This window comes from Sciurus carolinensis, chromosome 12 (assembly GCF_902686445.1).
Source record: "Sciurus carolinensis chromosome 12, mSciCar1.2, whole genome shotgun sequence".
NCBI classification, from domain to species: Eukaryota; Metazoa; Chordata; class Mammalia; order Rodentia; family Sciuridae; genus Sciurus; species Sciurus carolinensis.
The window spans coordinates 21171181-21315359 of NC_062224.1; the positions used below are offsets into that span (position 1 = coordinate 21171181).

General features: G+C 39.2%; 1 protein-coding gene across 1 annotated transcript; it reads left to right on the forward strand.

Annotated features, from left to right (window-relative positions):
- Nucleotides 1-17634: 17634 nt before the first annotated feature.
- On the forward strand, nucleotides 17635-103991 carry Prtfdc1 (phosphoribosyl transferase domain containing 1). The gene is made up of 9 exons (XM_047521257.1): nucleotides 17635-17826; nucleotides 26839-26945; nucleotides 32016-32199; nucleotides 85760-85825; nucleotides 96076-96093; nucleotides 97435-97517; nucleotides 97995-98041; nucleotides 100947-101023; nucleotides 102370-103991. Exons 1-9 carry the CDS (start codon nucleotides 17779-17781, stop codon nucleotides 102415-102417), a joined length of 678 nt encoding a protein of 225 aa, XP_047377213.1. The 5' UTR covers nucleotides 17635-17778; the 3' UTR covers nucleotides 102418-103991.
- The last annotated feature ends 40188 nt before the right edge of the window (nucleotides 103992-144179 follow it).

Sequence of the window (144179 nt, forward strand, 5' to 3'; positions counted from 1 at the left end):
GTTCATTTGAGAGAAAAAATTCACAAATTGGGCAGTGTCTAGAATCAGAGCAGGTTCTGAGAACTCTAACTAACAACAAGATCAGATAACTTTTTAGAAAAATCAAATTGCAGCATAGAACCCAGTGAAGTAGATTACAACCTACATAGCTCATAGGCTACAGGGTCTCCTGTGATCAACCAAATTTCAGTTACTGTGACTAAACTCTATTGGTTTGGTCTGTTTATCCTAGTATAAGAGTCTAATTCAAGCTAGTGACCTCTTACAGTTTTTGACAGTACACAACTTAGAAAAATGAACTGGTAATGTGTTTTTCAAACATCCTCTTCATGTTCTTTCATGTAATGTAAAAAGATGAAGGCAGAGGCGATCATAAAAAATCTTTACATTAACAGTGGACTCAGTCAAACCACTTCTTCAGTCAGAAGTGTCTGTGTCCTTATTTTGCCATATCTTCTGTGCCATTGGGGAGCTGGGACAATGATACAACTTGTCATACAAAAGGACTCTACAGTTGTCTCTGGGATTTTATTCCAAACTGTTGACTCCTCTTCTGTCCTTTGATGACAATGGTCATTCCTCCCATGACAGCCACTTCCTTCAGTTAATATCAAACTTTGCCACTCAGCTGCTTCCACATCTTTCTGTATATACAAGAACTTTTCGTGTCAGGAATGGAGAGTAATCTAATCCTTTGTAAGATATTTTATATGTCAGTTAATGTTTATGGAGTCGATCATGGGTGAAACTCAGCAGAAGTGACAATGACCAAGTTCGCTCGTGTGTGTCTAATGTTGCTTACATCATAGCTGCCATCTAGTTGAGAGTGACCAGGAAACACCATCAGTTCTAAAGTAGCATGATTTCAGAGATGTACACATATAAAAATTGTGCATCTTAGGGGAAAAGGAAGGTGGCACTGGTTCTTCCACCAGCACGTGCTGCTCTTCCTAGATATGACCCCATATTTTAAGACCTCGCTTAGAGCCAGTTCATTGTAGAAGGCTTCCATAATCATAACCCTCATATCCATTTATAGGGTGGCATGTCATATTTGCTGTCTTCTTCAGAACAAGTCCTTGGGATCCAGGATGAGAATCCTGTGATATTGTTCAGCAGACCTCTCAGTTGAGACCGGGCACAATGCCTTCCTGGGAAATTGAGGCTGAGTGTTTAATAAACCTATAGCATGATTATTGGGTGTGCAAATGTTCTGAAGGAAAACAGTTTCTCTTACCTCTTCCTCATCTAACACACACCTTTCAAATAGACAGTCAAATAGACAATCAGCTGGATTCAAATAGATAATCAGTTGGGTTCGAATCCCAACTGATGTTTAATTTGGGTAACTTAGACACTTGAGTGGAAATTTACTGCAGTGATTATCCTTCCACTTAATGGGGGGGAAGTTTTGTTCCTATGGTAACCATTTTAGAACAGTGCATACTTACTATATTTCTAAAATATGCAGTCCATCCTTATGGGAGTACACATCATCTTGAAAGGATTTTTTCTCCTTTCAATAAACATTGATTTTTTTTCCTTTTCACCTGATTTCAGAATAAAATAAAACTTTGTTTGTAAGAATTGCTAAGGAAGAGCCTCAGGAAATGAGAACCATGAATGGGCGGGGACCCTTACAGCTGTCATGGGAGAGCAACTCCACCGTCCTCAAGTGGTTTCTGGGAATACATGCCCAGTCCCTCCATAGCTGTATTTCTCCCAGACTCTTTGTATTTTCCATGCATCATCGTGTTTGCTGTGTTTGGGATGTTGCTATGCAAAATGATATTAAAGAGTAAGGTTTTATTTTATTTTTTTTAACTAAGGCAATCAAGCTGAGCAGATGCAAGTTTAGGATGATGCAGAAGTTTCTTAGAACAGTTTTAGAATTCCTTGGGGAATGGTAAAAGAATGTTCATGATAAGAAAGGATAAAGGCTGAAGATATAATTCTATTTGACAAACTTCATTGGTTCCAGGGGCTTTGTAACTATTGACAGCACTTAAGTAGCAGTTTTGAAAAGTATTTTTATTTGTATTTTTGCAAACAAAGGGCCCTCTCCAGCTTTTTTTTTTTTTTTCCAAACTCCCTGGTCTCTATATTTTTCTTTTGAAAAGTATCTGCTACCAAAGTGGGGGGAAAAAGAGTAAATGCTACAATCTTATTAAAGCAAAGAAAAAATACAGCAAAATTCCAACTTGTACTCTGTGTTAGAAAAGTTAGCATCGTGGCCCCCTTTTCCACTTTCTTTCTTTTTTGTGTAATTTTTTTTTTTTTTACAAGCTCACTTATAGAAAGAGATCTGTGGATTCTGTAGTTCTGTGATAGACCTACAAAAGAGGACATGTTCCTCGTGTCTTAAGCAGGTAACCCTTCATCCTCATCAACCATGACTTACAGAGTGATGAGTTGTGAGCCTTCATAGCTAAAAGAGTAACGTGGAGCCAGGCATGGTGATGCACACCAGTGATCCCAGCTACTTGAGAGACTGAGGCAGGAGAATTGCAAGTTTGAGGCCAGCCTGGACAACTTAATGGAACACTATCTATAAATAAATAAATAAATAGGCTGTGGATGTAGCTCAATGGTAAAGTTTCACTAAGTTCAACCCCTGGTACTACATACACACACACACACACACACACACAAAAAAAAAAAAAAAAAAAAAAACAACACCTGGGCTTACTTAAGAACTGGAAACATTTGTCTTGCTACTTACAAAGAAGTCAAATGCAAGGACCGAGAAAGTAGAGAGAGAGTGAGTGACCCTATGTGATATATCTTTTGTGCCTCCAAAGGAAGCTAGTCCTGCATACAGGAGTGCCCTGAGAGAAATGTGGGGTGAGTAGGTGGTACTAAGGGTTTTCAAACATCCTACCTGCCTTCATCACCTTGCTACAGTGTCGGAAATTTCACCATCAAGTCTTATCAAACACTACTGAACTAGCTTAGTCCAATGGGTAGAGAGACCCCAGCAGAAGTCAGAGTCAAACAGAGGAGTAGGGGTAGGGGAGGAGACTGACCGGTTACATGTGCAGCAGTAGTGAGCCAGGCAGGTCTAGGTGTAACACCACAGGGAGGAGCGTAGACAACGTAACACGGAGGATGTCAGCCACCTAACGAGCAGGGCTGTGGGCATCTGTGAGAAGGAGATCGGGAAAATGGAAGGCTCTTCCTACTTCCTAAGTCTACTGTGTCGGCTCTGCCAGACATCCCATTTGTGCCTTCTCAGACCTCCCGGGAAGGAGCACCACAGAATGGTTAGGTTTATGATCTGCTTCCTTGTGCATCAGCCCTGGAAAAGGATGAGTGTAAAAGACAAAGCAAAAGAGACACAGAGGAGGTCCTCCCTCTTGGGCTTGGGAAAACCTGTTCCTGATAACAAAGCCAGGAAGAACCCAAAAGCTTACTTACAGATAGGCTTTTAAAAGTCTAGCTGGTGACAATTCCTGTAAATATTTTCTACTATTTGCAGTGTCGCAGTGATGATCAGAGCTACCAGAGGACTCATCTACAGGAATCTGTTTCGATCCTTTTAGAAAAATGTATTGCTTTATTATATTTCCTTATGTCTTTTGGTCATGGCTCATCTCTTTCAGTCGTGGGTGTCAGGTCATAATTATTTAGACAATATATATCTCATGCATACAAGGGTTACTACTGTCCAAATAAAGGCATAAAGAAGGGGCAGGGTAATGATGAGACTGCTGAAAAGTCTATTGTAAAATCTGTTCAAGGCCCTGAATAGAGAATTAAGCAAAGAGTAAAGCATTGGAAAATATTAGGGCTTAATGAAAGAAAGAAAAGAAATAAAATCCGTGATCTTTCATGCCCTACCTTCACGGAGAGTATTCAGCTCATCTGAAGGGATATTCTCATTTATGAGAGCCAAAGCCTTTCATCATTTCTGGGCATCATGTCCATTAAAGGCAGACCAGGTGGTACCAGCTGCACATGATGAAAGAAATCACACGGCTTCATTATGTAGAGTAATGACAGAAGAATGGCCAGTCCAGACCAGCTGGATCCATCTCTGCCACTCTTTAGTGTGCGTGGATACACACATGCGCGCACATGCACGCACACACACTCACACGCACACATACCGGGATAGAAGGTTTAGAAGCTTTGAATTTGCAGAGACAGAAACTGAACTCGGAACCCACAGAATCTGGAATCTTCCAGGCCTGTTATGATGAAAAAAGCAATGGATCTTGCTCATAATAGGGAGCAAATGTGCTTATTAAGTTAGGTTAAAGATAACTAAGTGATCACTGCATTTCAAAGCCATGAATAGCCAATAAAATGAAAACGAGACATGGTCACATTTCATCTCTAGTAATAATAGCAAACACAGATAGCATTTATAAGGGTCTGTGTTTTAAGTGCTTAACCTAAATTAATTTAGTCCTCATTATAACTCTATAATTTAAGATTATCATCCTATTTAACTGACAGGGAAACAGGCACAGAGAGGTTAGGGAAGGGTCTGAGATCTCATCACTAAAGATTGGCTATAGATGTACTAATTGGGGAGAGTGGATGGTCAGGCCTGAACATAAGCAAACTCAGGCTCCTAAAGGGCACCTGAAGTACACCCTACTAGGGTTTCCCTTAATCTCTAGTATCCTTCTTGTCCCATAGTCCATCCAGTTTGATCCCTATATTCTATCTGAGCAAGACTGTACAAAGGAATAGTGGAAAGGGCGTCAAGAAACTGGGCTGGCAGTGCAGGCTGCTCGGTTGACATTGGTAAGTGTCTCAGATGAAAGGTATTTCTGAGGTCCAGAAAAAGGCCCACAGCACTGGGGAAAGGGCTGCAGAAAGCTAGAAGGTGTTGCAGTTCAAGAGAAAGTTGATACTGCTTTTGAAGTTCATGAGAAAATTGCACATTCCACATAATGGAATCTCTCCTTTGTTGGCCACTTTATTATCAAGTACTTTGCACAGATTTCATTTTTCTCATCTATTATGAAGGGGGTATACATGTCAAAAGAACAAATCACATAAGTGACAGTTTCAAGTTTTTGTCTTCTGGTCATACCCAGAAGTTCCCAATTATATTCTCTTTGGAGGACACTTAACATTTATATTCTTCTGGAAGAAGATGATGAATCTGGTTGTATTCTTCTTAGGGTATTCTTACAAGCATCCTCTATTAAGTGAGTGTGTTAGCCAGCTTTTTGTTGCTATGACAAAATGCCTGAGAAAAATCAACTCAAAGGAGGAAAGATTTTAGCTCATGGTTTCAGAGGTTTAGGCCATGGTCAGCTGACTCCATTGCTTATAGGTCTATGGCAAGGCAGAAACATCAGAGCTGAAGGGCATGAGAAAGGAAAGTTAACATGGCAATCATGAAGCAGAATGCTGGGAAGGATCCAGGGACAAATATACACTTCCAAGGCTTACCTCTTCCAACTAAGCCCCACCTCCTAAAATGTTCACCACCTCCTAATTGTGCCATCAGTTGGGAACCAAGTTCAGAGACATTCCAAATCCAAATTATAAAGTCTCCAAATATTATCAAAAGCTGTGTTAGTCAATTTTTTATCGCCGTACAAAATACCTGAGATAAATACCCTTATAAGAGGAAAGGCTTATTTTGGTTCATGGTTTCAGAAATTTCAGTCCCTGGCAATTTGACCCTGTTGCTTTGGGCCATGGCAGGATCATATGGCAGAGGAGAGATATCTACCTCAAGTCACTGAGAAATGAAGAGAATGGAAGGGTTGGGATCCCAATATTCTCTTCAAGGGCATGCCCCAATAACCTAACTTCTTCCCTCTAGGCCTCACCTCGTTGAGGTTCAACCACCTCCCAGGAGCATCCCAGACTGATGACCAAGCCTTTAACACACGGGCCTTAGAGGGCCGTTTCAGATCTAGCACAGGCAAAAGCAAATATAATCCATTTTCTCAGTCAGTTAGATCTCTTATTCTGAAGCTTTAATATTCATATTCATAGTATTCTTTAATGGAAAGTTTAGATCACTGGGGATTTTGTACCCTTCCAAGTTATGCAACCCTCACTAAATGTAAGAAATGAGAAAAGGTTTCAGATGGTTGAGTGACTATGGATTAGCTTCATTATTTTGTATTTGACATACTCAGATACAAAATTCTTTTTGTTTTGTTGTGCAGTTTGGGGTGCTAGTGATTGAACACAGGGCTACTGAGCTACATAACCAACCCTATGACATTTTTAGATGCAGTAACTATAGACTCATGACTTGCTGAAGGCCATATAGCTCCTTAAAGAATGAGGGAAAAGTTGGAATTAGTGTTTTTCCAGGAAAAAAAAAAAAAGGTACAGGGAGGGTAGGATGAGAACTTATCAATAATTGAAACTGATCAAAAATGAAACGGGGTGCCCTCCAAAGAACTGAGTAGTCATCAATAAAAGTAATTCTTGCGTGGCATGATGGTACATGCCTGTAATCCCAGCAGCTCAGGAGGCTAAGACAGGAGGATCTCAAGTTCAAAGCCAGCCTCAGCAACTTAGCAAGACCCTAAGCAATTCAGTGAGACGCTGTCTCTAAATAAAATACAAAAAAGGGCTGGGGATGTGGCTCAGTGGTCGTGTGCTCCTGAGTTCAATCCTCAGTACCAAAAAAAAAAAAAAAAAAAAAAAGGGAACCCTTGCTGAATTAGATGATCTCTAATATTACTCCCACCCCTACTCTGTCCCTGATCAGAGAACTTGATTTTTTATATTCATAGGCAACTAAGCCCTTTATATTTAAAGAAATCATTTTTGAGTAGTAAGAAATTGCCAATCATAGCTCTAAGCTAATTTTACCATGACTGTGAACTTAATTTCAAAAAACCTCTCTAGAGTGCTGGGATTCAGAACAAGAGTGGAACAAGCACAGGAAGGCTGTGATCGGCGGCCCTGGGTGTTTGCAAGGAATGCACCAGTGGAGAAGGAAGGGAAAGGAGGACAGAGGAGTAAAAGGGATGAAAGTGACAATGGGACTAATGCAGTCATCATAACGAATCCATCAATCGTGGCTGTTCTCATTTTCCACGCGGAGGAACTGACCCTCAGGACTGCATCCCCAGATGGTGCGGTAAATGGCAGAGGCAGGTCTCCGCAGACTTCTGTGGTGGGAGTCCTCGTTCCAGGTCTCCCACGACAGCAGGCGGCTCACTCGGACAGCGGCTTGCTTACCTCAGGGTAATCATCTCTATACTACAGGCAGGTCTCAGAAGACGAGTTCATTCTGGAATCCTGCTTGAAGCTTCGTGGATTTAAAACAGCCTTCTGCACGTGGTCTTAAGTGTGTCGCTCAGCCTCCTGAGACTCACCTTTCTTTATATGAAAAGAAAGAACATTAATGAACCTCAGAGGTCTATTAATATTATAAACTCCAAATTCCTATTTTGAGGGATGAGGAGAAAACAGAAAACGATTGAGCCTTTATAAAAAGAAAGGGGAGTTGCCAAATTTTGGTTTTGCTTTTGGACCTGAACTTTCATTTGTGTTTCTCTATATTTAAAACAAAATCTTTTTTATGTTCTTGCTCCTGTAATCCAAGAAGCATTAAAGAATGAAACCTCTCCCACAAACTCTTCTTCTATTGTTACATATCCAAGAAGGTTTTAGACCTGTTGCCTATGGGTCTATTAGCTATGGGCCTAATATTTTCCTTAACCTCCTAAAATCAGGGGAAGAAACAACTAAAGCCAATAGAGAAGCTATTAATCTAGGAGTAGTGGTTCTTAACTAGAGATGTCTTTGTTCCCCCTGCCCTGAGAACATTTGGCACTTCCTGAACACACTTTTGGTTGTCATAAGTGGGGGTGCTACTGGCTTCTAATGGCCCAAAGCCAGTGATGTCACTAAATACATATGAATATATTATAATTTATATATATATATATACATACAAATACAATTAATAAGAAACCTGCAGAACAAGGAATTATAGCACTTCCAATGTCCACGTGTAAAGTGGAGAAACCCTGGTATAAAACCAGGTAAAATGTATGGAAATGTACATATATGTAAAATGTGCATATGTGGGCACCCCATCACCCACATCTTCTCAACTCCCAAACCTAGAGAACTGCAGCATGGCAGAGCTCTCTGTAGCTCTTAAAAGGAGACAGGGAAGACTCTCGCATTCTCCATCCATCTTTAGACGTCCACGGAATGTGCTGTGTGGAATGGGGGAGTAGTCTTTGGTCATTATTTCCACCATGTTCTTTATTTGCCTCTATTGAAAAAGCATACTTGGCTTTTAAAATTTTTTGGTTCCATCATTTTACATTTTTCATGATTTGCTTTGTTGGGGGGAGGGGTATCAGGGATTGAACTTAGGGGCACTCGACCACTAAACCCCATCCCCAGCCCTATTTTGTATTTTTTTATTTAGAGACTGGGTCTCACTGAGTTGCTTAGCACCTGGCTTTTACTGAGGCTGACTTTGAACTCACAATCCTCCTGCCTCAGCCTCCCAAACTACTGGGATTACACAAATGAGCCACCACGTCCGGAGTGATTTGCTTTTAATGTCGGAATTTTCCTATTCATTTTTCTTTTAAAAGAAGAAGATGTAGAAAGAGATTTGGAAAAATCTTCTCAAAATGTCTGATGTCCCTAAGAATAAGAAAAACCACTGGGAATCTATGTGTTAGCTTTTCCAACTACCCACATACCAACCTCAATAACCATTCACGGTATTTACCATTTTCAAGTCCGTCTGGTGCGTGGGATTGAACCCAAGGGCCTCTTGCATGCTAAGCACATGTTTTACCACTGAGCTACACCTGTAGCCCCTAACCCTGCTACTCTGAAAAATTCAATCAGTTGTCTTAATTAACTGGATTGACCACAAGAAATATGCCTAAGGCAAGAACTCAGAAATACAAACTAGTTTTAAGGTTTAGAAAAAAATGTTGAAAAAGAATGCAGAAAGTTCACACACACACACACACACACACACACACACAATCATAATAAAGGAGATAAGATGAAGGCTGTAGGTGTACCTCAGTGAAGGAGTGCTTGATTAGCATCGCAAAGCCCTGGGTTCAACCCCAGCACCAGGAAAAAAACAAAATAATATGACTTAACTATCAAGGTGAAAAGGTAATGGACACAAAGTCCAGATATGACTTTTATAATTTTTAAGTTAGTCTGTCTATATCACTTAAGCTCTGGCAAAATCCCCAGACCCACAGAGAAGCCTGAGTCAGCCCTCTCTAATTTCTTTATTTTCTATAAAAGGTGACCTGGGTGTCAGTTCTGTGGCTAATTGTGCTGAACATGCAGAGAAATCGGAGAATGAAAAGCCAATGACATCAATCTTGGATGTTGAAAGAAATCATTTCTTGGTTAAGCATTTGACTTTACTATGCAAACTAGATTCTTTTTGTGGCGGGGCGGTATCAAGGATTGAACTCAGGAGCACTTGACAACTGAGCCACATCCCCAGCCCTGTAAGTCTATTTATTTTTTAAATTTTGAGACAGGGTCTCACTAAATTGCTGAGGCTGGCCTTGAACTTGCAATCATCCTGTCTCAGCCTCCTGAACTGTTGGGATTACAGACATGAACCACCAGGCACAGCAGAAAACTAGATTCTCCTGAGAGTTCTATTCCTCAAAAATCACCTTAATTTAAAGTGGGTTGGAAAGTTCTTACCTATGTGACATGTAGAGGTATTTGTTTTTGTGAGTTTGGTTTGAATCAAAGAGAGTTTGATTGACTTTTTTTCCTCAAGTTGAGAAACAGTCAGATAATGACAACATTGGCTTAAAGTTCAGGTTCAGAAAAATCAAGACGGTTTTACTGAGCTGAAAAACAGTGGAAAATCTAAGGTAAGGTAAGTGCAAAAGCAAGAAAACCATGGCCCACACCAACCAAATAGCATCTGAAATGGCATATGGAAGCAGAAAGCTGCTTCAGCCCAAACGCTGAATTCACAGCACTTCTGCCTCTGGGGAGGGATGACCTTTCTGTATGTATAACATCTTCCCCAATTCTTTCTTAAAGAGACATTTAGAAAACATTTCCATTTGATTTTTAATTTAGAATTTTTAATTTGAGCCTGGCATAGTGGTGTGTAATCCCAACAGCTTGGAAGGCTAAGGCAGGAGGATCACAAGTTCAAAGCCAGTCTTAGCAACTTAGTGAGATCTCATCTCAAAAAAACCCCAAAACCAAAAACCAAAACAACAAAAATGGATTGTAGATGTGGTTCAGTGCTTAAATCCCCCAGGGTTTAATTCCTGGTACCACCACCCCACCCCCGACAAATTTTAATTTGATCCATTTACACTTGATCCTTAGAAATAAACTATAAATATTGAGATTAATGATATGTTTATAGTTGATATAGAGCTTCTTTGAAGTATATAGTAATTTATTTGAAGTTAGCTTTTTTCGTTCTTTATATTTCAAACATTAAGAGCATTATATCAAGCTATTTTTTATTTCTAATATAAAATAAAAACTAAGGAAGAGATAATTTTAAAAATAGATCTGAGCTGGGTATAGTGGTACACCCTAATCCCAGTTACTCAGGAAGTCAAAGCAGGAGGATCACAAGTTTAAGATTCACCTGGGCAATTGAAGGAGACGCTATCTCAAAAATAAAAGGGTTGGGGATATATTTAAGTGGAAGAGCACCCAGTACTGAAATAAATAAATAAATAGGCTCAAATTCAGAAGAATCCATCACTATTAGAATACTAAACAGGTAAACAAGAGTTTTTCTTAGTTTCTTTCTTTCTTTTATGTTTTTTAATTTTGCAGTGCTGGGGTTCAAACCCAGGGTCTCATGCTTGTTAGGCAAGCACTCTTCCACTGAGCTACATCTTATCCCAACAGGAACATTTCTTATTGAGGATTTTTGTTTTATGCGCACACACACACACACACACACTCACACACACCAGAATCATATGCTATAATAGTGTAAGTTGCTAATACCACAAATAAAAGAACTTCACTGAAAAATGTTACCTTGTTTACATAAAGAAGCCTTTATAGATTGTAGGTTAATTTTTAAAAAACAATTCAGCTGATCTCTTTATTAACACAAATCCTAACTCACCAGGAATTCCATTTAAAATTATCCAGTTTTAATAATAGATAAAATGTATCAAGCACCCATTGGGTACTTGGGACTCTGAGTACATTGCCTTATATAAGCCTCGCAATAATATTAAGAAACAAAAAACTGACATTATCTTCATTGAACAGATGGGGAAAATAAAGCTAAAAAATTTGTCCAAGCTCAGGTGGTAGAGTCTGGTTTTGAAGCTGAGTCTGTCTGACTTTGAGCCCAAAGCCTGAAATAGCACATAAACTTTTCATTAGTCTAGGTATTACTTTATGAACTACAACGTTAAAAACACATTGTCCTAAAGTAGTCTACAGTGAAGAATTAATCACAAATTCAAACTGACTTTTCTTATTAGTTCCAATTACTAAGTTTCTAACATATGTTAGCTAATATTCTTTTCCTTCAAACCTCAAAGTATTTTAACAATAAAATTTTATTCACTTTTAGTTTAAAGATCCCATAAGAGTTACTTTAGTTTTTCATTGAAGAAAGACATTAATATTGTAAGCTAAATTTAGCAATCTATATCAAGAGTCTTAAAATATTTATACCCTCTCACTTAGAAATTCCATTTCTGGAGAATTTATCCTCCAGAAATAGAATGCATATAAATGTTATATTACAAAAACACATATTTATATGTATTTATAAAATCAAAATTTGTGAGTAAAGTATATTGGGGAATGGCTAAATAAATGGTGGCATTACTATTTCAAATGATGTTCATTATACCATGGAAAAACACTTGTAGTATATGTTTATTTTACTTGGAGTGCAAAGCAGAGAATAAAAAGCAAGCATTTTGCTACAAATATATAAGATAAATTTTCCAGACTCACAAAATTAGAAGATAACAACATCTTTATATTTTATTTTTTTCTATATTTTCAAGCTTGACAATTTTAATATACTGATTTAAAATAGAAAAATGCCTTCTAATTTTCTTTTTCTAAAGTTATAAACAGAATGGCTAAAACTTAGCAAATTGGACCCTCTGCAAGTCAGGTTCAAACTGCTATGAATTGTACAGGTACTACTGAAGGAATAAGTGTAGTTAAGAGATCCCTGGTTAGACAATACAAAGAACTCTGTATTTCCACGTGTAAACCACAGGATTATTCATTTGGGTGCTGCAACAGACTCCCCTTGTTCTGAATGTGAAGGGAGCTGGATGTGTAGACCACAAGTCTAGCCTGACCACACCTTTGTGTGACCTGTGATTGTGCATCTCTGCTTTGCTTCCCGGTTCACCAGGTTATTCTACATGCTGGCCATGTTTAAAAACAATTGCCTTTGCAAGCCACTGCATTTTCACTAAGAGATGCAAAAGGGAATTGCCACAGGAAGAAGGATTTATCTCTCTTGCTACTCAGAAGGCTGATTAGTGGCAGGTGGGGAAGAATGCAGGTGGAAAGAAGTTCCTTGTTTCCTAGGACAAATAAAAAGATTCACACCAACTTGAAGGCTGTTCCAAACTATAAAGAAAGTCAAAGTCTTTCAGAGTTTGAAAAAGGCCTACGCCATGTCCATTTAAGCTCCTGTGGTCATTATTATTATTAATTATTATTATTATTATTATTTTATTTTTTTTTTTTTGCAAAGCTGAGGATTGAACACAGGGCCATACACGGACTCCGCTACTGATCTTCATTCCCAGCCCTTTTTTTTTTTTTTTTATTTTAAGACAAGTTCTTGCTAAATTACCCAGGCTGGCCTTGAACTTGCAATCCTCCTGCCTCAGTCTCCTGAGTATGGGGATTATTGGTATGTGCCATAATGTTCAGCCCTATTGCACATTTTCAAAAAGAAATAATACCAATGAACAGTTGAAAAAATTCTTATACTGAAAATATTCATTTTAATGTGTCTTTAAGACCCTATAAACCTCTTATTTGGAGATAACAATAAAACCATGAATTTAAATATTTCATAATAATGCAATTTTTAAAAACTTTGCCCACCCTCTAAAAAGTTTTCCATTGTCAAAAGAAGTTTAAGAAACAATTCATTTTGTAAAAGTCTTGTTGAACATTGACAGTGTATATTGGCATATCAAAGGCTTCTAGAGATCCTACAACACCGAGGTCTGTTTTAACTTTATTTATCTTATTGTTCCTCAGACTTAGTGAATCATAGCGTTGTCTTCCTCAAGCATAAAAAAGGGAATTAAAACACACTTGGGGAAGTGTTATCAATGTTCAATCTTTTGCTTTCTCAGTTTCTTCCACCCTTAAACCACTTCTCCCCAACAGGTTTCACAAGCTTCCCTACCTTTATTCTAAAATGCAAACTCAGAACCTGGCAATAACTGTACCAGTGAGTATTATACACCAACTCTGATACGAAGAGATGTACTTATAGCTAAGAAAATAAACAGCTCCTTTTCCATTCAAGTTGGTCCTTAGTCTCCCTACCATGTCAGCCAAAGTTACTTTTGATTAAGGAGGCCCCTTGTTTTCTGTATGGTTTTTGGTTTTTGTTTTGTTTTGTTTTTCAAAGTGGACATCTTTCCAAACTCAGCACCGGCTGAGGCATCAACTAATTTTGCACAAGCTGCCACAGCACCATTAGGTGCTAATCTATTCATTTGTAGCCACAGAGCCCTATATTAGGGTCATGTATGTAATTTCTGCCTCCAACCCTGTGGATTTATTTAGTGCTTAGTCCCTGGTTTCTGCAGCTGTGTCCTTTCAGTGACTGCTTTATAGTGGCCAAGAGAGTTGAGGTTGGCTGCCAGGACTCTGAGATCTGGAGGAACACATGGACACATTATTCTTTTTCTCTGAAGCTATCCAATTCCTGTTCCGGTCAGATGGGAAGATAGTGGGAGGATATCTCTGAAGCAGCCCAGCACTTACTGCTGATGATATTGCTCATGTTTGACATTATTGCAAGAGAGCAGTCTTCAATCTATCCTGTGTGTTCTCAACTGGAAGGTTAATTACTAACGAAAGTATAATAATACAAAATGTAATTCTCCTGGTTTTATGAGTATGAACTACTAGGGAGCCTTTTTTTTTTTTTTTTTTTAACACTCTAGGACTATACACATTGGATTCAGTCTGCTTCAAACAAGAGGCTAGGAAAGAAGGGTTACTATGTTAATAGAATACTAATGAGCCTTTTGCTTAAGTTGGCTTTTGTTGTAATTATTTGCAACTGCATTTCTTTTTGCTGTATTTATATAGTTCGGAAAAATTAAAAAGTTAGCAAGATTCTTACTTAGCCTGAGTGTTTACAGGAAAATATCCTGCCACTTTTTCTTTTGTGCTTGTAGCATTTGCAGGGTGTTTTGTTCAGCACTATGGAAAAGCAAAATATCATCATCATTATTACTGGCCTTTGTCCACAGTGGATTTCATCCAGATTCTAACCAGTAACTCTGTGACTAACAATCTGAGTCATGAAGTTTCAGATGTTTATGTATTTCAACACAATTCCCAGGCTAAAAGTTTATTTATTTGTTTTATGTTTTAGGACTTAGAATTAAATGCCCTTCTGAATTTCCAATCTAGTGTCACTAAGCAACTGGCTATGAATACCTAGGTGAATAGATTGAATTGTTCCTTCAAGAACAGATTCATACTGGCAAAAGCCAAAGAACTATCAAAATGTCAAAAGATTTGTATGTACTTACAGGACAAAAGTCTCCAGCCTGGAGAATTCAGTTAATTATAAATATTTGTGTTTTCACCATGATAGTTGCACAAGATAATTTTAGAAGTTAAAATGCAAAGAATCTACAACTAAAAGAAGGTAAAGAGAATGCCAAAGAAATGCAAACATACTTAGTAGTTACTAACTTTGCAAAGATGCACATCTTTGTTCTTGCAGATCCTTCATAGAATTATTAGAAAATGTACAGTCTAGGCTGAAACATCATTTTTAATGGAAAATTCTATTATTTTAATAATTTTCTCATTTTTCTGTATGTATGTTCATATCGGTCCCAGATTTTCCTCAGACTATCACTCTCCCTGATTAGTCACATCAATTTTAAAAGTCAATTCCCTAATATTTTCACACGGAATAATTTTATATTTGGGCATGAATTTTTTGACAGCATCTCCAATTAATAATATTTTACAGTTCCATAACATTTTGCAAATTCTCTCACGTTATCTCACATTAGTCTCATTGTCATATGTAGTAGAAAAGAAATGTATTCCTCCCTTTCAGATGAGAAAATTGAAGTATATTACATTCATATAACTGGCTTAGACTCATTGACTGAAGTCATATGGATTGTTACTAGAAAAACTGGAATCCTATTCCGAAGCTATACCATTAGATATGTAACAAAAATTTGAGATTTAAAAAGATTTTTTTTGCCTCTAAATCCTCATAATGAGGGATTTAGAATAAAGCCTGAATAAATGAGTTGTTATTCTTCAATACTGGTCTTTGCAAATACTATTTGATATCAAGTCTTATTAATTAATTAATGCTGTCCAAAGTATTAAAGTATAATCAGAACATACAAAATATAATTATAACATACAAAGTTAATAAATAAAATGAATTTGATTTTTAAAAAATACTTGTCAACCATTCTTTGGTCTTTATGAAATGTGTCTATATGGATGTTCTCAAATGCACATTCATAAAATTCCTGCTTTCTTTCAAACAAGTTACATTTTTTTCAATATGAACCTATTGGGTTTTCTGTTTAAATTAATGGTCTTTGCAAGGAAAAAAGAATTATCTACCATTTCCCTTGTATCTTCCACAGTGCCAGGGACTGGGTCACAGTGGTTGCTTTTTGATTTCTATGTTGCAACTACTCTTTTGATTTTTTTTCCCTTTTCTTTTCTCCATCCTTCTTTCCTCCTTCCCTTCCTTTCTCTCTTCCTACCTTCCTTTCATGCTGGAGATCGACCCCACACATGCTAAACACAAGTTCTACCACTGAGCTCCATCCCCAGTCCTGGGACATATTTTGAAGTCTCCAGTGTGGCTCATGCATTCACACTGAGCCATAAGAGGCTCATAAGAGGTGGTGGGGATCCAACCCAGGGCCCTGTGTTTGCAAGTCAAGCATTATACCAACTGAGCTATCTGCCCAACCCACAAACCGCATCTTAAGTATGGTTTGTGAACCACACACAGCACACCTTCTGGGTGTCTCTGAGCAGTACTGAATTCTGATCCCCCTACGGATCTTCTCCACCATAACCAGTGAAGGGGTGTGGCCAGCAAAGCTGCATTAACCAGTCTAGTGAACTCAAAAGTTTCATCATCACCAGGGTAGATCTTTTCAGTTCCTGAACAATTCAGGGACATTGGCTATGAATATGATTTCTAGGCCTGGTCTTTGAAAATGAAAATAGAAGATAGTCTTTTATTTTGGGGAAGAGAGATAAGAGACAGACTATAGAAATAGTTCAAAATAAGGGCCTCAGACAATGACTGAGGGAAACCGTTTACTTCTGCACCAGGAAACATCTCCCATTTATGCAGCCAGTCCATGTCTGTTGCTTAATCTTGGGGACCCCTGGGGCGTCTTCCTTGCACTGCACATAACGTTGAGAAGACATATCAAAGGCCAGCGGTGCTAAGCTTGGTGAGGCCACCACGTCTGAATGACTATTTTTCCAATCCAGAGCGACATGAACTGATTGATAACTACTTTCCCTTCAAACCCCGCAAAATCAGCATTCTTCTCCCCGCCGTATTGCCAGAATTCCAAGATTTAACAGAGTGTTTTGGAGAGGCTGAGTCAAGAGATCTGTCTTCAGTTCAGGGCTTCAAACCGAAGCCGGGCTGTGTGTGACATCTGAGGAGATGTCAGAGACGAGAGGAATGAATACAATACAGGGAAAGCAGGGCACTGGAGGACAAGACAAAGAACCGGGGCGCCGGGCTGGGAGAGAACTGATATTGGGGTTTGGATTGAACAACAGATTCATAAAACAAAGATTTCTAACCAAAGGAGAGTCGTGGTTTTCAGCTGCAACCCGAAACAATTAAAACCTGACCATCTGGTCTTATGAAAGTGGTGAAGCAGATACACTCATTTGTAACAACCTCTTTGCTCCCGGCCCGGAACGGAGTTTTAAGAAAGGCCCTAAGCCGATCGCCGCGGGTATGGTCCAAGGTGAAAGCAATCGTGTGTGGCTCTTTCCAACTCCTGGCCCGGAGGCTGGAAGAAACCATCCAGGATGCTTTTTGTGCAAAACAGTACTTGAGAACCCGCGGAATCGCGGCTCTTTCGTGCATTTACTGGGGACAAACGAGCGCATAAAAATTGGTAGGGAGGAGTCAAAGAGATTGCTAGCCCGGAGGCTGGGGCTGCGGATTTGGGAAGGCAGGGGGACGAGGGAGCGCTTTCTCTCGGTAAAGAGCGAGCCGCCGGCAGCCTCCTGGTCGCGAGTCCCTGCGGGGCGCGAGCAGGCGGCGGGGCTCGCGGGCTCGCAGACGGACACGCGGCAGGCGGCGGCCGCCAGGGACGCGCCCCGGGCCTGCGCTCAGGTGGAGCGGGCGCTGCTCCGCAGCTGCTCCCGCGCCGCGCCCCGGGGACCCGCCCGGGTAGGGGGCGCAGCGGCCGAGGCGCTGGCGCCGCGCCAGGCCCCGCTTTCCCGCCGGCTGGCCGAGGGCGGGGCGGCCCCAGCCCCATCCCCGCGTCCCATCCCCCAGCCCGGCCCCGGCCTCCCGGATCCTTCCCGCGCTGGTCTTTCCTTCCCGCTTTCCCCGGGAGAAACATGGCCGGGAGCACTGAGGAGGCGCCAGACTGCGGGCGAGGCGTCGTGGTAAATGCAAACTCCCGATTTCGGGACCGAGTCGTGCGCTCCCGGCTCGCTCCCCTCCCCTCCCTTCTTGGCACCCTCCTTTTAGATGAAATGCCTGAAATGCCTTCGGGAGAGAGCGGGCCACTGCTTTGTTCTTCCCTCCGGGCGGGGATCCTTTCCATCTTCAAACCCAATCCTCCCTTCCCCGCCCCCAAACTGACGAAGTGCCTAATACCGACGTCCCTTTACCCCTTGTTCTCAATGTCCCCCCTCCGTCCCAGACCAGGAATCCGCTACCCGGGCGATTAGCCTGCATCGTGCGGGTCCCCACTCCTACTAGCCTCCACGAGTCCCTTCTGCGAGCGGGCGGGTCTGCAAAGACCCTCGCGTGCCATTCTGGCTACTCTCCTTTTTGTGTTGCATCCTGACTCCTCCAGTGTGGGCTTCAGTTTTGTTTTCAGAAAAGATAACTGAGGATTCCTGAGAGCAGCTAGGAAATAAAGTAGCTTCCTTTATTAAAGGAGCTCTCCTGGACGGAATTGGAGCTTTGGAGCCTTTGAACCTGGGGTGGGCCTCTGTGCACAAGTGCTGGCACAAACTAGCGGAGTGCCCCTGGCCTCAAATGGAAGAATGAGAAAAGCAAGCTGGGCCTGTGGAGAGAACTGGAGATGATGTGTGTGAAATATTTGGTAGTTTGTCCGGCTGGAGGGATGGGAGATGGGGGTGGTAGTTTTGACCTTGTCAGGTTTAGTGTGAAAGGTGGTGATGGTTCTTCCAGAGCTCATTTTGTAATCCACAGATAATCTGTGAAAATGAATCAGCTGAATTAGAATGAGAGCATGGGGTAAAGAAACACCTCCACTCCAACAGAACTGTTGAGGTTGAAATATGTGGGAGGTTTTTTTGGTTTGTTAGTTTGTTTTTGTACTGGGAATTGAACCCAGGGGCCTTTCTCCACTGAGCAACATTTCCCAGCCTTTTTTTTTTTTTTTTTTTTTTTTTTTTTGAGACAGGTCCTGCTAAATTATTGAGATTCTCACTTAATGCTGAGGCTGACTTGAATTGCCATCCTCTCTCCTCAGCCTCCGCTGTCACTGGGATTACAGACCTGAGCTACTGAGTCAGGCCTGTTGCTCAGTCTTAATTCAACAGCAGGACTTCTTCAAGTTGGAGGTCATTTATTCATGCCACACATGTTGACTGTCCTGCTGGGTTCCAAGGGGTGTTTTGTTTTAGGCTCTGGCCTTACGGCAGGAGCAAGACAAAAACCTGGCCTTCATGGAACTTGTGTTTTAAAGGAGAGACACAGGCAAGCAACTTGAAAGCACATAAAGGAGGTAATTTCAACTGTGTGCAATTGAAAGAGGGTAGCAGCGTAGAGAGAAATTGAAGGAGGGATGGGGATCAATGATTATGCTCAGGTGATCAGGATAGACTTTTTGTGACATTTGAGCTGAGATCAGAAGGGTAGATAGGAGGTAGCCATGTGAGGATTTCAGGACACAGGGCTACATACCAAATGCAAAGGAATCATGGCATCTGATTTGTTTTTTCAAAAATCACTCCACTTGCTATGGAGAGGATGGACAGGACAAGGGGTGAGGGAAATGGGAAGGGGATAAAAATGTGAAAAGGGGAAATCATTAAGTTCAACTCAGTTCAGTCTGTAGGACTCACAGGTGGGGATGCTTTATAGGTACTTTGAAATTTGAAATTTGAAATTCATAATTGAATTCCTGAGAATAACAGATTTGGAAGTCATCAACAAAAGTAATATTTAATGTTTAAGAGTAAATGATGACATCCTATAAAAATGAAGAAAGTAAAAACTATTCCAGGATAGATACTTGGAAAGCCCTAAATATAAGAGGGGTGGGGGAGGGGATAAAGACACCAAGTAGAAACAGCAGCATGGGAGATAAACAGTCAGCTAGTAAGGCAGCAGGTAGGTGCCCAAAGGAAAGTTTTATGATAGGGGGTTGGGTCATGAGGTCACCAATAGTGTCAGATGCTTCAGGAAGAGCCAGTAGGATAAAGATGGGAAAGAGGTCTTTGGGTTTAACAATTACAAACCCATTAGTGGCGAGAATCCTTTAAACAACCATCCCATGGTTGAATATTTACCATTTTGCACTACCATATAATACTAGATATGCTTAAAAAAGAACAAAATAAACCTAGGTACACTAATCAGATAGGTAGATTACTGAAGCCTGAAAAGCAAATGAGATAACAGTGTAAATAGTCCAATTTATTATTATCAGTAGAGGCCCTTTTGCAGGCAAGATGCAGAGAAGTGGTGAGGGGGACAGGGAGAGGAGACACAGTTTGCACCTGCTCCTGTGGGGCTTGGAGCTGATGAATAATTGCTAAACTGCATGAGGGCCCACCAAATTCGGAAATAATCATTGTATGATGGAAATGGCCCCTGCATTTATGTCACTGTCTGCAGTAGAACTTGGGATAATTAGATTAACCTCAAGTTGGAAATAAGCAGGCAAGTCAAGTTCAGAGAAAATTCAAGGTACTGATTGAAGGAAGCTTATATAAGATAGGGAAGGAAAGGAAAGCTGGAGAGGGTAAAATAGAGAGCCCTAAAAAGTAAGGTACAAAAATATCAAAAGGAAGTTTTAGTACCAGTGAGAAGAAGGGTAATAATAGCAAACATCTATGGAGCGCTTCCTATGTACTTTTACAGTTATTCATTGAATCTTCACAAATCTGTGAGATAGGTCAGTTATAACTCTCCATTTTATTATGGAAGAAGAAATTAGGCACTGAGAGAATGTGCAGCTTATCCAGGTCATATAACTAGTAAATGGCATAAGCAGAATTTGAACCAGCTTTCAAATACTATGCTGCATAGGGAACTGTGATTCCAGGGGAGAATTCTAGAGGTGGGGATGCTCCCAGTGGCTGAGGGGCTGTGTGAATGCATCGCTAAGGTGGAGTTAGGATGAAGTAACTTGCTGTAGGACAGGTGAGGAGCTATAAGCTAGGATAGTTGGAAGGATCATCAGGGTAGGCACTAGAGTAAATCATTCAAAGAGTTGTCCAGAAATGAGGTGGAAAAGAAAACTCTGAGTTGGCAGAAATTTGGTGATGAATAGAACCTGATGATTTAAACATGACAAGTATAATTTTCCAAAAGAAGAGAATTATTAAGAGATTTAAGATGGCTCTTGCTCACAAGTGACTTTTTATTAAATTGGGCAGGTAGGACATTAGTAGATTATTAACAACAAATGATAATATATACTAATTGTTAAATAAGAGGTGTGTGTACCCCCTGAGTTGAAATATTTTGCACGGAATTGGTCATTACTTGATCTGGAGCTAGTAAGGTCACTGAACTCCTGGTTGGTGCCGCATTGTTACTTCTCAGGAAAAGAAAAGATGTTATCTGCCCCACCTGGCTTTTGGAGGTCAGGTTATTAGATATTTTTGTTTCTGTTTTTTTTTTTTTTTTTTTTTTTTCAAAAGCATTATCAAAAGAACCAGGGTTAGTACCTACATTGGTGCACGTAGTAGCAGTACAAGTCTAAAATTTCTGTTTCTCTTACAGTTGACTCTTCTCCCTCTCTCCTCTTTCCATGGGGATGGAGTGGCAAAACCAGGGATAGGTACAGCTTTACTTGGTTGTAATGAATTTTATCTTCTGGATGCTGAACCCACCACAAAGAGGCAGGCCTGTGGAATACAAGGTGTTATGTGATCTGTCAAAACCCTCTCCTTCCTCTCCTGGCAGAACATGGGGCCCTGCCTTTAGCACAGGTTCTACTCATTGTCCCAGGAGCGTGGTTCTGAGGTGGGCTTCCCCTCACAGAGCACCACCCTTCCTGGGACTGGACTGGGCCAACTGATGTTCTGGGATTCTTCGAATCAGGGCCAAGGGATGAGACTCCTTTCCTCTTTGCTGGTGAGCCTGAAAACCAGTGTCAGTGGCTTGCAGGGGAGATCGGGGTCAAGTGTGTGGAGCTCAGAAGTGAGCAGAAGTGGAGAGTAGCTGGTAATATATGTTTTCAAACTATTTTCTCTCTAAGGAAAAATTAAACTTGCAAGAAATAGTCTAAGGGTGAAAAAAACAACTTTTAATGACTCGTAGAGAGGGTTTTCAGTGTATCTTCAAATGAGAACAAGAGAATCAGAATTAGTTCTGGGATTTGAACGCTGTATAAAGTGACTCAGTTAATGTGTTTGTCACTTCCCCAGCTTGGTGCTGTTTTGCCTCTTTGAACAGAGAAAGCATTGTGCTGAATAAACTTGGAGCCTGTTATCTCTGATACTGAAACTATTTAATGGTTTCTTGTTGTGGTTTTTAAAAAAGCAAGTGAAAAACATAATTATCTAAGGTGCAGAGCACCCTCCATTCCTCCAAGAGTAGACTTATTTGCCACACAATTTGCCTGCACCTTGAATAAAAAAAAAAAGTAACCAGTAATTCCTTCATCTCTCATTGTCTTTAATCTCAACATTGAAAGCACCATTTCAGATTAATTGGGAGTAATGGCTAATTGGGATTCTAGAGTAGTTTTAAGGAAATAAATTTCTTCCACTTGAAATTTACAGCTTTTACTAAGGTAATAAGACTTTGGCAAATAGCTTTGAGTCACTTATTTATTTTTAATTATTTGACATTTAAAAATATTTACTAATTTTTAAAATGCTTTATTCATGCATTTTAATTATCCATAATAGTGGGATTCATTGTGACATATTTCATACATGCACGTAACATAATTTCATCAATTTCATTTTCCAGTAACTCCCCTTTCCTCCCTGCCTCCCTTCCTCTCCATCCCCTTCCTCTATTCTACTAGTCTCCTTTCTATTTTCCTGAGATCCATTTTTTATTTCTTTTTTTGTCTCTAGCTTCCACATATGGAACAACACCTTCTAACTCTTGACTTTCTGATTCTCACTTATTTTACTTATTTTACATTCATCAGTATATCAGCAAATGACATAATTTATTTCATTGGAGTAAAATGGAGTAAAACTCCATTTTCTTTTTCCATTTATCTGTTGACCAATACCTAGGCTGGTTCCATAACTTAGCTGTTGTGAATTGCACTCCTATAAACAGTGGTGTGCATATATTGGTATATAGGATGATTTTAGTTCTTTTGGATAAATACCAAGGAGTGGGGTTGCTGGGTCATATTGTGGTTCCATTACCACTGTTTTTTAGGAATCTCTATACTGATTTTCCCAGGGGTTGCACTAATTTGCAGTCCCATCAGCAATATATAAGTGTTCCCCCCATCCTTGTCAGCATTTATTATTATTTGTACTCTTGATGATTTGAGGTACTTCTGTAAATGAACTAAAACATATAATTTGTAACTAAACAGTTATGTTTCAGTACATCTAAATGGTTAACATTTATTGCATAAGTACTATAAACCAAATACTGATATGTCTTATAACCATTATCTCCCTCATTTAATCCTCACAGTAACCATATAATGCAAGCATTGACTTCATTTTATAGATGAATACATTGAAACTCAGAGATGTTAATGTGCCCAAGGTCCTGTGGCTAACAAACTTGACCCAGATGTGTAGACTTTTAAGTCTATGCCCTTGCCTTTCTGTTGCCTCTGAGTTATGGATTGCCATTATAATTTTTATGTGTAGGTTTGTCATTTTTTAAAATCATCTTTTCCCTTTTCTTAGCATTCTTATCTTTTTTGGCATTATTTCTTAAGCACTTGTTATATGTTAATGTGCTAGGTACTCTAAGTACTTTATTCTGCTTCTTTTTGTTTTTACTACATCCCTGTCCATAGGTATTTTTGTGTCTTACTTAAAGGAGAGGGAAATTGGGTCTCAGAAAGAATAAGTAATTTCACTAACATCACAGTAGTAAGAGACAAAACTCTTGAACTTGGAGTCGTCTCTGAGACTCAGTCTGAGCAGAGGGCAACAAAGGATTTGCATGGTGAAAATAATGAACTCAGAAGACCCTTAGTTAATAGTGTCACCAGTGGCAGGGCGAAAGGAAGTGGAGTGGGTAGTGTGTGTGGTCCAGAAGGGGAGCCAGAAAGTGTTTAGATGGTCTCCATGGGGGACGGTGCTCCTCAGGGTCCTTGGATGGTCTTTACTGTGGCCAGACAGAGGCTCTTCTAGAGGCTAGCGATCTCTCAAGTGCAGCTGTTAGGCCAGGCTCTGACCAGCTGCTCTAGTGTCAGAGGTTATAGCAGCCCAAGGAATCCTCAGGGTGAAAGCCAGTTTCCTGGCAGAGGTAGAGCAAATGCGATGCTTTTCAGGTATGCAGATGACACCCACACGTTGGCCCTGGGTCTGCCAATAGATATGATAGATATGAATCTCCAGAGCCTTGAACAGTGGTGCTCTTTATTGCAAGGAGACAAACTGAGAGTTGAGACTGAAGTTCAGATAGTTGGGTAGCATGTGGGTGGAGACAATCATGCATTCATTCATTGAACATTTTTGAGCACTTATCTTATTCCAGGTCAGTGATCTGGGCACTGGGAATTGAATAAAGAATAAGATACAGTCTCTAGCAGAAGGAGCTAACATTCCAGTGGGAGGAAACAAGACAGAACACACAAACACGCACATGCATGTCACATCCAATGGCAATAAGTGCTATGAAGGAAAGTAAAACTGGATAAGAAGGATACAGAGAGGGTGGGGAAGGAAGGGTGCCATTTTATGTACGTGGCCACGAAAGGTCTCTCTGTAGAGGTGGCATTGAATGAAGACTTGGAAGAAGTAAAGGGCAAGCCACACGAACAGTCAGTGGAAATGTACTGTAGACTCCAGAAATGGCGGGTGCAAAGTTCATTAGACAGGAACATGCTTGGCAGATTTAAAGATCAGCAAGGAGAACAATGGTTGAAGTAGAGTGAAGGATGAAGAAGGCTCTGGGGGACACATCAGAGGGATAGACCCTTATGGACCCTGGTAAAGACTTTGGATTTTATTCCAAGTGAAATAATAAACTCTCAAAACTTGAGCACAAGTCTGCTAGGATAATGATGTACATTTTAAAAAGAGCACTCCAGCTGCCACATGGAGGGCCGGCAAGTGGATCAGGAAGGCAAGTTTAGCAGCTACTGCAGTAGTCTGGGGAGACATGACAGTGGCATGGGCCAGGATGGGTGTAGAGAGATTGCAGCAGAGGTGCTCAGGACTGGTCCTGCTTAAATATTGAAGGAATTGAAGACAGGCTGAGCTATTAAGGCTGCATGAGGGGGTTGAAAGAAAGGAATCAGAGACCATTTCAAGGTTTTGGTCTGAGCAAGTGGAAGAATGAGCTGGTCTTTACTGAGATAGAGGAGGGATAAATAGCATGAGTTTGGTTTGCCTGGCAGTTCAGAAACTAGAACTGCAATGGGAGTGTGTGGGAACTGGACCTCAAGTCGCCTTCCAAAACCTCAGCAAAGGGGAACTGGATTTGAGCCCTGAATGAGTGAAGAGTAGAAATCAGGGCAGTGTCCCAGCACTAAATGAAGGGACTCTAAACCAACAGCAGATTAGATGGCGTGAGTACCAGGATAGATGGGGCAAGAAGGTCCCCCTGGACCTTGGTTGGAGACTTTGTTAGAACAGAGGGCTATGAGGGGCACCAGGAATTTGAGAAAAAAAGATCAGAGGGTGGGAACAGCCAGCAAGGCCTCCAGGAAGAAGTGGGAGCTGACTGAACTTCTTTGGAATACAGAGGTAGAGGGGGAAGAAGGCAAAGGGTGCAGATGCAGGACAGACTGAGCTGGGAAGAATCATGACTGGACACCCATCTGAGGGGGGAGGGGGTGTAGGGAGTTGGCCTGGAAAACTAGGATGATGAAGGCCAGCATTATAAAGGGCTTTGAAAGCTGATAGCTGGACAGAGGAATCTGGTGAACGTGTACAGGAGAAAGAACAGGAGAAAGAAGTCAGTATATAACTACTGCATGTTTGAGTATATGATGGTTTGAGTAGATAATGCTTTCATTATTGCATCCTTTCTAAATGATGTAATTCCACTTTCACCTTCATTTTCTCCTCTGTCTCTGTTATTCTAACCATGAAACTTGCACATTTTGAGTCCTAAACAAGGTAAAGACTTGCTTTCGGTCTTTCCTCCGTCTCTATTATTCTAACCATGAAACTTGCACATTGAGTCTTAAACAAGGTAAAGACTTGTTATCAGTCTTTCCATGAGTAGGCCAATTTTCTGGACCATCACATTCCCAGAAAGGACTGACTTAAGTTCCTACCATAGTACATCCTTTTAAAGTCTTTACTTTATTGACTAGACCAGTCAAAAGTTTAGGTCCACTCTTAACGCTGGGAGGAATATGCTATTCATAGATGACCGGCAGATGAGACATTGACAGTGAATAGAAATGTAATGACATATATCTTTATGTAATAAATTATCATAATAATGTTATATATATACTGCAATCCCAGCAAATTGGGAGGCTGAAGCAGAAGGATCAGAAGTTTGAGGCCAGCCTCAACAACTTAGTAAGGCCCTGTCTCAAAGTAAAAATTAAAAATGGTTAGGGATGTAATTCTGTGGTAAAGTGCACCTGGTTTCAATCCCCAATATCAAAAAATGTCATATTTATATTTTATAATTTAGATATAAATTATGTGGGTGTGTGTATATATATATATATATTTGTTTTCTTTTTACAGTGCTGGGGATCAAACCCAGGGCCTCACACATGCTAGGCAAGCATTCTCTCACTGAGCTAAACCCCTAGCACTTACACATTTGTCCTTTTTTCTAAACAATTTTATCAGGTTAGCTATAAGCCATCAAGTTTATGTTTTTATTATATGGTGCCGGTATTTGGGAATGGAGCATTCTTTTCATTTAAGCAGTAAACAAATGACCTTTCCCAACTCAACTTTTCATAGTTTGAGAGAATATAATTTAATGCAATATTGAGATCTGTAGATCTATCTTTGGTTTGTTTTTCAATCATAATTTTATTGTTCTTGCTGTTTGTTTATGTTTTAAAAATAAATTTCCAATGAAAAATACCATAACCAAAATAATTTAATTTACAGATTACAGACAACTGGCCAGGGTATGACTTAAATTTGTTCACGTACCCACAGCACTATTATGGAGATTTGGAATATGTGCTCATACCTCATGGCATCATTGTGGACAGGTGAGTGGTACTTTTTGTGGCAACCTTGGTCCCATGCTGGCCCACTCTTGTGTGAATCTTATAATGTACTTGGGTGCCCTAGTCTCAAGCCCTTTTTAGAGTGATAGAGACCTTTTATAGGACAGCAAATTTGGAATGCAATGAAGTTATGCTTTCACTGAATGGTATCCTTGGATATTTGTCCAGGGGGAGTACTAGGAAGGCTATATACACAGCTGTTGTAAGTACCAGGCTCACATGGACAATGTCCTATACAGAGACATGGAAATGGTTGCTGGGAAAGCACTGATTTTACCCCAAAATCTTTGTCTCATGCCTTTCATAGACCCTTGAGTTAATCAGAAAGAGCCAAGAGGTGACCTTGCCTTCCCCTTTCATTTCTCTTGGACTACTGCGTTTCCTGGCCAGTGGTAATGTTTTGGTAATGACAATATTTGCAGTTTAAAACTATCTGCAGAAAACTATTTCTAGCATACTATTTCTAGTTCTTTCCTGCCTGTCTACATTGACATCCTCTGGGTTTTTGCAGCCTGCTAGCTTTTCCAAAGACAACATTTTCTCTCGAAGCCCCTACATCATGTGCACTTACACTTGGTTTTCAAGGGTCCACCTCTAATTCAGCCCAACACAAGCATCAGGATCTGTAGGTCATACCCTTTAACAAAACTGTCTTGAATTCAAGAGGTTCTTATATCTTTAAGTTATTGGACAAAGGTCGAAATACTTAAGACTTCATATTTATATGGAAAGCAAGTTTCCTGGTATTTATCAGGCACTCTCTGGAATCCTAGAGATTCTTTAGAGGCCCAGATTTCTAAGTGGGGAAGGCTGTGGGGAGTAGGAGCAAGCTGAGACTTTGGGACCCCCCATCTATCCTTCCCTCAAGTTGTATAGTTTAGTTCCTCTGCCTCTACAGTTCCTTAATCTGTTATATAATTACGAGTTAAAATGTAACTTTATGAACTAAGTCCTCAGAACAAAACAAAGTTCGAGAAACACTAAATGGTCACCTTACCACCAATCCTGTCAGTAAGCAAATGGAATTCTCATTCCTTCATCAAGGTTCTAAGATTTTACATAAGATTTGCATTTTGCTTATTTTCCCAACTTATAATATGTTATTAAAATAAGTTCTAGTTTGAGGTTTCTTGTGCCCTGAGATGACTTTTCCATGGACTATAAGCCTGATTCTCAGAGGGGAGAAAAGTTCCATGATCATATAAGCTTGGGAAATGTTGCATTTCCCAGATTGGTAACTTTCCCAGTTGGCACTTGAAAATAAACATTAGCTTATTAAAATACAGAAAATGGCAGAGGGGACCTGCTTGACTTAAGCAATTAAACTAACTTTATTTATGCAGAGGGAGACTATATTGTTCACCTCTTCATAATGTCTGAGAAGAGATTTCCCTTAATAGCAGTTTGGGAGGCCCCTGGTTTAAACAATTTTTTGCTTTTCTTACTTGAATTTTATGAATTTTAATTGCATCCAGATCTAAAACATTATTTAGTCCAGGATAAAATGACCCTGGGTCTTCTCCCTGTATAGGAGAATTATTCTGTAAACACATTTTTATGTCTACAAACCCTGAATCAGTAGTCTGGGACCAGGAATGTCCATTCTCACTTTAAAAATAAACATTAAGGTAAATTTTATATACTACAAAATTCAGTTTAGTGAATGATTTGGTGATTTTAGGGAACTTTTATACTTGGGTAGCCATCTTCACAATTCAGCTTTACAACTTCCATTATCCTAAAAATGTTACTTGCAGTCCACCCCTGCGCTTGCCTCTGATGTCAGACAATCATTAATCTGCTTTCTTTGGCTGTAAATTTGTTTTTCTAGATGTTTCATTTAAATAAAATCATGTACTATCTAGTTGTCAATTCACCAGTTGATGGACATTTTTTTTTTTTTTTTTTTTGGTACCAGGGATTGAACCCAGAAGTGCTTAATCACTAAGCCTCATCCCCAACCCTTTTTATTTTATCTTTTGAGACAGGGTCTCACTAAGTTGCTTAGGAACTCACTAAGTTGCTGAGGCTGGCTTTGAACTCACCATCCTCCTGCCTTTAGCCTCCTGAGTCGCTGGTGGTTTTCCAATTTTGAGTATTATGAATAATGCTTCTATGAACACTTACATACAAGTATCTGTGTGGATGTATCTTTTCATTTCTCTTAAATGGATTCCTTGGGATGGAATTCTGGGTTTTCTGGCAAGTTTAAGAAACTGAAAATTATTTTCCAAAGTGACTGCACCATTATCCATTCCCACAAGCGATATAGGAAGGTTCTTGGTTCTCCACATACTTTCCAACATTTTGTATTGTCTGTCCTCTGGGTTAGAGCCATTCTGATAATATATAATGATATCTTGACATGGTTTTAATTTGTATTTTCCTAATCATTAATATACTGTTCATGTCTTCTTTGGAGAGAATGTCTATTCAAGTTTTTTGTCATTTTAAAAATTCAGTTGTTTGTCTTCTTATTGGGTTTTAAGAGTTCTTTATATACTTTGGACACAAATCCTTTATCAGATATATGATTTACAAATATTTTCTCCCAGTTTGTGGCTTGTCTTTTCATTTTCTGATCGGTATCATTTATGAAGAAGTGTATTCTGTTGTTGTTGGATGAAGTATTCTGCACATGTCAGTTAGATCCAGTTGGTTGATGGCGCTCTCAATTCAGCCATGTCCTTACTGAGTTTCTGTCTGTTGGGTTTGTCAGTTACTCATAGAGGGAGTATGGAATGTCCAAGCACAATAGTGGGTTTGTCTATTTCTCCTTGCAGTTCTGTGAGTTTTTTGAGCACTCTGTTGTTAAGAGGATACACATTAAGGATTGTTATATCTTCTTGGAGTGTTGATCCCTTGATCATTACATAATTTGTCTTTATCCCTGATAATTTTCCTTGCTCTGAAGTCTGCTATCTGAACTTAGCATAGCTACTGCAGCTTTCTGTTGGTTAGTGTTAGCATGGCATGTCTTTCCATCTCTTTACTAATCTAGCTATCTCCTCAAAGTAGGCTTCTTGTAAGCAGCATGTAGTGGGGTCTCTATTTTATCCACTCTGACATTCTTTATCTTTTAATTGGTGTATTTAGATCTTCACATTCAAAGCAGTAGTTGATACAGTTTAATATTTATCTTATTTGTAACAATTTTCTATTCGCTGCTGTTGTTCTTTCTTTCTTTCTTTTCTTCTTCTTCCACAGTGTGTGGTCTCTGATGACTGAGCCATTTGATTTTCTTGGTTTTATTTTTAAGGCCAGCTTACCAGGGTTTCCCCCTGTGTTTAAATAGCACAGTGTTCAGTCTACAAGTGGTTAGAGACCACTTACGAGACAGGAAGTCTCCTCTCTGTTGTTGGATGTACCTGGGGGCTGGCAAACAGGTTCAAGTTTCCAGCCAACCTTTTTCAAGTCGTCCCTGATTTTTATTCCCACCCCTCTCACCCACTCTCAGCTCTCTTACATCTCCTCTCCACATACATGCAAGCCTCTGGTTCACTTGACATATATGAAGAAATAATTGTGTACCCTTGCCTGGTGACTCCAGTCCCCTGGAACTCCCTATCGATCCCAACTGGTTTGCCAGTTCATTGCATAATGGAGACTAAAGTTCAGGGTAATGGAGCCATGCTCCTGATGTGGCCAGACGAGCTTACAGGGTTCCCAGTCAGGTGAATTCCCTGTGGCAGAATCCTGTGCTGGTTGAACAACATGGGTAAACAACAGCTGGGGATGGGAGTTGGGGGTGATGGGCACCCCCAGGCAAGAGTGCCACAGACTTCTATCCAGTATTCAGTGTTTTCATGAGTATCTGCTTTGCTATATGCCTTTGGTTGATTTCCAGAATACTAAAATGTCTGTGTTTGAATTTTGTTCAGCTTTGTAGTTCTTTGCTTGTAGACAAGATGTTGACCCCCTTAGTCCACCATGCTGGAAAAAAATGTCCCTTTTTAAGGAGCATACCAGATATTCTGATATATATTCTTTTTTAAAAAATATTTTTTAGTTGTAGATGGACACGATATCTTTATTTGTATGTGGCGCTGAGGATGGAACCCAGTGCCTTTGCACATGCAAGGCAAGAGCTCTACCACCTAGCCATAACCCCATCCCTGATATACATTTTTTGATGATCATGTTTTGAGAAACACTGCCTGAAACTATAGTTACCATTTTCTCTCTCTATATCTATCTATCTATCTATCTATCTATCTATACACACACACATATACACATAAAATATGTTATGCTATATATAGTATATGTCAAATGCATGTAATACAATATTATATGTATAACTTAGTTATATCCATTTTAATCTATTTCTATTTGCTTGAAGTGCCAGTGGGAATTTTTTTAAAAAGTGTGTGTCTTAGATCCTGCCTTCACTTACATTTTGATGTTATATGGTCCACGGGCAATGGACTTACAGACAGCTAGAAACAGATACAAGAACAGTTCCAGCCAGCTCTAGGCAGCTGACCAAGGCTGCTGCTATTGCACAACTCCAGGGGGCATCCTTTGCATTATGCTCCATGGAAGCACTGCCTGTGGCAGTTGTACCTTTCACATAGGCGATGTGCTGCCTCTGTTGAATGCAAGACACATTATTCTTTTGATGGTTACAATGGGCTTGACTTTTCCTCCAGTCTCCTATAAAGTAAGGTGAGTGAGTCACTCTCCATTTCCTTTCCGTCTGCTATAAAGTGAGCGGGTCATCAGATGCCATCATAACATTGTTGAGGTTAACAACAAGGCACCATGGTGATAAAATAATAGCATGCAAGTTCTTTGACATTGTACTTTATACCTTAATCATTTTTGTGACATGAGGTGCCAAGAATGTACCATTAATGATGCAGCTATCAGAAGTATGTTTTGAACACTTTGTGTCCAACTTTAACAAAGCTTTCCTGTTTCCCAAATTTTTCTCCACACTCCCCTGAGTAATCTAATATGTTTAATACATCATGCATTTTTATTAAAGGAACAAAAACGCTCAGAAATAGTTGCACTTTAATATGTCTTTTATCCCTTAACTGCTTTCAGAATTGAGCGACTGGCAAAGGATATAATGAAAGACATAGGATACTGCGACATTATGGTCCTGTGTGTACTTAAAGGTGGTTACAAATTCTGTGCTGATCTTGTAGAACACCTTAAGAACATCAGCCGAAATTCAGATCGATTTGTCTCTATGAAGGTTGATTTCATCAGGCTAAAGAGTTACAAGGTAAGTTATTATAGGTTCCATTTTTACTGTATGATATTTAAAATTAATAATGTCAGTATAAAAGTACTAATAATGAAAATGTGTAATTTTTAAAAATTGAAGTGAAAATGAAGAGTGTAATTTTTTTTTTTAATTTGCAAGACTATCACAATCTACTATGAGGATTCAGATAATATTCTTTGGGGGAAGAAAAATAAAACTTCCTATTTTCACATATGCAGAGATAGCCTTGAGGAATGATTCATGCATTCTTTTATGGTGATAAAGCTAATGTGGTTATTTCCTGGTGCCCAGCCTCAGAAATGAGAATGTTAAGAAAGTTCTGTGAATGCTGATATCCTTTTGCCCTGGATGTGCCCTTGGCCCTGGAGACCTGTGGGAGGGTGTCCAGCCCAGAGAGGAGACAGTGTACTTGGGTATCTGCAGTCATGGACTGGTGATAAAGAAGGGAAGCCTGTAGAGATAGCACATTATCAAGTGTGAGGATACCAAGCCAAGGAACCTCCAGTGGAAGACCGTTCCACCAGTTTATGATGGGCTTTCTGTGGCCACCACTGGACGGAACTTATTCTCCAAGATATGGTCCCCTTAGGCTTCTCTTTGTGATGTTAACTTTTGTGATGCTTTTTGATTCAATGCATGGTAAATCATTAAAACTTTCTTACTGTTGTTTGAGAATCTCTTGGGGTCAAAGCCATGAAAATATTCTCATTGACTAAATTAGCTTGACAGCATTTTAATTCATTAATGACTCTTTGAATTGACTTTCTGTTTATATAACAAAATCACCGTGAACTTAATGGTGTAAACCAACACAAGTTTATTATCTTACAGTTTTTCTGGGTCAGAGGTCTGTGTTCTCTGCTCAGTCTTACTGAGCTGAAGACAGAGTGTTGGCTCAGGTTTTGATCATCTGAGGGTTGTGGTCATGTTTCCAAGATCACTGATTGTTGTTAGAATTCCTTGCTGATTGGACACTAAAGACCTCTCAGTGCTTCTAGAAGCTGCCCTCAGGTCTTTGCAGTTCACACACAAGGTAACTTTTGCTTCTTCAAGCCAGGCGGGAAAATCTCCATTCAGGAAGGGCCCAGCCTGTCTTTTAAAGATCGCCTGATTAGGTCATGTTCACCCAGCATAATCTACTTCTTGATGAAATCAAAGTTAACTGACTAGTCATCTAATCTTGGGAGTAATTTCCTACTGTATTTATAAGTTTGACTTACACTTAGGTGGCAAGGATTATTCAGAATATGTACACCTGAGCTCAGCAATCCCAAGGACCATTTTAGCTTACTCCACTCTTCAGGTGACTCAGTTGCCTCAGGTCTAACGCAGATGCAAATTCTTCTCATTTCTTAAGATATGCACTCTACTTCCTGATGGTGTCTCAGGCTGGGGTGAAGCTCATTTGTTGCAAACACCTTAATCCTCGCTCATTGACTCCATCCTGTCTTGAAATTTTTTTCTCTCTTTAGTTCCCCTTCACCTTGGATTAAGTAGCCGTGCCCTCTTCTTATGAGATTTTTTTTCTCTCTCGTTCATTTGGCCCTGATCCTCGTTACACTTGTTCCTGATAAACAGCTCTGAAAAAGCCCCTTAAAATATTTTTTTTAGATGAAAACCAGGTTTATTGGGGAGTGATTTATATGTAGTAACATTCATCCCTTTTAGTTTACAGTTCTGTGAGTTTCAAAAAATGCAGTCATGTAAATCTTGATAACCTTGATAATCTTGTATAGAACAGTTCCTTACCACAAAAAAATACCCTGTGTCCTTTGTAGCCAGCCTCTCTCACAACCCCTAGACCCTGGTAATCACTGATGTGTTTTCTGTCTCTAGAGTTTTCTCCTTCTGTAATGTCATGTAAATCATACCTTGTAGCCTTAGTAATTCTGTAAATCTCGATATAATGCTTTTGAGGTTCATCCACATTGTGTATATCAGCAGTTCATTTCTTTTTATTAAGCAGGTTTCCATAACATGGATATAGCAGTTTTTTAATCCATTCATTAGCTGAAGGATACATGGAGTGATTATGAACAGAGTGTTGCAAATGATCACAAGCAGGTTTTTGTGTACCTTGTGTCTTTTTCCTTGAGTAAATATCTAGTGGCAAAATAGGTAGGTCATATGATGAGTATATATAAAAAAATTTCAAACTTTTTACCAAGGTAATTGAATACTTTTGCATTCTCTGCAGCAATATGTGGGTTCCAATTGCTCCGCATTTTGACAGCACTTACTATAATTACTTTTTCTTTATTTTCCTTTATTTTACCTATTTGAATAGGTGCTAGCCTTTCATGTGGTTTTATTTACATTCCTTCAATGAATACTGATGAACCTGTTTTTATGTGATTATTAGCTATTCTTATAGCTTTTTAGTGAAGTGTTTGTCCAAATATCTTACCCATTTTAAAAAATGAGTTATTTGTTTTTTATTATCAAGTTTTGAAAGTTCTTCACATACTTTGTGAATCCTGTAGTAGATATGTGTTTTGAATGTATTTTCCAGTCAGTGAGCTGTTTTTTTGTTTTTTTTCCCCATTTTCATACCACTAAAACCATTTGACATGGAGTTTTCTTTGTCAGAAGTTTTTCAGACTAGGAACTCAGTTTTTTAAAATTGATAGAGTTGTGCTCAAGTTATTTTTCTTCTTGAGTGAACTTTAATAGTTTGTGTCTTCCAAGGTATTTGTACATTTTATGTAATTTTTCACATTTAAGGGCATGAAGTGGCTTATAATATTTTATATTATCCTTGACGTCTGTAGGGTCTGTAGTGATATCTTCTCTTTCATCCCTGGTATTATTAAATCATATAGTCTGTCTTTTGCTTTTTCTTCACTAATATGCCTAGAGGTTTGACAATTTTTTTTTATCAGCTGTGGCTTTCTTTATTATCTTACTTTTTTCAGTTCATTCAATTTACACTTTTTCTAAAAACCAGTTTAGCTTTTATCTTATTATTTCCCTCCTTCTGTTTGCTTTGGGGTTAATTTGCCTTTATGTTCCTAGGTGTCAGCTTAGGTCATAGATTTGAGACCTTTCTTGTTTTCTTATATGAATATGGAATGCTATAAATTTTCCTTTAAGTACATTTTTAGCTACATCCCACTTATTTTTTACATATTGTTATTTTCATTCAGTTCAATTATTTTCTAATTTCTCTTGTGATGTCTTCTTTCACTCATTGGTTATTTCATGTTGTTTAATTTTCAGACATTTGGGGGGGTTTCCGGAATTTCTATATTTTTCTAGCTTAATTCTGTTGCGTAAATTTACACAATATGAGATTTTAATCCTTTTGATTTTGTGGAGGCTTATTCTATGACCTTGAACATAGTTGATCTTGCTGAAACTAATAGAACAATACTCCATGTCAAATTAAACTGTACTGCTCTAACTTTTCATTGTTTATTTCTCCAAACAACCTTGCTTTATTTTACCAAGGTTTTCACCTATAGGCACACATTCTAAGGCTTATACACCCTGTTAACTCATGTTTATGTAGTAATAGTTTAGAACAAACATTTGTACTTCTAAAACTCCAGGGACATTGTGGTCATTATTGCTATGTCTAGATAGATACTTTCAAATCACCATTTTTTCCCTGGGGCCAGGATGTGGGGGCTCCTACCCAGGGTTCCGAGGGAAGAGCAAGGCAGTAGTTGACATTAAATCTTCACCACTTTCATCCAGTCTCACACCTTTGGTCATGTAGGACTCAAGGATGATTGTGACGTTTCTTCCCTTCTTATCAAGTATTTCTCCTCTTGTTTGTCACCAGAGTGACTCACATCATATCCTGGATGAATATCTCATGTAAAACACTGCCTGACTGCTCACTTAGACAGGGCTTCCCCTAATTAAATGTGTTCAGAAATGGACAGGAAACTCATATTCATAGTCTGGGCTATGACATGAACAGCTGTCCATCCATGGCACGGAAGCTGTCCCCATCCAGAGATGAACTAACTGCTGTGTCAGATTAGGCTTGAGCTGACCGTCCCTTTACACACTTGAGCTCTTTGCACATACCCAAGGGCAGAGTCCAATAAAAACATTAAACTAATAAGTATCATCAAGTAAGGTAACAGGACTAGCCCACTTTCTTCTGAGGGCATTTAGTGCTTCTGCATACCTCCAAGCCTGTTCATAGGACACAGACATCTCGAAAAACATCTGGGAAGGAACAGTGGTCACTCAAGTATCCTGCTGATTGCTTTAGAAGTTCTGAGAAAGGTCAGGACTCTGCACTCTTGTAGATGCTGGTCAAAAGCATGGTGTAGTTTGGTTCTTTCCTACCCTGTTGCTTGATGATTCTGTTTAAATTTCTTTTTCTTTTTTTTTAAATAATGTTGATTGTTTTGTGTGCATATGTACTTTTTTTTTATTCATTTGTTTATTTCTTTGTGGTGCTGGGGATTGAACCCAGGTCCTCACACATGCCAGGCGAACACTACCACAGAGCCACATCTCCAGTCCTTAGATTTCTTTATGAGGATAGAAAGATGAAAGTTTATTTTACTTGAAGGATGTGCATCTCCTCATTCCAGCCACCAGCATTCATAAGTCACTTTGGAAGCCCTTTTCCCAGAGACGTCAGTTGCCTAATGTCCTCCACAGTTTACTAAGAAATCATGCCTGCAAACATCTAAGGGCTCTGGGCGATTTGATTTCTCTTTCTTGTTATCTTAAACTTTCCATGAGACATGAAATGAATTCGATTGAATGTTAGCAATCTAGAAAGGATTACTTAGAAACTGGCATGCTAATAATTTTTAAAAGGCAAATGTGATTGAGTAACTATCTGAAAAGTGGCCTTTCCATTACATACATGGCACAGACAACTCATGAGCATAAGATACTTAAGGTCTTATGTCCTGTGCTTCATGTCTGATGCAGAAATGTGTCATGAGTTCTATATTTAACATACTTCAAGTGGTATGAGCCCTCAGGATTGTACCGAAGAACAAACACAGCCTTTGTATACTGGCAATTTGTGTTGTTTATTGGTAGTTAGGGACAAAGTTGATGTTTTTGTCTAAATTGTAAATATTCATCTTAACTTATTGTTGATTATATAACCACCTGCTACATATTGTGACCTGTGCAGTAAAACAGAATTGTGTATATATACTTACCTTTGGATACCTGAAATTCCCAAGCTCATTTACAATGCTAATATAAGGCTGTGCAAACCTCTAAGGGAACAGTGAGCCACAGACAGGATCTGTTAGTGGGAGTTGGAGGTCTTGCTTAGAGTAAGCCGATCAGGTTGAACTAACACCAGCACAGCACAGGTAGTACTGTGGTGTGAGAGGTGTGGGGTCAAAAATGAAGGCAAGGCAGGAGATTGTGCTAGAACAAAGGGTGAGCACCCAGACTTGGTTCCCTTTATATTAAAACCTTTGTTTACTTTATATTAAAATCTTTGTTTATTCATGTATGAATAAATGTGTATCAAAGGCTTCAAGAGACATTTTTGATAAATTTGAGGATTTGTGGTTTTTTTTAATAAAAAACATTTTTTGTCTTTTTTGTTGTTCTTTTTAGACATACATGACAACAGAGTGTATTTTGACATATTATAGATACATGGAGCATAACTTGTTCTAATTAGGATCCCATTCTTGTGGTTGTACATGATGTGGAGTTACATTGGTTGTGTAGTCATACATGAACATGGGAAAGTTATGTTCAATTCATTCTACTGTCTTTCCTATTCCCCTCCCCCCTCCATTCCCTTCATGGATTTTTAGTTTTTAGTGATGTGTGTGTGTGTGTGTGTGTGTGTGTGTGTGGTGCTAGGGATTGAACCCAGGGCCTTGATGCATGAGAGGCAAGTACTCTACCAACTGAACTATATCTCCAACCCAATTTTTAGTTTTTAATGCTGTCTTTTTGCTTAAGGAATATTTGCTTTGCCTAAATAGCTCCTAAGCTGTGTGGGAGTCTGTTTCCTCTTTTTAAAGTTTCATCATTAAAAGTGGTTAAGCACATGAAACTGTTTTTGTTTGCTATTTTGAGTTATGTGACTATATGAGTTAAATTGAGATCTTCTAAATGTTTCAAAGTTAACATTTTTTTTTTTTTTTGGTAATTGAAATAAAGTTTGTTTTTTAAGCCCATTCTAAAAAAAAAATAGAAAGAAAAAGAGAAATAGCATTAGACTAATTTATTGGAGGGTGTGGCTAATATACTCCTGTTCTTCGGTGAAATGAGAGCATTAACAACCTGAATTCCTTATCCTTTCAAGTTCTCCTTCCTCTTTCCCTCCTTTTTTGTTTTTATCCTTCCTTTTATCTCTCTTATTAAATGTTCTATCAGCGCTTGCTCGAATAATTCATTATCTCATCTAATCCTGACTGAAATCCTGCAAGGTGTCACTTCTTTTACCCATAAGCAAACAGGAGATCAGAGAGATTAACCTAATGTCATATAGCCAATATTGTGTCAGAGCCTGGACCCATCAGTCTCTCAAGGCTGTGCTTTTGTGCATATAAACATTTCTCAGAGAATTTTTTAGGTTCTTCCACAAAACTTTATTGTTCCATGAGATATTAATGTATTTCCTAATATTGATAAAAGAGTTGGTTATATTTTCCTCCTATAATATATGTAGGAGAAATATTAAGTACATACACATAATTCATATTATCATCTTATAATCATTTGCTTTTAAGAAATAGTAAACTTCCTTGAGAAAACCCAAAGGTTGCATGAGAGAAAAGTCATCACATGGATGATATCCATCATGCATGCAAGTGACTTTACTTAGTAGTTTGTCTTAACAATATTTATGAAGGTATTCAGTGTTTAACAAAAAGATGAGTATCCCTTATCTCTCATAAGAGTTTACCCACACGTGGGGCTTCATTTTTCAGCTGTTCTAAAAGTACACCATATTTCATGAGCACCTATTTATGTTTTACCACTGTATCACATTTAAAAAATATTTTCTTTTTCTCAAATCCATACATGCATGTTCCTTGGCACAAACAGTTTGGTTGGCAATTTTATGGAATACTGTGGATAACTTTAAAATCCACTGCAAACACATAAAAAAATAGTAGGTGAAATATAATTTGAAAAGCCTTTTAAATGCCTTCTTGAGCTCACCAGAAGAGAAGGGATATTCAAAGGGCAGAAATGAAGAGCTTGAACATCAGGAGGTAAAGTGTGTCCTCCCAGAAGCAGGGGTGGAGAGAAAGTATGTCAGTTACTTGGTTTAACACTCATGCAGAGACAGATGATAAATCCTTGGACTCAGATAAAACTGGAAACTGAATGATACTCTTACACAAAGCCAGTGTCCACACTGATGCACCCCTGGGAAAAATCCACCCTTCTGTAATGGGAGACTCTAAGAAGCTAGCTTGTCTTTCTTTGTCCTGAGCTGGGGTGGGAAAGTAAAATATATCCTGGGTTATTTGGGGGTGGGGAGATGTGCTGGGGATTGAACCCAGGAGTACTTAACCCCTGAGCTACATCCCCAGCCCTTTTTATATTTTATTTTAGACAAGGTCACATAAGTTGCTTAGGGCCTCACCAAGTTTCTGTGACTGGCTTTGAACAACTGGTAGTCCTCCTGCCTCAGCCTTCCAAGTCACTGGGATTGTAGGCATGTGACACCTTGCCTGGCCCCTGGGCAATTTTTAAATGTAAGTTTGTACCACATGTGAACTTGAAGTTTTTAAATTTACCTTTCCTGTATCATCTGAGAAACTCCAGCCTGAGATTTTAATATTGGAATTGGTGTCAGACCTTGATGCACCCAGAGTTCCTGGTAGAAGCAAGTCCAAAACCTTTCTGCAGACAACATCTCTATATGAGTAGGATTGCTGTAGATAACTCCTCACTTAACCTGAGTGTAAGTGTACAAATCAAAGTTACCAATGATGCATAGAAACAATCCACCATAGGTAAGATCAGCTGGTACAAAGCAATAACAAAGATAGGTAAATAAATGATGTGAAAGAGAATACAAAATAATAGTGCATATCATGACTAAATACATAAATGAAGGAATATTACAGAAAAGATAAGATGACATGAAAAGAAAAATTGAGAACTCTCAGAAATGAAATAATAGGATGTTTACCAGAGGAAAGAAAGATAATAATTGAATGAATAAGATAGAATAAACAGTAAATTAAATGTTGTTGTTGGTATAAATTTTGAACTGGAACACAGATCTTAAAAAAAAAGTGACCCATAAGCTAGCATGGATAGAGACAAAATATAAGAAAGAGAGGATACATGAAAGATAGACTAGAAAACCCCAAATATGTCATATAGGAATTCCATCAGCAAGGACTAGAATGGGGGAGACAGTTTTTAAAAAGATAAGGTCTGGGGCTGGGAATGTAGCTCAGTTGGTAGAGTGCTTGCCTCACATGCACAAGGCCCTGGGTTCAATCCCCAGCACCAAAATAAATAAATAAATAAGTATAAAATGATAAGGTCTAGGCTGGGGTTGTGACTCAGTGGTAGAGCAATTGCCTAGCATGTGTGGGACCCAGGGTTAGATCCTCAGAACCACATATAAATAAATAAATTAAATAAAGGTTCATTGACAACTAAAAAATATATATATAAAAAAAAAAAAGAAGGTCTAATCCTACACTAGAGTCAATGAAAGACATGCGTATTCAGTGTCAGGAGACACAGTGAGACCTTGCCTAGATGTGTCACAGGGAAACTGAAAACAACACCAGAGTCAAACAGAAGATTGTATAGACACCTGGAGAGAAAAGAAAGACTGCCGGGGCTGGGGCTTACTGGTAGAGTGCTTGCCTAGCATGTGTGAGGCACTGGGTTCGATTCTCAGCACCACATATAAATAAGTGAGTAAAATAAAGGTCTGTCAACAGCTAACAAATATTTTAAAAATGAAAGACTTCCGATCAAGGAATCCCCACTATTAACAGATTTCTCAAGGGCAATAACAGAAATCAGAAGACATGGAATAGTATGGTCAACATAACAAAGAAAGTGACTGTTAACTTAGAGTTCATTCTCAGCTCATCTTTACTCCCTTGTGAGTGTCAGATAAAAATAGTAATCGTAGTCTAAAAGAATTTCTCCAAAACTTCACTGGCTGAATGCACTCTCCAAAGAATGTATTTTATTAAGAAGGAAATCAAATTCAAAAGAATGAATGTGATATGGAAAGTGACAAACATGTAAGTAAATCAGAAAAAAAATTGATTGGTTAAAGTAATAATGAAATAACAATATTGATTATGACAGATTTTGGTGATATAGCACACAAGCTGGAATTACAATATCAGTCAGTACCTGGTTATAAGTGGGACGCGATGATCAGAGTAAAATCATCTCATGTTCTAATTTAAGTGAGCATAGAGATGTCATTGATTTACAAACTTAAGTGTGCCTATTAAAAATTCAAGGACAACATCTAAAAGAATAGGAAGGCTATGTATGATTTCTAAGACAGTAGAGAGGATGAAAAGGAATAATAATAAAAAAAAAAGAATAAAGAATAAAGGAAACTCAAAACTCAATTGATTCAACGGTAGACCCAAAATGAGAAGCAATTAGGTAACCTTATTACACTCACTTTGCAGATAGGGAAACTGATGCCTCATGTGTTAAATAACATGCAAAAGTTCAGTTAGCCAGTGGAGGATCTAATAATCAAACCCAAGTATGACTCCAGCACTCAGGATTGTGAACACAAAAACATATTCTCTCCTTAGAGATGTGTTGAGATGAATTAGACTAAAAGGAGAGAAATTTCACCAGGTGAATCAGCATCATGTTCTCCTGAGCTTTATTTTGACATTTACCTAACCAGGTAAGCCATCTCCTAAAATTGCTAGAAGAATGACAGTCTGTAAATAGATGATCAAATGCTTATTTTTTCCCTAAAATGTTGTACATTTTGTGTAAATAAACTGTGAAGAAGTACCTCCTAAGAAAAGGAATAATAAATATTGACACTAGGTTTTCCTTGTAGAGCATGGGAAACCCATGATTTTCTTCCCATCTTTCTCCCCTATGTCATGGATATATTCCAAAAGGATTAAACATATTCACTACACCTGCTTGCTCTCTCTGGATTCACTTGAAGTTTGCTGTACTCTGGGCAGCCACTTCTGGCAGGATCGCAAAGGAGTCTTGAACTCCAAGCTCCCTACTCCCTCCGGAGCATGTAGAGAATTGAATCAAAGAGAAACTGGCATAATTTAGCTCCCCTTGAGCTCCCCGATTGAGTGTATTTTAAGAAAGCCCAAACAGGGTAGGGGTAGGAGGCCTTTTAAAATATCTATTCTAAGAGGCTTAGAATGGAGAAACAGGATTTGAGAGAAGATGGAGTATTGTTAGGTGCCAGCAAGTGACTTTTCAGCTGGTTTTTTTGTATGTGGGTGTATTATTGGCCAAGCTTTTTTTCTGTTTTTTTTTTCCCCCCCTCTCTTAAATGTTGCCCTGATTTAAGATTCATTAATTGATATACAATGCAATGTGAGGATAAGGTGTAGTTCAGGGTGCAACACTCTGATTTCTTTGTTTTCCTCCAATTTGGCTAATTAACTTGCAAGAAAAGTAAAATCTTCTGTAAACTTCAAGATTTTGAGAGTTGAGAAGGAATTCTATTTTAAGCAGGCTGGAGTTGCCCTAGATCCATCCCGGTGGTTGTCTGACTATGCACTGCTTTGTATTAATTAGTAATGCTGGTGTGGGGGCAACATCCAGAGAAAGTTTTTTCAGAGCAAAAATACAACTCAAATCACAACCACTGTAGGACTGAGAGATTTGCCACACAGGGACATCGGCCCCGGGGAAAGCTGGCATCAGTATTAAAGAGGCATATTAGAACTAAGGCTTGGCCACAAACCTATTCCCATGAGGGAAGAGAAATGTAAAAATTCATTTTTTTCTCTCTTGTTCCCATAGTTAAAAAAGAAAGGATTTAAGTCAGTCTTTGACCATCCATGCTAATGAGGAATGGGAACAGGATGGATAACCAAAGCCAGGGTACAAAGTGTTAGTAATTCTCACTTCACCCTACACCGGCCTTTCCAAGTAGGAAGGGTACCTTGAGTTGAAAAGGTGCCTCCTTTTCTTTTGGAGCTAGGCAATCTGTCCTTAGCAGAGCCTCATCTTGGGCTTAGAATGAGAAAACAGGATTGCAATTCTTTGGAGATTGGCTTATCTGGAAAAGAGTTCCCAGTTCATCAGGGGTGCTGAATTGGTCCAAAGCAGTTGTGTAGGCGCGCACACACACACACACACACACACACACACACACACACGTGAGAACAGAGTGAAAGTAAAGTAGAAGATAAAAGAATAGAAAAGGGAGAATGAAAGACAAAAGAAATCCCAAATTTTATCATATTTCATTACATCTAAAACTATAAAGTACACTGTTACTTTTTGTATCACTAAGAAAGAAAAGATACTATTAGTGAAGCCATGACATGTCATGGGTTAAGATACATCCTGATTTTTGAGTTATTAAAATGTAAAAAATGTGTAATTTGGAATTAATAAAAATTAATAGTCTCTTTTCTCAAAAAACAAAAAAATAAAAACCATTTCTGCCCATCTCACTTTTGAGCAGTATCATTGGCAAATATTTGAATAGATGAACTGTAACAGAAAATACTTTTTGCTCTTTGGTCATTCCCCAATCTTGGGTCCTATAACATCACTCCAGTGCTTGTTTATAAATGGGGTATTCCTTTGAGGCTGTATATCTTTTCACTTTAGTATCTAAAATATTTTTATATCCTCAAGTTTTGTAGTCTTCAAAGGAAGACTTATTTACTAAAGAATAATGCAGGGATAGGCCTTGGTAGTTTGAATCATTCAACCCACATTAAGCCTTAAAAGTATAAAAACCAAAGTGTATTTTCTGTGTCATGTCTGGACACACACTGAAATATCTGCTACATTCATGGCATTACCTGTTTCCTCCTTGACTTTTGGTTCTTGAGATATATTTACTACTGACTTTCTGGAGGCAGGGATGAAGAAACTTGGCATAAAGTAAATATCTAGCTCAGCTAACAGAAAGGTCACCTAGCATTGCTCTAGGCAAGTTTACATGAGATTTCTAATTCTATCAAGTAGAAGTTTTTGTTGTTGCTGATTTGTTCATTTATTTTTTTGGTACTGGGGATTGAACTCAGGGGTACTTTACCACTGAACCACAGCCCCAGCCCTTTTTTAAAAAACAATTTTTATTTTGATGCAGGGTCTTGCTGAGTTGCTTAGGGCCTCACTAAATTGCTGAATCTAACTTTGAACTTGGTGTCTTCCTGCCTCAGCCTCCCCAGTTGCTGGGATTACAGGGGTATGCCGCCGCACCCAGCTTTTTGCTGTTTTTTAAAGTGAAACAAAAGTCCATGTGAATAATAAGGTTAATGTTAACATTTTTTAGCAATTGCTCCTTATACTCTTTATTTATAAATATCCATACATTTTACTAATGTACATTTTTTATGTTTGAATTTAATTTTCTATAGAGATACTTGCTAGGGTTTGCCTTTCCTTATGAAAAGCAAACCCTGAGAGGGCAAATAAGAGAATAATGCAAGCTGGACACATTGGTGCACACCTGTAATCCCAGCATTTTGGGAGATTGAGGCAGGAGGATCTGTGAGTTCAAAGCCAGCCTCAGTAATTTAGTGAAGCCCTAAGCAACTCAATGAGACCCTATCTCTAAAAAAAAATACAAATAAGGACTGGGGATGTGACTCAGTGGTTAAGTGCCCCTGCATTCAATCCCTGGTACCAAAGGGAGAGGGAGAGGGAGAGGGAGAGGGAGAGGGAGAGGGAGAGGGAGAGAGAGAGAGAGAGAGAGAGAGAGAAGGAGGGAGAAAAAGAGAGAGAGAGAGAGAGAGAGAGAGAGAGAGAGAGAGAGAGAGAGAGAGAGAAAGAGAGAGAATATAATGCAGCAGTGATTATTAAATTATAGAGACAACCAAATAACACAGCTAGCTGCAACAGGTTGGGATTGAACTCAGCACAAGAAACAAAGGCTAGCCTTGGAATGGGGCATCTTGGGGAATGGACTCACTTGACTGCAGATACAAGTTGAAGTCCAGTGTAGGTTTAATAGAAAGATAATGAAAGACAACAGCCTTTGGAGCTCCAAGTACCAGGTAGGTGGTCTCTACCAACTTGTATAAGTGGTTTCTACTACAAATAAAACCAAAAATTCACTGAGCACTTATGGACAACTGTTGTTTTAAGAGCTCTATATGTATTAACTCATTAAACCCTCAGAAGACTCCTAATAACATCTCCTTTTCATTTGAGGACATCAAGACCAGTCATGTTAGTTGGATTCCTAAGGATACGTGGCTAAGGAGTTCAGCTCTGCTTCACTTTTGAATCAGGACTTTGAATTACAACACCACAGCTTCATCTTGGAGCTGAGGGAGAGGAAAAGACTCCAATCCCTAGGAGGTGGATGAGCAGGAGAAGGAAGCTCCCCAATTCTTTAGGTATGCAGGGCAAGCTTCCAAGAAGGGACTTAGGCACAGCCAATAGGACCAGGCACAAATCCAGAACACACAGTGGGTACTGGATCCTGAGAACAAGCAGAAAGGTCAAAGCTAGCACAAGAAGCATGATACTGAGTACCTGCTGGTACGTTCTGGTAGCAAGTCCAAAGAGTTCTAGTCCCAAATAAAGTCAGGTTTGTTCCTAGAGATTCTGTGGGATTGGACCAGTAGGTAAATGGGAGTAGGAATCTCTTGCTAGGAGAAAAGCTGTAGAATCTGGAAACCAGACAGGGCATGACCTATAAGAAAGTGTGTGTACAAGAGTATTGATTGCATCAGATGCCTGCAGGTGCCAAAAATATTTTGGGGATCTGCATTTCTGCCCATTTATCATTTGAAAGCATGCTGGTCCCATGAAATCAGCATGATGCACACAAATTATGTTGTCAATCCATTTATTTGTACCTGGTCTGTTTCAAAAAGGTATTATATTTATTATGGCTACATAATTTATAATTTTCTGCACAAAAATAATTATTGGCAACAAAATAATTGCCCTTATTTTATAAGTTGGGCTATTTTAACAACATTTTATAACTAATGTAGAATATAAAACTTAGCATCAAGACCATAATAGTCTTTATGAAATTACATATTCCATATGTATTTTAAAAACACATGAACTTTACACAGTAGTCGAATTACCAGGAAATAATGTGGATTTGGAGTGAAAAAAAGTCGGTTATATAATAAAATAGCTTGGAGAAAAAATTAAGGGAAAATAATCTCTTTAAAAATCTTTTATGATGATCATTGTACTAAAATACAGTTTGAACTTAATATCTTTATTTTTTAAACTACAGTATGCTTTTCTTTATGAGCATGCCCTTTTTAAGCACACTATTACTGTTAATGACTTAGGTAATTCCAACACATAATAAAATGCTTGGGATCCATGACATTCAAGGGCAAGGACTATTTAATTTTCTCCTTATCAATTTGATATTCACATGGAGGATAGTTTTGAAAATAGGTTTTTTTTTTAATTTGTTTGTCTTTCTGCCTAGCATTTTTTTCTCCTTGACAACAAATGAAATTCAAACAGACACTGAGAAATTAGAGAATAATGCCATAAAAACAGGATGACTGTCAGTGAGGAAAACGGCCCAACAATACGTCAAGGGCCCCGCAGCTCAGGCCACTGCTAGCAATAACAGGCAGGGCTGCTTCAGGAAAGGTCTGGTAGACCTGCAGCTGGTGATGAGTCAGCGATGCCTTTGCTAAAAATGCTCATCTAACACAGTAATGGGAAGTGTTGGTCTGCATGTGACGTGTAGAAGTCCGGAATTACTCCTTCCTCTCTGCAGCTCTCCTGAGTCCTTGCTGAAGGACTGGGGTGAACATTGGGGCCCTACAAACCTGTGTGTGGAGAGCCTCTTTTAATTAGGACAAGCAGCTGGAAGGCAGAGTCAGGCTGCCCCAACCGGTAAGGGCCTAGCACTGCAACACGCATGCGCAGGCCCAGAAAGCTAAGGCGTCTAAGAAAAAGTATGATGTCCCTCCTCCTCAAAGAAAACTTATTAGCTTGGAAATAGCGTTTTAATACATCACTTATTCCACCAATTTCAGAGCCCAGATCACACAGGGAAGTCAATTGTGGTCTTTACTGCGTTTTCTTCTACATGCTTTTATTTCTTTAAATCACTTGTACCTATTGTGTTGTAGACAGGGAAAGACTTAATTGTGAAAGAAACGTGTCCTGGTTTTATTCCTATATTTAAATCAAAACCCACTTACTTTTAGTGCAGGTCAATTTGGACCTGCAAAAAATTAATATTTTAGATGCTTTTAGGTAGCACTCTTGAAAGAGAAGTGTCAATAATGTTAGAAGATTAGTGAATATATTTATTGTGGAAATGATTATGTAATTCAATGTTTCTTTTGTTGAATATATTTTAACATAGATCAAATGGATGGTCGAATGTAGATTTTTTCCAAGGATAGTCATTTTCCTTTGCCAACTGAATTATTAGACTATTCTATAGGCAGAACAAACCAACTAGAATAAGTTGTCTTTTACATGTCTTTATCTAAAATCTTCTTAGTACAATAGTACTATATATAGGTTTGTTAAAGCTTAGTTAGGTATACAAACTAATAACAATATTGATTGATTATTGTGTGAAAGTACCATTTTAAGTGTTTTAAAAATATGAATTCAGTAGTGCACATCATAAACTACTGAGTTTGAGAGCTGTTATTATTCCTGTTTTACATGGGAGGAAAGCAAGTCACAGGAGGTTTAAGAAACCATCCCAGGATCACAGCCCTGGTTGAGAGTGAAACTGACGTACAAAATTAGGCAGCCTGACTTGAGAGCACAAAGGTATAGAAGCCTCTCCATTCTGCCACCCAGGAGAAGGACCCCACAACCAAGGTTCACTGTGGCAAGGAGCTATTTTTCTGGGCTTTCCTTTCCTCTTTTATAAAATGTTGAGGTTGGCTTTCAAGATCTGTAGGTTCAGCACTCTGTAGACTCAGGCACAGCAGATAGTGCGCTGATGTCCTCATAGACCATGTGGATTCCCTGGTCCCTAATCCCACTTCAACTGGTAACTGTTCTCCTCTCCCACTCAACCTCACCCCCCTCCACTGTTGCAGGAAACTGAAGACTAATTTTTCAGAAGAAAATGAATTTAAAAATTTCCAAAAGTGTGGACACCAAGTAAAGCAGAGGTGTGGGGAGATTCAGCTACAATCCCTCTAATAGTTTCTGGAACTATCAGCACCCTTCCTTAGCAGCATGCATATCATAAGCCCCAGCCCCCATTGATGAGTGTTCTTTGAAGAAACTAAATGAACCTAAAGAAAAACACCTGCACATACCGCATTTGGGAAACCATCATTGAAAAAGACATCGCTTGCATGATAACCTGCTAATAATTCCATTTGTCACCAATCTCTGTCCCTGATGGACATATAAAACCTTCCAGGAGGTACTTCTGGTGTCTCATATTTAAGTATAAAAAGATAAACAAGGAGAACAGTTTGTAATATGAAAGAACAATCAAACAAAGCAAAATCAGGAAGAAAATAAGCTTGTGAAAGGAAGCTCAAGAAGTTAGAGATAAAGCAGGGAACAGAAGAAAACTTCCAAATTTTATATTTAATATTCCCGTGAAGACAGAAGAAGATATTGGTATCCTTAAAGCAAGACTAAGACTATAACAATAAGAAAAGACAAATAAGAGGAGAAAAAAAATTATTAGAAGTAAAAAATGTATGCACTGATGCTTGATGCAACAGTGCATGCCTATAATCCCAGCGCCAGCCTCAGCAACTTGACAAGGCCCTAAGCAACTCAGTGAGACCCTGTCTGTAAATAAAATATTTTTAAAAGGGCTGGGGATGTGGCTCATTGGTAAGTGCCCCTGGGTTCAATCCCTGGTACCAATAAAATAAAATAAATATATATATGTACATATATATGCAGCAGATGTACTTGTTTCCTATCCAGTAACCATCACTACTCCCTACCACATTTCTTAGCCTCCACTACAGAGGCTACTAATGCCAGCACCTTGATTTCCCGAAGAAGTGAACATTTGACATAGTAAAGGGAAACCTGCTGAGAATCTTCCCAGAAGGAATGATTTGTTTCCCTAGAGAAAAATAGATGATGGGAAGAAATCTCTCTTTTTTTAGCAATATGTTATTTTGACTATAAGTGACTCCTAGAATTGTGGCAATCTTTGTGGGACATTGAGAAGATGAGTATAAGGACTCAGCTAATTACTGAGATGGCAGAGAGAAAAGAAGAGTAGAGTCTGGGTCCTCAGTGGCACCACAAGCAAGGAACTATTGGGCGATGGGAACTCATAAATATTTGCCATGTGGCATATGGCATGTGGGCTGTAAGGGAATGTCTGAAGTTTAGATGAAAGGGACAGCCTAGTCAGGAAAGAACAGATGATGGATGCTATTGGGGGTTCTAATAAGTACAAATCTGCATAATCCATTCCTTTCACGGACAGTTATACCGGGGTCAGACCCTGTTCTAGGTGCCAAGAATATAGGTCTGAGCAAAACAAATTTCTTGCCATTTTGGAGCTTATATTCTAGATTAAACAGACAGGAAATTGAAAATAAAATAGGAAAATATGAAACATCAAATAGTAAAACAATAGTAGGGAGAAAAATAAAGCTGGGTCAGAGACACGGGGTGGGCTGGAGGGGTCAGGGAAGGTGGTCTCTAAAGTATGGACCATTTGAAGCAGAGACTTGAAGAAAACGAGGGAGCAGACCATGGAGATAGGGAAAGTCCATTACCAGAAGAGGAAGTGGCGAGTGAAATGACCCTTAGGCAGGAATGTGTTTGGCAAGTTGAAGAAAGGCAAAGGCAGCCCAAGAAGAATAAGTTAAAATCTAATAGATGGTTGAGAGAAGTAATGGGGGCCTTTTGCTCTGAATAAGTGGGAAGTCTACTGAGTTTTGAGCAGAGTAGTGCCAACTGCCTTATGTTTTAGAGAATTAGTCTGTCCATTGTGTTGAGAATAGAGCAAATCCAATGAAAGTAGAAGCCAGGAGACATATGGAAGGCTAGTGCAGCAACTGTAGTGAGAGACAGTTTGAACCAGCATAGTTACAGAGGGACTGGCTTCTGTATCTATCTTAGAGGTAAAGACAAGCCACCACCCAGATTTACTGATGAATTTGGACTGGAAGACATTAACATGACTCCAAGGCTTTTGACCTGAGCAAAGGTTATCAACTCAATTTTCATTTACTAAAATGGAGATGGGTGTGGAAAGAGGAGAGTTGGAAGAGGAAATCTAGGGTTGGGTTTCAGACATCTAAGGTGAACAGACAGCTGGATGTACCAGTCTGGAGTTCAGGGAAGAGGCTGAAGGTGAAGTTATTAGTTTAAAATGACCAGTGGATAGAAGGGGTTTAAAGTCATGATAAAGAATGGTTGACCCCAGGAGTGAGGATAGATAGAGAGAGTCATAAGGACTGAGCTCAAGGCAGCCAAAGACTTAGAAACTGGAAGGAAAAAATGAAACCAAGTAAAGGACTGTGAGAAGGAGTGACCAAGGATTAATGTCCTGGAAACCCAAGTGGAGGAGGATCCAGTCAACCAACAGATGCAGTTGATAGATATGGCAGAAAAACTGAAAACGGACCACTATATTTAGCCAAGTGGAACTTGTTGGTGACATTGATAAGGGCTCAGCAAACCACGATGTGTTCACAATGCACCTAATCTAGACAACCAGTCATAGGAAATGGCGTGTCTAGAAAGCATATGCGATTCCAACCTTGCTTCCAGGGTGATGGAAGTCCACTGTGGAAAGAGTCATTAAAAGGAAAATAAGAAGCTCTGGTCTTGCCATTTACACTGATCTGACATGCTTTTTGAATCTTTTATTTATTTAGAAGCATGTTAGCAGAGCTAGATGAACCATTTCCCAGAACCACATGTTGTCAGAAATCTTGGAAAGGCAAGCATATTAAAAAGCAACACAAAAAAGCCATAAGTACGATCTTTAGAATAAAGATGCATCTGGTACAAATTCCAGTACCATACAAATTTTGGATGCCAAGCTGCCGAACCTTTTTGAATTTTAGTGTTCTCATCTGTAAAATAAGACTAATCATGCATATCTCATGAGCAAGAAATTGAGTGGCATATGGAAGAGCTTTAGTATTATCTCTTCCAAACATGAGATCAGTAAATAACAATTATTTATCATTGTTGTTGTTATTATTGTTATTATTATTATGTCTTATTTAGGCCTAAAGTACAGTCTATTTGCTCTGATGCAGCAAAGAGGAAGCATCTATTGATATGAACTTAATTGGGAAAGGGGTTGGCTAGAACTGCAGGTTTTAATACTATTCTTTGAAAGACATTTATTATGGCCTGGGACCTTGTAAGAAGCAGAGCAGGTCTCAAGGTCATATTTTCTTGATATATTCCAAAATAAATTTCACTGACTTCTCTTAAACTCTGCTCTTTAAACCAGATCGAAGCATGTGTAAGGTTAAGATAATACAACACCCCTGGGATGCTGAGAACAGAACACCTTGCTGCCTAAGAATGTTGGCAGGCCAAGAAGTATGTGTTTGTGAGGCACGAAAAGGCCTTAAGCTCACCTTTGATCTGCTTTCATTCCCACTCTCATACACTCTCACTTGAGAGCCTGTGTCCACGTGATTCACAAAATAGAGAGCAGAAAGCATATGCCTAAGAAATGATTTTTTGAAAATGCATTATGACTTTCTATATTCATAGTAACTCAGGCCAAAGTGGCATATTTCTGGTAGAAATAAAATATTTCTACTCTTGAATAAAATATTTGAAAATTTAGCAAATGGGTTCTGTGTCCTAGAACAACGTTTACTTGTTTTTATTATTATCTTTGTCTTCTTACATAAATACATGATTCCAAGGCCTGGTTCTACAATTAATTTTTTTCTCTCTGACTTGAAACTATAATCTTGGAACACTTTAGCCAAGAGATTCATAGGGCAGTGTGGGTTTTGGATTTCAGTTTTTTATATTACAGTTCATGGTCATTCAATTTATCAACTTTAAAAAATTCAAACAGAATAGACATTTCCCAGAAGTCAAGTAATTTCTCCAAAGGGAACATAAAATTTCATTAGTCCTTGAATTTAAAAATCTAACCCAATTTAAAAACAACAATAACCAAAAAAACATGGTACTCCTATTTCTCCCCATGGGACTTAAGTATTTGTGCATCTTGAATCTGCAGATGCTTTGTGTTTCCTGCCCTTTATGTGAGTTCTAGTTCTTATATTAGAGATAGATTCTAAAATCTGCCTTACGAATCATTGCCCTAAGTGGCATTATCTTTATTAGCATTTGACTAAATGAATTGAATAAAAATATATTCTAATAGAGCCTTTGTAAACCTTAGATTAACTTGAAAGGGTCTTTTCTGGCAGAAATGACAACTCACATAAGAGATATTATGCCTGACTTGATTCTAACCCCTCTATATGTCATGATCATAGTAGAATTTTACTTAATCGAGTAGCTGGGCATAAAGAATTATTCCAGGTTAAAGTGTTTGAAATCACAGTAACAAGCATATCAGTGATTACACTCAACAGTTAACTATTGCAATTAAAATCTGAATAATTAATCATCTTACAAATCTGATAAATACACATGCTGTCACCTAAAGGGTCAAACTAAGGGAACAGTAAGAACCCCAAGATTGCTCAACATTATTCCCTGACAGTATTACACATTCTTCTTAGCTAAATTAACTTTGAACAACAAGAGGAAGCTAAGTACTGGCTTATCTCTGTTTCAGCATAGAGTTTCTCTTCTATGATTCTGCTTTGCAAACTGGGAAGACCTAGAAAAGTCAGTATTCTCTCCATAAAATGCCTGAAATTTCAAGGGTAAATGGGATTAGTCCTTTTTGATGCCATATTTGACATCCTTTATTTAATGAAAAGCACACCTTGTATACTTGTCAAGTCTGGTTTCTACTTTTATAACCATCTGTAGGTTTCCTCATAATAAAGTTTTCTAGTGGAAAAGTGACATGATCTGATTTATGGTTTGAAAATGGAGGGGCAAAGGCAAAACCAGGCAGACCAGAGAAGAGGTTGCTGCATATTCTGGATCCATTTTACAGTAGAGCCAGGAGGATTGGGTGGGAGGTGAAAGAGAATGACAGGTGTCAAGGGTGATGTCAAAGTTTGAAGCATAGGCACCAATTGGGAGGAAATATTTGCAAAACATATCTGATAAAGGTCACTTTTCTAGACATATAGCATTCTTACCAACTCATTAAAAAGAAGACAAAGAATCCATTTTTTAAACATTGGCAAAGGGTTTGAACAGGCACTTTACCCAAAGGGATTTAAGAATGGCTAATGAGAACCTGGGAAATTCTCAATATTATTAGTCATCAAGGAAACACAAATCAAACTCTTAAGATACCACTTCACATTCACTAGGATGCCACTGACCAAGAAGTTATCCAATTAGAAATAAAGAGGTCAAGTAGTAACAATTATTAGGGAGAAAGTGGAGAAGTCAGAACCCTCATACACTGCTGGTGGGAATGTAGAACAATTCAGCCACCTTGAAAAACTTTTGGACAGTTTCTTATAAACTAAATCTATACTTACCATGTCATTCACAATCCTTCTCCTACATATTTTTATCCAAATGAAAACTTTTTTTTTTTTACACCAAGGTATGTGAATACATGTTCATAGTAACTTCATTCATAAGAAATCAAAATAGAAGTATTGCAGATGTCCCTGAACAGATAAAGGAATAAACAAACCATGGTAAATCCATGAATATACTACAGTCAACAATAAACAGGAATGAGGTACATGCAAGAAGTGAAACCAGCGGCAGCATGAGTGAATCTCAAATACTGTATGCTTACTAAAGGGGCCAGACTCGAAAGGCGACATCCTGTATGACTATGACTAAATGAAACCAAAAAAAAGAAAAAGTCATAGCAGAAAGCACAACACTGTTTGCCAGAGGTGACAAGTGGAGGGGAAGGAAACACAGAGGTACAAAGGGGCTCTTTGTGGTTACGGGAGCATGGTGTCATGATTATGGTGACAAATCCATGACTCTATGTATTTGTCATAGCTCACTGAATTATATACCAAAATTGGTATCTGAAAATTGCACAAAGAACTGATTTTTTAAGTAATTACAAATCTTACTTTTTTTTATTCTTGAGGTCAACATATTTTAATTAGGATTTGATAAATGCATAGATGTACAATGTTTAAGCAATCTGGAAAAAAAAAAATTCCCTAACTCTCTAGATAGCTAGCTCCTTGTTGTAAGATGGAGATCACAGTTCCTTTTCAGGAAGATTTTTTTTTTTTAATATCTGAAAAGTCAAGTATTAGCTATTTTTGTAAATTGTGTTGAATTTTAATTGCCTCCAGTTCAACTTTTATTTCATGGAATCCAATGGTGGTTTAATTTTGTAAGGAATCCCTTTGTAGTAAAATAAGTAAGCTTAAATGATTTTGTAGACTTGCTTTTTTATATATTGTATTAGGTTTTATGAAAGCTGGATGAATTTATAAGTACACATTCCCAAAGAGAGAAAAATATTCTCTCTCATACTGAGAGGTTTTTAATTGATTCACATTCAACTAACATCAATGACAGTGTTTACTGAGGTCATACACTTTGCTTTCACGTACATTATTTTAATCTTCTAGCATCTTTAAGATAGGGATAATTACTTTCATTATAGACAGACTGAATTTAAAAAATCTTTGAGTTATGTGCTGACTTGTCTGTGGTCACTCGACTTGTAAAATGAAAGGTAAGCTTTAGCTTTCCTGATTTTAATGCAATCTTCTTTCCTCAACCAAAGCCACCTTCTTCCCCTAGTCCTTAAAATACACATGAGTTGTCAAGAGTGATTATTCTTCACATACTTCATGAATTCCTAGCTTCCACCATTGTTCAGCATATTGGATAAGCTTATTTGTTTCATTGGACTATATCTCCATATAAGTCCATAGGAAGGTCTGGCTATGGGCACGAAGAAAAGCCCTTGTTCTGCTAAATTAGACTCCCACCTAATTTCATGCAGGTGCTAAGGGCTTCATGGACTTGTACTAGAAAGTGAGATGAAATGAACAGGTATTTTTCAATAGAGAAGATAAAATATGTAACAGAAGCATTTTAAATCTAAATTTAGTTCCAAGGGTAGCATATTCATCTCTCACTATTAAAGGGATGTTTTTTGGCCTATATAAAGCTATAAATATTTAGAAGAAATATGTGCAATATTTTAAAATTCAACTATTTAACTAACATTTGCTGGAAGTCTCTGCATCTGTTTCTGCTTGATCCTATGAATTTTGGGGGAAAATAAGTCATACTCCATCCTTGTGCTCAGATGGACTCAGCCTTGTGTGAAGAGAAGCCAAAGTACAAACAAATGAATCTTGAACCCAGAGATGATGGGTAATGGATATTTTATAATAAAAATGAAGTTGTGTCCCAGGTACCTATTAAAAGTCCTGCAAGATCTCTTTCTGATCTTTGAGGTAGATTTTGTTTTCCTAGTGCTGGTTGAACCCCAGGTCTTGCTCACTGTAGGCAGGTAAATGTTCTTCTCCCCACTTAACATGAGGTAACCGAGGCTCAGAAAGGTTGAATGTTCTCTGCAGGTTTGAACATCCCAGGGTGGAAATTTTATGTTTGAAATGGCTGCTCTCTCCAGGGGCGATGGTGCATGCCTATAATCCCAGTGGCTTGGGAGGCTGAGGCAGGAGGATCATGAGTTCAGAGCCAGCCACAGCAAAGTGAGGTGCTAAGCAATTCAGTGAGACCCTGTCTCTAAATAAAATACAAAATAAGGCTGGGGATGTGGCTCAGTGGTCAAGGGACCCTGAGTTCAATCCACAGTACCAAAAAAAAAAAAAAAGCTGCCCTCTTTCCTGCATACTCACCCCTGCCAGAGATCTGTTTTTCTCAAGGTAGTTGAAATCAAAGGGGGCTGTTTGGAAGAAGGGTTAACTTTCCAATGTTTGTCCACTGTTTTCCATTGTTTTTAACTGGATCTCAGTTACCAGGGACAGAGTGTAAGTAGGTCTCAGGTCCAGTGAGAGGCACAGTAACACATGGAGGAATCTAGTGCTCAGTCCCTCTAACCCTGGCTGATGCCAAGAGTCCTATGGGGAGAGGAAGACTAGACACTTAGCTACTTGATAATATAGTTCTTTTTGGCTGAGATTATGAAAAACATCAAAATATGTAAAGAAACATTGCAATAAAATATTGCCTTGAAATACAATATGGTAACCCTCCAGTTCTTTAAAAAAAAAAAAAAAAAAAAACAGCATATTCAATCTAATGCAATTCAACAAAATGAACTGAGGGTCTCTGTATGGCATGGTGGGGGTACAAGCACATGATGTAGCTCTAAGCCTCAGGGGACTTCACTGTGGATATAGCAATACTCAGTGAAACTTTATTATAAAAGGCCCCATTCAACATTCATTTTAAATATCTTGGACCACATCCTAGAAAGCAGTGTTGCCCTCAAGTAAAATTTTCCCACATTTAATGTTCCAAACACTTGATTGCTAGAAAACTCTATAAAGAAATTTTTCTGAAAATCAAACTCTTAGGACAAAGGTCATGACATTTTGTTGTCTGGCTCCAGAATGAAATAGTCTTTTATTCTGTGTTCTCTATTTATGCTGGTTAGAATACTTCACTTTGAAATGACTTTGGTTGTGGTTTTCAAATAAAAAAGGATAGAAAGAGAAAGAAAACAATACTCCAAATATTTTTTTTTATTATTATTAAGTATTTCATTTGAAAGAATATAACTTCTTCAGTAGTATTGGTGAAACTACCCAGGGTATTCTGAACTCAAGTGAAGGGTAATAACTTCAAAATGATTATGTTCCTATTTTAACAGAAATTATTTCTTTTGAGGAATTGACCTAGAAGTGATTTAAGATGAATGCTTTTATCCTGCAGAAATTCTAACTCATTCAAGCTCATGATCTCTCAGTCCCCGTTTCTTAAGTAGTTTTCCATTTTTATACTTATCTACATTATCCCATTTTTCTATAGTGGATTCTTATGACTTTTATATTCAGGGGAGTAAAACATAAGCTGCTTTATATCCTAAGTGGATATAACTGTATGCCTATACTCCAGACATATATGGAGAAATGAACTAATGACAAAACCAAAAAGTACCAAGAACTTCTGACATCTTGTCCCTTCCTCTACTCCTGTGGCAGATTCTCGTCTGCCTTTCAGAATCAGAGCCTGCAATGCCCAGATGGGAATGAGCAGCTCATAGGCCTCAAGCCAGCTCTCACTTGAGGAAAACCCCTTGCACGTGACCTTTGTAGCCACAGTCGCTCCTGCGAAATGAGTTCTTATAGCAATCTCCTTTTTATTTCTTTGACAAATAAAAATGTTCCAGTTAACTGACCCCTTAGCATGCCGCAGATATACATCAAATAATTTAGAGAGAGCCTTTTGTGTTCCTTCTGTGTGTTTTATATTCTGTTTTATATTCTGTCCATGTTATCAAGAGAGATATTCTCTTTGTTCCATAAGTAAGACATTCATTTATTCACACAGGTCATTTGTTCCAGGTGTCAGCATACTCCATCTGTGTTTGAGGGTGTGTGTGATGTAAAAATTCAAAGTACACTATGCTTCTGTAATGCTTAAGATTTCTTTATATTCAGTATGTCAGGATCCTCATAAGATGGGTGGACCTGGTCTCTCTTGACTTCAGAGAATACCTGTCAGTAACAATGTAATCAGAACTATTAATGAAATATATAAGCAAAGCATGGGAGCAGATGGGGTTGGGGAGGCTCTCTCAGCTGAGTTATGAACATCATTGAAGAAGTCAGTTGGTAGGGGTCTCCACACCACCAAGAGGAGATGAGAAATTAGAGCTGAGAAAGCAAATCCACAGCCACACACGGCATCCATAGGGGCAGGAAGAAGCCTGAATCTGGAATGGATGGAGCGCTGTATGCATGGGATATACCAGGAAGCCAGTCTACAAAGATGAGCCCGTTGTGCCTCTGAGGAGTTGACCTTGACCCTCTCAGTCCAGAACATAGGAAAACATGGAAGGATTTCCAGCAAGGAATTGATACAGACCATTTGTGTTGTAGAAGGTCATTCTAGGATAGGTGGGCCTTTGGAGACAGTCGAGTCCAGGATGGAAAGGTGAGTTAGGAGTCTGTTGGAATGATCCAGGCAAAATGTGCAGAGGGTCTAAACTAAGGCAAGGATGGAAGGACAGCAGAGAGAAACAGAAGCCTTAACTTGAGACTTTGGAAATAATTTGAGGGGGGACAAATAACAGTCTTTATGAACCATAAGTTTCTTTCCTATAAAGAAGGTATAATAACACTTTTAAAAATTATAAACAGGATGAAATGAAATACAGGCATTCTTACATTCTTCAGATCTCTTCTTAAATACCACTATATCAGAGAGTATCTAAAATAGTATCCTCTATCCTTTGTCCCTCTTATCCTGTTATTTTCTGGATATAATTTATTAATGAATGATATATTGTTTATTTATATATGTATTGCCTGTCTCTCTTATCTCAAGTATAAGGTACCTGACAGTAGGTACAAGGTTTTGTTCACTGAGGTATCCCCAGAACCAGAGAGTCTAGCCATAGGAGTACACTATAAATATTTTTGAATGAATAATTAACCTAAAGTGCCAGACACTAGTCCTGAATTGTTTCTGTGTATCTACATATCTATCAATTTATCTATATGTGTGTTGCTATCTACTTATCCATCTGATCAAAACAGTTAATAGGACTAGTTAGAACTAATTCATTAACTATTTACTATTTGGGTACCATATAAGTGATTCATGTGGATTTTATAATTTTTCTCAGACTATTATGAAATAGGTAATGAAATAACTACTAACACCATTAGTTAGGTGACTAAGTTAATAGATAACAGATTTAATATGGTAGATAAAAGGGAATTTTATGACTTAGAGTTTCTGGCTAAGTCATCTGATAGCTAATGAGCCATTGCTAAGAGAAGGAATACAGAGGAAAGAATCTTCCAGCAAGAAAGCAGACACTCTCATACATACACATATGTATGGAGGTTTCCAGTGGGCCATTAGGAAGCCAAACCTTGGTGCTGTAGACCTATCTTGGCAACAGATGAAAATAAAACAGGGAGCCATGAGCATATAGATAGAAATTGATAATGTGCAGGAGATGGACTAAAGAACAAGAAACTGGGTTTAGGTGGAGGATAGGACTTGAGGAGCCAACATCAGAAGGAATCAGTTGTATAGGTAAAGGACCAAGTAAGGGTGATCTGCGTGAATCATGGTTTAGTCTTTTCTGGGTACTTCTGGGATAGTTAGACGTCCCTAGAAGTTCAGATATATTCTGGGATGTTCTTAGATGTTCTGGACTATTAAGTCTGAGAAGCAGAATCCAAGAGATGGTATAGAAGGTGACCAGTGCCATGGGCCTGAGGTGTTCCCAGACTTCTGTGCAACTGTCTGGCATGCCCCTGATGTGTCCTTATATCACAGGTACTGGCTTGCCTGCCTCAAAGCCTTGCAGGAGCCCTGTGGTACCATTTGCTCTTTGTGTGTGTGTGTGTGTGTGTGTGTGTGTGTGTGTGTGTGTGTATGGTACTGGAATGGAACCCAGGGCCTCATGCATGTTAGGCAAGTACTCTACCACTGAACTACACCCCCAGCCTTGTGATGGAAAGTCATATTTGGTCATATGAACACCTATGGGGAGAGACATCTCAATGAAGATGCATGAAAGTGTGACATGTTCCCAGAAGTAGATTCTTTCCAGGGCTGGGATGTTGCTCAGTAGCAGAGCATTTGCTCAGCATGCACAAGGCCCTGGGTTCCATCCCTAACACAGCAAACAATAACAGAAGTGAATACTTCCCCACGGTAGCCTTTGTTAACTTTGAAAATGCTAAGGAGACTCTCAGACTTGCAGATATTAAAATTAAAAAATTATCTAACAAAAGAGAATCTCGATGGTATAAATTTGAAACCCAGACAGGGTATTGAGGCAACTTCCTTTATTCCTATTGGATAAGCTTTATCAAATTGAGGCATCTCTGTTAAATTTCAGAACTTTACAGATTATTTAATCCAAAGACTAAAAGTTTCAATTTATACTTTAGAAAGACTAGTACCAGGTCAACAAAGAATAAATGTACATTTTCTCAGCAGCTCTCTTCAGAGGTGGCCCTAGGCAGAACATCACACTGCTGACACGAGGAAGCACAGAATGGAAAGAATATCAAACCAGGAAAATGAGTTCCTACTGTTGCTTCTGCCAAAACCAACCCTGGAAGGCTTCAAGCTCTTCCAGAACTTCTTTTTCAATAAATATTATAGAATGATTGCATTAAAATTGAAGTTCCTCGAGAACTGAGATTGTGCCTGTTATTTACTTCCTATTGTTTACATTAAAAATAAAACCTTTGTATTGACATGGGACATGCATATCACTAAGTATCCAAACCAAAGAAATGTATAGCTCAGTGAGTTTTTCACCAAGCGAACCCACCCAAATAGTTAGTATTCTACTAAGTATTTGCCTTCTTAGTCTTCAACTTATAAAACATGCTTAATAATTTACTCAGTATGGGAGAATGATCCAATCCTCTTTTTCCACAACAATCTCTGTATCTGCTATTCTGTTTATATGAGAAAATTTGTGCCAAATAACCTACTCCACCTTTTATAGCTTTCTTAAAATCAACAGATATTTGTGGAAAGAATAAATGAATGAATCTCTAAGCCAACTATTATGTCAGTACAAAGACAGTGAGGGAGAAAGTACTCAGCTACTCTTGTTAGTATACATTGTTTGCTTTTGCTCACAAGGCCTGATTCTTTGTACCTTGTCACTCTGTGGTGAGAGAAAAAAGCTTTCTATGCCTCAATGTTTTTCTCTTTGGTCTAAACATGAAGGAAAATGTAAAAGTCAGCTTCCTCTGGAACACCTAGGAAAAATCTCCTTTCCTAAAATAGACAGTTTGCACTGGATTGGAATTGATAAGGTCGAGATTCTAGACTTGGAGAAGTTCACTGGGCCTCTTGTCTGTAAAAGGACTGAACTGGACTAGAATTCCTTCCTGATCTAAGGTTCCAGCAGACAGGCACTTTTTTTCAGGATGCCCTACTGTAGTTAAGGTGCAGTCTGTGGCCATGGAGCAGATAAAAATAAACTGGGGCCCCACAATAGTGAGCTGTTGGCATCAGTCCACAGCTCTATGAGTTGGCCAATCAAGCCAGGCAGGGATTAATGCCTAACTAGAATGTGAATTGTTGCTTTCCAAAAGAGCAATTTAAAGATTAAGGGGAAAAAAAAATTCCTGGGCAATCTCTGTCCTTCTCCCATCCAGCTAAACTGGCAGCTTTGATGAGTAATTCATCTCTTGCTCTAAGCCATCAAGCCGCCGTCTTTCACCCCTTCAATACAGTAGTTTTCATTGCCGGTAGCAACGCCAGCTGTGCAGGGAGGGGACTGTAACTAGAACACAGTCCTCTCCTCTGCTCCCAGCCTCCTCCTAACAACTACCCACTCCACAAATAGATGTCGCGGGAATTGCAGTGAGATTTGTGATGAGATTCTGGGACTTTGGCCCTTGGGGGTCGGTACCTGTGACAGGTCACCCTGCCTTTGGCCATCTGTTGGGGAGTTGGATACTCATGTGCCTGGGAAGAGAAATTCACTGCAAATGCAGAGTGATGAAACACCACATTGATTCTACACGTGACCAGTACAACATGTGGAAAGTTAGAGATGAAGTTGTGCTGTTTCAGCTGTTCACAAAATTCCTGTTAGTTTTAGTACAGTGAAGGCCCTGGGAGTCATTTCTTCTTAAAAGCAACTTTCCATCTACAACTTCTGTTTTCATCCCATGATGACAACGTGTTCATGTTTCCATGCCAACTCATTTCTTTTACTCCTCTAATTGCTGAAATTATGCCAACAAAGAAACACCCATTGAGTTTCTTTCTTATGTAGTTGCAGTTTCCCTCTCTTACTGATTTGATCTTACCCTGCTCAGCCATTCAAGTAACGAGAAGCAATAGATGGATTTTAATTGTGACCTTGTGATACATAGATTCATAAAAAAAAAAAAACCAAGATACAATGTTCTATTATAACTGTGATGCTATCTGAGGTATAGGATTCTGAAGAATTTTAGAAAATTAGGCATATTTCCAATAGTAGACTTTGATTTCTAAGTTATTATTCCTTTGACATTTGATAGTGTAAGTTCCAACTTCAGATACAAAATTGCAAACTCTAATTTCAAACACCTGTCAGTGACAAGTCGCCATGAAATAAACTCCTTTCTTAGAGATGTACATTGGAAAACGGTGTTCTTTTTAAATATAGTCTTTATGCCAAGACTTTGTTTATATAAAATGTTCATCCTGAGTCATTGTAAATAACTCTTTTTTTTTTTTTTTTTTGTGGTGCTGAGGATTGAACCCAGGGCCTTGTGCTTACAAGGCAAGCACTCTACCAACTGAGCTATCTCCCCAGCCCGTAAATAACTCTTAATCTAGATATTTTGGTTTTTTTAATTCTAAAAATAGCCATGTATAAAATTTAGGAACTAAAATTCACATTAACTGGCTTCCAAATAATACTATATTGATTTGTTGATTTGGTTCGTATGATTTTTTTATTCATGAGAATATGTAAAAGAATAAAGAGCTATTCATGCCAGAGGTTTTTTTTGTTTTTATTTTTTATCAAATTATCCTCACAAAATTAGTTAGCACATTCCTTCTATTTCTCTTTCTACTCAAGATTCTAGAAGGGTCTGAGGTGTTCCCTTTGCATTAATTTGCTTGGAGTGCAAGTGCAAATTTCTGGCGCTGCAAGAGTTGATGGGAAAAATTCAGATGCAAAAATTCCAAGTTGTCTGAGGTTATATAATATGGTAGCCACAGAGTCACAGGCTTTGTGTGACCTTTTTATTCCCACTCATCTTTGTAAACCACACTGCCCCAGCAGTGTGGCTGTCAGTACCCACACTAGTGCAATTTCTCTTTCTCGAATCTCCTCAGTATTAGGTCAGGTGTTCACCAGAGTTTGCATTTGGAAGAAAAATTCTGAAGATATAAATCGTTCTCTTCAGGGAACAATGTGGGAAACGGTATCCAATAAAGGAGTTGGTTTTCATAAAGGAGAGTTAGGTTGCATCAGTAAATTAGATGACCTGTGGAATTCTACCTATTGATCAGGAGTATAGAATGACTAAAATTGCTTTCTTTTTAATTGATTTTTAACCAGTTTCTAGCTAGCAGTCCCTACATATCTACTATTCTCTTCCTAAATGAAATCTGAATTCATTTCCAATTCGCTTTCTACTAACTCCCTAAATCCCCAATACCAATAGAGTCTACAGATGCCCATGTTGATAATAAAGAAAATCTACAAAAAGAGCATTATTGTGCAATTCAAAAGACTTTCTGCAACATTGTCAGCTATTCTGTAACTGAATTAGGACATTGTATTATTGTGGTAATGTGTTTAAAATGACCACCATTTGTCATAGTCATCTGTCTCTATTGTCTTGAAAATTTGGATTTTAGAGAGTTATGTTGTATTTTCTCTCTCTAAAATACCTGGTTCATGTAGGGCATCTCCAATGATAGCATGATATAGTGGATATATCCACTTTCTGGTTAGTTGGAATTTAGTATATATTCAAACTGCTCTGTTAGATTTTAATCTGGTAGGTAAGTTTTTCCTATAGCCAGTTCTTACCTGCTATGTTTTGTGGAGGATACTATCCTTTGTCAGTGGTAACAGCTCATTCTGGCCCCACATGAACAGTGTAGCTGCAGAAGGTCATGTACAGTTCCAAGAGTACAATCCTAACCACCTGGTCATAAAGGAATCCCTTTACTTGCAATGAAGTAAAACAAAGTTGTTCCTTGACCTCACAAGAAGACTAACTATTGTGGAAAGAATTGACAAGTACTATTATCACCTGAAGTTGTGGCAGACACAGATTGACTTCCTCTGTCCCAGCAATTTCCAAAATGGACCTGACTGTGATATTCTATCCACTCCAGTGTTGTTCTCTTGGGGATTCAAATGACCTCCTGGAGCGCAGCAGTTGATGTAAGTGTAATTACCTGTGTTAGTACATTGTTCTCAGTACTCTGTTATAGCAGCCTAGTATTTGTTCAGACTGCTATAACAAAATACCATAGACTGGTGGTTTATGAACAACAGAAATTTGTTTCTCACAGTTCTGGAGGCATGGTGCTGGCATGGTTGGATTCTGGTGAGAGCCTTTTTGAATCATAGATGCCTTAATTATCTCCCAGCAACCTTATGTCATTATTGTGTCACACTGGGGATTAGGATTTCAGCATATGCATTTTAGGTGAAAAAGATAGTCAGTCTGCAATGATATCCAATATGAGGTTGGCTAATCGTTACAGCTCATAGATACCAATGATTGGTCCAAGGCATAGACATATGATACAAGTCAGACCAATCGCATCTTGGAATTTTTCACACTGAAATTTAGAATGAGAAAGCCTTCCTCTTGGTTAGAAAGTGAGTTTAGAGCTGGAGTGGAAGCAAAGACTAAAGGAAGAGGCTCCCAGTGTCCACATCCCTGGTTCTAGAGTGTCCCTGTCACTCAAACTGTCTGGCATCCTGCCTTTCTAAGCTTGGTTGTTCAACTCTTCCTTTTAATCAATCATCTTTCCATTTAAATTAGTTCAAATGAGCCTCCTATCACATTTACCTGAGAAATTCCTGAGTTAGACACGTATCAAAAAGAGTACTTTACAATATCCCTTTTAATGACTAGCAAGCATTCCATTATATGCATATATTTACAGATTTTTTTTCAGTATTTATTACCAGATATTTAGACTGCTTAAAGTCTTCTTGCATCATAAATAGCGCTGTGATAAATATCCTTATTCATAATGTCAGGCACATCTCTGACAATTTCATTAGGCTACCTCCTAAAACCAAATGTAATGAAAGTTTTGATACATTATTTTCCTTGCAAAGCATTTGTATTTAATGCGTTATTTCCAACCGTCGGTTTGGAAAAGTGTTTGTTTCTCATGTTGTCGCCACCTCCAGATATTATCACTCTATGTCTTTAATTTGTTTCTCAATTTTGTAGGCAGAAAGTGCCAACTCACTGGGTTTTGTTTGTTTGTTTGTTTGTTTGTTTTTTAGTTTGCATTTCTTGGGAAAAACAGGTCATTCTTACAAAGAAGCCCTGGATTTCCATCAAGTTCTAGAGTGTCATGCTCGTGGCTCTCTTATCATTCCACGGAAGGCCTCGAGTGCTGACTGACTCACTCTATCAAAATGCTAACAGGGCTTCCTGCCATCAAGGAGTTGGGTTAAAACATCTCATTGCCTAATTTTGATCCAAAGTGCTAACAGCCTTCTTCTTTCTGATGGGAGGAGGAAATGCTATCAGGAAAGCATCCTAAGAAATAAATAGCAGGTAACCAGAGTATTTTTGCTTTATTTTGTTTGGCTGACGGAGAATGGGAAAGCCCTTTAACCATCTCTAAGGAGGAGACTTTGTTTGCAGGGCTCTCAGTTGTATTTATTATTTATTTATAATGCCTACAGTAGTTTGTCCTTTGGTTGTGTGTTTGGAATGACCTGGATTTCACAGGACGCATTGCAGCACTTTTTCCTTTCCTGATGGGTTTTCCGTGCTTGAACCCAGTGCTTCCCATGACAGTGTGAATGACCCTGTCTTTCCTGGGTGGTGATTTCAAATAGGCACATTATCTCTAGTCCTTTTCTCCCCTTCCATTGGGAACAGACTAAAGCTAGCATGACAATGTCAGATGATCTTTGTGAACTCTGGGATTCTCTCAAGGAGGCTCTGAGCAAAGGCCACTTCTCCATAATTAAAGACTCCAGAGCACCTCCTGTTGACTTCCAGACCCCTGTTTTCCAGGACCTGAGACTCCTTCTGTATTTATGTGATATGAGCACAATGTGGTTAGAGGGTCAGTCAAGGCTGGAGCATTTTCACTGTGTCGGTGCAGGAAAAGAAAGAAAGGGAAAGAACTACTTTTATTTTTAGATTAAATATGTGTTGCATAACTTGAAGTGACCTGAAAACTATTATGTGGGAAATATTTTTATATAGCAGGTTCATACTAATATTGTTGCCGTGATGGGTTTAAAAATTGCATTGTAATATTGATTTTCATTTTTTAATTTGTCTCCCCCTCCCCCAGCCTCTTCCTCCCAGGTTTTTAGGTTTCCTTTCACTTCTATTCCAGAACTGGACTATTTCCCTAAGCTCACACCAGGCCTCCCTTGCACTACCTCCCACATACTCTGACTCAAACATAGGAAACTACTTTATATATTTGAATAAGAAAGTTTAAAAATTTCCAGAAGAAAGAAAAAACCCTACAGAGATATAGAAGCAGTATGGCTTATAGGATACAGTTTTCTGGTTTAAATTTGGTACAAGGTGTAACTTCCCTAGACCTTAGTTTTCACACTTACATAGGAGAGGGACTGACTGTTTGCTAAAGAGCATCCAGTTTTACAGTTATAGAAGACTTGCCTGGTCTGATAGGTAAGCCCCTCTGTTTACTTCAAACCCATCTGGGAAGTCAGACCCCAAGTCTTGTTCAGCTCACGAACCACAGGCATGGCCCCTTCTTTTTCTGAATTTTAACCCGATCCCCCTCAAGCTCATCATGACCATTTTCTGATGCCCACCCTGAGCCAGGCTGTATGTGAGGCCCAAGGTATACAGTCCACAAGTAGCACAGCCTGGGTTTGAACCCAAGTTGTCAAGCTCGAAAGCCACAGTCTTAGTAACTACACTGTGTCTTCCAAGAGGCTGAGGGTTTTTAAACTTGAACTTTCAACACTGAAACATCTTAAAGTAACATTTTCCATAAAACCTCAAAATGAGGCATCTCTGGATACAGCCAAGTAGGAACCTGGGTGTTGGCCACTTTGCCTCATTCACAAGCCTGGATTGATCCCAAGGTGTTTTCATAGAAACCTGAATGGCATGAAGTGGAAGGTGGGGACTACACATGACCTGACAGAGCAAACCCACCTTGTCTCCTGTCGGGCGTCTCTGAGTGACAGTCAATGGTCAGTGTCCACGGAGGCAGAGTTCCAAGAGCATGACTCACAGCATAAGCAGTGCTCCCAATAGCCAGAGACCAGCGGAGGTACCCTATTTTAATCCTTCCTCCAAGGGCCACAGAAATGTTATCAGGAGGCAGGCAGTTTTGCACTTCCTCTGTCTTGCCCTATCGTATTTCCAGTAGACCTGATAAGTCAGGAGTCTGTGGATGTTCGTTTTTGACCATAGGCCTTTGCCAAGTTGATTAGAATTGATTTGTATTATTTGCCGGAAGTTGAACGTAGTGGTCAAACCTGAGGACTTTGCTATGTGGGAGGCCTAGATCCACATTCTGGTTCTACCAATTATTTAACCAAATAAATCCAAGACAGCATCCATTACCATGAAGGTTACATTAGTTATTATTAGTAATAGAGTTATTGTAATTAATGAAACTGATATTCTTCTAGTTATACAAAAATGAAAAGAATCAGTGTTTTCAAAGACTTTATTTATATTATTATTTACTAAGACATGGGCCCATCTCTTTTTTTTTTTCTTTTTGTTAAGGTTGGATACTTTCCTTCTGAACTGTTTGAATTCGAAGTGAGTCTTCTTTCTCAAATATGTACACAGTTAATTCACCCAAATTCTGATCCCATAACTTCTGTCTTGGTAATGCACAACTGACTGAAAGAGAAATGGAAGTAATAATGTACCAATGTTAGTCCCTTAGTTGTGGTGAAATGTATCATAGTCATGTAAGATGTTTAAGTAGAGTAAACTGGGTGAGGGGATATGGCAACCCTTTGTATACTAGCACTGAATCTTTTTTTAAGTTTAAAACTGTTTTCAAATTAAAAAGTTGTTTTTAAAGAGGAAAAAAAAAATTTTTTTTTTTTTTTTTTTTTTTTTTTTGTGGTGCTGGGGCTCAAACCCAGGGCCATGTGCTTGTAAGGCAAGCACTTTACCAACTGAGCTATCTCCCCAGCCGGAGAAGAATCATTTATATTTAATTATCATGTCTGATGCTCTTTATTCCTTTAAGAATATCCATAATTTCCTTTTAATATTGTTTTCCTTCTGCCTGAGGTTTTTCCTATAACATTCTTTATAGAACCTATTTATTGGTGATGAATGACGTCAGCTTCTGTCTGAAGTGTTCTTTATTCACCTTCAGTTGTGAGCAGTATCTTTGTTGTGAAACACTTCTGGGTTGGCAATTTTCTTTTCAGTACCTTAAATGTGTTGGTCCACTACCTTAACACTTGTATTGTTTTTAGCCAGAAGTCTACTGTTGTGGTTTTCATGTTTTGACATAGTTTTCTTCATGTTACTTGACCTTGGGCTCCATTGAGCTTCTTGGATCTGTAGATTCACACTTGTCATCAAATTTGGAAATTTTACAGCCATTATTTCTTCTAATGGTTTTCTTCTCCACTTCCCTTTCCCAGGAATTCTCATTATACATTAGGCCACATCTTGAAGTTATCCCATAGCTCACTGAAGATCTTTTCATTTTTTAACATTCTTTTTCTTCATCTGTTCCATTTCGCTTATTCTATTTCTCTTCTCCAGCTCATGAATCATTTCTTCTGCAGTATCTAGTCTACAATTCATCCTATCCAGTTGTATTAATTTGTTTTTACTGCATGACCAATTCCTACAAACTGAATGTATTAAGACAACATACTTTTATTATGTCACTATTTTCATGAGCCAGAAATTTGGCATAGTATAGCTGGTGTCTCTGCAGCAGGGTCTCTCAAGGTTGAAATCAAGGTTGTCAACTGGTTACATAGAATTAGGGAAAATATCGCTACTGAGGTCCTTCGGGTTGTTGACTGAATTCATTTTCCTGAGGTCGTGTGCCTGACCTTTATTTTTGACTGTCATTTGGGACCTGCCCACCATTCCTGTCACATGACTCTCTTCACATCATGGCACTTCATGATGTGGTTGTTTGAACACACAGAATACAATTCTAATAGCTGTTTTAGAGTCCTTGTCTTCTAATTCCAACATGTAGGTCAGTTCTGGGTCAGTTTAGATGGATTGATTATTCTCCTCATTTTCTTGCCTCTGTGTGCCCGGTAATCGTTCAGTGGATGTCAAACATTGTGAATTGTATCCTGGCGTGGAATGGATTTTAAAAATCATGTTTAATTGTGCTAAAAAAAAAAAAACACAACATAAAATTGAATTTTTAACCATTTTCAGTACATAGTTTAATTGTGTTGAGTGTATTCAGATGGTTGTGCAACAGATTTCTGGAATTTTTTCACCTTGAAGTACTGGAACCCTATTCACTGAACAGCAATACCCCATTTCCCTCTCTTCTGTGTCCTTGGAAACTACCATTCTACTTTTTGCTTCTCTTGAGTTTACCTACTTTAGATAACTTATATGTGTCTTTTTGTGAATGACTTATTTCACAGACGATAATGTCCTCAAAATTCATCCTTGTGGTATATGACACGATTTCCTGCTTTGTTAAGGTTGAATAATATTCCGTTGTATGCACAGGTCCCACTTTGTTCACCTCTTGATGGATATTTGAGTTCACCCTTTGGCTGTTATGAATGATGCAAGGACGGGCAAATACCTCCCTGGCATCCTGCTTTCATGTCTTTTGGAACTATACCCAGAAATAGGATTTCTGGATCATATGATAGAGTATTTTTATTTTTTGAGGGACATCCCTTATGTTTGCCACAAAACCTGGAGCATTTTGCATGACCTCCCATAGTACACAAGGGTTTCTATTTCTCTATATCTTTTATCAACACTTGTTATTTTTCTTTTTTTTTTTTCACTTTTTTTAAAAAAAGTAACCATGCTAATGGGTGTGAGGTGATATCTCATGGTTTTGATTTGCACATCTCTAATGATTAGTGATGTTGAGCATGTTTTCATGTGCTTTTTGATGGATACATGTTTTATTCCTATAAATATTCCTGAACCTCGTTTAGGTTGCAGTTAAGTTACTTGGAAGCACTTTGATTCTTTTAAATTTTGTTTCTATGATTTACTAGATGGATCCAGAGCATATCCTCCCTCTAGGGCTTATTATTCTTCAATACTGGGGCAAGACTTGCCAGAGTACTCTACTCATGGGAAGAGGTATTTTTCTGTGTCTTGTTTGAATCAAGCCCTGTTCCTTCCAATCTTTCAGGTTGCAGGGGAACGGGGAGTTCTTTCCTAGGCTTCCCATATGCATCTGCCAGTCTGCTGAGTACTCTGCAGAATTCTCTTTCTGGTCAGCTCTCTCCTCTCTAGTACTGTGTCCTTGGAATTCCAGCTCCCTTGGTCTTCCTGGATTCTCAGCTCTGTCTCCTCCACACACACAGTCTGTGGGAACTGCCTGGGTTTTCCTTCCCTATGTTGTGGCCTGATAGCCCTATCAAGACAATAAGCTAGAGTAATCATAGAGCCACTTCATCTCTGTCTCTCAAAAATTGCTGTCCATTGTTGCCTGACACCCACTGTCTCAAAACTGTTGTCTCAGAGTCTTTTTTTTTCTAAGGAAAGAGGGTAAATCTAGTTTTTGTTATTCTATCTTGGCAAGTTGCAGAAGTCACAGTGACTTGTCCAAAGTATAAAGAAATGTTAAAACTACAACAATAGTAAAATTTTTTTCTTCGAATGTTTTGAAATGAGAAAAAGTGCTCAGAGGTAGAGCACTTGCCTAACATACATGAGGCCTTGGGTTTAGTACCCAGCCCTGCAAAGTACATTAATTGATAATTTAAAGACAAGCTACCATATCAGGAAGAAGTTTCACAGATTCCATGTGTTAGGGATATCACTGGATTTTAGAGGAAATGAATTTTACATAATCAAAGGAAGATCACATAAGAATAAACACCTGAAATGCCAAAACCCAATGTCATCTTCCATGTAGTGTTAACCTTTGGCCTTCATTACCAGTCAATAAATACAAAATTGGATCCATTTACGAGTATGCCCACAGTACACTGAATTTGGTTGAATTTTTCCCACCTTCCCAATCCAAACAAGGATTCTCCCATTATTTCTCAGGGTCCTCAAGTGGGTCCGCCTATGTGTGAGCTGCAGTGACCACTGAGCACCTGCCACCCCCTCCAACAGCCCCCGATGCAGCTCCTGCTTTCCATGTTTCTGCCTGAGGAGCCTCATCTGGGTCATTTGTGAAACCTTTGTTTGACAGTGCCTATTGTTAGTGACCATGTCTGCGACAAGAGTCCTTGCAAAGCTGCCAGTCCTCCAACTCAAGGCAGAGCTGGGTTTCGCACAGAGGCTGGGGGCCCTAAACAGTCCTGAACATACTGAACATACCTTACTTCTGGCTTTAACCTCTCAAAAAATTTTTTCTTTTTGCACCATGGAGTGAACCCAGGGGCACTTAACCACAGAGCCACATCCCCAGCCTTTTTTATTTTTTGTTTTGAGACAGGGTCTCACTAAGTTACTTAGGACCTGACTAAGTTGCTGGGGCTAGCCTCAGACTTGGGATCCTCCTGCCTCAGCCTCCCAAGTGCCCAGGATTACAGATGGATCACAGGTGTGTGCCACTGTACCTGGCAACCTCTCTCAAAACCTTTCAGTCTCTGATGAAAGTAGTTCAACCAGTTTATTGTCAAAGGAGCCAGCACAGAAGGGAGTCCATAGCTCCCTTTATCCTCCTGGTCTCTCTGCCCTGCCACAACTGACTCAATTAAACTCCTTCTTTCCAAATAAAACGAAGAACCTTGTGCTCATCAGCCAGTGACAACACTTACTTGACAAGGACAGGACTAACAATACCTGGATGCAAAAACAACCCAGCCCAGGTGCCCTTATTAAGCCATATCCTGTGGTCGTGCCTGACCTTCACAGCCCAGAGGGTGTCTGGTCCGTAGCCTCTGCCGCATGTCCATTGAGGTGCTGTTCTTAGATTATTACACAAAAACCAAGAGCAGAGTCTGCCTCCCAAGGGCACTTTGCCTTTCTCACTGGCAGGCTAGAATAAGGACTATACAGGAGCCACTTACCAGGAACCGCCTTTTCCCTTTTAGAGAAGGCCCAGCCCTTCCAAGTCAGACGCAGCTGTGGTCTCCTTCCTTCTCCCACTCCTCTTCCAGGCTTCCGCCAACACATCGGTACAGCAGCCTCATTTCCTTTGGTGTCCCGAAGCTTCCTTTTCACTGTGATTACAAAAACATTTATTAGAGACTAATTTATCCTTCAGGCACATTAATGGAGTCCAGATTCTGCTGGAATAATATGGACAGACAGATGTGCAGTGTTCTGTGCTACTTTTAGATGAGCAATGCTGTTTACACAGAATCTTCCCAAGACCACCCAACTCATTTCACATGTAGTCTTCAGCTTTCCAAGCCCTGGTCTCCAGAGGAAAAGAAAAAATTTAATAACTCAGCGCCCCACCCAGTTTTGAAGACATGACTTAATACTGAAGGAATTTGCAAGCCTGCACTGCCAATCAACATGCCTACATCAAATAAACCATCTTTTCTTATTCTGAAAAATGAAAGGTGGTTCTAGAAGCATTCTACTCTCTGACCTCTTTATATATCATCCATGTCTCATTAGATACCTGAAGAAATTCTACCAAAGACCATAAATCTAAAAAACAATAACAGGAGATGGAACACTTGTTATGTGGTCTTCCCTAGTTTTCTATTTTGAGAATATTTCGCTCTGTATTATGCCTAAAGATATCATTAAAAAATTCTTTTTGCACTTGAAAAATTTGATACATTTTTCATAGTACTTGCACATATTGGTAATTTGCTCCTTACATTAACTTGAGAAGCAGGTGAGGCACTGTCTTCGACTGTTCCGATTGCTGTAATAAAATACCATAGATGAAGTGACTTATAAACATCAGAAGTTTATTTCTCACAGTTCTGGAGGCTGGGAAGTCCCAGATCAAGGAACCTGCAGATTCAGTTCTGGTTCCTAGATTGTACCTTTTCACGGTGTGCACACTTGGTGGAAGGGGCAAGGCAGCTCTCAGTATCTCTTTTTATGCGGGTACTAATCTTATTCATGAGGACTCTGCCTTCATGAGCTCATCACCTCACAAGGTGCACTTTCTAGTATCATCCCATTGGAGATAGGTTTAAACTTGTAGATTTGGGGAGGGACATAAACATTCAGATCATATCAGGCAGGTGGTAGTAAATGAGAAGTAAGTTTATTAAAGTATCTCAGTAATTAATTGGTTAAATCAGGCATTACCACTGATCGTAATAATTCCTTTTTTTTCCTTATGTGATTGCATTTAATCTAGAAATCATTGACTAGTTTTAAGTTTGATTGTTTTGAGTTTCATAAACATACCACTGCCTTCTAGGTGTGCCTTAAACATATATTACATTACTTTATAGTTTAAAAAGATATAAGGATGAATATATTGATGCCTCCTTTGTAGAAAAGTATGATGTGGTAATGAAGAGAGGCTCCCATCTTGTCCTCCCCTTAACTTAAACTCCCTGATACGAGACCCCTCTTCTATAAAGTGGGGGCAGTGACACCCTCCCTTTTGGACTGTTGTGAGGTTTAACTTAAATGCCATATGTAAAGTGCTTCACCCATTCAGCCCTGATAAATATTTATGGAATTGGCTTTTCCTCTTTTATTTTTCATAAAAGGAAAGGAGGTGGGTATAGGAGTGAATTAAAGACAAAGTCAGGCTGCTCAGGGTGGAGGTACCTATAAGGAAGACAGATATAAAGTCCCTCACCTCAAGTTGCAGCAAAAGTGAGCAGATGCATATATGTACCATGAACACCGAGTAACTAGAGCAAGCAGGAAGTAACAAGTCTGCATAATTGGTGCTAAATGGGAAGGAAGCAGGTTGGCAGAGGAATCCATTTTGACTGACAGTAGTGGTGGGTGAAGTTCAGGTGATAGTTTGTAATGCAGTAGACCTTAATTTGGCTGTCTCCTTGTGATTATGATTTTGACAGTCAGAGATGTGGCAGAGAGACATTCTGGGTGGAGGGGGAGCATCAGCAGGGTATAAACATGATAAGACGCAGGGTATGCCCTGAACTTAGCCAGCAAATTGGCATGAGTGGAATAGACTGTGACCACTTCGAGGGTGGCCTGTGGACCTGCAGCAGCCCCATTGCCTGTTGAAATGCAGATTCTTGGACCCCGGACATACCCAGTCACAATCTCCTCAGATGACATGCCCATTAGGAAGCTCTGGAAGAGAGGGAATATAGTGTCCAGTCACATGAAAAGGCAGATTGTGATTAGTACCAAGAGAGAAGCTGTAGGATGTGCTGGTCAGGTGGAGACTTTGGAACAAGTTGACCACAGTGGGCGGGGTGGGAGTGGGGGCATTCATCAATCTCATCTCTGGCTCCAGTAACATCACATTCTAGCCAGGGGACCTTGGGCAAAGTTACTTAACATTTGGGGTGATAACAATAAGTGCTACCTCCTAGGATTTTGAAGAAACAGACTTTATAATTTTGAATGGTTTTAGGTTCACAGAAAAATGATTTAGAAGTACAGAGATTTCCCACATACCCTTGCCCTTGCCCATACACAACCTCCCCCATTGATAACATCCTGCACTGGAGTGGGATGTTCCTTACAATTGGTGAGCCTGCTTTGACAGGTCATTATCATCCAGAGTCCATAGTTTACATTAGGGTTCATGTTTTTATGTTGTGGGATCTGTGGGTATGAAAGATTATGTATCCACACTGCAGTATCATAGAGCATAGTTTTAATGTCCTCAAAATCCTCTGTACTCTACCAATTCCCTCTTTCCTCTCCTTGCCGTCCCCTGATAACCAGTGAACTTTTTCTGTCTTCATAGTTTTGCCTTTTCCAGAATGTCACATAGTTGGGATCATACAGTACAAAGCCTTTCCAGATTGGCTTCTTTCACTTTGTATTATTCATTTATATTTCCTTTGTTTATTTTCATGACTTAATAGCTTATTTCTTATTAGTGCTGAATAATAGTCCACTTGCAGGATGTGTCACAGTTTATTTTTCCATCCACCTAACTGGAGGATGTCTTGGTTGCTTCTATGTTTTAGCAGTTATGAATAGAGATGCTGCAAACATCCATGAGCAGTTTTTTAGACAGATAACTTTTCCAACTCATTTGGAGAAATACCAAGGACTGCAGTTGCTGGGTCACACTTCATCAGCTTGTTTTAGGATTCATGGTAGGGATGTGCCTGGTCCTTAGTAAGTGCTCAGCTCATGATTCTAACAGTGGAGCTTGGCCCTAACATTGATGTGCCCAGGGCAAGAGTAAATGCAGATATGCTTGCCCTGGGCACATCAATGTTACCCCAAGTGTTAAATAAGTTTGCCCAAGGTCCTGGGCTCATTTTTCTATCCAGATCCCCTGACCTAGAAACTAACTGAAAGTGCAGGGCTCATCCCCACAGGTTTCAAGCATTAAGGGAGCCATGTATCTGCTGGGCAGAGTGGGGCATAAGCTGGAGATCAGGGCTTTTGGGTGGGAACTGGACCCACTGAACCCAGGATGGGATTCAGAATCAGTGAACCTATAGACAGAACCTATAGACAGACCCCGCTCCTGAGGGGTCTGGAGCAGCTAGGTTCTTCCCCTCCATGCCTTCTTTTTCTGACTCAGATTCCAAGACTATGCCCAATGAGCCAAGAAGCAGGGGGGAGCACCATTATCTGGGGAACCTGGCCTGTTAGGACATCTGCCCTGGATGATTTAGGGTGGCCAGTTGGAAAATATTGTTCCCTCTGTCTGACCTCCCCAGGTAGGTGGTTCTTATCTCCACCACCATCCCCACCAGCCACAAACTTGGCTCTGCAAGAAAGGGAGAGACCCACTTCAACACATATGTCCCTCTTATCCAATTCCCATTAGCTCAATCTGTTACAGAACTTTCAAAGAAAAAAAAATGTCTTTATGTTTGGGAACTTGTGATATGGAGGGGCCCTCTGATCTGGTTTTGGGGGTGGATGCCCATTACTGTAACAAAATTGAACTTTCATTTTTCTGGCACAGGTATCTTTAGAAAGAGCCGGAGCTGAGAAGTGACACACAGAGCTGAACTTTTTGGACCTAGACTAAAGTCGGGTGGGAATGCAGATAGATCTAGTCTAGTGCCAAAAAGTGGTGTGTGTCCCGGATGTTTCCCAGCATGGGATCTGCCTCTGATTTCTCCTTTGGCTCTTCCTTATCACCCTTCCATTCCCTAGCAGTCTAAAACAAGTTCATGAGAGCTGATTCAGGATTTCATTGCTGTTCAACAACAATGTTCTTTTGTTTTCTTCCCCCCTTTTGGTGTGTGGTGCTGGGGTTCGAACCCAGGACTTGTACATGAGGGGCAGGCACTCTACCAACTGAGCTAGGGCCCCAGCCCCTTAATTGATTAATTTTTAAAGTTAAAATTCTTCCCTGGGTTATTGAGGGGGGAAAATTGGGCACAGAAAAGGGTCATTTAAGAAAGAGTCACCACTGGCACATGGCCATCTCCATTTTCAAACACAGACTTGACTGAAGTCTTTGGGGTCATTCAGATGTGTCAAGAGGCTCGTCTTGTTTGTCCTGCTCCATGATTTTAAAACATAATTTAAATCAAAACAAGAAGTCCATACCAAGGTTCAAAACAGAAGGATATCCTGCTTCAAGGTTTCAAACAAAGTTCATGTAAAGCGAAGTCTCTGAATCTGTTTTTAAACTGAGTTTCCTTTTTCCTGGGATCTTTTAGAACAAAATCGAAGTGAAGCCCATTGGCTCCCCTCCTCCTCTTTGTCCCTCTTTCTTGATGACCCTTCATTCTTCCTTTTAGCCTATATCCTCATCATATCATTGTGGTCCCTTCTTGATCCAACATCTCTTTATTTCTCATAAAGAAAAGAGCCTTTCTTTGTCGGGTGGGGATTACTCTAAGCTAACCAGTACCCTCCTGGAGACTGGGTGGAGCAGAATACCAATCACAATAGACTAATAAATCATTGTCACTAAGCAGAAAGCCATTTTGTCCATGCAGAAATTCACATAGCTTTTGCAAAGTTAGGCACACCAAAGTCAGGGACTTTGCAAATGGGATGCCTACTTTCCAATGAACTAAATTGTACACAGTAACATATGTCTATTTTTTCTGGTTAAAAATGATTGTCTTTTAAAATATATCCTTTATGAATCATCCAGTGAATTGCTGATATTAAAATATCAATAGTTCATGCTTTCATATTTTAATGTTCAGAATTCACAGAGCTTTTTGCATTTACCGAGGAGATTGGAAAGTAAGATAATAAAATAATGGGGGGCTGGGGAGATAGCTCAGTTGGTAGAGTGCTTGCCTTGCAAGCATAAGGCCTGGAGTTCAATCCCCAGCACCGCAAAAAATAAAATAATGGTAATGTGAACAATGATATACAGTTAAGTGGAATCACTCAGGTGTGACAGAGGAAGATCTGTGCTGTTTATCTTCCCATCTTCCAAGAGACTCAAGTCAGCTTTGTTTCTGTTCCTCAATATTTGGGGGGGGGGGGTCCTGGGGATCAAACTCAGTTGTACTCAACCACTGAGCCACATCCAGCCCTATTTTGTATTTTACACAGAGACAGGGTCTCACTGAGTTGCTTAGCATCTCGCTGTTGCTGAGGCTGACTTTGAACTCGTGATCCTTCTGCCTCAGTCTCGGGATCCGCTGGAATTACAGGTGTGCACCACCACACCCAGCTGTCCTCAATTTTTTACAGATATTTTCTCCTGTGTATTCTTTTTTTTTTAATTTTGAGGTTTTTTTTCCTCCATCTCCCTTTGAGCAATAAGCTTCTTTCAGAGGTCTGGGAACCGTACTTAAAACAAGAAAAATCAAGGGCTGCTTGCATACACTTCATGTTTAAAGTGGGTGGGGGTAGAAATATTAAAAAATGTACTAAACATGTATGCTCAGGTGCTTCAAGAAGGCTCAGCACATGTCAAATGAGACAAAGTGCCCACACTGCGGAGACTGTTCGGATGGAAATAGACTGAGATGCTGGAACTTTTCCTTCCCCTGGCAATTTCAGCATTCACAGAAATTTTCAGTCATGGTTTGTTAACATCCAGATATGCATAGAGTGTTATTGGGACACAGATGCAGATGAAGTCCGGGGATTCCAGGAAAACTTCCTAGAAGAGAAGACGCCAAAACTAAGTCTTAAAGAAAAAGTAAGAATTACCCAGGTGGAGAAAGATGGCAAGGTGGGCATGAGCAAGAACACAGAGGACAGAACAGCGCGTTGTGTGCCGGCACTCCCCGGGCCTCCTGTGGCCCATGGTGTTCATCAGAGGTGGTCACGAGGAACTCCGTAATTGTCAGAATTTGTGCATATTTATGACTTGTCCTACAAATTAGAGCGTTATCTTAGACAAGGTTCTTTTGTTGACAAGTGGCATAAATCTACTTTAAATTCTCTTAAGCTAACGTGGTAGATTTTTAGGGAAGAATTTTATGATCCCAAAATTGAAAATGTAGCCAGGACTGGAAAATATCAGGAACTAGGCCACCCATGCTCATGTCCTGTGGGATGGCTTCCACTGCCATCTTTTCTTTCTTTTTATATCCTGCAGTGCTGGGAATTGAACCCAAGGCCTTGCACATGCTCGGTAAGGGCTATATACCACTGAGCTACAACTCCAGCCTCCCTTTTTAATGCGGTGCTGGGGATTGAACCCAGGGCTTTGTGGGTGCTCGGCACACACACTAACACACGCGCTAACACTGAGACACAGCCTCAGCCCGCCTACCACCATCTGGTAGAGCAGTTTCCAGTCAACTCCATGCTCTACTGACTACCCGTGGCTCTGTAGAATGACCAACATGAGTCTATGGTACATGCTGCTAAGTACAAAAATGGGTACTCCAGGGATCTCCAGGTGGTTTCTGTCTATTGATGAAAACGGACAAGTGAAATGATGGAAATTATACCCACCAAATGGCCCACTGGGCAGTCACTGAGAAACCCCAAGGAAACACATAGATGGGCTTTTCTCAACAATAGCCATGATACAGAGTGGCACTGAAAATACCTCAGTCCTTCTTAACCACATGCCTCTCTTATTGCCATCAGACACAGTAAACCCCAACCACAGAGCACGTGGCTTACAATGTGCTCAGTGAACGAACGAAGAGCAAGTCACAAAGCCAAGGTTAGGAAGCAAAGCAGATATGCCAGTTTCTAAGACCAAAGATAGATGGCAAGAAGTCAAGACAAACTTATGTACTGTTAACAAAGTAGAAAAGTGCCAGGCACTTTCCTGAGTGCTTAATGCATATTCATTCATTCGATCCTCCCAATAATCCTATGAGACCATGAATATACTCTTTTCTACATAGAAACTGAAGCCCTGAGTGGTTAAATCATTTCCTCAAGGTCATAAACCTAATAAAGGTGAAGTTGTGCCTGGAACCCAGACATTCTTGTCCCAGGGTACATGGACACCAGCTACCTATTCCTTTAATCTCCATGTTCTCCTTTCTGGTGATTCACTGCAGAGATAGTAAGAATGAGTTTCTAAACAAAAAAGGATCTCAGAGCTAAAAGATTTAAATGAACAGGAAATAGAAAAGAAGGTAAGTTTCAGGGTGGAGTGGAGAAATTTTAGCATGATGGTTTTCAAACTTATTTAGTTAGTTATTTTGGTAGCAGAACATTCCCGCCAGTGTCTTGCTCTGAATCCAATAAACACAACAGAGACAAGTGGAGCTGCCGAAGCAAGGACCAGGTACAAACGCCATAGCCGCTCGGGACACTGCCCTCCACTCTGTACACTGTCACCCCAGGCAGCTTAAAGGACTGAGGGACCCAACTGAGAATCATGTCCTACACCAACCACTACTTGTACAGCTGGGAATACTGAAACCAATTCACCTGTCCTAATGATCTGGCTTGGTAGCCAATGTTCTGAGTTTTGTTTTTTTTTTTTAATCTGTTTGAGCCCTTTGCAAGGTTTTAATTAGAAACTCTCCAGTTTGACATTAAAGCTGCTGCTTCTTTTTTTTTTTTTTTTTTTTTTTTTTTTTTTTTTTTTTTTTAGTACATGGGATTGAACCCCAGAGGCTCTTAACCACTGGGCCACATCCCCAGCCCTTTTTTTCTTTTTTTCTTTTTTTTAAGATTATATATATTTAGTTATAGGTGGACAGAATACCTTTATTTTATTTTTATGTGGTGCTGTGGATGGAACCCAGGGTCACACGTGCTAAGCGAGCGCTGTACCTCTAGAGCCACAACCCCAGCCCTCCTCAGCCCTTTTTATATTTTATTTTGTGATAGAGTCTCACTGAGTTGCTGAGGTTAGCTTTGAACTTGCGATCCTCCTGCCTCAGCCTCCAGAGTTGCTGGGATTACAGGTGTGCACCACCACACCTGGCCCATTAAAGCTTCTTACAATGAAATGTTTTGGTTTCTGTGTGGCACCTCTGTCAATCTGATATGGTACCAATATCCTCAATGGGCACAGGAGGAAAGATTAGGAGGAATAGTTGGGGGCGGGAGAAGCAAGTTAAGTGACTCTGGAGGTGGAGAATACTGAAAATGCTTTTGTGCGTGTCAATTTTACAGCAAGTCGCTCTAACTTGAGAAATAGAGTGGTTCTTTTATTTATTTTCTTTGGTTTTCCTCTTCTAGGAAAGAAGAAGGACAGTATATCCACAATAGTTCCTCTTCCTCAGTTTGTTTTTTTTTGTTTTTCCTAAGCATTATCTAAACTGTCCAAATTGTCTATGTGAGGAACTGCCTTACCTGCTGGGCTGTTTGTACATGTGCTATGCAGTATCTAACGATCAGGTCTCCTAGTAATTTCCACAATATTTCTTCCAAGGATACCCAAACTAAATGGCAGGGATTTTCTTTAGTGTGTAAATAAACCCATGTACCCTTAGGACCAGAATTTCTACCAAGATACTGATTTCTCCTAGCCATTTCAGCTTTTATGCCTTATTACAGCTAGACCCACTCCATCTCCATGCTGTTCTCAAAGATGTACTCACTTTGTGCTCCTTTTTTCTGGAGATATTGGGGTGCGAGAGAATAAGGGTTACAACAGTAGTAATGTGAGCCAGGCAAATCTTGGGCTCCTTCACTATCTGCACATCTTTGGGAAGACTTTTTTGCAGTGCTGGGAATTGAACCCAGGGCCTTGTGCTTGCGAGGTAAGCACTCTACCAACTGAGCTATATCCCCAGCCCTGGGAAGGATTCTTAAACTCTCATTGTCTCAATTTCCTCATTTGTAAACTGGAGATGAACAGAACCTTAGTGAAACAGATAAGTCTACTTGTTAAAAACTCTTCCAGAGCATAGGAAAAAAAGACAAGACAATCTCTTCTGTGAGGCTAACACAACTTGGCTCTAAAAATCCACAAAGACAGCAAAAGATAATTATAGTCTAGTCTTACTTATGAAAATAGATGAATAATCCCCAATAAAATATTATCAAATTAAAACCAATGATGTTGGACTGGGGATGTGACTCAGTGGTAGAGCACTCGCCTAGCATGCGCAAGGCCCTGGTTCAATCCCCAGAATCCTTAAAAGAAAAAAGATGTTTAAGACAAACATCAATCCTAAGAATGTAGGATAGTTTTGAACCATTACAAAGAGATCATGAATAAATGCAGTGGACTGGATACCAGCAATTGACTTTATTCCCTCCTGAAACCCTGCTGAAGTAAGAATGAAAAAATAAAATAAGGACCAAAAGCAGAGGGAGAAGACCTCCATGGACAAGAGATGTCAACATGACTTAAAAGGGGAAACTGATCAACCACAGGCACTGACTCAGCAGAATAAAGAAGATGATCCTCTAAATGCCTTTGAAGGGAATATCAATGACCAGTAGGGGCATGGCTCCACAGAACTCCTAAAGACTCAAGAGTGGAGTCACCAGGTTGTTAGATGACAGCCTAATGGAATGAGAGCAACAAAGTTTGTAGGAAGCTGTGAGTGGAGAAGCTGGACCTCTTAGTCCCCTTTCAACTCCCGGCAGGAGTCCCAGACTCTGGTGTACCTGTGGGGGACTAAGGAGTAACCCATTTCCCTGGGTGGGAAAAGAGAAGAAAAAGAAGTTAATCATATTTACTGAGTGTATTAGTCAGCTTTCAATTATGATAACAAATACCTGAGACAGTCAGTTTATAAAGACGACAGGTTTATTTTGCCTCACAGTTTTAGAGGTTTCAGTCCACCATCAGTTGGCCCTGTTGCTTTTGGGCCTATAGCAAGGCAGCACATCATGGTGGGAGTATGTGGCAGAGCAAGCCTGCTCACCTTTTAACCAAGAAGAGAAAGAGGAAAGGTAGGGTCCCACGACCTCCTTAAAAGGCATATCTCAATGACCTGAAGACCTCCCACTAGGCCTCACCTCTTAAAGGTTCCGCCACCTCCTAATAATACCGCACTGGGAACCAAACCTTTAACATATGGGGACACTTAGGATCTAAACTATAAAATTGAGTATCTGGTGTGCTGAGTGTAGACCACGTGTCATGCTCAGTTCTAAGTGTTCCATATGTATTAATTCATTTTATCTTCAAAACAACCCACCAGACAGGAATAAAAATGTACAAAAGTAGCCAAGACAGTTTTTTAGAACAACAAAAATTGCAATTTACCCTACCAGATATTAAGACATATTAGAAAGCTATAATAATTTTAAAACTATCATTTGAGTTTTGGACTAGATAGGTTATTTTCTATTTACAATTAATTGAAAAGTTACATTAACTCATTGGACATGTTATATAAATTAATGTTAGAATAGGCATGTTAGATTGGAAGAATATAGAAACCGACCTTTACATAGAGCATGATGTGCATGATATGATATGATAAAAATGACATTTCCAATCAGTAAGAAAAATAATAAGCAATTCAATAAATGCTATTGACTATATACACTCTCAGATATAATTGACTATATACACTCTCAGATAGGTTCCAGATGGGTTAATGACAACAAATCTAATATTTGAAACATGTTTAGAAAGAGACTAAGGAAGGCCTTCGTAAATAAGACTTTCTTGATGACACACTAACTGTATAACTTTGAACACATTATTTAGCTTTCTAAAATCTTGTTTTTGTTTTTAACAAACCAAAAAAAAAAAAAAAATGAAAACTAAAAACCAGTAGATTGGAGATATACATTCAATAGAATGGAGATAAAAACAGTAGAATTATTGTGAAATTTACTTTGATCTGGCAGAGTAAGTCTCATTGGTTACATTAAACTTTGTGGTTTAGTACTTGTATCCAATTCTGTATACCCCAGTCCCCTGGAGGTATTGAAATTTTATTTTTCCTGCTGCTAGTAACAACATAGTCGGGTCTAATATACAGATAGTCCTCCCATGTTAAGTCCTGTATCTCAGCTCCTAGAAGTAATAAAGCAATGTTTTCCTTTGACATTTTTGACAAGTTCTTAACCACTGTTTGACTGCTTGCTTGTGGCTATAAGATTGCATTCACCTATACAAAAACAGCCAAGGATCAGTGAATTGTGGCTATTCTGTGACTTTTCTCCTTTTGAGATCAGTTCCTATATGAAGATTGCTAGTTTTAATCTAATTAAGTGGACCCCCTTCAGGACGAGCTACTAGGTAATGTAGGGTAAGCCTCTGTCTTTGCCTTCATGCATTCCCTCCAGTCCTCTGCAGTGAGGAGAAATGCTTTACCAAGAAGTAAAAAACTGATGAAATTGGAGAATATCGTGCTAAGTAAGATAAGCCAATCTCAAAAAACCAAAGGACGAATGATCTCGCTGATAAACGGATGATGATACATAATGGGGGGTGGGAGGGAGGTAAGAATGGAGGAAGGAAGGACTGTATAGAGGGAAAAGAGGGGTGGGAGGGGTGGGAGGGAAGGAAAAAAATAACAGAATGAATCAAACACCATTACCCTATGTAAATGTATGATTACACAAATGGTATGCCTCTACTTCATGTACAAACAGAGAAACAAGTTGTACCCCATTTGTTTACAATTTAAAAAAATCAGTCAATAAATAAGTAAAAAAAAAAAAGAAGTAAAAAACTTTGAGGTCTTCTCCCCCACCCCCTTTTGATCAGGAAGGTAAAAGGACAAAGGGTGCTTCATTGTCAAAACTGTCCTATTAGTGGTTTGGCTACCTCTTCCCTTCCCAAATGACCAATAACACTGACAAAGTAACTATACCTCTAGATTCTAGGATTCTCAGTTGCAAGTGACAGAATCTAATTTGAACCAGTCCAAGAAAATCATTAAGGAAAGTGACAGGTAAAGGGAAGAGGTTGAGCACAGCCTCTGGCATTGATGATTGGTCTGCGTTGGTGAGGTCTGGCCCTACCAGAACCCTATGGAATGGACTCCCCTAGAAAGAGGGATGGCCTGCTTGCCAGGAATAGGGGAGAGTGCTGAACTGGCAAAAGGAACAACTGTTTACACCAATAACCAAAGAAGTGTCCTGGATCAGCACCATGCACATATGGTGCCTATATGGTCTTCACCCCGAGGCTATCCTTGAGATTGAGGAATTGCAACGTCACCACATTCTCGCTTGGTCATGAAGCAGACTCCCTGAGTCTATCTGCTTCAGTTCCTTTCACGGGTGTCTCTAATGAGCCAGAAGACAAGTTGCCAGTTCTGTGTCCTGTTTTGTCTCTGTTCTATAGAGATCCTCACTATATAATAATCCATTTTTATTTGTTTTAAGAGGTTGTATTAGGGAAGGATAATCTACTACACACAAACATTGTGAAAGTGAATAATCATAAATCCTAAGAGGATTTGAATTAAAAAGTCTTCTAAGTATGGTCCTGGGTTTCAAATTCCCAGAACTACAGAAATTTCCTGAGGGTGAGTCATTTATGTCAGAAGGTCTGAGTGCAATACTTCTTAACTCCACAGCCTGCTAGAATTGCCCTTGACATCAAGTCAGGGGCTGGACTCCAAGGGCAAGGAGTAGAGGAAGCCTCAGTCTCTCAGGGAACCAGAATCTGATTGGTCTCTACTGCAGGCCCATAAGTAGGGCTTGTGGGCAAATGCTTTATTTCCCCAGCGCCCTCCACCTGAGTAAAGTCCAGGAGTCTGACTGTTATCTCCAATTCTGTCTGCCTCAGGACAGGTTCAAACACCTTCCGTGGCATTTTACTTCAAAATTAGGTTATTTTTTCCCTCTGCACTCTCCATCCCCCCTCCAGGCTCAGTCTCTGGCTGCCAGTCATTAGAGGCTTTGTCTCAAGCACAGTGCAGGAGAGTGGCTCTTGGTAACCATAGGCAACCATGAGTCTATGCTAGCTATTTGTGCTGTATTTGTAAGAAGCAATCTAGCCCCTGGGTACATGGGAAATATGCTTTAAAGGTTTTTTTGTGCAATAAAATATTACCTTTTTTTTTTTTTCCCCCCTGTAGAATGACCAATCCATGGGCCAGATGCAGATAATTGGAGGCGAGGATCTTTCAACACTGACTGGAAAGGTTTGTTAATGTACTCCGCTCAGTACACATTGATGTCTGGGGATATCAGTGACCTTCATTTCAGGTTAGCACTTACAATGCATTTCAGATTCACTCCGGGGTTTGCTAATTCATGCAAATAGATTTGTGTGTCCTTTTAATGATTTCTTCCTTCTAAAATATGCTTTTTAGAATGTTTCCAGGACACAAGGCAGACCCAATCCTTCTCCAAGCTTCCAATTCCAATTTTTTTCAGACAGCAAAAATTCTGGCCCTCCTTGCTCATCCTTTCAGGCACCTTCTTTCTGAAAAGGAAGGTATCTCGGTGTTTGTCTGTTTTTTATCTCTAATTATGCCTCAGCACTGGGCACTACATAGTAAGAAATTTAAACAAGTTTGTTGAATGTGCAAAATCGAGGGAGAAAAGAATAAAAACTTGAGAACACACCTTTTAGGCCTTTGCCTTTCCCCCCAATATTACAAAGTAACCTATGAAATTATGGGGAAAAACATACTTCCAATTTTACCTTTGAGTTCCAAAGCTGCTAATGCCTAATTATGAAGTGAAAAGACTATTTGGATTCTGACATAAATACTTAAATTGGAAGGAAGAGTTGTTTCATAAAGCAGATGATCTTTGTGGAATGTGATTTGAAATGCAAATTTACTGTGAATGAAAGCGACTAGCAAAGCAGAATTTGTTTTTGTTCACCTGTACTGACCTATCTTGTATTCATTATCCCCCAACACATTCAGCTTTCTAAGTCAAATGGATCAGTCTATTACACAAGCTTAATCTCTCATACTTGCGGTTGTTATTGTTACACAATCTCCGGATGGGAAACAAAGAGTAGCAGCCACATTTAATAAAAATATGTATCATAATGGGAATGCTACAGAACCACAAAGACTCTGACTGCAAAACAGCTTACTTCCCCTAATTCTGGAGACAGCATTGGCAGTTCCAAGTATTAAAGTGTCATCTGATAATAAATTTTGTTCCATGGCAATTGGAGTTAACTCGATATTGTGAAGGCGTCACCAGACCATCATTTGATGTTACTCTATGAGTGCATAAAACAACATCCTAGAAAACTAAAATACTCCAAGCAATTTCCAGAAATTCATAACCTTACACAACCCTGGAGTGGTCTTTAAATGGTAAGTCATATTAGCACTTTGTTGTGTGAGGTTACCTTACAGGTTTATTACACAGGGAAATATCTTGCCTTGTGCTTTTGCTATGAAGTCTGTCAAAGTGACAACTCTTAATTAGGAGTCCCCAATAAATGCCAAGAAAAAAAATTGCACATAGAATTGTGTTCCTCTCTCCTTCCTCATAAAATGCCCCCCCACCTTTTTTTTTTTTTTTTTTTTTTTTGCAGTGCTGGGGATTGAACTCAGGACCTTGTACTTGCAAGGCAAGCACTGTACCAACTGAGCTATCTCCCCAGCGCCCCCCCACACACCTTTTTAAAGTGATTTTCCTCATAAGTGAGCATAACTGAATATTCCCTTTAAGAGCTGGAATGGGGGAGGGGGCAGGGCCCGAGTGAATGGAGGAAAGGAATGGACTCAGCAGAAAGAGTGACAGCTCAGTGCTTTGTGAGTATTGCAGAGACCCCTGTGGGAAAGCAGAGATTGTGGAAGTTCCAGGAGAAGAAGCTAGAAAACCAGGCACATACAAGCAGGAATCTGCCTTTAATTTTTGACTGACATGACAAATGATTTCTTCCAGGTTCCCAGGTGCCATTTAGTTGTACCTTTACACTCTCTGTGTGTGGATAGGTGCACTTCTATATATGTTTAAACATGTGCCAAATAGAACTCCTTGGGCTTAGAGTGCACCAGGTAAATATTTCTAAGATAAATCAACACTGATTAGTCAGGTTATCAACTGTCACAGCAACTTGAGTTTAGTGACTGTGCAGTTCCTGGTGCCCAGCTCCCATCAGAAGGGAATGCTAGATGAGCCATGCATGTCACACCATACACTTTCAAATATATCGAATCCATCCACTTCTCTCACCTCCCTGGTTGTCACCCAAGTCTTGACCCATGCTACTCAAAGTCCAGGTTAGGGAGCAACAAATTTTTTTCTATAAAGGACTGGATAGTAAATATTTTAGCCATTTTCTCTTAAAATGCTCAACTCTGCTGTTAAAGCATAAAAGCAGGCATGTAGACACTATCTAAACAAATGTATGTGACTGTGTTTCAATAAAACTTTATTCACAAAAATAGGCAGCAAGACCAGATTTGACCCACAGCCTGTAGTTTGCTGACCTTTGGTCTAAGAATCAGCAAGGTAGAGCCTTGTGAAGGCTTATTAGAAATGCAGAATCTCAGATCCCACCCCAGATCTGCTGAATTAAAGTTCTCATTTGAACCAGATCCCCAGACGATTCCTGTCTACATCAAGGTTTGAGAGGCTAGGGCAAGGCCACCTCTCTCCTTTTGAGCTGCTCTACTGCCTAACTAATGACCCTGAATTTCTACCTTCCCTTAACGTTAGCTACCCTCCAGACCATTCTCCCAGAAGCAGCCAAAGGGATCTTTTCAAAATGCAAATTGATTCCATCACTTGCCAACTGAAAACCATTCAATGGCCTCTTAATTAGGGTTGTCAGACTTAGTGAAAACAAAACAAAAGATGCCTAGTTAAATTTGAATTTTAAATAACGAACAAAGGTTTAGTAAAAGATCCCCCATGCATATTTAGTATAAGTGTGTCCCATGCAATATTTGGTACATATTTATACTAAAAAATTTTTGTTGTACCTGATATTCAGAGGTAGATGGATATTCTGTATTTTTACTTGGCAACCCTACACCCACTGCTTCTGCAAATATGATCCAAGTTCCTCACCATAGCCTGTGTGATCTGGCCCTGCCTCTCCATAGCCCACCTTTTTCCATCACTGGCCCCCTCCTCACAGCACTGGCTAAACCCCTTTCTGCCAAGACCTTGGACAATCTGTGGCTTCTCTCTGGTCTCTGTTTTCTTCCTACCCTTCAGATCTCAACCTAAATATCTCATTCAATACTGGAGGCCTTCCCTAACTTGTTGTCTAAAATGAGTTCAGTATCTCCCCCTCTATACTCTTCCTAGCCCTGCCTGGTTAGTCTCTCAGGGTGTGTGCTGTTTTCATTATAACCATCTTTGTTGTAGGGGAGATCCCCAGAGCCAAAGTGACCATGGAGATCCACAGTGACCACTTCTTGTGATCCCACAGGAAATACTTCAATTAAGGCACTCAGAGTAACAGGCAGGAGTCTATTAGAGAGAGTGAGGATAAGGATGCTCAGTAGAGACTCTGAGCAGACCGTCTCCCAAGAGAACAGCATAGCTTTTGCAGAGTCCGGGCTTTCTGCAGGATTTGGGTTCCTTTGTTCTTGCCTTAACCATGCAAAGGTTTATTACCCTTGGTACAGCCTTCAGCAAATTTTCTTTGTGAGGGTCATGTTGACCTGGTCACAAGAAACAGTTGTGACATGGTTTTGAAACAGTAATTCCCTTAAGGGGTTATAATTAACTATGGCTAGAAGAGGTTTGACATACCAATTTCATTTTCCTGATGCTTGTCTGCTTTGATGAAGTTTTCTGTTACCCCAATCCTGTGACTTATGGACTCTCTTTGATGTATGTTTGATGTCCTCCCTATAAGTTATCTGTCTTCATTGTCCTGTCCTCCAACCTGCTTATGACTTTCTGCCTTATATTTCCACAATCGTAGTATTTATTTGGAGCTTTTATTTTCCTGTCTCCCCACTGGAAAGTCAGCGTGAAGTGGGCAGGCACCATGTCTCTGTTATTCCCCATCCTCTCTCCAGCATCCGCACAGGGCCGAGTCCATAGCAGGTTGGAATAAATATTTGGTGAATAGTGAGTGCATGATCCTCTCACATAGAAATCAAAAAGAAGTTTTCAATTAATTTCAGGAAAAAGGTTGTGGCAGGAACAAATCGTAAATTTTAGTCAAATTGGCAAGTTTGCATTTGGCAAGTGATGGGATCCAGTTTGTATTTTAAGATCTCTTTGGCTGCTTTGGTGTGGAGGGTAGTGCAAGTTAAGTGAAGGCTGAGGTCAAGCCAAAGGGCACATTAACCAGCTGTCTAGGTTAGCACTGGAGAAGTGTTGAGGGAGGGAGGGAGCAGTCTCTTTGTAGGGACCCAAGAGCTTTGGTGTTGCAAGAGATTCAAAGAGAAGGACTGAGGAAGTAAATGCTACACAGCTCAGGGTGGGAGAAGCGAAGAAAAGTCTGACTTAACTTTTGGAATGTCCTTTTGCTTGAACAGATAAAGGCATTCGCGTGACCTGCGCTGTTCAGCCATTCTGCAGCCTGCTGGTAAAAGGTTGTCCATTGGGAGTTGGACTTTGAAAAAGAACTTTCAGAACTGGGGTTGTGGCTCAGTGGTAGAGTACTTGCCTAGCATGTGTGAGGCACTGGGTTCAATCACATAAAAATAAATAAATAAAATAAAAATAAATATAAATAAATAAAATAAAGGTATTTTGTCCATCTACAACTAAAAAATGTTTTTAAAGAAAGAACTTTCAGAGGCCTCCTAGAATCTTTCTATCATGAAAAATAGGTAGTCACTAGAAAAAAAAATATTTAAAGGAAAAGGCACTCAACAATTATCGGGTCTTTATCTTAATGGTTGTAAAGGAAAGTCTGAAACTTTGATAAATGTCTGCCCTGGATGAAAAGGTTGTTAATAAGCCATCACCTCACTTACCCCTACTCATGTGGTCATCATACGGTTTTTCCACCACCAAATTTATATCGAAGTTACATTTATCATTGTTATTATCTGCAAGCCACTTGTACATATCTTCTCTTATTTAATTTTCAGCACCCAAAGAAGAGCTCCAGTAGTCTTTCCTTGGTCTTAAAGAAATCCAAAAAGGAAGGATTCCTTGGGATTGCAATCATCTTAGAGAGAGGAGGGTGCATTTCTTACTTGGGACTAGAAGATCTGGAAAGAACACAGAAGAGGGAGGAAAAGTGTGGTGGAATGGGGGAAGAAGGGGAAAGAAGGAGAGCTAGACAGGAGGGAACCAGTATGACTGCAGGAAATGAGTCAGAAACAGGGAAATAATAAGAAAACATCTGAAAATGCGTATTGGGTTTGGTGTATAGAATACATTGAGTTGAACCTGCTCAGAAAAATAAAGGGAAGCTACAAAGCTCTTGAGCCGAGGTGACATCATGGAGCTGTGTTTAAGAAGGAACGTGACAGGAAGGAAGAATGAAGGGTGAGAAGGGAGAGGAAGCCGGTGGCAGCAACCTGAGCAGGTGCATTGGATGAGCACCGCAGGGGAAGAGCAGCATCAAAAACAAAGTGAGATAGAAAGCATTTTTTTTATATGAAATTTGCTTATGAAAGAACTTTGTAGAACATGGGGAAGCAACTCACCTGCATCATTTTGCCATGTTTGGAGTTAGCAGGATCCTCCACCCTGTAACTACTATGTCATTTCTGGAACTCTCTAAAGACATAGGAGTTAAAATATTTAGATAAAGGAGTCTCTAGACAGCTCCCATGCCCACACCTCTCTCTCTCTCTCCTCCCTCTCTCTCCTCTCTCTCTCTCTCTCTCTCTCTCTCTCTCTCTCTCTCTCTCTCTCTCCTTCCTTTCTTCTTCTGCTTTCAAGAGAAGCTGGCTGAGTCATGGTTCTAAATAGGTCATTGCTGTTGAATAGAGGGAGCCCGAACAATTAAGTTAAATGGCCTCTTCGGCTCACCATGTTAAAAGCATTTTACTTGGTGTGTTTTGAGCTGTCTGCACAACGTGCTCACTGGCTGGTTTTTTTCAAAGTTGATTTAATCCTGGCACTTCATAAAATGTGTGTATCCATTAAAGCAAGATTTTTATTCATGTTCAAGAAAAATCTCTGAAAGGATGGAATAAAACCAAACGCAGGGAAACAGACCCCTGTCTGGCAATGGGGAGACACAGATGTGCAGGTTGAGTGCAAGATTTCAGGAGACATGCTCCCCCCCACCGCCACCCCCAAAGAAGTTTCTAATCAAATGCCAGAACGAAGCATCGGAACTTGCCAAAATCCCCCCCCTTGGCTGCCTGAACTGTTTAAATCATTCCTTTTTATTGGATCTGACTAGGCTGAGAACAATAATGGAAATGCCCACTGACGGATTGTTCTGGCAATTTTGTGAATTATCACATAAAATGAAATGCTGGACTACATTCCTTTCTCTGTGGGGTTTATAGTCACACTCCTACTCATGCTCGGCATCACGATACAGCTCATCTTCACGACTCCTTGGCCCTCAGAGTAGTGTGACCACAACTGCAAAACTGCATTGCTGCAGATTAGACAGTGTGGTTTGCTAATCATTTTATTTTAAAAGATTAAAAATAGGAATAACCTCTTTAAGAAAATCGTTTAGAATTTGTCTGATTCTCTCCTTTCTTGCTTGCTTCCTCACTAGGGAACTTAATGTGACTAGCTTTGATCAGATTCATGCAATAGCAAAGAAAGAACACATTCTAGAGAGTCCCCACAGGATTTTGCAGCCCCCAGGCTGCAGATTTTACTGGCTTTCTGGGAGGAAATGAGCTAGGTGTGATGAGATGACTAAGACAGTAACTGGCAAACATCTCAGATTCAGTGATCAGAGTTATCAGATTGGAAGTGTTTCCAAAGCACAGTGTGTTCAGAAAAAAATTTCCGAAGTTGCCCACTCAAAAAAATGGGTATTTTAGAAGATTGCTTAGTCCAAAATTAAAAGCTGTAGACCTGAATTATAGTTTGATTAAGGGGAAATTTCAAATCATTAAGGAAATATGGAGGCAATATGTCAAAAGTAGAATGAACTAGACAAAGTAAAAGAAGTGTGGGCAAAATTGTTTATTCATTTCACGGGCATTTATTGAGTAATTTCTATATGCTAGTCTCCATGTGTAGGTCCTTTGGCTCTTGGATCTCTTCTTGGTACATTAAAATATAAAGAGATTAGGTCCTTTAGACACTAGTGAAAATTTTTCCTAAAGTTAGGATAGTTACATCTTCTGTACTCTTGGACCTTCATGCTACGTCATTCCATGGTGGAAGGCGGAAGGGCAAGAGAGAGCAAGAGTAAAAAAGAAAAGGAGGCCCTAACTTGCTTTCATAATAATCCAGTCTCATAACACCTAACCCACTCCTGCAAAATGACAAAAACCCATTCTTGAGGGCAGAGCACTCAGGACTTAATCACCTTTTATTAGGCCCTAACTTCCAACATCCTTGAATTAGGGATTAAGTTTCCTACACAAGAACTGAGGGGGACACATTGAAACCATAGCAAGATCAGATGCATGGTCTCAGATGGAACAAACAAGTCACAAAGACCATTTTAAGGTTAACTAAAAAAATTTGACTATGTAGTTGACTTTATATGATATCCAAGCATTATTTTTGTTAGATGTGATAATATTGTGGATATGCATAGTAGAAAATGTCATGACTTTAATTAATTTTAAAATACCTAAACATTTTTTTTTTCATTTCTTAAACAGTTAAATATACATCAAAAATTTAGAAAATCTTAGGGTTGGGGGATAGCTCGGTGGTAGAGTGCTTGTCTAGCATGCACAAGACCTTGGTTTCTAGTCCCAACATTACAAACACATACACAAAAATTAGAAAAATCTTTATATGTTCTGTTTTCAAACTTTGTGATTTTTATTTATATATTATAGAAAGTATAAATGGTCTTTTATAAGTATGCATGTATTTTATATATTATAATATGTGCACTTTCTGTAATTTAAAAATGAATATTTATACTTGAAAACACTTTTTTAAGACTAGCAACCTAAAAATTTAAAAAATGACTTAAATATGTTTATTATATGTGCGAGAAGGGTACTAGGGATTAAACCTAGGGACACTCTACCACTGAGCTATATCCCCAACCTTCTTTATTTTTTATTTTGAGACAGAGTTTTGCTAAGTTGCCAAATTTGGCCTCAAACTTGTGATCTCCCTGTCTCAGCCTCCCAAGGAACTGGATTTACAGGCATGTGCCATTGTGCCCAAAACAAAGCATATGTTTAAATATATACTGGGCTGAGGACATAACTTGGAGTGGTAGAGAGCCTGCTTACCTAGAATGCTTGAAGCCCTGGATTCAATCCAAAGTAATGCAAAAATACATATTTTTATAATATATTTTATATATTTATAATGTGTGTGTACATATATACACACGTATGTGTATATATCATACACGCACACACACACACACACAAACACACACACACACACATATATATATATATTAGATATACAAAAGTAGCAGCCAGAAAAACACCTAAAAGAGATAAACGTGACTGCCTGTTGGAAGCAAAATTGGGTGTGATGAGAGGTGATGTGGGAGCGGGGTTTTTTTTTTTTAAATTTTTCAATCCCCCACCCCCAGAATACAGGGCCCAGGCCCTTGCATGTGGTAGGCAAGAATTCTGTCTCTAAACCACATCCCCAGGCCTTTTTAAAAATTTTGTTTTGAGACCAGGTCTCACTAAGTTGCCCAGATTGGCCTTGTACTTGGGATATTCCTGCATCAGCCTTCTGAGTAGCTGACATTACAGGCATGCACCACCACACCCTGCCAAACCTTTTAATCTTAAAAGGTGTTTGAGTAATTTTGACAAAATATCTCAGGATTGGTACACATCCAAGTCCCAATTCCCAACCACCATTGTTTGCTAAAAGTTGTAGCTAATCTTTTCAAAGATGACCCTTCTGTTTTGCAATATTCTGCACCGTAAGAAAAAAAAAATCAGGTCAAATTATTTTCAATATACTCTGCTTAATTAAAAAAGAATGCCCACTAACATATTTTAGAAAGATCTTTCTTCTTAAAATTGAAAGAAAAAGATTGTGAGCCAGCGAATTAACCATGAAATTCTTCCTGGTTGGCCAGTAGGCTTGGTTGATAAGCCTCAATCAAATGAAAAACACTCATTCCAACTAACTGCTACGGAGTAATGTTTAAATTCATAGCAAATCATGTTCAAAATGCCAAGGGACTCCTCTATCAATATGACTGTTGGAATAGGGGATATGATGGCTTGCCCCACTCCAAAGTGGACAATATAATCTTGCATCTTAATAATAAAATTAAAGTTGTAATGTATTTAATTAATACAAATACCAGGCCTGAGAGAAAAACACTTCCAGAAGGATATTTCTATGGAAGAATATGTGACATGTGGTACAGATTTAGCAGAATTGTTGGGTGGGTGGTTAACATTTTTATTAATTAAATCTTTTGCAATAGAATGAACTAAGATATCTACTGTCTAAGATTTGGTTCAATTTCTAAAATATTATATAAATCAGATAAATGAAAGGTAATCCAAAGAAAGAAAAAAATTCTATTACTTTGAGGGAATATTCTCAACAGAGTTCATTGGAATGGCATATTAACAGTCATATTTTAATTTGTCGGGACGGCATTGACATGTTACTACTAATTCAATTAATGAACTCATTAATAAGTTTTGATAATCATTCAAAAATAATGATTGAGTATCTATATGCAGGCTTTATGGCCGAGTCTGGGAATACAGTTGTACTCAAGACAAACATGATCCCTACCAAGTGGAGTTTAGAGTCTAGTGGGGAAGATAGATATCAAACAAGAAATTAAAAACAAGCATAAGCGGGGAGAAGTAGATGAATGCCTTACTAGCATGTAGCAAGGGATCTAATCGTGTCACTAAGAATCTATACCAGACCCCTAACAGCTCCCTCTAGCCACCCCTTTCCTCAGGGTTGAAAATCCCAGGGTAAACACTAAGTCCCTGGGGATTTGGGTGGCATCACTGGACAGAGCCGTCACAGTCGATATGTGTTTCTCCCCACCACTGTTTCTATGAGTGATTCAGTTTATGTTGACTTGTTTTCCTGGAGAAATCTTAGTAAACTTTGCATCCCAAAGAAATGCTGAGTGGGGACATACAGCAGAGTTACTGAAGTGGGATCACTTTATGGATGGCTTTTCAGACAGGTATTATGGTCTAAAATAAGCCTGCTCCTAACCTGAATATACATACTAAAACTGTAACTCCAAGTAATTCAAGAAGGACTGCTAAACTGATTCTGAAATACCTAGCTTACCTCCAATCATTGGGGTTAGACGGATGGAGAAAAATCAACTACACAAACTGAGATTCTAACTAAGCCAAGCTTGTGTTTATCTCATGAGCCAGATTGTCATCATGTTCTAAAGTATGGGTTTTGTTTATTTCAGAATGTCCTCATTGTTGAGGTAAGCTGGCTTTTCCTTTTCCGTGTTTAGGAGTTGCATGAACCTAAGGGTGAGTTTTAAAATGTACGACTTGCTATCCAATTGGCCAAGGATTTATCAAGTTCCCACTGTGTGTGGTTCTCCAAATTTATCAAATAGGGGCCAACTATAATTGCTAGCTTCAAATAATTCAGAATCGAAGCTCTCTGGTAATAGCTGTGTGGCACTTTATCCTGTTTTATATCCAATTTCATGCATGACTAAATTGGTTCTTATACCTATTTGTGAATCAGACAGTAGTAGAGAAGAGTAAATTAGCCCCCAGAATCAAATTTAACAGTAAAATTAAGGTTAGAACTCTCTTTACCCTTAATTCAGGATTCTGGCTAATGTCCTCTAATGATTTGCATCAATTTTCAAGTACTTGCAGCCTTAAAATCATAAATAAAACCAATTTAAAATGGCAATCTAAGGGAAAACTATGACCTTTTAAATTTGTTTTTTCTGTTAAAAAGAAAAGAAAAGGAACAAAAAGAGCGAGTCTATGGCAGCAGTGAACTGATACAGCAAATGGCCATGATTCCTTCAGGAGCGCGCCTGCCTTATCAGTTGACAGAAATTCAGGGGAGCTGATCTCGGGCTTTTGTTCCACAATTGCCTGTATGCACCTTCTGTGTCTACAGTTCTGGCTGCACACAACCCGTGGCGTGGACCCTCCAGCCAAACGAATTGCCCACCCCTGGTTAAATTCAGACCTGTTGTGTGGATAATCAGCTCCTGACAGCTGATTTCTGTCCCAAGGACAATAAATTGCAGCAGCAGCAGCTCATCAGCAGAGATGAGCCTGGGCCCACTGCAGCCGCAGACCCTCAGAACTCACAGGCTGTCACCAGCTGCTGCCCAGACACATCTCACTTCCCAGCCAGAGAATCCCCTAGTGAGTGGGGAGGACAAGGAGGAGGTGGCTTATCCATTCAGTGTATTCAGATGTACATCCCATGTCCATGAAAATTCATGTGTCATGTATTGTGTTACATAACCTCAGGGCCAAATTTAGGCCTTGAATGTGCATGCGTGAGTCCCAATATACTCAACCAGGAGAAGCTGCACATGGTCTCCAAAGGCCAAATTTGCCCCTTCAACACAGCTCAAGGATGCAAGGAAATATTCACCAGTATATGTCCCAAAACCCAGCTTCCAGAGAGAAGTAACTAAGAAAACAGAACCAACTCTGCTTCCTTGATTGCAGTCAGATGGTATTTGTCATTATGATGCATTGTTAACAAGGAAAATCTCTCTGGATGAGAAAGCTATTATGCTGCTCAAATGCATTTTACTGAATTTGTCTGTCCTTTTGCAAAGGATGTCGTTGGAACTGGAAGGACCATGAAAGCCCTGCTCACCAGCATAGAGAAATACAAGCCCAACATGATTAAGGTAGCCAGGTGAGTAAGACATTCACAGCATGCTGATTTCTGTTCTTCCAAACAAGCCCAAGAGGGATCCTAACACAGGATGTTTTTCTCCAAAAGCATGTCTACTCCTAATCACTGGCCCTTTATCCCAGAGTGTTATGATTTGATCACACTGAAAAATAGCCCATTTGATTGCTACCCTGAGAGAGGAAAGGGGAAAGGACGCGTTCTGCTGTGTTTCTGAGCCCCTCTTGACGATCCATAAGCCGTTTCCAGGAGCAGCTGCATGAGCCCCTGTGCAATTGCTGGGCTCTCTTCTTTTTATCCTGAACCATTGATGTAGTGCCACAGCAGCAAGGGCAGGGATTAAAAGAGGGTTGTAACGATGCTCCACAGGCTCAAGGGAAAAAAATACATACTTCAATGATGTTTAATTCTATCTGCAATGCATACTTTATTGGAATCACTGAAGCAATTTTTTTTTCTTTTGTTTTGTTTTAATGACAGTTTGTTGGTAAAGAGAACACCTAGAAGTGATGGCTTTAGACCTGACTGTAAGTGTTTTTGGGTTTAGGTTTTGTTTGTTTGTTTTTTTTTTTTTTTGTTTGTTTTTTTTTTGGGGTATGTTTTTTGGGTTTTGGGAGTAGTGTTTTGTTTTGTGCTTAAGAATGATTGATTTCCCATTTTCTGGCAATCCGAAATGGAAGCCATTGTAGGACTGATAGTCCCACAAATTATCTTCTCCACCTTATGGAGATTAGGACCCTTTAAAAAGGAGGATCTTAAATCTCATTTGCATCTTTCACAGAAACTCCAGTGCATTGGATATTATTATGTTTTGGTTTCATGCAGCACCTTAACTTCAAAGAACTTAGCTGATCAGCTTCCAGGCGGAGGAACAGTTACTGTGCTGGGCTGTTTCAGACACAGGATTCCTGCCTGGCTGCTATCAGTCACAGAGGCACTGAAAGAGTTTAGAAGGCTCCTCATTCCACCTTCAGAAACTATTTACAGACAATGCACAATGGTGACCTTTAGCCAGTCTGAATTTTAGCACACAGGAGAGGGAATGTGAGATCTCTCCCAACCACCTCTAAAGAGAAGAAGCGGAGCAGCTATCTCCAGGTACCATCTTCACACTTTCAGACACGTGTTCTAGAGGGCTTTCTTCATCTAGGCCACTTTCCCCCTCCTCCCATGATAGGACTAGTTTATCGTTTTGATGCCAGAAACGATAAACAAGCAGCCAGATTATTTATTATTCTAACACTAGAGGCCATTTTTTTTCACTTGCATAAGGAAGAATTCAGCTTGATTTTTATAACTTACATTTGTTCTAAAGCCCCTGGGATAATTTGGCTACAGTTCTCATCAGCAAGCTGAACAAACATCAGAGACAGGCACCGTATGGATGGGTCATGTGCCAGTGACTCTTTAGTCTAAAAACAAGTCTCGATCCTCTGCTGGATGTACTGACTCTAGACCTTGTCAGTTCTGTGCAGACAGACACAGTCGTGTGTTCCCATTGGTCGCAGCTTCAGGAATCTAATCTATATGTCATTAAGTTTACCAAACAGAAATTTTATCAGGAAATCATATAAGATTGAGATAAGATTTGAAATGAAGTTGAAAAGGAGTCATTTCAGACATATCCAATTATTATTATACTCCAGTGCATTGGATATTATTATGTTTTGGTTTCATGCAGCACCTTAACTTCAAAGAACTTAGCTGATCAGCTTCCAGGTGGAGGAACAGTTATTACAAATTTCTTGTCTTATGTCACTTATAACAATACCATAAGTAAAATAATGGCAGCTGACACTAGAAAAAGCTGATGGTGTGCCAGACAGTGTTCAGGGAGCTACACAGATAATTTGTTTCATTCTTACAACCACTCTCTAAAGGTAGCTGCTATTGTTATACCCACTTAACAGGTGAAGAAATGGAACACAGTGATGTTAAATAGCACGACTAGGCCATAGCCATGCCATAGGGCCAAGATTGAACCCAGGCAATCTGTTTTCAGTAATGGCAGTTGCAGATGTAAGTGTAGGAGCTGCACTCCTTTGCCATTGAGTGATGGGGCACTTTGATTCCTGTCTGTCCTACTATCCATCCTCCTCCTTTTGTTCCATGACATCTCAGGGTTCAGCAGTCTAAACTGGCTCTGTGTTCTGATTTTCCCAGTCTCAGTGGCCACGCCTATTATAGGGACTGCAGTGCTCCCTGGGAAATCATTGTTATTGTTACCAACAGGGTTTCCTGGGATCTGCTAACATTTTTTCAGTCAGCTCAGAATCTCTCTGGATTGCTGAGGCTTCACCCTTTTTGTTCCTTTCTTATCAACGACTCTCTTACATGTGCAATGTCACCTCTTCTGCTCGTTACTTTTCTCCTCTTTATTTTTTGCAAGAAACTCTGCAGTTTGGAGGAATCAGACAGGCTTCCTGACCAGTGATCCTGCAATTGGGTCCCCTAGAAAATGCACCTCTAGCACATTCAGTATGTAGGAGCCCATTGGTGTCTCCATGCGAGAGTCTTTGGTCATAGGAATGGAAATGGTGGGGTGTAATCAGCAGGGAGCTAACTGTCTATAAGCCCACCAGCAGTACCAAGTACCATTTCATAAAAGTAAGCAAGCCCATCCCTTCTCTGTTATACTGTAATAAATAAACTTGTAAGATCCCAAAACACTGAAAAAGTTTGAAAACTCATTAGACCAAGGCACATTTACTCTGTCTCAGGACCTCTGAAGAAGGACAGCTCTTGTCTGTTTTTTAAGAACCCTCTTCAATAAAAAAAATCTCCTTCCTTTCAATAAAGTCTTCTTTTACTCACCCTAAGTACCTTGTGCTGCATTTAAATCCATTTCCTCTTATTCTGCCCTCATTAGCGATAAAGAGCTAATTAATAACCTCTGCATTATGGACTCAAAGACCAGCATTAAAATAAGCCTTAGCATTCTCTTCCTGAACTATCCCATTTCCCTTCATCTTGTCCCCCAGGTTTTGCTCTCCAGCCCTTTAACCAACCCAGAACACTGATTCTGTAGAACTGCTTCCCAGTTGCTGCGATCTGGGCACCTGTTCACTTTCTGTTTGAACTGCCCTTAATGCTTTTCAGAGAATTTTCTTTGGCAGTATGTCATTACATACTGCCTGCTTTGGAACAACAGGGCCACATGACTCACTCACACACACTTCTTAGTCACTGAGCTTCTTGAGCCCTTCCTCAGCACTGTGCACTAGGAGTCCAGTCACATATGTTTGCTTATTTGCCTTATTTCTCCAAGTAGTCCTTCTGGCCAAGGTTGCTATTGGGCTTGTCATGTGCATTGCTCACCATGAGTCTTTCTTACTTCTGTCCAAATGCAAAGTCTTCACTGTTTAAGTGCCAAAAACAGCATATGGTGACATTAGACTTACGTACTCTTTTTTTCTCTCTCTCTCTGCTAAGATGCCGGATTTGAGATTCCAAACTTATTTGTGGTGGGATATGCCTTAGATTACAATGAATACTTCAGAGATCTGAATGTAAGTCTTGCATGCTAAGCCCTAATCCTCTTTCCACAAGAATTTAACAGCGACATCAATTTAACAAATCAATGAAATAGTAATACTAGTAATCATTATTTATTGGGTCTCTTCTGTGTCCTGATATATTGGGCAATTTGCATCTGTACTTCCTGTTCATTCATACCACCCTGCAAGGTTGAGATTAGGATGATGGAAGCAAATGATGATCATCTCTATTTTGTAGTAAAGAAATAGGAAGCAAAAAAGCACAATTATGGCTCCACATTGATTTTTCTCCATAGTTATTGACTATGTCCAATCAATCATAATGATAACTAATATTCTCTAAAGTGGTTCATGTCAGTACTTGAAGTCTAACAGGTTCCAATTACAGTGGCATGCAGCTTATTACTATTACCGCTTTGGGGGAAATGGATTCAACCCACAGACACGGACCCCCAGTGTGGCCCAGCTTGTGACCCTGATCAATCCTGAATGATGTAGAAGTAGACATTTTACCCAAAATGGAGCAATCGGTATCTTACTCCTAGAAATTAGATACTTAAATCAAAAGTCACAGAGACCTAGGGTTTTGGACATAAGCCCCAGAGAGCACCCCCAAGCACCAGGGGCCAGTCTGAGACCCCCTTGTTCCTGCCTTCCACCTATTCCATTGCTCAGCTCTTCCTTGGATTCTGTTGGCATCCTACCAATAACCCTCCACACCCTTTTTTAGCCTACATTAGCCTGACTCCATTTCTGTTGTTTGCAATAAAAACATTCCTAACCCATGTCTTGCTACCCAGAAAAGAGTGATTAAGAGTCCATGTTTCATTTCCACTGTTATTTCTCCATTTACCCAAGCAGCTGTCACTAGTAGGAGATTTCTGTCTCCATCAGGGATAAGCATGCTGAACCCTTGGTGTTTCTGGTTTTGGGTATCTGGGGAACCAAATTCAATTTGGGCTAAGAACTAAAATAACAAAGAAGCTGGGCAGAGTGGTGCACACCTGTAATCTCAGCAACTCCGGAGGCTGAGGCAGGAGGATCACAAGTTTAAGGCCAACCTTGCAACTTAGCAAGAACCTGCCTCTGAATAAAACATAAAAAATACATGTGGCTCGGTGTGAAAGTACCCCAGGTTCAATCTCCAATACCAAATAACAATAATAATAATAATAAAACAAAGAACCTTTCACCAAGTATTTGGATGGGCCTCTTTAGATTTTATGCAAAAATACACACATACGTGTTTAAATGAGCAAAAACCAACAGAGGGTGGCATGCTATTATTGCTACATCACATTTTCTGTACCTTGTATTTTGTTAAGAAACTGATACGTGTAAATCCCTTATTGTTTCAGCACATATGCGTGATCAATGAACACGGTAAAGAAAAATATCGAGTCTGAAGAAGCAAATTCATACCATCGACCTCCCCATAACATCATTCTTACTACTATACTACACTCAGGAAGCCAGCCAGTAAAGTCTGTCTCCCCGGGCGACTTCACTCAGCAGGATGTAAAAGAAAAATGTTTTAAGTGAGAGCTTTCTTTTCTGAGCTATAAAGAGTACCAAAGGTTCTTAAGGAAAAGAAAGCAGTGCTTTTATTTGACTTGTTCCAAATTCAACACTCCACCTAATGACTCATAAGTTCTCTCCACCTTCACACTCCTGAGTTACACCTTCTTTTGTTTTGATAGTCATTATGCTTGACTACCATTCCCAGGAATACCCCACCTAGTTACTCAAATATTTTTCACCTAACTTTTTTTTTAACACCCTAATTCTGTAATATTTTATACTATTAAGAACTGGGAAACCTTTTAATGTAAGTCCTAAGCCGACATACTAGGAATGCAGCTAGATTCCCTTACTAAAAAAGGAGGGAAAGGACAACTTAGTATAAATTCCTGTTTGTGCCTTTCTGACAGGACATCATTATCTGCTGTGACAAAGCCTTTCAGAAACGCAGGGTACGATGAATCTTAATGATGTTATGAAATGAGCCTTTGCTTAGTGCTCTTGATCGGAGCTTCCGGTATGTGATGACAGTGTGTCGTGTATGCATGGATGTACTCAACTGTGTTTAATACTCTGCATTTTAATGAGAAAAGACACAATGGCAGCAAGGCCCTGGCTCCTATGCTGCATCCTTTCATCCGTGCGGGACCTGAGCAAATGGCGGAATTGAGTGGGGACTGTTTTCAATGCACAAAACTAAGCAAGTATAAAATTTTCCTCTTATTTGCATCAAAGGGCAAGACACTATTAAGTCTTGTCCGAAAGATGAACAGAGGCTGAATTATTTCCCTAAGTGTCCTTATGAGACCAGTTGCACAATCCGAGGTACTATAGGAGACAAGCATACCTATAAAAGTTTTTTTTTTCCAAATAACATGTTTGTGGTTGTTGTTTATCACTATTGTCTGCGACATTTTCTAATTTATGGGGATTTTAATTGAAAATAAATTGGAATGCCAATAGAGCTGTTTTTCCTCACTTTCTAGAAGAAGTAAATGCAAAAAAAATGATAATAATAAGCAGCCTTTGTTTGGTTCTGAACCATATGTGGTGTATTGTTATTAGGTTCCAGCTTCCTTTAAACTAATAAAAAGAAAAAGAAAACTTGTTACATTTCATAATTGCTGTTTGTCCTTCCACCTTTGTATTTTCTGTGTACTTTTAGCTATTAAAATGTATATGAACCAGTAGCTTCAATACACCACTGCCAATGCTATCCTGTGGCTTTATTTTTGTTAACCTGGTTTAAATCCAATATATGCACTAAAAATATAAGCAAATGATTAAGCCAAGCTAGATCTGATGGGCCTCCCCTCCCCCCAGGCTCATTTGTAAGAACAAGGAATTTTAGTTGTAAAGGAAGATTTTTCTGCATATCTTTGTTTCAGTCCAAGAAGAAAACAAACCACACCCAGATATCCCAAGGAAGAAAAGAATGGAAGAACTTTGGATTATGAAGAGGGAATCGAGGACGGGGGAGGGGGCAGGGGAAGGAAAGATAGTGGAATGAGACAGGCATCATTACCCTATGTACATGTATGACTGTGCGAATGGTGTGAATCTACATCGTGTACAACCATAAGAACAAAAAGTTGTACTCCATTTGTATACAATGAATCAAAATGCAGTCTGTGAAAATAAAAATAAAGAAATAAGAAAGATATCCCAAGAGAGGGAGTCAGCAAAGGGAATCCCTCTAGTTTGCTCAATAGAAGAATTAGTACCCAAGTTACAGATTAATAATATGTATAGCTGGCCAATTTCTTGAAATAAATGTTCTAAACATAATTTTCTACTATTCCACATTTTTATCGGAAGACCTAGAAAAATCCAGGCACACATATGATCTTACTACAAATCATCTATACATTATATAGTACAAAAAGATTTTCTTAAAATCTTGAATTTTACCACATGTGGTGGCGCACACCTGTAATCCCAGCGACTAAGGAGGCTGAGACAGGAAGGATCGAAAGTTTGAGGCCAGCCTTGACAATTTAATCTCTTGTCTCAAAGATAAAAAGGGCTGGGGATGTAGCTAAGTGGTAGAGTACCCTGGGTTCAAGTCCCAGTACCAAAAAAATAAATAAATAATACACACACACACACACACACACACACACACACACACATTGAATTTAATGTATATGAATTCAATGATTAACAAGTCCACTTATTATTTTAGTGTTCTAAACCAAATTAAATTAGTGGGGGGTCAAGGGTATGTGTGTTTCATTGGGAAATTTTGATTCAGTTATAACTACATATGTTCAATCCCCAGTACCAAATACACACACACACACACACACACACACACACACACTTTGAATTTTTGTAAGCATTGGTATCATTTTTGAGGATTGTGTGTTTATTCAGATTAGAAAAGATATTGATCTATTTTATAAGATTTTGAGAACTTGTATAGTTAAGACTGAAGAAGAAGAAACACTAAATACATAAGAAGTTTAACCATCCCTACAATTTTTTTCATATCAGACAATATTTTTACAGTGATATTCAAGTAAGGCATTTTGGGAAAAATAGTATTTCCTTTTCACTTGCAAAACTCTAGTTTTTAATACCACTGAGTTTATTCATCTTACAACAAAAATGTAAGAGCTTATTATCTGATTAACAACAAATCTACTTATTAACTTAGTGTTCCAAAGCCAATTAGTTGGGGGGGGGAGTGTGGGTGTGTGTTTTATTGGGAGATTTTGATTCAGTTATAATCAACATAATTTCCAAACAAACCAAAACTCTTCATTATAAATTGTCCCTTTCTTACATGGACTGGAACCATATGTTGAACTGTGTACCCCCAAATGTGAACTGCAAATAGTCAAATCCCAGTCTGCCTTGTGTAATCCTTGGCTGGCTTTGACTGTAACATGGTTTTCCATGTGTTGGCTCTTCCAAGGTTATGAAAACAGCCTTTCAGAGCATAGTCAGGCATTTGCTCAGCCTCCTCTGGAACAAACTTGTATTTTCCCAGTGAAGAGAGAAAGTAACATCCCAGCTCCAGAGACCTGGTATCATGGACAAACTTGTATCCAGCTCCTTTTGGTATTGGGCTCCTCCTCCCCCGATCATTGGTACTGGGAAGACAGTTTGGACCCAAGATAGACAGCTGTAGTTCCTGCCTTCTTGGAGTGAACTTTACAATGTGTATGTACAGCCAGGTAAATAAGAAAACAAGAGATATGCAAAACAGTTTCAGACCGCTCTAAGTGCTGTCTGATCAGAATGAAAATAGAAAAGGAGTGATGGAGATGGGAGGTTGTTCAGTGGGGTATTCAGGAAGAGCTTCTTTGGAAGGTGACCTTTTGGGACGGAACTGAGTGATGAGAAGTTTACCATGCAGTCCTCTGGGAAAAGAATGTCCAGGTGGAAGCAGCAGCCGCCAAAGCCCCCACTTCAGGAAAATGCTTGGTGTATTTGAGAAACAGCAAAGAGGAGAAAAGATTGGAATGGAGTCAGAGAGAGGAGAGGGTAGGAGATGCCCTAAGGAGGGTAGGAGATGCAGCATTAGCTCATTACAGGGTCTTGTAGGCTGTCCTGTCAATCATTCATTCATTTATTCATTTAACACATGTTTATTTTGGGGATCTGGGATTGAGCCCAGGAGTATTTAACCACTGAGTCCTATCCCCAGCCCTTTTTATTCTGTATTTTGAGACAGGGTCTCTCTCAGTTGCTTAGGCCCTCACTAAGTTGCTGAGGCTGGCCTTGAACTTGCAATCCTTCTGCTTCAGCCCCAGGAGTCCCTGGGATTATAGGCATGTGCCACTATGTCTGGAATAACACATATTTATTGAACATCTACTTTGATCCTGTCCTCAGTCTAATATGTGGAGACAATCAGCAGATAAAGGAAATAAATAAGTATAAATACTAGGAACGATAAATATTAGGAAGGACCGTTTTCTGGCAATACAATGCCCATTTAACAGCAGAGGCCACCAAGAAGTGCTAATGGAGTCGGGCTTCTCCCTCAGGGAGAGGATGTGTGCAATGGGAACCCAGGCAGCCGGAGACCTGATGGCCCTTTCTCTCCACTCTCCTCCCTTCCTTCCCCTCAAGATGGCTGACAAAGGTCTGGTTGGGTGGAAGGGAGGAAGGGCTAGTTAGAGGGTCCACAGCAGGGTGACCTGCAGAGGCTTGGCAGCACCCAAGGGGCACTGCTCCTGGAGGTGGGGGTGAAGCGGAGACTGCTTGCTGTGTGACTCCAGGGGGGGCCTTTCTCTCTCCGGGGGAGCCCCACATCCAGACCTATCTGGGTGTCTCTCTGGTTAGGGTGGGGTCGGGTTCCATAAGGTACCCTGGAGGAGGGTTGGGTATATCTGCAGCCCGCTTCGGGCTGTTTATCTCTGTCAGTGATTTAAGGATGATTTAAGGGACAAGGCAGGGCTCTGTCCTTTTTGTAATAGAAGTCGTCCAATTCTAGAAAATTGAAACCCTAAACCACAGTCTCCACCCAGTAGTCTGGCTAATTTAGGCAAAGATAGCATTGGGGAGTTTTACTTACTTTGCTGTCTTGGAGTTCTTTTGGATCCCAAGTTGACCCATGAGGACTAGTGGACAGGCTGGTTCCAGGATGGAAGGAAACTATTAAGAAAGGGGAATCTGTACCTTAAGGTGGGAGGTGTGCAGAGATAAGGGCTCATGTGTCTTTTGGTAGCTCCAACTCATACATACCCCATGACTGCCTCTGAACCCTTTGCAAAGCAAAAGACAAAGACACCATTCAAAGGAAATGGTTTCTTGTAGCCTTTATACTGCACAGTAGAACTGACAGGCTGTTCTCCACATTTTATTGAGGATTGTGGCAAAGTTTTGGTGCAAGTAGGAACCAGAAAACAGCTCCATGTTAGGACCACAAGGGCTCTACAGTTTAAAGAGAACTCAGGCCTGGAGTGTACACAACCCAGAACCTCACCCTCCAGAGACTTGGTGGACCATAGACCTCCTCAAGGAGCCCAGAGAGAATGTTGACAGACACGCAGAGAAAGTCCAGAGCAATCTAGAGAAAGCACAGCTGCCATGTTAAGTTGCGCAGCCTGTGTGGCTGGTGCCCTACGTCAGGACACAGAGCCCAGGAAGGCCATGCCACACTTGTCAGCCATGGACCCTGGCTGATGACTGCCATCAGTCCTCAGGGAGGGGTGCCTTTTTATAAAAAGGGTATCTTCTTTTACTTTACTCAACCAAGATGGTTTGTTTGCTTTTTGCCGTTGTTTGCAATATCCCCTCCAGGTGTAGGAAGATTTTTCTACCACAATAGATTTTTCTCAGAATAAGTAGAAAACATGAAGACAGAGTGGGGTGCTGAAATTCTACATTTTTCAAGTAGGAGAATTAAGCCTGTGCTACTGTGACCTCATTTATAACCAGAGCCTAGTGTGTGTTGAGTAATGATGCAGCTGTGAGTGGGAAAGGTAAGTATATAGTTATTTAAATTCATGTTAAATAAAATTAAAATTTCACTTTCTCATTCACACTAGCAATGTTGTAATTGCTCAACAACCTGATGTGGTAGTATGTTACCATTTTAGACAGGGCAAACACAAGACATTTCCCTTATCATAGAACGTTCCATGGATATCACTAACCTGAAGTCTTAAGTATTCGCATGGCTATTGGTTGATGACGGCTGTCAGCTGGGGACTAAGCAGAATCATTCAGTTGCAACTCTTACATGCAACTCTTCATGTGGTTCAGGTTTCCTCTTAACATAGTGGTTGTGTTCCAAAGGCAGAGAAAGAGAGAAAGAGAGAAAGCACAATATGTCTTCCAGAGAGAGAGAGGAAGCCATATTGCCTTTTATATGGCCAGACACTTCTGCAACCTTTTGTTAGTTAAGGCAGGGGACAGACACAGGAAGGAAGCACACATTGTCAGAGGGATAGTAACATCATATTCTAAGAATATCAAGTGGAATGGGTTATACATATTGCTGTGACCACCTTCAAAAAATATAATCTCACGCAGAAAAGTTGTGTGTGCTGCACGTTTCCTATAAGATCAGTGAAGGGTTTTTCAGTAATCATAATACATAATTGAAAAGATACCTGCTTATGCAGATTTTTGAGACTCACAGAATACTACCTAGCCACAAATGAGAAAATACGAGATGACAAAAAAAAAACACAAGACAGTACATATACCTTGATTATCAAGATAGAAACACATATTTGCCTACTGATAGTGTGTGGAATAAATTATGAAGACTTTCAAAGAGAAGTTTTATTTCTACTAAATTGCATAAGTTTACAGTATAACAAATGGTAAAATAATTTTTGCTTACCAAGCATTCTATACATGTGAATTCATACTGAAATTTTAGAATTTTTAAGTTTCTATTTTTTTTTTTTTTTTTTTTTGTCGGTACTGGGGATCGAACTCAGGCCTTGTGCTTGCGAGGCGAGCACTCTACCAGCTGAGCTGTCTCCCCAGCCCGAGGTTCTATTTTTACATAAAGAAATTACATCATTGTTTGGACAAGAAACTATGCAGGAGGAAGATTCTTGACACAACAGTGTAATTAGCTATGCTATTTATATATGTAATATGTATTATGTATATATGTATATGTGTATATATAAATGATATATAATATAAATTGATATATATATCAGATCTAAAGATAAATATTTCACCTATCAAATGCTAAATAGTATTTATACATCATATATAGTATTTATGTTATAAATAATATGTAAGATTATAAATATGATACACAAAATTCATTTTCAATTTATTATGTACTATATAAATGTATGTAAACTATATAATATATATCATAAGGAAGAATGGTATGGCAGAGTAAGAGATACACTTGGTCTTTGTGCCCAGTTCCTGGCACAGGGCTCCTAAAATTCCCAGAATTTCCTGAGTGAAAGGTGTGTCTTTTGTTACTCCTTAGGAAACCCCCTATGCTAATGAGGTGACTTAGGGTGGGTTTTGGAATACCGTTAGAATGAGACTGGTCACCAGAAAGACTAACTGATTTGAAGGTCAGAACTTTTGGTCCCATACACTAAATGCTAGGGAGGGTTGGGGAGTTGGGGGGCAATTCGGAGACTGAGATTTTTATAAACTCTTACACTATGGAATTGAGAGAGCTTCCAGGTTAATGAACACCATGCTGAGGACCTGACAAGCCTTCATGTGTATCTTTTATAGTCTACCAGTAAAAATAAGTATTTTCCCGAGGACTGTGAGCTGTTCTGGTAAATTATCGAACCTTTGTACTTCAGTCCCTGGTCTAAACATCCCATTTATAAGGCACAGGTTGAATAAAAGTCCAAGGCCTGACCTAATTCTTCCTATCAGATACAAACTTAAGTATAAAAACACAGATTAGTTGAAGGTAAATATATGAAAAAGTCACATCATGCATATACTAATGAAAAGGATGCTGAAGTGATTTTATTAATATTAGACGAAGTAGAATTCAGAGCAAAGAATATTGACAGATAAAGAAAGATATGATGATAAGGCAGTCAAGTGGATATAGCAATCCTAAATGTTTATGCACATAATAAAAGAACTTCAAAATACAGGAGTTAAAACCCAACAACTACAAGGAGACATAGACAAATTTGCAATTACAGTCATTGGTTTCAACATCCCTCTCTCAATAATTGAAAGGACAGGCAAGTCTAAAATCAGTCAGGATGTAATAGACTTAAATAATAATATAGATCAACTTGTCCTGATTGACATCTATAGCACAGTCTATGCCCTTTAAAGGGCACATAGAACATCTACAGAGATATGCCATAGTCTGAAAAAAATCTAGAAAAAAATTTTAAGGGATTTAAGCAATACCTAATATGTTCCCTGACCACCAGGAAATAAAATTACAAATCAATAACACAAAGATCTATTTCTGGAAAGTTGCAAAATATTTAAAAACTAAGTAACAGAGTGAAATTATGGAACAAATGAGAAACCAGAAGAAGAATAAATTATTTCGAATCAATGAAAATGAAAGCACAACATACCACAATTTGTCAGATATAGCTACAGAAACAGTAAGTGAAGTTTTAAAGCACCAAACACCTACATTAGAAAAGAAAGCTTTTAAATAGGTTATTTCTGCTTTCGACTGAATTACTTAAGAACTTCAGTTTCACCTCAAGTACTAGAAGAAGGAACAAATTAATTACAAAGTATACAGGAGATAGGAAATAGTAAATATCAGAAAGAAAATCAATAATAAATAACATCAAAAAATAATAAAATCCATGGATATATAAATGGACTCAGTGATTAATAAAACTAATAAAATCTTGGCACAATGGTCAGGGGGAACTAGAGAAAGAAAACTCAAATATTACAGGAGGCCATTGTTTTGGACTAAGCTCCTTCACCAGGCCCCAAGAGACCAGACAAAATATCAAAATGGAGTTACTCATGCTTAAATTCCACGTCACCATAACCAAAACCAATCTGATCTTCCAATAAATGGGGAAAAAGAGACAAATTTCTTAAATAGTCCAGTTGCAATGAAGTTCCATAAGTTTCAGTCCTTATCAAAAAAAGTAAGCTGATGCTAACAAATCAGTTATTTTTCTATTGTTCTGTCTCCCTGTTCTTATCTTATAAAGAATTTAGCTCTGAAATGACCAATTAGCTCTTTTTTTTTTTTTTGGTTTCTGCTTTCTTTAGCCTTTATTTATTTATTTATTTAATTTATTTATTTAATTATTTATTTAATGTTCTGGAATGAAATATTGACTGATTCCAGAATCACAAAGCCAATTAAGACCTTTAAACTAAAATTGGTTGTAATTTTTGTCTTTTAACAAGACACAAATTACTAATATTAGGAATGAAAGCAGTTACATTACTACAGGTTATACAGATACTAAATGGATAATAAGAGAATGTAATTAACAATCTTATACACCTATAAATTTGATAACTTTGATAAAATAGATTTATCTTGAAAGGCTTAAACTCCCAAAGCTCAATCGAAAAGAAACAAAACCCAACCAGCTCAGTAGGGATTAAAGAAATTTTAACTTAATTCTCACAGAAAAGAACTCTAGAGAATTTTCCTGGTGAATCCTTCCAATCATTTAAGGATAAAATGATACCATTTATATACAAACTCTTATGGAAAAATTACCAAGGAAGGAATACTTTTCATTCTATGAGAACAATATTACCTTGATAAAAACCAGTCAAAATATTACAAGGAAAAGAAATTATAGGCCAAAATTCCTCATGAACATAAGATGCAAAAATTTCTCAACAAAGCATCAGTAAGTTAAATTCAATAATGTATAAAAAAGAATAGCATCATAACCAAGTGGGATTTATTCTAAGATTATGAGGTTGATTTAACATTGAAAAATCAATATAATTCATCATATTAATAACCTAAAAAAGGAAAACCGTATAATCATTTCAACAAATAAAAAAATAACTTTGCCAAAATCCAACATCAATACCTGATTAAATCTTTCAGTAAATCAGGAAAAGACTTTCATCAACTTGACAAATGGTATCTCCAAATGTTTGTTGATTGAATGAAATGGAGCTAACAAAGTTATTTTGTTCTGTTAACCTAATAATTAATTTGACTTTCTAGAGTACCAGCACTAGCTCCAGGAATAACAAGTTTTAAAATGCAGAGGATAAAGACAGAGAAGAAAATTGCAAAGAAGAAAGTGAAATTTGACCCCTAAAGAAAGAATAAAGAACTTAACAGGAGATCTAAGACTGGGGCAGAGATTTGGGTGTATCGGGATTCAGTTGAAAAGGTAGGAGGTAAAGGGGGGCACCTCCATTCTTGAGAATCAAGTCCAAGGGTTCCTGATCTCCACTGGAAAGAAAGGTTCATTTCACTACAAAAAGGATATTTTTCTCAATTCTCTGGTCAGACACAAGTTCAAAGCCAGGCTCAGCAACTTAGTGAGGCCCTGAGCAACTTAGTAAGACCCCGTTTCAAAAATAGAAAAAAAAATTTAAAAAGCTGGGGATGTGGCTCAGTGGTGAAGCATCTGTGGGTTCAATCCCTGATAGTACTACTATTACTACTAATAATAATTATAATAATAATAAACGGAGCTGGGGTATAGCTCAGAAGTAGAGCACTTGTCTATCATGTGCAGGGCCCTGCCTGGGTTTCATCCACAGCACTGCAGGAAAAAAAAAAAAAAAGGTTCTTCTAAAATGTGCCTTGGGGTGCAAAGAAAGGGCAAGGTCATGGAAGTGATGGTTTCACTTTCATGTCCTTGCAATTATGTTAAGCTAGTAAGATTTTCATAAGCAAGGATCAAAGGCAATTTTTCCTGGTGTTTAAAATATCTATGTTGATGAACTTCTCTTTGTGCATATATCTTGACAAAGTTATCCTAAAGATTATCAAAAGCAAAATGTGTCTCAAGACATTTTAGATTTATTGTCCCTAATGTAGTTTTGATTTTTATCACATACCGGGTCTATAGCACTATTCACTTACATAGCATCTAGTTTCAATACCATTCAAGTCTATAACTTAAATAGCATTTTGAATACTTGAATCCTGTTGGGTGCAAAATCTACATTTCCTCATTTTATAACATTGTTTATCACACGTACCACAACGTGCTTTAATTAACTGAGCTGCTAAACTGCTCAACTGTAGTCGCACCCTATGACTCATAAGCTTTTTCTTTTTTCTTTTAAAAATTCAGTTCAACAACATCTGGTAGCTTATATAAGGAGAGATGGTATTCTTTACAATCAGTGATTTTTTCTGGACAACATGTTTCTGCGATTGGCAAGCTTCCATTTTTCTGAGTTGTTGCTCTCTTCATGTAGTCGAACATTGGCAACTTAAATTTTTCCTAAAGATTAACACATGCAGGGACTTGGTCAAACATTGCACCATAAACTTCTGCAATGATTGATTCCTAAATCTCTTCTATTAATTTGTTCAGAGTTGGTCCAAACTTGAAAAAAGAAAACTAGAAATAATTGGGAATGAGAAGAAACAAAATATCAGAGTTACATACTTTATATACAGAATATTTCTTTTAGAGAAATTTATATCATGGAATTTTTGTGGTCTCTTTGACAATCATTAAAAAGAAGATAAGGATCAGATTTTGCAAAATGTACCTCTAGATTTTATCAACTCCTTTTTTTCTACCTAGATGTTTTTCACATCCTTTCTGACTCAGTCCTTAAAATAGAGATAAACTGCACATGATATGGTCTCAAAACGTGTCCCTGGAAATGTTAATGTTTTTGCTTAGTGACTTATTATGCTTTGAATTGGAAGTAGGGAAATAAACCTATTGTCTGCAAAGAATTACATACTCTTAGAGATCCTTGTAAAATATTCCACGGTTGTTTCTTTAGGTAGAAAAGGAATAACATAGTTCAAGTCATTCTCCATGTGTCTGCATTTCCCTTTTGTTGGAAAAAAACAATACTTTAGGAGGTAACAAATACACTATAATCAAACTGAGCTAACAAAGAGATAAATAATTGGCCTTTGATACTTAAAATGATGAAAATGCCTTTTAGCAGAAAAATGTTCACATCCAATATAGGATGATCATCAATCATTATATTTGATTGTAAACAAGGTGTTCAGTGAAGATGCTTCATGCTTATCTCTACCTGAGAGTATTTTCGCCTACTACAAAGTGTAAGGTCACTTAATATCTGGTGACCTAAAGTGTTTTAATAAATGTAATATTTCTGCATCCTAATTCAATCTTTTTTCCATAATGTTTCATTAAAGACTAAATTGTTTCAACAAGTCCAAAAGGAAAGTAGTTTTGGTTTAAAATAATTTGTCTTGTTTTGAGGGAAAACTAGCCCATACACTTGAGATGCTTCCAGCAAAATTCTTTGAGGTCTTGGCATAGTTTCAAGCATTGGTAATTTTTCAAAGGGTGACCAGCATCTCTCTTCCCTCATCTCCATCCCTCAGTGAGACATTAAATACCTTGATCTTCTCTGGGCAACACAGTATTCCAGTTTAAGAAATTACTATTTGTGGCCAACAATTATATTAAAAAATATTCAACATCATTAGCAATTAGGGAAATGCAAATCAAAACTACACTGAGATTTCATCTCACACAAGTTAGAATGGCAGTCCTCAAGAATACAGATAATAATAAATGTTGGAGAGGATGTGGAGAAAAAAGAACACTTTTCCATTGTTTGTAGGATGGTAAATTAGTAAAAATCAGTATGTAAGTTCATCGAAAGACTAGGCATGGAACCACCATATGACCCAGGTATACCTCTCTTCAGTATTTATCCTAAAGAATTAAAGTCATCATACTACAGTAATACAAGCATATCTATGTTTATAGCAGCACCATTCAGAATAGCCAACCTATGGCACCAGCCTAGGTGTCCGTCAATAGATACACGAATAAATAAAATGTGGTATACATGCACAGTGGAGTTTTATTCAGTCATGAAGAAAAATGAAAACATGTCATTTGCAGGAAAATGAATGGAACAAGGGACCAACATGTTAAGTTCAATAAGTCAAACCCAGAAGGCCAAGAGCATGTTTTCTCTCATATGTGGAAGCTAGAGAGGAAAGAGGAAAAGAAAGGTGGGTGCAGATATCATGAAAATCAAAGGGAGAACAGTAGAGAAAAGGGATCAAGGGGTGAGAGGTTGGGAGGGAGGGGAGAAGTGCCGAGGAGTGATATCTGCCAAATTACATTGTTGTATCCTGTGCATGCACAAATACATAAAATCAAATCCCATCATTATATACAATTGTAATGCACCAATTAAAAATGTGGAAAAAAAAAAAAGAAATTACTATTCCTTTGTATTTTTTTGTTAAGAGGAGCAACTATTCATAGTAGCCAAGAGGGGAAAATGACTCAAATGTCCATTGAGGGATAAATAAATAAACAAAATGTGACATACATCATTACAACCGAATACAGAATATTATTCAGCCTTACAAAAGGAATTCCTGTCACATAAATGAACTTGAATGAACCTTGAAGACACTATGCTAAGTGAAATAAGTCATTCGCAAATAGATAAACATTATGATTCCTCTTACATGAGGTATCTAAAGTAGGTAAACTCAGAAAAACAGAAAGTAGAATGGTGTTTGCCATGGGCTGCAGGCAGGGAGAAATGGTGAACTCTTGCTTTGGATTTAGGGCTTCAGTTTTGCCAGATGCAAAAGTTCTATATATGTCTTCAGTAATGTAAATACCTAACATAAATGAACTGCATGGACATTTGAAAATGGTTAAGGTGCAAATGCCATAATATTATTCTTTTTTATGGTTTTTACAGTTTTATTGTGTATATATGCCACAGTTTCTTTATCCATTCATCAATTAAAGGTCATCTAGATTGGTTCCACAATCTAGCCATTGTGAATTGAGCTGCTATAAACATTGATGTGGCTGTGTTACTGTAGAATGCTGATTTTAAGTCCTTTGAGTATAAACTGAGGAGTGGGATAATTGGGTCAAAAGGTGGGTCCATTCCAAGTTTTCTGAGGATTCTCCACACTGCTTTCCAGAGTGGCCGCACCAATTTGCAACTCCACCAGCAATGTACAAGTGTGCCTTTTCCCCCACATCCACGCCAATGTCTCTTATGATTTGTGTTCTTGATAGAAGCCATGCTAATTGGAGTAAGATGAAATCCCAAAAAACCAAAGGCTGAATGTTTTCCCTGATAAGTGGATGATGATATATAATGAGGGTGGGGGAGGTAGGGGTGAGAGAAGAATGGAAGAACTTTAGATTATGTAGAGGGAAATGAGAGGGGGAGTATGAAAAATGGTGGACTGAGACAGACATCATTACCCTATGTACATGTATGATTACACGAATGGTATGAATCTACATTGTGCACAACCATAGAAACAAAAAGATGTACCCCATTTGTGTACAATGAATCAAAATGCATTCCGTAAAAATTTTAAAAATCAAGAAATAAAAATTAATAAAGATACAAAAAATTGGTTAAGGTGGTAAATTTTGTTATGTTTGTTATCATAATTCTAAATACATTAATTTTTTCCCAGAAAAGTTTTTTATTTCAAAGTTTATACTTTGCTTATATTTGCTTAAGTTTACTTTAAAATTTCTCTTTATGGGGCTGAGATTATGGCTCAATGGTGGAACGCTTGCCTAGCATGAGTGAGGCAGTGGGTTCTATCCTCAGCACCACATACAATACTAAATAAAATAAAGTTATAAAAAAATTCCACTTAAATTTTTTTTTCCCATTGTGGTGAGGAAGGAATGAAAAAACCTGTTGTCTCAAAATGTCCTAAAGATGACACATGCACTTGATTTTTGTTTTGTTTTGTTTTTTTGTTTTGCTTTGCTAAGCACCGAAGATGTTACATCATTTACCCTATCCAAATCTGATTGGCTTTTAGAAATTCCCAGATTTCAGACAGAAGGATTTTTAGAAATGAAATATGAAAACAATTCAGCACTCTATTTTTTAAAAATCTATTGAACATTGCAATTAGTTCATACCTACACTCACCTACAGAATGGGATGGAAGATTAATTTTTAGATAAAGAGAAGAGGACTTGGGAAGAAGCAGGGGACTAACTATGTGCTCTCTTCAAAAGGTCTGCTCTTCCCTCTTGCACTGAGGTCCGTTTCTGTTGTGTGGGTGTTTGGGACAGAATCCAAGTGACTAAAAATCATGTTTTGGATGCTCCCACACGCAACATTTGAGAATCTGGCATTTCACTCATTCCCTAACCTGCTGCTGGTACACATAGGCTTTAGGCAACCGAGCAGACCCTTTTCTGAGCTGTAGTCTATGAAGCAAGGACCTGAAATTGCCCTTCATCAGGGAGTTCCTACCCGCACTCTATTTACTACTCTCCCCCAAATCGCTTTATTAAATCTGTTTCTTTTTGTTGTTGTTGTTGCTTCTTTATTTTGGGGGAGGTGGCGGTTGGGGACGGAAGCCAGGGCCTTGGCATGCTTACACATGCGCTCTGCCATTGCACCCCAGCACCTAAGTTTCATTTTTGTAAGGACGGGAATGGATGGTTTCTTCACTTCCCAGGCAGTATATACTACGTATTTCACTATCCATGAGTTCCTAGTTCCTTTGGATTTATGTAGGACTCCTAAAGTTCGAATAAAGGAGTTTTATGGAATTACTAGACCTCTGAAAGGTATAGATCTTCTCGTTGTATCGTTTCAGGTTCATTCATTCATGTGACATATATTTATTCTTTAATAGATGGAGAGGCATTGACCCTTTATGAACATGTCTCATTAATGTGACTCTTTGGTATTCTAAACATTGGCCCTGTAAAAATCAGTGAAGCATCCCAAGAATGATTATATTTAACTAATACTGATCTTGACCACCAACTCAAAACTAGTTGGATAACAAGGCATATTTTTTTAAATAACAGATTTTTGCCTCATTTATGGAAACGAACCAGCAATCCCGTGAGTGTGATATTTCCCAAAGTTACAGAGGAACATGCTATGTAAGCTTGCTCACAAGGAACTGGCCTGTGACCAGTTCTGGCCCAGGGCTCTCACATACAGGACCCAAGACAGGCTGCGTCAGAGCAACATTCCAGGCTGCCTGATTGGCCTGCTGGGTGCTGGTGCTTCAGGGGCTAAAGGAAGTTCCAACTGCTTAGTCTCAGTGCACCAGGTCTTGGCCCAGGAAGATTCTTGTCTGCTCTCCAGACTTCTGGACCTGAGCTCACCCCATTGCTACGGGTTCTAACCATAGCTTCTTGGTATTCCCGGCCTGCTCCTGGCTTTCTGCCCTGCCTTCATGGTCCACTGCTACTCCAGCCAAAGCTCGACAGTTGTGCCTAATAGAGGGCAGGGCATCCCTTCAGCTCCAAAGTGATAGCTCAGCTAACTCACTCAGGTCTGTGCTGCCCGATCAAAGGAATATTCTTCCCAATCTCTGCAACCCCAGAGATACATTTATTTCCTCAAGTATAAAAGCAAAGAGAGGAAAAAAGTCACCTTCATGTTCCTTAGAAACTAATGACAGCAAATTTACTAGAAATCACTCTTCTCTTTCACCCAAACTCTTACCATCTATGTTATGAGTACATCATTTTGCCTCTCTGGAGCTCCTACTTAAAATAAAGAAGCTGAACTAAATCATTTATTCCACCTTTCACAGTATACACTGGCAGTATACAAGGCAGGAAGTTAAGGGTACAGGTTTTGGAAATAGGAAGGGCTGTGTTTGAGCCCAGGTTTGTCATCAACTAACAGGTGGCTTAACTTTTCTGCACTTCAGTTAAATAGAGATAATACCCACTCCCTGGGTTAGTGTGAGGATTCAGTGAGAATATCTATATATCTATCTAGATAGATACATATATATATAAATATTTCTTATCACTTAGTATTAAACATACGTTTACATTTGGCCATATGTAAATACTTCATGTTGACATTTTTCCTGTCACTCATCTCTAAATATTCTCTTCATCTCAGTCCTTGCTTTTCACAACAGCTTTTAAATAATTATTAAATATTTCTAGGTCCAGGTACTATAGTTTGGGTTCTGAAATGTCCCTCTAAGACCCATATGTTAAAGGTTTGGTTCCCAGCTTAGTGCTAATGGAAGGTTGTGGAAACCTCTAAGAGAGGCCTTGTGAGAAGTTGTAGGTCATTGGTAAGTGTGACCCTGAAGGAATTGTGGGACTCTGTTCTCTTGTGTCCTCTCTCTCTCTTCCCTTTCCAGCTGCCATGAGGTAAGCAATTTGCCCTACCAAGTGCTGCCCACCGTGATGTGCTGCCTTGCCACAGGCCTAAAAAAGCAACGGGATCAACTGATCACGGACTGAAACCTTTAAAGCTATGGGCCAAAATAAAACTTTTTTCTTTATAAGCTTTTTCTTTTCAAGTGTTTTGTTATAGCAATGGAAAGCTTACTGATACACCAGGTAATATTTGTCTGAACCTTGATTTTGTCGTAAGGGTATAAAAATCTTAGTTTTTTAAGTTACCCTTATTCAAACTATGGCTAAAATACTTGTGGAGTTGTTTTAGTTTGAACAGATGGGTTTTGTTTTTAAAGTACAAATTGTTTTAGCAACCATCTTTGAACTGATCATAGTCTTAAAACTTTTTTTAAGAAGTTCCAATTTTAATCAGAAAGCCAGAATGTCTTGATAACTCATTTCTACACCAAGGGAAAAGTCATTGAAAAGGTCCTATGCTCTTGCTAGTTCAGAGTGACAAGTTCAAAAATATTCCTTTTGTAGCAACCTTTAAGTTAGATGCAAATAAGAAAGTACGCCAATGGACAGGGAACAAAGAGAACTTTAATCTCACCAAACGTAACTCCATGTTACACTGCCAACAGTTAAGACCCAACAGGCTCTACCCTTCTTTTCCAGTTAGAGGCAAGGAAATAAAATACCAATATTTAGAATTCAAGCCATTCCGACTACTGCAGGGCTGAGTTTCTAATTCTGAACTCTAATTCTGATCTTTTCTAGCCCTAGCTCTACTCATCTGGAAACCCAGGAGAGAAAAATGGGCCCCCTTGCCATGTGGCTATGATGCGTAATTCCGTAATAAATGCTAGGTAAGCTATTGGTAAGAGCAAATCTCAAGATGCTCATAATAACTTGGAACAAAGTAGAGCTCAAGAGATAGCTAGAGATGTTTACCCTCATCATAAACTACCCTTTTCTCTGACGCAAGATTGTTAAAGTGCTAGAAGTTGGCAAGATCCATTGAGAAATCAAATGCCTTTGGAATTTATATAAGATCCAGGCAGAATTGTTCAGTGCAAGACACATTAGGCAAGGTCACATGGTGAACAGAGGCTCTGGAAGGAGGTTCACGTGCAACATGCCATTTACTCACTCCTTCTGTGGTCAACAGAATAATGCCCCCAAGGATGGCCACACCGTGCTTCCGCAAATCTGTTCATATGCCACCATTCCAGGCAGAAGAGACTTTGCAGGTATGATTAAATTAAGGACATTGAGATGGGGATTATCCCAGATTATCCAGATGGGTTCAATGTAATCCCAAGGGTCGTTATAAGTAGGAGGCAGGAGAGTAGGATCAAAGGAGAAGTGATACGAGAGATTCAGAATCAGAGAGAAATTAGGAAATCCTGCACTCTTGACTTGGAAGCTGGAGGAAGAGGACACAAACCAAGAAATGCAAGAGGTCTCTAGAAACCAAAAAATGAAAGGAAACATTCTCCCCTGGAGCCTCTAAAAGAAACACAGCTTTCCTGGCACCTTGACTTCAGTATAATGAAAGTGGTTTTGAATTTCTGATTTCTAAAATCATAAATAATAAATTTGAATTGTTTTAAGTCACTAAATGTGTGGTAATATGTTACAGGAAATAGAAAGCTATTATCCTTGGAGTATAAGAACACTTCCTCCTTCAGGCATTTGTTCAACAAATATTTATTGGGTTGCTCCAAGTCGTATGAGATCTAATACGTATTAACCGCCCTCCGAGTGGCAGATAACATGGTGTTTTGAATGCATTTGTCTAATCTTCAAACCCTTTCTATTACCATACATTGCTAATATCTACTGAACACCATGTATAAACACTGTCTTAAACATTTAATATGTGCTATTTAATTCTTACAACTCTTCAAGGTAGATAATAATCATTCTGCCTCATTTTACACAAGAGGAAATAACTTTGGAAGATTGAAAGTCATTTCTCCAGGTCAAACCACTAGAAGTGAGGAAAATTTTCATTGGTCTGCCTCCAGAGCCTACTCTGAATTTCCTCCCATTTTTCAGATGAGTAAAATGAGGCTTAGGAAAGTTAAATAACTTGGCAAAGTCAAAACTGACTCTTCACTCCCTGACTAGCACATACTTTCCTCTGACTCTCCCTGTATGCTCTCTCCACTTTCCAGAGCCTTCTGATTCTGGTCTGCACCTGTTATAGGAAAGACTCATATAATGTAGGGAATAGGTCTCTCCTAGATTGATACTCAAGTTGGCCGGTGCTTAGAACAGAAATTTAGGAATAAGGTACACCAGGCTGGATGACTTACATCCTCCTTGGTCTTCAGCTCTCTTAAACTGGGATTAAGTCAGTCACCCTCACGATACTTTCTTCCTTTGGAGGAGAAACCACTATTCCAAAAAGCTCCCATTTTTTTCCTTCTTCCTCCTTTCTTGCCAAGATCCTTTTAGGACCAAGAACTGTCATACCAAATTCTACAGGACTGTGAGCTCCCACATTAACACAGCCCCAAACTGTGAACCTGCAAAATTGTCACCAGGATTGAGGGGAAGAGAAAAGAGGCAGATGAGGAGGTTTAGCTGCTCCTCTGCCTCCAAGAGTCTCCAGCTGATAAAAGGTCGAATGTTCCTTGGGTTGTAACCTTGCTGTTGGCAATGTAGCAGGCCACCTAGAATATCCCCAATCCAAGCCATTCCTTGGCTTCCCATAATTTAGCCACGCTGACATTGGAAGAAAACAAGGTTAATGAAAAACTAAGGGATAGTAATAAAGAAAAAAGAAGAAAAAAACACTAAAAAAAAAAAAATCAGTTTCAAAATATATCAACTTCTAAACCTCAGGTATCCAATGTAACAAATGCATTTTGGAAAGAGAAAAATATTAAGGTTCTTCAAAGATGTTTTAAACGTTTCCAACACATGCTGAGTATCCAACACATGTTTATTTAACTGATTTGGTTTATTCTATATAAACTGATGTGATGGTCTGGCCTACTTTAATGCAAACACACTCTTTTCCCATAATCCTCAGTTCCCTCTCAGTAGGGGGCAGCCCTGTTTCATTCTGTCCTTCGACAAAGACCAGATAGCTTTCTTATTAAAATGCAAAGCTTTTCTTTGTTCATGTCCTTTTTCAGGTACCTTAGATCCTTCCCCTCTGTTCTAGTTTCTAGCTTGAGGGAAAAGCCTGCCTGCTGACTGATCAGAGGAGAATGGGCAAATGAAAAAGAACAACTGGAGCTTTCCTCACAGGGGTTCTCAAGTCCCTCTGCTTCTGGAGCCCTCGACTGTGACTTCTGCTTCCAACTGAGGTTTGCCCCCTGATGTGCTCTACAAAGTGGTAGCCAGAGTGTCCAACGCAAGAACATGCCAGTAATCATGCAATATCGTTGCTTCTCTGCAGGGAGAGAGAACACCTAGTATGGTTTGGATCTTAACATCTCCAAAGGTCCAGATGCGAAAGGCCTGGTTGCCAGCTGTGGTGCTATTACTATTGGGAGATGGTGGAACCTTTAAGAGGTGGGGCCTAATGGAGGGAAGTTAGATCATTGAAGCTGTGCCTTGAGATACTGGTCTCTTCCTTCCTTTCTCTCTCTCTCTCTCTCTCTCTCTCTCTCTCTCTCTCTCTCTCTCTCTCTCTCTCTCTCTCTCATTTGCTTCTTGGCTGCTATGAGGTGAGCAGCCTCCACCACCACACCATGATACCACAGAAATCAAAATCAATAAGACCCAGCAGTCATAGACTGAAACCATAAGCCAATATAAACTTTTCCTCCTTTTAAGCTGATTTTCTCAGGTATTTTGTCACCGAGATGGAAAGCTGATTAAAACAATCGCTAATTAAGGGCAAGACAGATAAAATGCTGCATGGCCAGCAGCGCAGGAAGAGTCGTAATAAATAGATGCCTGTTTCTCTGCTTGAGTCAGTGACAGGGAGAATAAACCCTGTAACTGTATTCTTTCTTTTTGGCGGTGGGCAGTGGGGGAACCAGGGATTGAACCCTGGGGCACTTAACCACTGAGCCACATCCCCAGCCCTTTTTATTTTTTATTTTGAGACAGGATCTCACTATGTTATATAGGGCCTCGCTAAGTTGCTGAGGCTGGCTTTCATTCAACTTGCGATCTTCCTGCCTCAGCCGCCCCAGTCGCTGAGATTACAGGCATGGGACTGTATTCACTCTCTTTTAAATATCCATGAAGTATCTATTGATTATTTACGTCCTCCAAGAATTGCTGGGCCTCCTTACTTTTCAATGACATTAAAAAGGGATGATTTTACTGGAATTATTATGACAAAACACTCCTGTTAAAAAAAACAAACAAAAAAGAAACACATGTCCAGGGTGTGTCCATCATATCCCTGGAAACAGTAGCACACCTGGACTATAGTAAGTAACCCCATCACCATTCTGCAATGATTCATGTAGCTCAGTTAACAGCATTACAATTACTGATGGTTGCTAATGTGGCCTGCTGGGAAACTGTGCAGGTAATTGCTTGCTTTGCTTGCTTGCTTGCTTGCTTGCTTGCTTTTTCTTTTTCTTTTGTGCCTATAACTGCTTTAGTTCCTTTGCTATCAAACCAGGGCAGATTCTTCAGTGTCTCAAATGTCAGACAGCTAGCTGCCTCAAGTTATGACAGGAATGTTTTAAAATCTGGTTTCTCTTCATGAGGTCATTTCTCATTACTTGTTGATACACGGTCACTGGACCAGCCAAACAAACCTGTTCACTGCCTACGAGCAAGGCTCTCACCCATTTCTGCTTTATCCTTTGGCACAAATGCCATTTCTATGTTGAATGCTTCTTACTTTCTCTCTTCCAATTCACATCCCTTTTATCTATTTCCTCCTGGGTTACCACCATCCTAACCAGATTATCCCTCAAGTTTCTCTGTTCTGACACGTATACCGGAGTCATGAGGTAAATGTCTACTTATATCCACCAGCAGTTACATTTATGTATGTATGGCGTGTGTCCACAAGAGAAATCACAAGTCTTGGGATGGGAGGAATTATATTTTCTATTTCTTTTCTGACACATCCCTGCCAAGATATTAATTAGGACAGCCTTCAGTTTTCAGTTTAAGTAAGTAATCCATGTACTAATTGGGTTTATTCTTTCACACAGGTGCAGGGAGCAGACCTCAATTTTATTCCTGGCCCTGCATCCAACCACCTGAGTGGTATTAGCTGGGGCACTGGCCTCCTGCCCCTCAGCCTCTCAATAATAAAATGAGGAAATGGCTGAATGACTTCTAAAGTCTCTTTTAGTTCCAAAGTATAATGCATCCATAGCGTTTCTGTTTCTCCAGCCTGCCCCCTCTCTCTTCCCACTGCCACTCTGAACCCCGCCAAGACTTCCCCAACATCTTGAACATTCTCTAGGCACATTAAATATTAGGAGATATTTAATGGCTCGAGTGACGGCACCTAGATGATTTTCTGAGCAGATCCCTGAAAGATCCCCTGCTATGTTTTATTGCCATCCCTGGAGGTGAGCCTTGTTATTGGGATTGCAACTCCAAATGTTCCTTTCTCAGACACAAAAGAACACCAGGTTCCTTGCAAGAACCTCCTTCTTCCCCAAAATGCTTCCTCCCCTGGGAGCCCTCTCAATGGCCTGTCTCAAGGGAGAGCTGTCTGTGCCATTCACAGACATGGGGTGAGGCAGCCACCTGGTCTGGTGGAATGCCCCTCAGCAAAGGGCCTTCCTGGGAGGCCCTAGTTGCCTATTTGACAAGGTTCCCTAGGTATGAACTTGGGTAAGTTACTTAAACTCCAGGGGCCTCTGTTTCTCACCTGGGGTTGTTAATGGAACACATATCAAAGGGCTCTTGTGAAAATTCCAGCAATTAGAACTGGGTCATGAGTGGATATGTGGCTCAGTGGGAGGGCACTCGCCTAGCAGGGACACACAGTCTTGGTTCCATCCCCAGCACCACCAAAAAAAAAAAAAAAAAAAAAAAACCCTGGGCCAGTTACATAAAAAGAGCTCAGTAGGTGTTAGCTCTTCTCATTAGCATTATTATTAGGGAGACTCTCTTAAATCAATTCCCAATGGGGCTTCTTCCCCTCTGAGGATGGAAGCTCACATAACAGCCAGGGCTGCTGAGAAGTAAAGAAGCCCCTTGTGCCTCGTGCCAGTATTTTTAGCAGGAGTGGTGAATCATGAGCATTTAGTGTCAGAAGGACTTAAAATTAAAATAGCTTCTAGCATTTCTACAGTACTTTAACCACACTGTTTTATCTGGGCATAAAAATATATAGTTTGAATTATATCTTGCTCCGCAGAACAAATAAAAAGACCCAATCACTTGCTAGCTCCCTTCTTTCTACGTGTGTCTTTCATTCTTAATGAGCAGTGAGCTTCTAAAATGATACGTCCAGTGGAGGGTCTCTTGGTCAGGTAGAACTGGCCCCCTGGGCCTCCCATAGCCCAATGTTATTACAGGAAATGAATGCATTGTATTGAAGCTTCTTTGTGGCCCCATTGTTTCCCAGGCTTGGTCCTGTGTGGGACTGTTTGTACTCTAGCACACACAGCAGCCATTGTGTCCCCTGCGACATCCTACATGCAGCTGTGAACAGTTGTGCCCGAGCCAGTTTATCAGCCTCAGAAAGGAATTGGGAACAACATACCAACTCAGGGCCCTGCCGTTCTCTGGGAATGTCCTGAGCTCTCCAACATTCCTCCTCCCACTTGGCTAAGAAAAACAAGCAAATAGAGGCCCCCTTTGATGTACATACCTCTGGGCTACTCAGAGGTGAGGCTTTGGGGGTAACAATTTCCAATCTCTACAAGGAATCTTCATTCATAACTTTCTGACCCCCGAGCAGAGGGGACAGTCATACCCACATTGCCAGATGTGGCTTTGCTCTAAGGCAGCAGAATCTGTGTCCAAACTGGTCATTTAACAGCATGGTAACTGTGAGCCTAACCTGCAAAGTGACTCTGAGAACACTGTGTGGTTCTTTCAGGTTTAATTTGGCCCCCCTACCAGAGGACACAGATTTAAACCATCAGAAGAGCTCCCAGGCCATTTCTAGCCTGCTTTCGAACTAGAAGAGGTAGTCCAGGAAGACAGGCAATGGGCCCATCCCAAACATCTATTTGGGGACTAAGCAACTGCAGCCACCACCTCTGTCTGGGTGTTTAGATGTGACCGTTGAGGCTTGGCTCTGCAAGGGTTGTCCTGGAAACATTGATCATTTCATCCTCAGAACAGTGCCTACAATTTTGGTTGGTAAGCAATAGCATTTGAAGACTTTGTTACATAAAGCAAACCAACCATTTTGGGTTAAACCTAGGACTGTAGTGTTAGTTGACAGAATATCTTGCATGAGAAGCTGTAAGCTAAACATTTGCCATCAAACATATCAGTGTATCTATATGTATATGTACATATAAATATAAAACGGTGTGTAGATACCTAACGGGATATGTCTAACAAGCAATTCATCAAAATTTGCCAATAAATCTGGAGTAAGTAAAATTTAGAACATTATTTAAGTTGTACACAAATACGTAGATGTTAAGATATCCTGATTGGCTACATTTCCAGTTTTCTCTGTTAAATGTGATTCTGTGTTCATTGCCACGGCAAAGGAGAAAAGGAACTAAACTCAATCCCAGTTTTTTCTTTAGTCTGAAGCCTTGTGGGGCTTATGCTCAACTTTGTGCAGCATCTCTGGCATGAAAAGCCTTTATTCAGTTATCCCTGCTACAGGCAGAAATTGACCTTCTACTGGCTGTGATTGCTTCAGCAAAAGAATGTTATACTTAACCACGGTTCCTAAAGACCCCGATTTTCTGCAACTCCTTTGCTGAATGAACTCCCTGTCTTCTCTCCATCTCTAGCCTCTGCAAACTATTTCTCTTGCAACCAACAAAGAAGAGCATAAATATAGTCTTGGAAAGAGTGTCCCTGTGAACCACTTTTTCCTGTGACAGTTATTTTTTTTCCAATTAAGAAAGATGCTCTTGATAACCAAGTTTCCAATTTTATTCGCAATTCTTTTGTCTCAACTAATATTTGAAACTTGGAGTGACAATAAAAATAACTTCACATAGAAGGCTAATTATGTCCCCTTCCCACCCAACCTCCTTGCCACTTCTCTGTTTTTCTTTCTTTCTTCTTCTTCTCCCTCTCCTCCCTCCTCTCCTCCTCCTCCTCCTCCTTTTTTAAACACTAAAAAACAGAACAGAAGAAGGAGGAGGAGGAGGCAAGAGAGAATGAGAACAGATCAGGCTTTAAAATAGAAATGTTGACGTGGTTTCCTGCAGGATGAGCTCCTTGATCTAGTAACTGGTAATCTGCAGTCTACTTGCGGTCACCAGTATTTAGATTTAGTATTTAAACACATTTATCATATAAAATATTTATATGGATAAACAACACATGAAACGAATTCATAGAAAATAGTCATTCAGAGTATATTTGCAAAACACTCTAAATTGGAAATCCTTAAACATTTTGTTCACAACTCCCCCCAACTCATCCACAAAAGAAAAGCTATGCACTTTTCAGCTATTTTAAAGACAACTTTAAAATTTTTCAACATAAGTTTAATAGTTGCCAAGGATGTAATTTCCAGTGGACTTTAAATGTTAATATTTGAAACTGAAACTGCATATCACTTGTACATGCATCTGATGGAATTTAACTATGTAGATGATTTAATACCCATTCTCATCCACTAAAATATACATGAAAACTGTTGTTTAATACTTAGAAAGATGACATCCTGTTTTCTTTTTCACCTTGAATTTATATCCATTCCACTCTCCACATAATTTTATTGTAATGAAATTTATTTTTATCCTTGAAAGTCCTTTATTAATCATACTGTCATACCTCTTTGCAACAAAAATAGGTTTACAAACTGCTCATGGTTGGAGATTGGAAGGAGGATTGGAGGTAGATTGATGGTTTGAGGAACAGTAGCTCCCCTGAGAAATTACTCAACAGTTTGGCTCAAACCATGTTCAATGTGATAGGTACAAATAGCATGGGTTCTGGAAAATAGATGTTTCTAATGGTTCATCCTCAGTGAACAAGCATCAAAATCTCACTAGGGGAAGAGAAGAAGGCAAGCCTAATGGAAAGTGCAAAACTCTGTGAGATTTTGGGAGCATAAAGCAACCCTACTCTGTGACCCTAAAGTTTACAGAAAGGTTTGTCCCTATTTCTATTAGACCATTTCTGCATAGGGCATTATGGACACCATGAAACTGTCACTCCAAGAAGCAGCATATAGAATCAGCTTTTGCAGCTCCCAGACCAGCACCCACTTTGTGGTGGCTGTCCTATTAGGAGTTGTAGAATGTACCCCAGAACTAGCAGTGGGGGCAATGTCCGTGGGCAGCAAGTAGCTCCAATGGCAGGTCCATCAGAACGGCACTGTCTCAGCATGATGTTGGCAGGTTCACCGCAACATCAGGCACAGCAGCCCTGGAGTAACAATGCCTTCAGTGGTAGCCAGTGGCTTCAGCAGCAGTTGGCAGCCCCAATAGCTCACCCAGTGTCGGTGCCTTTGCTGAAACAGAGGACTTTGCCGCAACTTCCAAGATGACATCTCCTAAGGGAGCCAAAGTAGAAGAGAAAACAAAGCCAACTCTGGAAAGCCTTGTTTGTAAACACATGTGAAACACCAACTAGCACCAAAAAGAAAAAAAAGAAAAAAAAAATTGGTGTGGACTTTCAAGAGTTCCAGAGATACTGCAATTGAAGAGGGAAGCCAGAACCAAGAAATTAATTTCTTTCCTACACAGATCTGCCTTTATTTATCCATAAACCATAAAGTAGGAATTTTCCAGTATGGGAAATTGCCTGATCAAATTAAGGAGAAATAATATTACTGTGGGTTAAATCAGGTCAAGGGTAGAAGTAAAGAAGGAAAGCAGACTTTAGCATGGCAAAGTCTATCTTCCAATCCTTACACAAGTGGAGAGGGGAAAAAGGCATTTACTGATAATCAACCACTACTTCCAACAACCATAACCTTAACTGAAGGGCACAAAGTTGCTAGTTTTAGTTGCATTGTCAGGGGGTTTAAAGTTAAATGAATGAGAAATAATATAGATGTGTCAAATATTTTACTGATGCCTGAAACAGAAGCCTCCCCTCCTCTCTGAGCAAAATTGGGTGGGGAAGGAGGCAGAAACAGAATCTGTGGTCTAGAGAAGACTTCATGCTATAAAATTGAAGCCCTACTTCTAGCAAATTGGCAAAATTAAAAATCAGTAGGCAGTTGAGCCTGGCACAAAATATGTTCTGAAAAGAACTTGCTGTATCCACTAACATGTTCCCTTTGGGGATTTTTTTTTCCCCTGAAGATGAGAAAACAACCCTGTTCTGAAACAACATTGAGCTAGGAAAGCATTCTGGCTCCAGAAGATAAATCAGCATGTGCACATATTTCCAGAAGGCCCCAGGCCCCATCCTATACTAGCAGGTATCTCTACTAACCCCAAACCCCAGGTATCTCTGGAAGAGGTGATGACAGTTCCACTGAACTCTAGGCTCTACTGCACAGGTGAGTGAACAAGGCCAGCAAAGCTCAGTCTCTCTTCCCTGAACTACAACATATCGCCAGACTTTGGTCCACGGTCCACTACTTGGTTTTGCTCCATATTACTTGTCTACTTTTTCTGGCTTCTTTCACAAAGTTATAAGCTCTTTTCTTCTTCCTTTATGTCCTCTGTACTACCCAGCACACTGGCCAGGGCTTTAAAAAATACTGCTAAATTGATTAGATGCACATGATTGAATTGTTGAGCAAAACAAATCATTATCAGAGATCATTGAGGATAGCCCTGAAAAATTTAACCTCTGCAGATCCTTCAAAAATGAATGTCCTGTAAGTATAATCTCAGCAGAACCCTGTGCATTCTGGTGTTGCCTGGACCAGATCCCATCTTGCCATGGGAAGATGGAAGATGTATTTATGAACTGGTAATTATATTTAGTGGGAAAGGAGCAAAGAATAAAACTAAAGGGATTCTAGGCTATACCAAACAATTTTAACATATGCTAACTCACTCCTTTTTACACTACAACACTGAGAAGAAGTACTTATTTTATAGGTGAAGAAAGCACAGTTTATAAAACTGTGAGAAACTGAATGAGGAATCAAACTGAACATGGATCCAACAGACACTGGATCATGACTCTTTCCAGCACTCTAGGGATCCTCCTTTGGGAAGGAAATCAAGGTTAGGACAATGATAAGTCTGCTAGTTCTTGCTGACCTCTAGTTCCTGGGTGCAGGTCCTCCTCCAACCTCCATGAACTTCCTACCTTTCCTCAGTGTTGGGCAAGAGTTCAACACTGCATAGCTTCTCAGTCAAACCTAAAACTAGTTTTGTCCTTCCAAGCATATTGGATCTATTTATAGGAAAGGAACCAGATGAGAAAGGGGACTTCCTGAAGAGAAGGAAAAAGGAAATACAGAATATTGCATGTTCACATGAAGCATCTCCTTGACCGATTCAGTTCATGCATGGAGTATAGTGTGCAGCTTTATTAGGCATACTTGAAGTTTTGTCTTGGAAATATTGAAAACTAATATAGAAAATGGATATGGTGGGTCTTCAAAAAGGACTCCCTTATATATCATTTGAGGCTTGAATGCTCAGAAATTAGCTCCACAGTTTATATTTGATCAATACCTGTGACTCCAGACCACTCTGTTTTGTTTTTTCTCTAATGGGCTTCTTGAAAACCAAAAGTAACACTTCCAACATCCTGTCATTTGAAATAACAACAGCAATAATCATAACAAGCACCTATATATTACTTTAAATGAGTGACATTATTTTTAAATTTTATATTTGCTATGGACCCTGGGAATTGATTCATATTGTATCCCCATTTCACAGATTAGGAAGCTAAGGCATAGAGATTATCTTGCACAAGGTCACAAGATTAACAAGTTATATCTAAAAAAAAATAAAAAATAAAAAATTAACCAGAATTCAAATCTAAGTGATTTGACTCTATCCTGGGTTCTTATCAACTCTAGGAGAGTTGAAGGGTATTCATATTACAGAAAGTATGACAAATGAATCTTCTTAGATACAACCAAACTATAGTGGCAAGCATTTTATTTTATTCTTGCTTTTGTTGAAGTTTTCAAGAAAGAGAAAAAGGAGAAGTTCAGAGCCTGAAGATGAAGTAACATAGGGTTATGATCTCACAGCAGAGTTGCAAAAGCTGGCACTCAGCAACTCCTACCTCTGTAGTGCTCGGTCAGCAATGGATACCTTATTTGCAGCAATGGATACCTTAATTATCTGCAGCAATGGATACCTTAATTGTTAACAACCAAGAGGGTATTTAAAGTTTGTAGATATGAAGTGTTCCCCCAAAGATTAATATGTCTTGTTTCCCATGCAGCGATATTCAAAGGTAGGGCTTTGAGGAAGTGATTGGATCATGTCCTCACTGTTGGATTAATTATTGGGAACTGTGAGAGGTGGGATCTGGTTGGAGGAAGCAGGTCATTGGGAGTGTGTCGTTGAGGGTCTATATCTTGGCCCCTGCCCCTTCCTCTCTCTCTACTTCTTGACTACCAGGTGCTAAGCAGCTTTCTTCTGCCATGCCCTTCCACCATGATGGTTCTGCCTAGAAACCAGCTGACTACAGACTGAAATCTCTGAGATCATAAGCCAAAATAAATCTTTCCTGCTCTAAGTTGTTTTTCCCAGGTATTTGAAAAGCTGACTAACACGGAAGGGATGGTGATTCAGCAACAGATAGGACCTCAGGCTAGAGTCAATGATCTTGTCTGTATCATTCACTGCCAGGGGCCAATGAGTTAAGTTTACTAAAGAAAAAAGAAACCATATATCCCTGCTCTTTGTCCTGTCCTGTCCTGTCCCCCATAACTCCTCAGCAAACTATGGCCATTTCAAGTTTCAAAGATTCTCACTGAAAGCTCTTCAGACTTTTGATTAAATATGGTGGGTTTGACACAAGCTAAATAAGTCTAATAAAATATCAGAATTAAAACAGTAAAAGATTGAAAAGACCAAATGACTAATATATTAACATTTTTTTTTAAACACAGGAAAAGGGAGGGAGATAGCAATCCAGCATGGAAACCCCAACCACCTTAAGTGCCTGCAAAGAAGAACAACAAAGAAAAAAGAGACTGTTTGCCCTCCCAGATTCGTAGAAAGCCTCAGGTTTTAGAATCGTCAAATAATATTGAAAGTTGTATGCAGTATAAACTGAAAATATAGATGGAATAGTCTCCCTTTACCCAAGGTTTCACTTTCTATGACTTCAGTTACCTGTAGTCAACTGTAGTCCAAAAATGTTAAATGGAAAACTCTGGACGTCATTCATAAATATAAAATAACTGGTATTGTAGTACGATCTTATAATTGTTCTATTTTTATTATTAGTTGTTGTTAATCTCTAACAGTGACTAACATATAACTTAAACTTCACTACAGGTACATATGTACAGGAAAAACACACAATAAATACAGGATTTGGCACTCTCCTGCTTTCAGGCAGCTGTGGAACATCTTGGAACATATACCCCAGGGATAAGGAGGGCTACCGTGTTGGATGAAAGTCTGCATACACAGTGCAGCTTCTCTGCCTGTCCTCATAGAGCCACAAAGGCTACCTACCCCACCTCACTCTCCCACCCCCACGTACAGGTAACAAGAAGTTATTCTCAATTTGAGATGTGGAAGGCCTACTGCAAAGGACCTAAATCACAAACATCACTGGGAAGTTTCACAACCTAAAAAATAAAGAGGAAATCCTACAATTTTCTAGGGAGAGAGAGAGAGAAAAAAAAAAAAAGCAGTTAAAAAATTGTCAAAAAGTAAAACAGCATTAAATTATCACCTGTGAGTATATAGAAAAATCGGAGGGAACTTTTTTTTTTTAATTTAGACTTCTATATCCAGCCAAATTAACCAAGAATAATGACAGAATACTGAATGATATTCTTTGGGAAGGTGAGGGTGAAATTATAGGAAGCCCAGAACCCAACACAGGATGACCTGCTATAAAGGAAGTATGGAAAACTACCAGTCCAGATCCAGGCAGGAGATCTCCCAGATTTGAAACAAAAACTGATGCACTTGATTGAGTGGAAAATAGAATCAAGGGGCATATTTCAGAGCTATTGGAGCACTTAAAATTAATGATTACATAATTTAAAAAAAGGTATTAAAGAGTCAATAACTCCAGGAACATATTTTAAAATTGAATAGGAAAAGGAACATAATCATGCTATTCTACTTGTCCTTAGCCAAAAAATAATGTACATGGTCACAATAACGTAAACTCTGAATATGGATTTCCCCAAGAATTATTATATAAGTCAGAAAGAATGAGAAGCAGGGAGAGCAGAAAACCAAATCCTCATCTAATAGATGATTAAATTCCATAATTGTCTAAGTCCAAAACAATAGCAGCATAAACATGTTATTTAGAATTATGGAGAAAAGGCCACAGGAAGCTGTCAAAGCAGATACCTTTAGAGAACAGGACTGTGTTGGGGTGGCATCTTCTGATTGATTGATTGATTCAAGATGGGTTTCTTGCTATGTTGCCCAGGCTGGCCCCAAACTCCCAGATTCAAGTGATCCTCCTGCCTCAGCCTCCCAAGTAACTGGGACTACAGGTCCTGGCACACATCATGGTGCCAGGCTTCTGCTTTTTAAGAAAACCATCTTGGTGTCACTATTAGATTTATAAAACTGCATTCACGGTTCCTTTGATTAAAAAAAAAAAGTGGCTAGAGGGAGCTGGGGGGATAGCTTAGTCGGTAGAGTGCTTGCCTAGCATGCCCGAGGCCCTGGGTTCCATCCCCAACACCACACACACACACACACACACACACACACACACACACACACGCACAAAGTGATTCATTTAGAAAAGCAATGTGGACGTGTTAGGGTGCCCTGTTTTTGAGTGTGCTACACCTTGCATACACATAGGAAAGGAAACAAAGCCTCTGTTAGCTTGTAAAAGAGGAACACAAGATACAGGAAAATGAGAAAAAATAAAAGGGTTCAGAAAAAAGGTAATCAGCTATCACTGCCCACCGCCTGCGGAGGCAATGATAACGCGTACGCTTCCTTTTCACACGAACAAAAAAGCCCAAAAGACAAAGACCAACGAACGACGACGACGAACGACAAACGATGAATGACCAACAATGCCCAACAAACAATGCTTTTTATTCGAGGAAGTGTCTGGGTTATATAGCAAGCATAAGCCAATCAGAGTCAGCCTGAGATATTAGCCTATCAAGGATCAGTCTCTAGGCAGTTACAAGAATCACCTCATATACAGTAGCCAATCAGAGTTCTGAGATATTAGCCTATCAAGGATCAGTCTCTAGGCAGTTACAAGAATCACCTCATATACAGCAGCCAATCAGAGTTCTGAGATATTAGCCTATCAAGGATCAGTTTACAGCAGCCAATCAGAGTTACTTATAAGTACAGTGTATTCTGGCAAGCTGCCAGGCACCATCTTAGAGATCAGGCCAGGGTGCGGCTCTGGGGCCCTCAGAGCCCGCCCCTGACATCTCCCCCTTATTCTTTAAATAAAGAAAAGATGACTTGGGACCATGCCTGTCTTAGGTTGTCCATGGCAAATTACATCCTTACCCGTCATTGGAATTCTGACCTCCAGGCGTCAGAACCCTGTCTTAGGTTGGTATGCATTTCCATGGATCTTACCCGTCTTTGACTACTGGTCCAGCATGCTTAGCCATACTTGGGGGGATGTGCCTGTCTCAGTGGCTATCAAAGTCTGTACTATAGCCCATTGATGACATCGGGCATCTTGGCGAGCTCTGATTTGGCTGCATATAACATATCCCTAAGAAGATAATAATCAGAACAGCTACTGTTCCAGCCCACTGTTATGTCAATCCCAGGGCTTTAGATAGCAAAGAGAACATTTTGGATACCGATGCAACTTGAACCCTGGTGGCATTGATTATTTCAGCTCGTAGCTGACTGGTTAAATTATCAAACGTAGATGACCAATAGATAACATAGCTGCAGAGCTAAGGTTATTATAAGCAATAGGGGTGACACACACTGCTCTTAAAGGATAAACACATCCCAGTCCCAAAAGTTCTTGCAAGATATCCACTTGTTCTTGTAGTAAGTCCACTCTTCGATTTATAAGGAGTATGTCTGCTGTTAGATGTTGGTTTAGGGTTTCTTTAGTCTGTAAGGCTGCAGCTGTACTTTCCGCCAAGTGATTGTTGTTGCTGTCTGTATGGTTGTGTCAATGCTGCTGCTGCAGAGGCTGCAATGGCAGTGATCACAACTGCTGTGATGCCAAGATCTCTTCTGTTTCTTGATAATAGCACTGGCAGTTCTGTATCTGTAACAAAGACTGGGACTGGTAGGAAGGTAGGAATACGCATTAAGACTGCCCATGAGAACCTAGAAGCATTCCAACATTGAGAGAGATTGAGAGAAACATCTTTTTTGTTTGTTAGCAGAAACATAAAAGGGGGAAAAAACACAAACTGGCGTAGGTGGAAACATAATATTTCTGGTCCTCCTAAGAGAGCAAAGAAAGGTTGTAAGTTAGTATATCCTGAGGTCGAAGTGAAGAGTAGCCAGCTGTCAGAAGGATTGACACGTCTTGTGCCTAAATGAACATCATTATTTGTAAAATTATCATTAAAATTGGGAGTGAAGAAGAACCCTTGTTGAACAGGAGAAGCTGGTATAGGCAATCCCGTAGAAGCATTAGTGCTAAATATGGGAGGGAATAAAGAGGAGGTATTAGTTAAAGGCAGAGGATATGGCCAAGCTCTAACTATAGTCCATAAGTTCCGAGTCTGGCTGTCCAGTTGTGTCCTTATTGTTGTCACTCTCATGTTGTATTGTTTTGGTCAGTCTCTCAGGAATCCAGACCGGAGTTTGTTGATCCTGTGGAAAGACACAAACAGATCCTCGGACCCAACGTAAGACGGGATCCGGACCTTTCCATGCTCCAGTTAACACGTCCTTCCATCGCACCCAATGCTGTGGAGCGGGGCTGGGCGAGGTGTGACGCTCGGCAGCTGAGCGCCCATCATTGTCAAAAGTTAAAAAATTTAGAATAAAAAGAGCTAGATTTAATTTATCTTTGGGGGATCTAAAGGAGACCCCTATTCCCCCTTTTTGTTTTATTAAACAATTTTTTAGGGTAAGGTGGGTTCTTTCTACAATACCTTGACCTTGTGGATTATAAGGAATTCCGGTAATTAATTGTATATTGAATGTGTCTGCAAACTGTTTGAAACTTTTAGATGTATAGGCAGGTCCATTGTCTGTCTTAATGATTTTTGGAATGCCCCAACAGGCAAAGGCTTGTAAACAATGTTGAATTACATTGGAAACCTATTCTCCAGATAATGCAGAAGCCATAATAACTCCTGAATTGGTATCAGTAGACACATGTACATATCTGAGATTACCAAATTCTAATATATGAGTTACATCCATTTGCCATATATGATTTGGCAAAAGACCTCGGTGATTAACTCCAATTGACTGTACCGGGATAAGGGGTGCACAGTGTTGACAGTTTTTGACTATCTGTCGAGCAAGGTGTTTTGGGATTTGAAATTTTCTTACTAAGGTAGTAGAATTAACATGAAATTTGTCATGGAAAAGTTTCGATTGTTCTTCCACAGAAAACACAAAGGAAGATCTAGTAGCCAAATCTACAATAGTATTTCCTTTAGATAAAGGTCTTGGCAAATTAGTGTGGGCCCTGATATGTGCCACATAGAAAGGTTCACAACGTTGAAGGATTAGTTTTGGTAGACTAGAAAAATAAGGAGCAATAGTAGAATGTGGAGAGATATAAGGTACTGTTTCCAAAACAGATAAAGAGTTGACAATATAATAGCTGTCCGTTAATAGGTTAAAAGGCACATTATTTAATAATTTGAAAGCCATAGTTACTGCAGCCAATTCGGTAACTTGAGCGGAGTGGGGTTGAATAATGAGAGTATAGACTTTGTCATTGATGAGAACAGCCCCAACTCCATTTTTAGATCCATCAGTAAAAACGGTTGTACAATTTTTTATAGGATTAGATCTAGTGACTTTAGGGAAAATGATGGGAGTATTTTTACAGAATTGGATCCAAGGATGTTTGGGGTAATGATTATCAAAAGTTGCAGTAGTGGTACAGTAGAGTACAGTCCAATCTGAATCATTATTTATTAGCCATGATAGTTGATTGATAGTATATGGAGTAACAATGGTTGTTGGTTGTACACCAAAGGTGGTGATACATGTTTCTATGCCTTTGAGTACTAGCTGAGCCATAGCGGTAGAATAGGACTGTAACATTTTTGTAGGAGAACTAGAGAGATGAATGCTTTGTAGTGGACCACCTTGCCATAAAACACCTGAGGGGCTATGACTCTCAGGAAAAATAATCAACATTAATGGCTGTGACGGATCACAGCGAACTATCTGACAAGATTGTAACCGTTCTTGAACCAATCGTATAGCCCTTTTTGCTTCAGGGGTAAGACTTCTAACTCTCCTGTAGATAATTTTAAATAAGGTCTGATCCAATTGACATCTCCTAATAATTTTTGATAATCATTTAGGGTTTTTAATTGGTCTGTTCTCATAGTAAGCTTTAAAGGTTGGACTGTAGTAGCAGACAGTTTTGTTCCTAGATAATGTTGTAGTTCTCCTGTTTGTAATTTTTCTGGTGCTATGGTTAATCCCCAAAAACTTAATTTTTCAGTCATGAACTGTAATGCCTGTGTTAGAATGTCTCTATCTTTATGACATATTAATATGTCATCCATATAATGATAGATAAGCAATTCCCGAAAGTTGTTTCAAGTGGTTTTTAAAGCTTTATCTACATATATTTGACACATTGTAGGGCTATTGGCCATGCCCTGAGGCAACACTATTCATTCATATCTTTGATCAGGTTGGGAATGATTTATGGCAGGCAGAGTGAAAGCAAATCTCCAACAATCCTTTTTATGGAGGGGAATGGAGAAAAAACAGTCCTTTAAGTCTAATATAATGGTGGGCCAGTGTTTAGGTAAAGCTGAGACTAATGGTAACCCACATTGGATAGGTCCCATAGGATACATTTGATTATTAATGGCCCGAAGATCATGTAATAACCTCCATTTTCCTGATTTTTTCTTAATGACAAATATTGGAGTATTCCAGGGAGAGGTAGAGGGTTGCAGGTGACCCGCATTAAGTTGCTCCCATAATAATTCATGAGCAGCCTCTATTTTTTCCTTAGTGAGGGGCCACTGTGGTACCCAACAAGGCTTATCGCTCAGGAACCCAGATAGGCGATGTTTTATCTTGTGGAAACACACAAACCGAGCCTTGGCTCCAGTAAAGAAAAATTTAGACTCTATAACGTAGTACACTCTAACAGTTGCTTATAAACCCCTATTTTTTAAGACTAATTGTTCTAAAGAATAAAACTTAACAGACACAAAGTTAAGAGTAAATTAGTGTTTCCAAGAAATCCTTGTTATTTTACCATGTCATTTTACCATATAGATTAAACTTTGGTTTATATTAGAACATTAGTAATTCACCTTAGGAAAAACCTTAAATAGCTTTAAATGTTTCACATACATATAACCATCTTAGTTACATGCAAACTTGTTGAAACTTGCCCTTTACTTACATAGACTTTCTTAGCATCACACAAGCACTTTCTTACCCAGAAACATTATAGTACTCTAATTGAAACACAGTTGAAACTTTTGGGACCCTTTGTATATAGAATTGCACTTGTTAGGACATAACTCTTAGTAACCTTGTTTTTATAGTAGTGAGGATACAAAGTAATTGTAAGCCTTTTCATTTACCAACCTATGAAAACACCAATAATGTTTAAGTATGTTACCCCATGTAATTTAAAGAGTTAAAAGTACTCGATGTTATTTAACAATTAGCATTTTAACTTTGTAAATTAATCAGATGTCTCCACAAAAACATTTGAGTAATACCATACATGTTAACTCTAATTCACTTATTCTGCAAAAACCATGATATCAGACAAGTGTCCTGAACAGTATTTGTTGTCTCTTTCCTGTTGAAGAAAAGTCCTAGAAACAATTGATATTAGACATTTTATTAACATCAATATTTTATTAGCTTGACCACCTAAAGACTTGCAAGTTATTTTCAAAGACATTTTACTTTTCTTAGTTTACCCAATTTGAATTGAACCTTTAAATCACGTGAATTAAAAGTATCTGGATCCATTTTTAAATTTTAATTTTAGGAGCGCTCAGTTTTGATACAGACAAAACATGACATCAGACAGCACAACATACACATAACACAAAATCAAAGGCCTTGAAACTTTATAGGTGAATCTCCATTGCAATGTAACAGATGTTCAAAAACTCTAGTTGAATCAAAAAAAAAAAATCATGAGCTCAAAAAAACATAATTAAAAAAGAACAAAAGTCCTGGAAAAATGATACGGCCGTTCCTGGTTAGTAATCAATTCAGGTTTGGACGCAGAAAATTGTGAAACAACTATCTCCCAATATTTGTGGGGACTGGGGCTACTATATTACACTCCTTACTAGGACATGCCACTGATGGTTGGGCTGGTTCTAAGAGCTGAGAGCGCAGGGTCACCATGTGTGGTGTGTGTTTGCCCCATCTCTTCTTTAGTCTACACAGTAAATCCTCCTCTTCATCTGAACTATCCTCACATCCAGTTTCATTTTCCTTGTCTGTCTCTGATCTTATTGACGCCCTTTCTAATGCTTTTATTTCCTCCAAAACTTGACTTCCCTCTGTAAGGGGCTCAACAAATTTGTCCTTATTTGTGTCTAGACACCCTCTCACTAAAGACCATATAGCCATAGTTCCAACAGGCAGTGGATCTTGTCGATCTGCCCTATGAAGATCCTCTCCAAGATGTTCCCACTGTGGAATATTTAATAATCCTTCATCTAAAAACCAAGGAGCTACATTCTCTATTGGATCTAAGAATGTTCTAGCAGTTTTGATTTTTAAAGGTGTACCATTGGCCTTAAGCAGTTCCCGTAAGGGTTGTTGCATACGAACTTTTGATATTTCAGACCCCATCTTGTACAATGTAAGCCGCGTTCCACGTGCTTATCTAGTCCTTGAACCGCCTTTCCAGGGTGTAGCCGCCTTTCGCGTGCTACTTTCACTTGAATACCTTTAATGTGGACTGCCTTTCGCTTAGTCCAGGTAGCCGCCTTTTGCATGCTACTTTCACTTTAATGTGGACCGCCTTTCGCTTAGTCCAGGTAGCTGCCTTTCGCGTGCTACTTTCACTTTAATGTGGACCGCCTTTCGCGTGGTACTTTCACTTTAATGCCTTTAATGTGGACCGCCTTTCGCTTAGTCCGGATAGTCGCGTACCGCGAACGTCAAGGCTGCCTTTCACTTGTTTATTTTTGGCCTTTTTATAACCGGTTTAACTTGTTAAAATTTTAGAATATCTTACCTTGTTTTCTTACTTATCCTTGTAAAGTTTTCATTCCCGGGTTTCGGCACCATTTATCACTGCCCAACGCCTGTGGAGGCAATGATAACGCGTACGCTTCCTTTTCACACGAACAAAAAAGCCCAAAAGACAAAGACCAACGAACGACGACGACGAACGACAAACGATGAATGACCAACAATGCCCAACAAACAATGCTTTTTATTCGAGGAAGTGTCTGGGTTATATAGCAAGCATAAGCCAATCAGAGTCAGCCTGAGATATTAGCCTATCAAGGATCAGTCTCTAGGCAGTTACAAGAATCACCTCATATACAGCAGCCAATCAGAGTTCTGAGATATTAGCCTATCAAGGATCAGTCTCTAGGCAGTTACAAGAATCACCTCATATACAGCAGCCAGAGTTCTGAGATATTAGCCTATCAAGGATCAGTTTACAGCAGCCAATCAGAGTTACTTATAAGTACAGTTTATTCTGGCAAGCTGCCAGGCGCCATCTTAGAGATCAGGCCAGGGTGCGGCTCTGGGGCCCTCAGAGCCCGCCCCTGACAATCAGCAGTTTATGCTTGCCTTGATAATTGAAATAATCACATAACTGTTTAAGAGGGAATTCAAGTATAATTAAGGTTATTTGGAGAGTTTATTCTCATTCCATATATCTATGCATGCAACAGTAGCATAAATATCAATATATATTTATAGTGAGTTATGTATTTGTGCATTATATACACAGATGTGTGTATGTATATATAAATAGAGTGTATGGGTATGCATGTATATTTCATGTATATTCCAAAACATCCATAGTCATTAGTACTATGCTGCTTGATGTTGATATTATAAATGATCTTGGATTTTGTCTCTGTGTTATTATTGTTATAATCAGAAATCACAGATTTAAAATGAACTCTTTTTTGTGTGCATTTTCTGTTTACTTTGCCTTTTGCATTCAGAAAATCATTACATTTAGAATTGGAAGGAACAAGAGATTGGATTAAGATGGTTAAATGAGCACAGATGCCTAAAAATGACAGAAAAGAGATTACATGTTTAAAATAATAAACCCATAAAATAACTGGAGAACAGGAAGGGATATTCTTGATGGACCAGAAAGAAAAAGGAATTCCTAAATAAGAAAGGGCAGGCAGGACCGATCAATAGAGGAAGTTGTTTTTCAAAAAGCAAAAGGCTATTATTGAAGGAAGAAATCATTCTAGAATGCTCTGAGCTCCCAACTTCAAGCTGGCAGGAGGCAGTTACAGGGAGCAAGAGGGGAGCCCAGAGAAAAATGGTTGACTGGTTTCAAAAGTGCATTGGCGCATTGGATGGGCCAAGCTCTGATTCCTCCTTTCTAAAGAGATGTGTCTGACCTCAGGGAAGAGCAATAATGTAAACTCTGGAAGAATGCCTTGGAAACAACCAAAAACAGTGAGGAATCCCATATCCAGAATACAAACTACTGACATCCCCTCACCTGTCAATAGGTAGATTCCCCGTTGCTTGAGAATGCTAGGAAGTAGAGAAAACAACCAGAGAGGCTATCAGGAGACTCCAGCAAGAATATGAGTTCACAGATAAGAATGTCAACTGAGAAAAGTCAGTATCCTGAAGGGTGATACCAAACTCAATAAACAGAAGTTCTTTTTTCTGAGGACACAGGATTAATATCCTCAGAGAAACAAAAAAGGATATTGCATCCTTGAAACCGAACAGGATATTTTCTTTTCAGAAACTAGTAGAAACTTAGAAATAAAAATTATGACGGTCAAAACAAGAATCTATGGCGTCTAGTCTATATTTCCCTTTCCACATTTCTGACCGTCTGTACTGACAAGGAATTCACTATCTTTTTAAAAGTCTACTCCACTGTTGAAGAACTCAACTTTAAAAGGTTAACAGTTCTCTCATATTGAATCTTGTCTCCTTGTTCATAAACCCATTGGTCTTGAACCTACCTCTGAAGCAAAAGGAAATCTGCTTCCTCTTCTACAAGAAAGCAATTTTAAGTATTTGCAAACTCTTATAAAGCTTCTGCCCTTACGTCTTCTTCTCTTTCAAGCTAAATAGTCAATTCATTCAACTGCTTATCACCTGATAGCTTCCAGAGTCTTCATTTTTCTGCTAATCTTTCCCCTGAGTTCTTTCTAGATTTTCTCCAATATCTAGTAAGTATTTCTCCAATATCTACTTACAGCAGACCTGGAATTGCATATATTTCAGACATTTTTCCTCCTTTTTCCCACAATGGTATCATTACTTCCTCTGGTTACTCAATTACCATTAATAACATATAAGTTGACATGAGTGTGATGCTTTCTTTGAAGAACTCCAGGAAATGAGTAAGCAGATCTGTTTATCTAATGTTAAATATTAGTTTCATCTGTTTAGTAAATATTTATTGACCACAGGCATGCTCCTGAGATTGAAGTAGGTGCTATTGGGGCTTCTAAGATGTACGAAGCACAGTTACTGCCCTGAGGAAGTTTACAGTTCAATAGGAAACTTACATGTATAAATAACCTCCAATGTAGAAAGAAAGTGGAACACATGGTAAAATAGAATGGATGTGGAGGTAATATTATGGTTTGGATGTGAGGTGTCCCCCAAAAGCTCACATGTGAGACAATGCAAGTAGGTTCATAGGAGAAATGATTGGGTTATAACCTTAACCTAATCAGTGAAATTAATCCCTGGTGGGATTAACTGAGTGGTAACTGGAGGCAGGTGGGGTGTGGCTGGAGGAAGTGGTTCATTGGGGGCATGGCTATGGGGTATATATTTTGTATCTGGAGAGTGAAGTCTTCTTCTCTCTTTGTTTTCTGATCATCATGGGAGCTGCTTCCCTCTGCCACATTCTTCCGCCATGTTGTTCTGCCTCACCTGGAGACCTGAGAAATAAAGCCAGCTGTCTATGAATTGAGACCTCTGAAACCATGAGCCCTCAAACTTTTTCTCCTTTACAATTGTTCTGTCGGGTCCTTTAGTCACAGGCTGACTAAAACAGGTAATATTTAATATGAGAGCAGAAATGCTTCCTGGTAAACAATCTTTCAGAAGGTCAAAGGTAGAATTCCTACTTCTTAGATTCCTTTCTCTGACATTTGTTCACCCAGTTTTCTTTTCCCAATTTCTCCTCAGTTTTAGGGCTGCTTGTGCCCATTTGTCCTTGTGGTTCTCTCCTGGCTTGAGGATGGGCTGAGAGGACTGGCTTTAAGAAACAACCCAACCAACAACCTAACTTCTTGGCATTACCACCCCACCGCAAAAAAAAAAAAAAAAAAAAAAAAAAAAAAAAAAAAAAATTAAAAGCAGAGACCTGAACATACATTCATACATCCATGTTCACAGCAGCACTAGTCACCATAACCCAGAGGTGGAAGCAATCCAAGCGTTCATTGATGAATGAGTAGATAAACAAAATGCAGTATACACATACAA

What these genes read in the sequence shown, in the direction of transcription:
- Prtfdc1 (XM_047521257.1), top strand. Translation starts at nt 17,779, where the DNA reads ATGGCCGGGAGCACTGAGGAGGCGCCAGACTGCGGGCGAGGCGTCGTG. An exon ending in ACTGCGGGCGAGGCGTCGTG is followed by an intron (nt 17,827 to 26,838) that starts GTAAATGCAAAC and finishes TTTAATTTACAG; the next exon opens with ATTACAGACAACTGGCCAGG. An exon ending in TGATGGCTTTAGACCTGACT is followed by an intron (nt 98,042 to 100,946) that starts GTAAGTGTTTTT and finishes CTCTCTGCTAAG; the next exon opens with ATGCCGGATTTGAGATTCCA.